Source organism: Dipodomys spectabilis, unplaced genomic scaffold (assembly GCF_019054845.1).
Source record: "Dipodomys spectabilis isolate Male_0828 unplaced genomic scaffold, ASM1905484v1 ptg000380l, whole genome shotgun sequence".
NCBI classification, from domain to species: Eukaryota; Metazoa; Chordata; class Mammalia; order Rodentia; family Heteromyidae; genus Dipodomys; species Dipodomys spectabilis.
Genome location: NW_024871057.1, coordinates 658,849 through 800,995, shown reverse-complemented (window position 1 = coordinate 800,995; position 142,147 = coordinate 658,849). Strand labels below are relative to the sequence as shown.

Sequence of the window (142,147 nt, the reverse complement as noted above, 5' to 3'; positions counted from 1 at the left end):
CACTGAGGCAGCTGATAGAGACAGAGCAGATTTCAGCTCAGTGACTTAGGCATTGGCCTCCTTCCCTGACCTGGAACCTTCTAGACTTCCCACTTGTAAAGTTGGTCAGGTAAATAGCAGATAACGTGATGAAGGTGTGATTCTGCTGCTGCTTTGTTTGTTTGTTTGTTTGTTTTTTTGACACACTTAGCAAGCCAGGGACTGCTGGCTCACGCCTGTAATCCTAGCTACTCAGGAGGCTGAGATCTGAGGATCATGGTTCAAAGCCAGCCCCGGCAGGCTGTGAGACTTATCTCCAATAAACTCAGAAAACAAGAAGCGGCACTGTGGCTCAAGTGGTAGAATACTAGCAAACACACTTAGCAAAATTTCTAATCCTAGATAAAATCTTTCCCTTCAAAGCCTCCAACCTTAGGAGTCATGTCATTCCTTTCAATAGAGCCTACATTCATTTCAGTGTCTCTGGTTTAGGGATATTAATAATCACCAGTGGTGAAACTGCCCACTGCAGATTCAACACTACACCAGGCATTCCACCCCAATGTACCTCATTAAACCTTTGGAAAAAGAAATGTTGCCTATTAAACAAGACAAAGAAATGGTATTTGAGCCACCTCGAGCCGCATCAGAGACCACAGAAACTCTAATTCCTCTGTCGACCATCACGCTGAGGTATGGCTATAGGCTGTTCCCAGAAATCAAATCTATGCTTGAAATGTAGAGTGACTCCCTTTTCCGCAGGGAGAAAAGTCAAGAGAAAATGTCACGTGCTCAGTGGGGTATCCCAAAAAACATAGTTCCAGGAACCTTTTCCTCTAAGGCAACAGCTCTGCCAGCAGTTCAACTCATTCATGTTTTTCCTCAGTGCAACTATTTTAGAAATGCAAGATGCAGCCTCAGATCTGCCTAAATGTCTCCTGAGAGGGAGAAGGCAAGAAAGTGTCACAGAATTTCCTTCCTGCTGGGCAAGAGGCGTGGCTGCCATGTCCTCTGCACACTCTCCTCCTCCCTCTCCCCCCACTCCCCTTCCTGCTTCTAGCTGATTCTAAACCTTCCCTCCTACCCCACGGGTTGTATTTCTTTTCTTTTTCTTTCTTTTTTTTTTTTTTTTGATGGTATTGGGATTTTGAACTCAGAGCCTTGTGCTTGGTAGGCAGGCAATCTACCCACTTGATCCATTCCTCCAACTCTTTTAAAATTGGCGGCGGGGGGGGGGGGGAGGGGGGAGGTTGTTTGTTTATTTTTTGCCATTCCTGGGACTTGAACTCAGGGCCTGGGCTGTCCCTGAACTTCTTTTGCTCAAGGCTAGCATTCTACCACTTGAGCCACAGCGCCACTTCCAGCTTTTTCTGTGTATGCGGTACTGAGGACTCGAACCCAGGACTTCATGTATGCTAGGCAAGCCCTCTACCACTGAGCCACCTTCCCGGCCCTAAAATTGGTTGTTTTTGGTTTTGCTTTACGCCTGGGCTATAATCCTCCTTCCTGTCCTTTTCCATATTGCTAGGAATTACAGACACTTACCACTGCGCCCAGACATTGGGGTTCCTGGTAGCTGGGATAACAGGCGTGTGCCGCTACACTCAGCCATTGGTCAAGATGGAGTCGCTCAAACTTTTAATGCCTAGGCTGGTCTGAAACTATGATCCTTCAGTCCCTGCCTCCCAAGTAGCTAGGATTACAGGCTTGAGCCAGTATGTCCAGGTGTGCTGCTTCCCTTGGAGGCTGAGATCCCAGGATCACGGTTCAAAGCCAGCCCAACAGGTAAATCCGTGAGACTCTTCTCTACAATAAACCACAGAAAAGCTAAAAGTGGAGCTGTGGCTCAAGTAGCAGAGTACTAGCCTTAAGCAAAAGATCTTTTTGACAGCACCTAGGCCCTGAGTTTAAGCCCCAGGACCAGCACACACACACAGACACACACACACACACACACACACACACACACACACACACACACACACGAACTGGCGGAGAAAGAATGAAGTCAAACTACTGGCATCTGCTCCAAATCCTGCTTTGGCACTGAAGATAAATCACAACATTCTTGCTAGAATTACAACCCCCCACACACACACACATGCACACACATGCACACATGCATGCGTACATACATATACTCATGCACACAGATACACAGGTGCATGTGCGTGCACACACCACACACACACCTTTTCCCCTGCCCCTTTCCTCTCACTGCCTGCAGCCTCCGCTGCTTTGAGGTTGGAGGTGCTCCCTGCTTTGCGCTCACTGCTCCCTCTGCTGGCGATGCTCCTCCCTTACCTGGCTTCGTTTTTCAGCACTCGCCCCCCTGGCCTGTCTCTGGAGGTCTTCCCTACCCCAGCTCCAGGGAAGCTTGAACCTCCTCCGCTTCAACCCAGACAGCCCAGCACTGGCTCCACCCCCAGCCCCACTCCATTTAGCTCTGGCACCGTGGTCTTCTGCAGGGGCTGCCAGAGAGGAAAGCAGACGCTGCAGGAAGCAGAGCCTGAGCAAGTGCTGAGCTTTTGTGGTTTTGATTTTGGTGACTCAAGAGTGTCCTCCTGGGGGAATGTACCCACCTCCACCCCCAGAGCACCTACTGACCCCAAAACAGGCTCACCAAAGGCCTATGGGAGCCTCAGTAACACTACATCCCTCTCTGAGGGGAAGGGGATCTCAGGCAGGGACAGCCCGGCAATGCCCTGCTCACCATGATGTGGGGCTGGAGCCCCACTGGTCACTTCTGGATAGGCCTTCAATAACATTGTTCACATGATTTTTTTTTTTAAATGAAGTCTCTCATTTCAAATCTCTCAAAGCCCCTGTACGGGTTGGACGTGCCAACCAGTATGGAAATCCAAGCCCTTAATGCTTCAGCACGTGGCCTTATTTGGACATGAGGCTGGTGCAGATGTAACTGGTTAAGATGGGGTGGTAGGAGGGGAAGCCAGTAGGGATCCTTCTAGAAGAAGTGAGGGAGGAGTGACAGGAAGGTAAAGCAGGGGAGATGCAGCTGAGGCCAAAGAACATTGCTGATAACCTACTACTAGAGGCTAAAAGAGGCAACAGTTCTGAGACAGACAGGGCTGCTGACACCCGGACTGTGGGCTTCCAGCCCCCAGAACTATGAGCTACATTTTCTGTGGCTGAACAACACTCTGTTTGTGGCAGCCTGAGAAACTAATACAGACCCTAAGGACCTGAAGGAGGAAGCCTCACTCTGGGTCTTTTCGTGTCTTTCTAGCCCTTGCTGATTTCCTTGGAGCACAGAGCAAACAGTCATTCAGCTAAGAGCTTTCTGCGGGAATAGCACCGCACCAAGTTCTAATTTGCTTGTTTAATTTTTCTGTATTTATTTTTGTAATTGCCATCTATTTCTGGAATGTGATAATGGGTTTTCTCCGCACACAGCAAAACAAGGTTTCCTTTTCAGATAAAGGAATTAAGTTTTAAAAATGAATTAATTTTAAAAACATACTGGGTCACATTAATAGAAATGGCACTGGTGCTGGGCACTGGAGGCTCACGCCTGTAATCCTAGCTACTCAGGAGGCTGAGATCTGAGCATCTCAGTTCAAAGCCAGCCCAGGCAAGAAAGTTGTGAGACTCTTATCACCAATTTAAAAAAATTTTTTTAAAAGCCCTCAGAAGTGGTACTGTGGCTCAAGTGGCAGAATGCTAGCAAAAAAGAAAAGAAAAAAAAGAAGAAGGAAAGAAAAGAAATAACACAGGAACATTGCAAAGATGAGGATGGTAAAGGAAGTCATAATTCTAGATACTCAGGAGGTTAAGATCTAAAGAACTTTTGTCAAAGGTAGCCCAGATACACAAATCCAAGAGACTTGTGTCCTGATGATAACTAGCAAAAAGCTGAAACTGGAAGTGTTATTCAAGTGGTAAAGCATCTGCCCCCAAAAAAGAGCTTGAGGCTCCAAGCTCAAGCCCCAGAACATTCTCTCTCTCTCTCTCTCTCTCTCACACACACACACACACACACACACCACACACACACACACACACACACACACACACACACACACACACACACAAAGCAAGCCAGTCAGATAGCCACATCTTTCTTTAATGTCCCACACCACAAATACAAGATAGATAATAATGAAATGACAATGCACACAATGGCTAGGAGAGTTATAAAGTATAGAAGTCTTCCCTCTGGTTTTGCTTTTACATACTTTCTCCCCACTCATCTGTCTTCCTTTATTTAGGGGTCTAAGGCCTACCAACAGCCAGCCTCCCTCTTGTCACCAAAGAAAGACTATCTGATAAACTAGATCCACTCAGCGTGGAGTTCACGGGACTACCATACGCCAGTCACTAACATGATGAGTGACTTGGGGAAAATCCCTTTGTCTCCCTAGGTGTTCATTTCCACCCTACAAGAGTTAAAACAACCTTCCAGCTCTTAATCTCACTCTGAATTACATGTTTCTGGGCTAGTATGAGTTTCTTTCATAGGGGAACACATTTACATTTCATTTAAAAGAGACCCCGAGAAAGGGCTGAGTGCATTTATAAGAGTAATTTCTTGGTAGTAGAATTCAGGTTGAACGGTCCATGAAGGATGGATAATTTCTTAAGGTGAAGGGCAAAACTTTCCTAAAACCCCCTACTTGACAACCTGTCTTAAGGAGACCTCCTTCACCCCCAGATAGTTATAGGCCTCCCATCGCTCAGACTCATAAGGAGCCTGCCTCTGCACCGCTGGGTCCTGCCTTCCATTCTAACAGGAATTGGAAGCCAGCACATAAATTGCATTTTTAATTTTTAAAAATGGAAACATAGGTATTAATTCATATGCACATCTGTACACACATGGGTTCGCTCTCATGCATGTACACATGAGCACGTGTGTGCGCACATGCACACACACACACACATACACACACACACACACACACACACACACACACTAGTGTGTGTGTATTTGGAGGCAGGAAAGGGCCAGGAAGGAAAAATCAGCTTTGACAACCTAATACATGCCAACTTGCGAGAGGGACTGAGCTAGAAGATGGACCTTCCATGTTGTAACTGGAGACATGATGCTCCCACTTTGCCTGCTGCCCCACCTCCCTCCCAAAATCCTGCCTCAGACAGCCCTTGCCTCCCGCTGATGACTAGAGCTCTCTGTCTGCTAGGATTTGTTTCCAGATGTCAAGATGCAAAGAGGTAGTGCCCTGACACCCCCTGGAGGGGAGCAGGAAGCAGCAGACGGGGCCCCAAAGACAGAATACTGACCAGTTCCATGAATGGTCATGCTCAGTGCCCTCTGGCAGAGACTAAGGTCCATCCTGACTAGGGTACTTATGCCCTCCAAGATCAGATGGTGCCGTGATAGACTATCTGCTAAACTAGATCTACTCAGTTTGGAGTCAGAGGGCCTGAGTAACAGCCCCATCCCAGTCACTAACATGATGAGAAGAAGAGGAGCATGATGGGAGAAGAGGAGCAAACACCAGCCTTTCTGTGGCAGGGAGAGGCAGAATGGCTGGCTGGCTCAGGAGCCAGGCTTCCTAAAATCCCAGCCTGGGACCACCACCACCAGAATTTGGATAAGGCCTTTCTGTGCCTGGATTTGGCCATCTCTTCTACAGAGATTAGCACAGTCCCCAACTAGACCTTTGAGAGGAGGAAATGGGTTAAGCCAGGTGTGGCCTCAGTCTCACGCCCATACAGAATTTCTCTCTACCAGAGCTGGGGAGTCGGCCCCAAACTGTAGAATCCTGGCACACCGTGACCTGTCATGTTCAAGACAGCTCCATTACAACAACACCAAGCACCCGAACACCTGGCCCACTGAGGCACTTTGAACAATTTCCATTTTGATGGTGGTGGTGGCGGTGGTTGTGGTAGTGGTGGTGTGTGAAACTAGAGTTGAACTCAGGGTTTCATGAATGCTAAGCACATACTCTACCACTGAGCTACCCCCAACCCCTGACCAACCATTATCTAAGAAACATCAAGGAATGCTTTTCCAGCTGTTTTCCCTGGCCCCTTCAGGGACCCCAATCATTCTTTTGGCCTCCTGTAAACCCTGGAGCTAGCCATGCAATTTAGTCCTTTTTTTATATAAGTTGCTTTCCAAGTAACTAGTATATGTTTAGTGCTTCCCAGTTTACAAAGTAATTTTAATTTATATTTCACATTCACATAAATTATGTTAATATGGTCACATAGTTCAAACTTGTTTGTTGTTGTTGTTGTTGTTATCGGTCATGGGGCTTGAACTCTGGGCCTGAGCTCTGTTCCTCAGCTCTTCAGCTCAGGGTGAGCACTCTACCAGTTGAGCCACAGCACCACTTCTGGTTTTCTGGTGGTTAATTGGAGATAAGAGTTTCATGGAAGCCGGGCGCTGGTGGCTCACGCCTGTAATCCTAGCTACTCAGGAGGCTGAGATCTGAGGATCGCGGTTCAAAGCCAGCCCGGGCAGGAGAGACCGTGAGACTCCTATCTCCAATAAACCACCAGAAAACCGGAAGTGGCGCTGTAGCTCAAGTGGTAGAGTGCTCGCCTTGAGCTGAAGAGCTGAGGGACAGCGCATAGGCCCAGAGTTCAAGCCCCACGACCGACAAAAAAAAAAAAAAAAAAAAAAAGAGTTTCATGGACTTTCCTGCCTGGGCTGGTTTTGAACCACAATCCTCAGATCTCAGCCTCCTGAGTAGCTAGGATTACAGGCGTGAGCCACCAAGAGCCCATCATTAGTTCAAAGTTTTATATACTTACATGTCTATGTACATATAAGAGAATGTCTGATAGTACTAGGGTTTAAACTGGGGGTTTTTGCTAAGCAGGTCCCTTACGCTTGAGACATACCCCCAACCTGTTTCTGCTTTTAGTTATTTCTCTGATATGTTATCTTGCTTCTGCCCAAGGCTGGCCTCAGATGTTCATGCTCCTTCTCTTGGAGCTGTGATCACAAGGAACCCGTAACCAGCTTGTTGGCTTAGATGAGATCAAACCATGATGAGCGGCACCTGCTCCAGAGCTGCATCTCCCAATGTTTTGGTAAAAATCTATTAATAAAAGGTCAACAATGAAGAACCTTTCCTGTGATACCACCCTATTTCCTATACTTCCAAACACGTCCTTCACCTCACATGTTAGAATTTCCTCCAAGATCTTTCTAGAGCTTCATTCTGGGCACACAGGCAAACATTCCCATCTCCCCTTCTTCTCTCTCTCTCTCCTTTTTTTTTTTTTTTTGGTCAGTCATGGAACTTGAACTCTGGGCCTGGGCGCTGTCCCTCAGCTCTTCAGCTCAAGGCTAGCACTCTACCACTTGAGCCACAGTGCCACTTCTGGGTTTCTGAGTGTTTGATTGGAGATAAGAATCTCACAGATTTTTCCTGCCCAGGCTGGCTTTGAACTGCAATCCTCAGATCTCAGCCTCCTAGGTAGCTAGTATTACAGGCGTGAGCCACCGGCACCAGGCTCCCCTTCTTTTAAACACAAAATAGTCACTATATACACTGTTCTCTCCTACATTTTCTTCACTTGATGCCCTGACTTTCATATTTTTCTCTTCCTGAGAAATGGCTTCCCTGTAATCAAGATGATAGCTCTGCGCCATCCACTTCCATTTTTTTACCAATTAAAATGTGGGCAGGGATCTCACAAACTTTTCTCTAAGATAGCTTTGAATCATGTTTTCTCAAGGTCTACCTCCAGAGGAGCTAAGATTTCAGGCACGAGTCGCCACACCCAACTACTTATGCTAATCCATTTATAGTGTACAGTCCCAGAAGTATAATTGCTGGGTCAGAAGATATATGTATTTAAAATGTTGATAGATATTGCCAAATTATTCTGTTAGCGCTTATACACATTTATCTTCCCATGGGAAAGATGAGAGGACCTATTTCCTATGCCCTCACTATATCACAGTATGTTATCAACTTGCTGGACTGTTGCTAATCTAATAGGTAGAAAAAAATTTACCACAGTATAATTTTAATTTACATTTCTTTCATTCTGAATATATGTATATGTATATATATGAGCCATTTGTATTTCCCTTCCTTAGGCATATTTCCCACTTGTCCCCTTCGGTCCTCTTAGTACCCCATGAGATAAAAGTATCCTAATATCTGCATTCCAAAATCATACCACCAACGCTTCAAGTGTTTGATTCTGACTCAAAGCTATTGGCTAGTATGGAGGAGCCAAAACATCATCTCACAGAGTTTAGTGGAAAAGAGGTTGTGATTTGTTTTTCACCTTTTCTTGATCTTAAGGATCACAATTTTATCAGCCTTCACATCACCGCACCACCAAGATGTGGTAGAAAAGCAAGCCTGGGAGCAGGAGTGGGGAGCCCTGGGTCCTGGCTGTGACTTACTGGCTGTGTGCTCTGGGCAGGTCCCTTAACTCGTAGGGGGCACTTTTCATATCTGCAAAGCCAAGATTTGAACTAAATCAGTAAGGCCCCTTCTAGGAAATGACTTTAGTGGGAAGCACTCCATGAATCTTTTATTATTTTTTCTTTTTGAGCAAAGGAAATAAACCTCTCAGGATGAGAACTTCCAAATCATCCCTGTTTATGTGAACCTCATTTAATCATGGGTGGAGAGTGGGGAGGTAGGCAAAGGGAAAAGACAGGGGAAAGAAAGGAAAGGGGTTGGGGGACTGTTGCAGTTATATCCTGACTTCAGCCCAAACTGAGAGCTTGTTGTGAGATTTTTTTCAATTTGGCAAACTGATTGATGTTGGATTGATAACTTGAAATTGACGATGGTAGGAATCGACCTGTGATGGAATTATTTACACAGTGCAATTGGCAAAATAGAGAGACAGAGACAGAGAATCCCTCCCTCTCTCCCATGTCCACAGCCACTAGTCCTCTCTGCCTGAGTGTGCAAGCATCCTAAGTAACAGAGACACTGGCCACACCCTCCCACACACCACACATATGCACACACATAGAGTACGCACTGCACACACCCATATACACACTACATGCTACACATACACACATACAGAGCGCACACCATTACACACCCATATACATACACACTACATATAACACATGCATAGCACATATACACATGCACACATGCACACTACATGTCTACACCCATGCACATAATGCACACATTCACACTCAAGACATACCACATATACACGTCACACACGTGTGACAGGCACACTACATGTATGCTCATATATGTGTGCATTTGCACCCAATGTGCATACATACATGCTACTCAGCTACATGTGCTGCACCCATGCACATGCACATGATATACATGTACTCTATGCGTATGTGCCCATGCTATCGACACGTGTGCTGCATTGGCACATGAATGCACTACACATGCCCATCCTTTGCACATACAAACACATATACAGTTGCACACTACGTACATGCACCACACACAGATACACATCTGTATCTATGTCAGCTTTCTGCCTGTCACCTAACTCCTGCAAAAGTGACCATAATTGAGATGTTGGCAGATAATGAACCCACAATCACTTTATAGAGGTATTTGCATTTTATAAGAGAAGCTTTTAGAAATGATCAAATCTTTTGTGAGTCCATGAAGAGAAGCCATCCCTGGTGAATGATATGGCGAAGGAATTGGGGGGTCCCTCCCTTCCCTGCTCCAAGTAGATAAGCACTTGGGAGCCAGTCACCCCAAATCACAGAGTCCAGCCCCACCCCTCCTAGTTCAGCTGACTCCTAAAGACGCTGCTGCAGTCCTGATTACTGATGTTCCCCGCTGGCTCCCCTGCCCCACCTAGCCCCCCACATAAAGACCTCCTTTGCCTTTGTCCACAAGGTCAAGCGTGGAAGCCCAAAGAAAGTAAGGCTCTCTCAGAGCCAGTGTGCAGTTTGCCGTGTTCTCAGTCCCCAGAGCTGCAGGCAGTTCAGTGAGGTGTCACTAGGCTCAGGTGTCAGAATAGCCAGCACACCGGCACTAGCATTTGGCATCAGACCCCACAGCTGGGCCTGGGACATTGATGGCAAAGACACCACGCTGCAAAGGTGATCAGCGGATCCACTGACGAAGCCATCCAGTCGGAGGACCATCTGGTACCCAAAGTCTCCATCTCCTCCCCACACCCTTCATCTGATCTGGGCAGGGCATCAGCTGGTCAGGAAGTGCCCTGGAAACAGAGAGAGTCCTTCAGACTCTGCCTGTTGTTGGGATGAGCCCCTGTGCACGTGGCCTCTGAGCTTTCCTGTTGGGGGACCCTTATCTGCTGAGTCAATGCTACCCCACCCTGAGGACATTCTAAATGGAGAGGAGCTGGTGATGTGGCTGAGTGCAGCCACATCCAGGAGTGACCTACAGTGTCCATGATGCCAGGAACGAGAAGTCTGGAGACATTTGCAAAGTCACCATCCCTAGGGACTCTCCATCTTCATATGCTGTTGGGGTTACCCAGCGCTGCCAGTGCAGTCACACCGATCACGGCCACCCATGACCTCTGCTCTTGAGTACCCAGGCTCTCCTGGGGTAGGGTGGGCCCAGGGGGCCTGGGGCAGGGCAGCTGAGACTTTGTCCTCGGGGAACCAGGATGCTTGCTGCTCAGCTCCTAGGTGCAGCCCCTCCATCCAGATGGCCTCCATTGGTCTGCTGGAGATTCTGCCAGGTCAGCTCTCCATCCCATTCTTCTTATGGCTCCAATCCCTCCTTCTTAGCCCGTCCATCCTGTCCACCTGCCTGGGCCAGCAGGAAGGAGCAGGCTCTTAAAGGAGCCAGGGCCCAACCCTCAGGTGCCTTGACAGCTGCCATATGTAACAGAGCCTGCCTCTTGCTGCTGGTCCAGCTACTGGTCCAGATGCTGCTTAGGCCCAGTGGGAGCCAGCTGAGGCAAGAAGAGGTGAACGCAAGAGCTCTCTGTGCCCCACCCTGACAGGAACCCACCCTGTGCTCCATCCTCAGTCTCATGCTTCCTGGAAGCCCACACCACCCTGGGATCTGAGATGAAAAAGCCGGAGCTTGATTGCTATGGAGTACACTAGAGGTGCCTGCTGATTTCGGGCAGAATAGAGAGAGCCAATTTCCACTCGCCTTATTCAGGTTACACAACAGCCTCAACAGGCCCACAAGGTTACTTGCTCTCATGGACCAATGTCAGAGACATGAGGGAACTGCTGAAGAGCATCACTGTGGTCAGGGCAGAGTCCTGGAGTTAGTTCTCTTTCCCTGTGCTTTCCCCCGGAAGCCTTCAAGTCGCAATGGAACAGATCTCCTCCAGGGACACTAATAGCTGCTCTGGAACACTGGGAAAAGTTTGGCTGAACCCAGCACAACCATTTATGTGCCTGGGTGGCCTTGGGGCAGGTTATAAGTCTCAGAAATGCAATGACATTTCTCTCCACTGCTGTGAGAGGAACAAAGAGAACAGGAGATGCTCTGTGCCTTAAAGAAGCTTGTGTTGCTGAGCCAGTGGCTCACGCCTATAATCCTAGCTACTCAGGAGGCTGAGATCTGAGGATCGCGGTTCAAAGCCAACCTGGCCAGGAGACTCATCTCCAATTAACCACCTGAAAACCTGAAGTGGCACTGTGGCTCAAGTGATAGAGCATTAGCCTTGAGCACAGAGAGGCTCAGGGACAGAGCCCAGGCCTTGAGTTCAAGCCCCAGGACCAGCAAAGAAAGAAAGAAGAAGAAAAAGAAGCCTGTGCTGTGGGAGCAGCCATCGCCACCCCACCCCCAGCTGGACCCCAAGGCCACAGCACAGGGATGATGTGACACACTGTGACAAAGCAGCCTCCATAGACTGTGAGTTCCAGAAGCAGAGCTGTGGTCTCCCACTCTGGAGGAGAGAGCTCTGGGCCAACAGCTCCCTCTGCAAAGGAACAAAGGCAGACCTGTGGCTGGGAGGAGAGACTGAGCCATCACGGCATGGAGCAGGACGGGAAGGATGCGATAGGACTCAGGCAGGGCCAACGTGCCAGGTCACAGGAAACAGCTCCCTGACTTCCAGAGCTGGGCAAGGCCATCTTCAATGTCAGGCCCTTCTGGGGACCCTGGGGACCTCATCACCAAGCTTCCTTCACCCCAAGGTACTTGCATTTAAAACAAGCCAGGCCTGGGAGCCAGGAGGTCCCAGTGCCACAGATAGAGGTAGAGAGGCCCAGAAAAGACAAGGATGGACTGAAATGCAAATGGTGGTGTTCTTGGCGTGATGTGAGAAAGAAGGGGTTCTGAGTACCCAAATCACTGCACTGTGAACATCACCTGGGACCCCCCCCAATCCCCCCGTGCAATATGGGCTTTGTTCATTCTCACAGTCAAGAAATAGTTATTTTAGTGGTTGATACCTGTAATCCCACCTACCAAGGAGGCCAGGACCCAGAGTTTAAGGCTCACTTAGATAACATAATAAAATCCTGTGGAAAGAAAGGAAGAGAGAGAAGAGAGAGAGGGAAGGAGGAAGGGAGGGAGGGAAGGAGGGAAGAAGGGAAATAAGGAGGGAGGGAAGAGACAGAGAAAGAAAAAAGGAAGGAAGGAAGGAAGGAAGGAAGGAAGGAAGGAAAAAAAGGAAGGGAGGGAGGGAGGCAGGGAGGCAGGAGGGAGGAAGGCAGGGAGGCAGGGAGGCAGGGAGGCAGGGAAAGGAAAGAAGAGGAAGGAAAGGAGAGGGAGGGAGAGAGGGAAGAGAAAAGAAGAGGGAGGGAGATAAGTTTTACTTGTACCCACCTTGAACCAAGCCTATATTAAGTGTTTGGGGACATAGGACAGATTGGGTCAAGAATGGACTCTGCCCTGAGAGAATGGTCACAGTCTGGGGGGAGAGAAGTCCGACCCGCAGCGAACGTCCTCTGGGCTCCTTCCTGCTCTCTGCTTCCCAGCTTCCTCCTCTCTCCAGTCCTCTCTTCCCTGCCCTCCTCTGGCCGGGTCTGTTCTGATGGCACCAGTTGGCAGACCACACCAGCTGGGCTGCTGGGTCAGCTTCCCAGCAAGGGGCTGGCTTCCTTTCCCTGATGTGCCTGCTGCCTGGCAGCATAGATGAAAGAAAGCACCGCCCCAGGCCGCCTGGCCTGCAGCATGGCCTCCAGCCAAGATCTTCTAGTGTACCTGCAGCTTCTTTGCTTGGACCTCAGCTCTGCGTGGGTGCTATCCATGCCCCCAGCTAGAGGCCCCCATCCAGCTGCAGCCAGGAAAGGCCACTGACATCCTCTCCTTGAACTCTTTTCTGCTTCCTTCCTGCCTCCCATCAGAGCCTCATCTCTCCTCACAGGAGTGCTCCACACCTCCACAAAGCCTCAGCCCACCCTGCAAAGATAGGGGCAGGATTCCTCCACGACCTTGTTGGTGGAAATGACGTCCTCTGCCTCCCTCCAGGGGGTATGGAGAGACAAAACAAAAACAAAAGATAGTGGATACCACTGGAGCTCAGCACGGACCACACCATGCTCCACCAGCTTTGCATTCCCTCATTTCTCCCGTCTTTAGCACAAGCCTCTGAGAAAAGCATTCTTTTCCCCTCCATTTCCACGGTCAGAAATCCAAACACACAAAGCTGGCTAGTATGGCTGTGTGAAAAACAATCACACCAGTCCCTCCCTCCCACACGCCTTCTCCTCACAACCTGGACTGTTGCCTGTGTGCCTCGGATCCAAAGTCGTCAGCATCTTCCTTCCACATCACCTCCTTTGTGTTTACATGGCGGTTTTGTCTGTGTTGCTGTTTAGAGTAAATAAACTGTTCATATTTAACAACAACAACAAGCTAGCTAGTAGTAGAACCAGAACTCTAACCCATGGAGACTGGGACCAGCCTGTGTGCCCCACCCACAGCCCTGAGCTGTCAGAGGCTGTACAGACTCAAGGATACCCTTTATCTTCCCTTTTTGGAGGGAGGCATGGGAGGAAGTAGTAGGATTTGAAGCCAAAGCCCTCTACTACCCCAGCCGCATCCCTAGCCCCCCCCCCCTTTTTTTGCTTCAGTTTATTTTTCAGCTAGGGTCTCATACTTTTGTCTGGGGCCTAACCTCAAACCACAATCCTCAACCTCCTTCTCAACTATGATTTCAGGCATGCATCACTACATCCAGCCAAGAAGACTCTTTATAACCTCCATACTAAGGTCCCCTCTAGCATACTCCACCCCCATTCCATTAGCCCCTCTCTGGTCAGATATCAGGAGATACAAGGCTGTAGACAGGTCTCAGAATTCCCTAACCCCACTCTGGGGGATTCACTTGCCCCACAAATCTATCAGCACCCTGTGTGCCTCATCTGCTCCCCTTCAGTCTCCACCAGACACCTCCAGATGAAGGATCCTGGAGCTAGTTGTTAGGAAGAGGCTCCTGGGTGGGAGGGAGGCAAAGAGAGCCGCCTGGTCAGAGTCTGGAGATTGATGGGCTCTGCTCTGTGCCGGCCAGTGGAGGACCAGAGCCAGGCAGTGATGTACAGCTGCCTGCCAGGGGGAGGCCAGCCTGATGCCTAATCAGATCAGACACCCTCTCCTAAGTCTCCTCATTCCTCCACTGCCTCCGCTCAGCTCTCTGCTCCCACCCCTGCTTCCCAGCTCCACCCCACCCAAGCTCTCCAGCTGCCCCAGCTGACTTCATAAATAGCCCTTGCAGGAGGTGGGCACCTTGGCTAATTGAATCAGTGCCCAGGAGGCAGAAGGCAGGATGCTGGTTAGCATCACAGCTGAAAGGTGGTGGCAGCAACAGCTGAGCAGAGTCATCAGGAGGAACCCGAGCACGCAGAGAGGCCCAAGCAATCTGGACCTTCATAGAAGCCAAACTCCACGGTGAGAGTTTCCAGGGGGCCTCTACCCTCACTGTAAGCTTGGGAGCATAGGAGTTGGCTTATACAGACCTCTCTCTCTCTCTCTCTCTCTCTCTCTCTTTCACACACACACACACACACACACACACACACACACACACACACACAGAGCTTATACACACTAGGGAAAAATGCAAAGGGAAGCAAGAGAGGCAGAGGAGAAGAGAAACAGGAAGAGTAGGCATGGGAGACTGGGGTAGGAGGATCTCAGGTTTGAGGCCAGCCTCTGCTACATAGCAAGCAGCTTGAGCTACTGTTACCCAATGAGAGCTTATTGCAAACATACAAAAAAAAAGAAACAGGAAGAACAATACAGCATGCTTGTGTACACGTTAGCAGTCTGCGAGTCTGGGGTGTCCTCTCTAGATGGGTACCTGTTTCAATAATGTTCTTAAGCTGTCCCAATCCACCCCTCACACACCCTGGCTAGCAATGGCCTCTTAGTCAATGATGAGTTGCATATAAATCCAATCCCATGAGATTATAACAGAGCTGAAAAATGCCTACTGCTGGTATTTTACTATTCCCTTTGTATATTTAGATATATTTAAGTACATAAATACTATTGTGTTACAATTGCCTGCAGTTTTCAGAACAGGGACAAGCTACACTGTGGTCTAGGAGTAGTAAGATGCCACTCATATGCAAAGTATATGTTACAGATGCATATATGTAACATGTTGCATGTATCAACCCTCATTGTGGAGTAGGTAGAATCATGAAAATGATAGCAGGCTCATGCCTGTAATTCTAGCTACTCAGGAGGCTGAGATCTGAGGACCATGGTTCAAAGCCAGCACGGGTAGGAAATTTCGTGAGACTCTTATCTCCAATAAACCACCAGAAAACGAGAAGTGGTTCTGTGGCTCAAATGGTAGAGCATGCGCCTTGAGCTGAAGAGCACAGGGACAGTGCCCTAGCCCAGAGTTCAAGCTCCATGACCACCAACAACAATAAAAAAAAAAAGTGAGAGAGAGAGAGAGAGAGAAAGAATGCCTAATGATGATTTTCTCAGCACATGTTTCCATTGTTAGGCAACATGTGACTGTTATTAGCAGACAAAAACACTTTATACATGTCCTGGTCACAACTAAGAGATCCTTTCTGGTTGGAATGTTCCCATTGCCCTGCCCCTTTAAGGTGAGTCTGTGTCCTTACCTATGAGCCTGTTCCTGCCACTGGTTGGCCTGGAATCCTTAGAAGGAACCTCACCTCCAACATGTGTCAGCCAGAAGCTGTGCTCTGTCAAACTAGACTTCACATCCACCCACCAGTGAAGACGTCCTGCATTCCGTAACGTGCTGCGGGCTCTAGGAGGTGGGCCCAGACCTGTGAAATCCCTGAAACCCCAGGTTGTAGGGGGTGAAGTGGGGAGGGGTGGCTAGAATGTGGGAAGTGCTCTGCTGTATTTGCTGAATGAAGAAATGATCTGTGTACCTGTTGTAAGCAACAGAGATGCGACTGAGGCTGGCTGCGTGGCTCAGATGGTTTTCTGCAGATGTCCACCTCACTGGATCAGGTCTTTTGAGGGGCCCTGAAGGCCTGATCAGCGTTTCCTCAACAACCCTCTAAAGACTTTCATTACCCCTCCCAACTTCCCCAAACACTCTACTTCCCCTGCTGGACAGCCTTTGCTCCACCTTTCCCCAGAACAACTGTCCACCACTTCCTCTTTTCAGGCCATGATGACCGAGAGTAGAACAACCAGAGTCTTGGATCTTGAAGGTGACAAGGGGTGGCAGGAGCAGGGTTCAGCTTAGGATCCCACTGCTTGAAGTCATTTTCATACTCCCAGAATGGGATCCTGGCAGTCTGCAGAGGCTCTAAAACAGATTCCTCATACCACTCTCCAACCCCTTCAGGTAGCAAAGCCCACCCCCTCTCCCCACTCTGAACCAGGCCCCACCACTCTTATCACTGCTAAACCCCTGGTGGCCTTTTCCATAGACTTACACTGCCCCCTGCTGGGCTGATCCTGGATGACTACCTCAGGTTCCACCTGAGGAATTAGCCAAGGCGTCAAACTTCCCCCACACACCCCTCACACCTTTCCCAAACTCCCCTCCCCCCCCCCCCCCCCCCACACACCACCACCACCAATTCCTTGAAGGTATTTTGCTTCCCAGCTCTCATGAATCCTGATATTTGGATTGGAAAGCCCCACACCTACCATGCTCAAATTACTTCAATAAATAGGACAACCATGGTATATGGCAAAACCTAAGTGGCCACACACAGGGCTCTGAAGTTCCTCCAGGCCTATGCTAGCTGGGCATGCCACCATCATCGTAACATCAGCATGTCAGGAACTATATTCCCCTTAGTCTCAAACCTGAGTCTCTGGAAACCCACTTTCTCTTAAACGATTCCATGCTTGAAGGAGCTACTATGGTCTCCGAGTCTCTTCCCTTCAGTCTCCTTCTTTACCTACACCTGCCACCCAAATTCTAACTTCCACCGGGCTGTGGAGTTATTTTCCTAAGCTCTGCTCCTATGAGATTCCCTGTTTCAAAGCCTTTGGCCAGGCCTCCTTCCCCCCAACCACGCTGTCCAACCTCAGAAGAGTTGTGGTGTAGTAGTGCATCATGAGTTGAAATGAAGAAGAAGAAGAAGAAGAAGAAGAAGAAGAAGAAGAAGAAGAAGAAGAAGAAGAAGAAGAAGAAGAAGAAGAAGAGGAGGAGGAGGAGGAGGAGGAGGAGGAGGAGGAGGAGGAGGAGGAGGAGGAGGAGGAAGAGGAGGAGGAGGAGAAAGAGGAGGAAGAAGAGGAGGAGGAGGAGAAAGAGGAGGAAGAAGAGGAGGAGGAAGAAGAAGAAGAGGAAGAGGAGGAGGAGGAGGAAGAGGAAGAGGAGGAGGAGGAGGAAGAGGAGGAGGAGGAGGAAGAGGAGGAGGAGGAGAAAGAGGAGGAGGAGGAGAAAGAGGAGGAAGAAGAGGAGGAGGAGGAAGAGGAGGAGGAGGAGAAAGAGGAGGAAGAAGAGGAGGAGAAGGAGGAAGAAGAAGAGGAGGAGGAAGAAGAAGGAGGAGGAGGAGAAGGAGGAGGAGGAGGAGGAGGAGGAGGAGGAGGAGGAGGAGGAGGAGGAGGAGGAGGAGGAGGAGGAGCAGCAGGAGCAGGAGCAGGAGAAGGAGAAGGAGGAGAAGGAGAAGAAGAGGAAGAAGGTGGTAACATAGCCAAGCACTAGTGGCTCACACCTGGAATCCTAGCTACTCAGGAAGCTAAGATCTGAGGATTGATCACTAGTCAAATCAGCCTAGGAAGAAAAATCTATAAGGCACTTTCCTCTAATTAACCAGCAAAAAGCTAATAGTGGAGATATGGCTCAAGTAGTAGAAAGCCAGCCTTGAGTGAAAAAGCCCCCCCCACACACACACACAGACCACAAAATAACATAACACACCAATCTATGGAACACACCAATTGAGGGTGCACCGGGTTGACAGGGAGTTGCAGCTCACTGCCACTTCTCAGCCTTGAGAAGGAATCACAATTACACCTAGAGAAAAGGACAAAATGCAAAATGTGCGTCTTCTGATGCCTGCTTCCATTCATATCATCACCAAGTCAAAATCATCAGTGAAACCATGGTAAATCAGGGACTGTCTGCAGATTATGATGCCTTCTTTCTACTCAGTGCAGAATTACTTTCCACTGCCATAGTTCCATTCAAATAATTTGTCCCAGAATGCAATCTTCATACTTCCACCTCAAGCTCCATCAAAATCCTCTTCACCCCACTTAAATATCACCTTTAAGATGAAGCTTTTCTTGGTCTTCTAACGGAGTTGCCTCCTTGGAAGCCCAGAGCCATTTTGCCTCTGTGACATTTATGTCCCCTTCTCAGGACAAACCTCTGTGCCACCTCTGTCTTTCTGAGCTGTGCACACCTTGAGGCCAGGGTAGTACACAGTTTTATACACATGGCACTCCACAATTGCCTGGCTGATAACAGGTGTGTATGGATATTCTTTGCCATAAGCACAAGTTTCAATGACAAGAGAGACGTGGACACAAAAAGCCTATGGGAAAACCAGGCCCAAAAACTTGGGGAGAATTACAGCTACTCCATCAGGTTACAAAGAGTCCCAAGGTAAGGAGAGCTGGTCACAGGCCATCTAACTGGTACATCTCCTTCCTAATGCACATGAGGCTTCATAAATAGCCCCAATTCTTAAGCCAGGCATCACTGACTGTAATCCTAGCTACTCAGGAGCTGAGATCTGAGGATCACTTTTCAAAGCCAGCAGGACAGGAAACTCCAAGAGATTCTTACCTACAATAAACCACTCAGAAAACCAGAAGTAGTGCTGTGGCCAAGTGGTAGAGCATTTGCCTTACGCTGAAGAGCTGAGGGACAGCGCCCAGGTCCAGAGTTCAAGCCCCATGACTGACAAAAATAAAATAAAATAAAACAAAATAAATACCCCCAATTCTTTCCTTTCCAGGAGTCTGGTATTTTTTTTAATCTCTAACTATGCCTCTTCCCACCAGTTTTCTGGTATTGTCCCCATCTTAGCAAAGTGAATGGCATTCGTGAACATTGTCATGGTTTGAATATGTCCCTCGATTTCCATGAGCTAGACAATCTCAAAATTGATATGTAATATTGGTGGGGGGGGGGGCTTTGGAAGATGAACAACTGGATCTGGAGGACTGTGAATTCTGATGCTCAGCCCCCAGGCTAAGCCCAGGGAAAACCATGACGCTAGACAAGCAAATGTGGTCATCTGGAAATTCATCCCAACCCACAGTACCACATAGAATTAGTTCAGACATGTTTTAATGCTGCAGAGAAACTTGAAGTCACAAAAAGCTGCGGCCACCCTCGTGGGTGCCTAGGGCAAGGCTGTCCCAGCAGAAGGGACATCATCAGTAAGCAGGAGGCCTGGCCAAGTCAGGGAACCAGGGTAGAGAGGAGGATGGGGATGGGAGAGGAGGAAGTGGAAAGACAGGAGAAGTAAGTAGGGTGGGTCTCTAGAGACTGCTCTTCCGGTTCTGGGCTGGTGACTCACCAGTGGGCCTTGGAGCCCCAGAAGGGACAGAGGGAGGGGCCTCCAGTGCACTGACCAGGAGGATTCGGCAGCAGAAGCTGGAAAAGGAGGCAGCCATCCCTCCACTTCCCCAGCTTGATGCTCCACTCCCTGGGGTACGCTTTAGCGTGGCACCCCGTCACTTTGGACCTTTCTTAAGTACAACATTGTCATACTCCATTCCCTGTGGCCAGCCAGAGACAGAAGACTCCTGCTGGAGGACACCGGGGTTGCCATCCGCCGGGGCTTGCCTGCTCCACACCTCACCCCGGGGCTCCCGTGGGCTGTTGTGCAGGGACAGGGCACCCAGGCCCTCGGGCTCATCATATATGTGGTCGTGTGGGAAAGCCACGGGCTCCTCAATGCTGTCATACAGCGGGTCGGCCCCACGTGGGGCAGGGCCTGCCAGGATGCCCCTGAAGTTCTTCTCCAGGGAGCGGGCCACTGCATCAAAGGGCACTGCGTACTCCCCCTCAGGCCCCCGGGGCTGTGTTGTGCAGGGCGAAGGAGAGGGCAGTGAGTCGTGGGGGCAGGAATAGGGGCTCTCTGGCTGGGGTAGTTTGGCAGGCACCACGGGCACTGTGGCTGGCGGAGGTGCAAGCGCAGGAGCGGGGGCATTCTTCTGCGCATCAATGGCCTCTTCCAGGGCCTGAAAGATCTCATTGCCTTGGCGGGTTTCAAACTCAAAGTTGCCTTCGCCAGAGAGGCACCGCCGGCCGGCCTCAAAGGAAAAGGTTACCTGTGAAGGAGAGGAAAGAGATTGTTTGGGGGGGGTGTATTTTTGTTGTTGTTGTTTTGTTTTTGTTTTTGTCAGTCATGGGGCTTGACCTCAGGGCCTGGGCGCTATCTCTCAGCTCTTCAGCTCAAGGCTGGTGCTCTACCACTTGAGCCACAAGTACCACTTACAGTTTTCAGGTGGTTAACTGGAGATAAGAGTCTACTTTGAACCACAATCCTCAGATCCCAGCCTCCTGAGCAGCTAGGATTACAGGCGTGAGCCACTGGTGCCCAGCCATAGTTTTTGTTTGTTCGAAGCTTTTTGTTTGTTTGGTTTTGGTTGGTTTGTTTCCAGGGGCTTGAACTCTGGGCCTGGGCACTATCCCAGAGCTTTGGTGCTCAGGGTTAACACTCTACCACTTGAGCCACAGCATCACTTCCTGCTTTTTGTGGTTAACTGGAGATAAGAATCTCATGGATTTTCCTGCCTGAGTTGGCTTTGAAGCACGTGATCCTCAGGTCTCAGCCTCCTGAGTAGCTAGGATTACAGGCATGAGCCATCAGAGCCAGACAGGAAAGAGATTATTAGATGATATAGGGTATTATTGCTCCCTCTATCCCCATATATATATGGGTCCAGCCTCCCTCCACCAGACTCTCTGACCCTACGCCTCAGCTTTTTGTCCCTCTTGCCCTTTGTTACTCTTCCTTCTCCACCTCCTCTCCCTCCTAATCAACCACGTGCCCCTGGCTTGCATTCCCACTCCCTCCCAGGGTTCCTTCCAGGGCTCCTCCTTCTTGACTTCCTCTCTACCTTTCCTTCCTCCTCCTCCTCCTCCTCCTCTTCCTTTCCTTTCTTCTTTCAGAGCGGATCCTTTCTCTCCACTGTCCAACACAGCCCCTCACTCACCTTGTCCCTCCCAAAGCGCCGCAGGAACCTGTAGGGCCAGTCGTACAGCTGGGAGCAAGGCTCTGGGCCACCCCACAGCTCCAGGGCACTCTCTCCAGCCGCAAGAGTATAGGACCCTCGGAGCCCACAGCGCTCGCTGGCTTCTGTGGGTCTTATGGTCACAGCAAATTTCTTAGGGAAGGCCCCTGGGGAGGAGAGGAAAGAGGAGGCAGCTAGCAGGAAACAGCTGGTCTTCCTCCACATTGCCCTGTTTTAAAGAATCATGCAGAAAGCTGGGTAGGCACTGGAGGCTCACATATATAACCTTAGCTCCTCAAGAGGCTGAGATCTGAGGACCTCAATTCGAAGTCACCCCAGGTAGGAGAGCCCATGAGACTCTTATTTCCAATGAGCCACCAAAAAGCCAAAAATGGAGTTCTGGTTCAAATGGTAGACTGCTAGCCTAGACCCAAAAAGTTAAGGGACAGTACTCAGGTCCTGAGTTCAAGCCCCAATACTGACAGAAAAAAAATTTTTTTAATAAAAATGCTAGGGGCTGGGAAGGTGGCTCAGTGGTAGAGCACTTGCTTTGCATGCATGAGGCCCTGGGTTCGATTTCTCAGCACCACATAAGCAAAAAGACAAAAAGCCTGATGTGGCGCTGTGGCTCAAATGGTAGAGCACTAGCCTTGAGCTGAAGAGCTCAGGGACAACGCCCAGACCCAGAGTTCAGGCCTACGACCAGACCCAAAAAATAAAAATAAATAAAATAAAATAAAATAAACATGCTAGAAGTTCTCTGGGAAGACTGTTATCTATGTCCCCATCACCCCTGCCTGGGTGTGAAAGGCTGGGCTGCTGGGCATCAGGCTACTCCCCCAAATGCAGGTATCCCCACCCCCTCCCTAGCAAGCCATCACTCAGCCTCAGGCCCACATCCTTCCTGCCACTGTTGCCAGAGCCTCAGCCCGTCCTTCTCCACCTCATCTCTCTCAGAAACAGCGACATCCCTAGTCCCTCTGAGAAATCTGCACGTGAAGTCTAGCATTGCCTGCCCTCCCACTGCTTCTGTCTGTGGGTACAGCTTCTCCTGTGTCCCCTCCACCCAGTGCAGAGGGCACAGAGCCCACAAGAGCAAAGACGGCCTGGTCAGCCAACAGCTCTCCTGCACAGCCAGGCCCAAGCCCAGATAGAAAGCAATTCTTTTTTTTTTCCATGCAGTTGTTCCCTTCCCACTGGGAGAGGGTCACAAGCAATACCTTCAGCTAGGTCTTCAGCCTCACCCTCTCCCACCAGCACAGCAAGGTGGGTGAGCCTAGGGCGGAAGCCAGCAGGAGACACTGATAAGGGAGCTCCATTGGGTCAGAAAGCCACAAGGCAGGAAGACTTGGCCAGCAGGGCTGCCCCACACCTCCACCCAACCACACACCAGAGAGAAGCCCTGCAGTCCCCACCCCTCACCTGTAGCTGAGCTGCCGTACAATTCATTCTCCTCCATGCAGGGCCTGCCACTCATCCCCTCCGGGCCCGGTGACTCCCTCCTCTGCGCCTGGGGAGGAGTTCCTATTGGTGGTGTCACCACCAATACCCACCCCAAGACCCCTGTCTGAGGCACACTCACTCAGGCTGCTGGGCCTGACTGGGGTCATCCACCAAGTAGGCAACCAGCATCCTGACTGTGACTCTTTTCATTTAATTTTAATTTTATTTTGTCAGTCATGGGGCTTGAACTCTGGGCCTGGGCGCTGTCCCTCAGCTCTTCAGCTCAAGGCGAGCACTCTACCACTTGAACCACAGAGCCACTTCTGGTTTTCTGGTGGTTTATTGGAGATAAGAGTCTCACAGACTTAACTGCCTGGGCTGGCTTTGAACCTTGATCCTCAGCCTCCTGAGTAGCTAGGATTACAGGCGTGAGCCACTGGCGCCTGGCACTGTGACTCTTTTTACCACCTCCCCACAGGAAGTACCGAAGGCTGTCCTCCTGTGAACACTTCCTTGCCCTCCCTACACCCTGGACTACTCACAGGGAAGACCAGGCGGCAAATGGCCTGCATCCAGTCCTCACGCTCCGCAGTGGGGGCTGCCAGCAGGTACAGGCGCTCCTTGGTCTCCAGGATGAAGGTACTGGTGTCCCGGGGGCTGCTGGCCTCCCCACCCGCCTCGGCCACCCGCAGGCAGTCACTGAGTCGGAGAACCCTGCGGGCGGTCTCTCCTCGACGGGACTTCTCTGGACCATCTTGGAGCTCCAATCGAGCCAGGGAGCATCCAGACTCTCCATACAGCACAGCCATAAACCTGCGCCACTTCTAAGCCCAGGCACGGGAGATACAGGTCAAGAGGAAGCCACCCAGTGATGGAGAGAGAGGGTGACTGACTAAAGGGGAACAGAGGAACCATGAGGGAAGGACAGGGATGATGGGGATGGGGAGAGAAAGGCAATGATCACAGCAGAGCTGGGGAGGCAGGGAGAACAAAGATTGTAGGACTTAGAAGATCATTCATGAGCCCAAAGGAAGAGGAAGGAAGGAGGGAAGGAAGAAAGGAGGGAAAGAAGGAAGAAAGGAAGGAAGGAAGGAAGGAAGGAAGACCTGGCAGATAGGTCTGAGGAGAAAAGCCAGAGTCACAGAAACCCAGAGGAGTGAGAACAGGCAGGCAGTCTAGACCAGAGGCCTCCTTCTCATTCGGTGAGAAGACCTGAGGAAAGTCCTAGCTTCAGGAACATCCCTCCATCCTCCCGAACCATTGGGCCTCACCTTTGACAGGTTGGGGGCTTGGGGGGACAGACACTGACTCAGAGTTGGGAGGGAGGGAAGGGGCCTGGGTGTAGGCAGAGGTGGGGGAGGGTACTTCCTCAATTCAAAAAGGCCAAGGAAGGAGGAGGAGACTGGATGTGAAGGGGGGAAACAAACCACCATCATCATCCCAGATTACCTCCCTAACTCAGCCCTCCCAAATTGTCCCAAAGAGAGACCAAGACAACAAGAGATTAAGTCAGCACCTCCTTCCTCCCCTCCCCCTCCCACTCCACCCTAGGACATCAGCCCTTAGCAAAAGAACCCAATTCCTGGCCTAGTTTGAGGGCCAAATATCTGTAAGGAAGAAGCCATCCCAAGGTTCTCGTCTAACTTGCAAGAAGACATGGTCCCACACACAAGCATTCCAGGGCATAAAAATCCCCCTTCGCCCCAGGAATCTCTCCCCTCAGCTAAGAGCTCTGCCCAGCCCAGCCCAGTCCTGTTGTGCCCACCTTGCCAAAAGTCTGCTGCTGCTGAAGGTACAGGAAACCCTGCTTCACCGCCACCTCCTCCATCCTGACCATGGCCCCCTGGGTTCCAGCTCTCCCCTACTGCTCTCCCCTGCTCTCTCTCTCTCCTCTCTCTTCTCAGCTTGTGTTCCCCCTTCTCTCAAGTTCATTTCCTCTCTGCCTAGAGTTTTCTGCACTACTCTAGTCTGCTCCATGACGACAGGCTGATAGGCTCTGTGGTTTCTTGCTTTTTTGTGTGCGTAGTTATTTTTTTTTCTTTTCAGTTATGAGTTTCATGTTCAAGCTTCCTGTGTTTCCAGTGAGCAACACAATTTCCAAAATGCCAAATTCCAGTGCTTGGATGAGCAGCAATGCAAGTACAAAATGTTGGTGTGGGAAGTGGATGACCCATGGGAACAAAGACCCAGAAGCCAGGTTAGGCAATAAAACCAGTATCACAAGGCCTTGTGCTCAAGCTGGGTATCAGAGCAGGACAGAGCTCAGACAGCCCTGAGGACCCAACCCCCACAACCTAATAATTAAAAACAGGATCCAAGCCAGGCGTACATGGCTCACGCTTATAATCTTAGCTACTCAGGAGGCTGAGATCTGAGGATCAAAGTTCCACCCTGAGTAGGAAAGTCCAATTAACCACCAAAAAGCTGGGAGTAGGGATATGGTTCAAGTAGTAGAGGGCCAGTCTTGAGTGGAAAAGCTACAGAACAACACCCAGTAAATTTAAGTCTCAGTATTGTTATTAAAAAAACAAAACAAAAAACAAGATCAGAAAGGTCCTTCAAGGCCAACTGGAACACAGGTCTCTAAACTCAGTAAGAACTAAACCACAGCCCGGTGCTGGTGGCTCATGCCTGAAATCCTAGTTACTCCAGAGGCTGAGATATGAGGATCACAGTTCAAAGCCAGCCTGGGCAGGAAAGTCCATGAGACTTTTTTTTTTTTTTGGGTCAGTCATAGGGCTTGAACTCTAGGGCTAGGCACTGTCCCTGAGCTCTTCAGCTCAAAGCTAGAGCTCTACCACTTGAGCAACAGTGCCACTTCCAGCCTTTTCTGTTTATGTGGTGCTGAAAAATCAAACTCAGGCCTCTTGCATGCTAGGCAAGCACTCTACTGCTAAGCCACCTTCCCAGCACCCCGCCTGAGACTTTTATTTCCAGTTAACCACCAGAAAATAAGAAGTGGTGCTGTGGCTCAAAGTGGTAGAGTGCTAGCTTTGAGCAAAAAACCTCAGGGACAGCAATCAGGCACTGAGTTCAACCCCCATGACTGGAAAAAAAAAAAGAATTACATACATGGCACTGCACAGACACTTGACATTGCCCACATGGACGCCCTCCCCCCCCGCCCCCCCCCCCCCACACTTTAACACAGGAGATCAGTCTGCACACAACCTCTTTACAAAGGCAGGGCAGGCAGGATCATTCTTGTTTGTAACTTCCATGAGGTCACAGCTAGGTCTGAGGGAGAAGGGCATTTTTAATGCTAATGCAAATATTTTCTAGGTCTCTAAGTAGAACCCAAAGTCCATGAAAGAAGTTGAATTGCTCCAGAGAAAGCCAAGCTCCATGGAGAAATTCAGTGTAGTGCTAGATGACTTGAAGAAGCAATCTGAATGTAGAAAGTGTAGAACTATGAAAACTGAGAAATAGACCAAGGCTTCTGTGGTCAATCCCATAATGAGTATTGATGTTAAGAAGGGTCACCTTTGTGGGGACAACAGAGTCCTATACACCTCAGGCCTTCTGCTGTACACTAGTCACCTGCTGGCCCAGAACAGCTTGACAAGATGAATTGGATGGTTCTGGAGCCAAAGGAGAACCACAAATGCAATTGGAAAGCTTACCTTGGGAAGTGGCTATAAATATGAAATGGGGTGTGACCTACCATATCTCTATCATCCCCAAGTGTTGGAAGTGAGTGGTCTTTGGCCTTATGGAGTGAGAACAGTATTTAGGGTCATCTTAGGGGTTGCCAGAGCAGATTCCTCCAAAGGTTATTGTGCAGATCCTATTAACAGTGCACTTTCCAATACAACTGGTTTTGGCCAAGCCCTGAGACATGGTTATTGCTGGTGGGTGGGCCAGCCCATTCTGGGGAGTGCAGCAACAAAGGATTTCCTCCTCTCCTGCCACCCTGCTCTCTTTCCCCAAAGGTAATTGGGGATACACTCCACTTAGAGCCACAGGGGGGCGCCCAAGGTTACCAGATTTTTAAGAAATTGTTTAAGACTGGAGGTCTTGAGCCCCCGGTAATCCAGTCATATCCCATTCCCGTTTCTGGTCCAAAGAAGTCAGAAATATCCTCCTCTTATAGGCATGATTGTACCAAGAGCAATATACCTATTGTTCAAATTGAGCTTCACTAGCAGACTATGGGGACCCTGAAGTGGAAGTTCAAATCACAATATCCTCTACCTAGCAGAGGAGGGAGAGGTACATAGTCCTGGGACTGGAACTCAGGGCCTGGGCATTGTCCCTGAGCTTCTTTTACTCAAGGCTAGCACTCAACCACTTGAGCCACAGAGCTACTTCCAGCTTTTTCTGTTTATGTGGTACTGAGGACTCAAACCCAGGGCTTCATGCATACTAGGCAAGCACTCTACCACTAAGCCACATTCCCAGCCCACACACTGGACTTTGAGACATTCCTCCCAGATACAATAGTGGAGCAGAGAATAAGTAATCAGAGATGGAAGAAAAAACGTTAGAGGAAAGGGTCTCCACAGACTAGTAAGGTTTGAACTGGCCCTCCGCTTCTTTGCTTTTTTGTTCTTTTGCAAAGGAAGACCTTGACCTTTATCTCTAGTATAAGCTACTTGGGTCCCTTTCAGCTGGAGTTAGGAGAAACCACAGACAGAAGACCTTTGCAACTTTTCCTTATTCTTCTTCTAAATCTTTATTTATTGTTGTGAATCACTGGGCTTGAACTCAGAGCCTCGGGCGCTGTCCCTGAGCTTTTTCACTCAACACTAGTGGTCTACCACTTTGAGCCACAGTGCCACTTCCTGTTTTCTAGTGGTTAAATGGAGACAAGAGTCTTACAGACTTTCCTGCCCAAGCTGGCTTCAAATTATGATCCCCAGACCTCAGCCTCCTGAGTAGCTAAGATTACAGGTATGAGTCACCAGTGCCTGGCACTTCTAAATCTTTAAGATTTGCCCTAAAGCTTTAGGAATAACAGAGAAAGGAACTGAGGAAACTGCACTTGACTCTGTGGACAAGTTTGTGGATTAGGTAACCCCAAATGATGTGCTAGAAAGGAGCTACCCAAGGGGCAGCTCTGGGCTCATAACCTACAAAGAGGTATAGTAGGCAGAGATAGGACATAGGCTTGAGAATAATGAAAGGCTAGGCAAAGAAATGTGGGCAGGGAGTCTGACCAATCAGAAATGAACAATTCATAAGGAACGTGTATGATGGTACATGAATTATTTTATTATCACTATTATTGTTAATCTCTTATTGTGCCTACTTTATAAACTTTAGGCCAGGTACTGGTGGCACATGCCTTTAATGCTAGCTACTTAGGAGGCTGAGATCTAAGGATCACAGTTCAAAGCCAGTGCAGGCAAAAAAAAAATCATGAGATTCATCAAATTAATGAGCAAAAACTAAAAGTGGAAGTATGGCCCAAGTGGTAGAGCACTAGTCTTGAGCAAAAAAGACAAGCAAAGGTAGATGGCCCCGATTTCAAGTCCTGGTACCAGCACACACAAAAATTACACTTTATCAGAGATATTAAAGTATGCATAGGGTGGTATTATTCACATTTTCAGGCATTCACTAGGAGTCTTGGGATATATCCCCCGTGGAGAAGCAAGGGATGACTGTACTAAGAAAGGAGAGAACTCAGCTCCAGGAGCTTTCAGAGAGAAAGAGACTATAATGACAATAATTGCAACTGCAAGGCCAGGGAATGGCCGAAGCATTGTGAGCAAAGGAACCATAAAAGAGACTCTTAGCTTTATCCCCATCTTGGGTCCTCAGCTCCACCCAGACACACCTGAGCTCCTCCCTGCCCTAGAGTTCCTGCCATATACTGGCCATTCCATTCTCCACCCAGACCTGTGCACTTACCTCCTGACTAGCCCCAAAGCTATACCCACATGGATAGGGGCAGACGCCATATTGCTCCCTCTCCCTGGGGAGACATGGCCCCTCTAGTAAACCTTATAGTATTCTTTCTCCAGTGCCTGTCTGCCTCCTCGTGGTCCCCTGGGGCGGCCAGGTTGGATCCTAACAGAGATAAAGTCAGATCATAAAGCCTCCTGGACCACACTAAGGATTTGAATTCTAAATGCAATAAAGGCTGCTTAAAGCTTTAAGCAATTGTATTCGTTATCTGGATTGATTTTAGTTCTACAGCTGTATAAAAAAGTGAACCACCAAGGTGCAACACAGGAAATAGGGAATCTAATACTACAGCTTAGATACAAAAAGGTAGCTTGGACCTGGATGAGAAGGACCCAGATTGCAGTATGTATGAGCTACATATCCAACAGGACTAGAAGGGGGGATTGTATGTGGGAGACTGAAGAAGTTAAGGAATGAAGAACTCCTAGGCATTTATTCTGAATATTTGGGTGAATGGTTGGGTATCATTCTAAGAAGAAGAAAAAGGGAGAGGGGAGAGGCAAGTAGAGGGTGAACAGAGATTTGGGTCTGGCCCACCAGGAAGCTGTAACTTCTACCCTATCAGTCCCATGGGGAATCCAAAGACTGCCATTTCAACTGGGACTCTAACATGCCTCTGTAGTTCAATTCAAGGTCTGGGAGCCACTAATCAGACACACCCTTTACACTCATAGAACCAATGATTGTGCATTGGAAGGTTGTTGTAAACACAAACAAAAACCAGTAAGAGTTAAAAGAACGAAGCTCGGGGCTGGGAAGGTGACTCAGTGGTAGAGTGCTTGCGTAGCATGCATGAAGCCCTGGGTTCGATTCCTCTAGTACCTCATAAACAGAAAAGCTGGAAGTGGTGCTAGCCTTGAGCAAAGAGAAGTTCAGGGATAGAACCAAGGCCTTGAGTACAAGACCAGGGACCGAAGGAATAAAAAAAAAAGAAAAAAGGAACGAAGCTGGCTGGCAACAGTCAAAAGCTCTGCCTTACTTCTGCCTCCTAAATCTTGAGTCCATTTCAAGGAAGGAGCCAATCTGGCAGGCAGAAACCCAACCACAGAGGAAGTCTGGGTAATGTAGTTTTTAGGTGTCCTACCTTTGCGAACCAGGAAGACTCTAGGAGGAAGTAGGAGGTAGCAAATGAAAGCTAAACACCAGCTCACAAGATCCACAAAAGAAAGGGTGTGTCATTCATTATCACTTGTATTTGCACTGCTCGGGGTAGTTCCCCCCTCTCCACCCCCCCCCCCGTCAAAACCAACTACATAACAAAATAAAAGAAAATAAAACAATACTCTGGAAATCCCTAGATCTTACTTAGGGGCCTTCCACAGAACTCGGGCTGGAATGTTCAGGAAAGCAGGAACTAGCATTATCAAGCACTGATAATTCGGCCGGCCTGCAAGCTCTGAGCTCCACTGTAAGGGATAGCTGTCCCTCAGAGCCCTGGGGGTCCTGACCACCACCCAGTGTCTGACCTGATCTGGGTTAAGGCCTGGACAGTTACCACGACGGCTTCGGTGACGTTTTGCCCACCACCACCAGTCTCTAGTGGCTAAGAGGACAGGAAGGAAAACAAGGAAATCACTACTGGTTTTAAATCCAGATCACTGGCGCGGAGGGCTAGGAAGACTCCTAAGCGAGACGCCGCGGAGCCCGTGTTGGGCAGTAATGAATGGTGCAGGTGTCCTAGGCGGTCAGGTGGCGGTGGTGGGCCCGGGCGCAATCCAGACCCCCTCCCCAGTGAGATCAGCCTAGGTCCGCCGAGGGTGGGGTGGGGGCGTCCGGGACCCGGCTAGCAGACGACACGTGGGTCGAGGGACGACCCGGGTGCAGAGACTCGGGACAGGGACCGATCCCTGACCCCGACCCTCCACCGCCAGGCACGCGCCCTCACCGCGCCAGGAGCGGAAGGCAGCGCCACATCCCACGCCGGCGCCCCGGCTGCTCGCGAGAGCGAGCGCGGCCCCTTTAAAAACCATGTAAACAAAGCTTTGTTCCCCCAGCTCCCCTCCCCGGCGCTTCTCCGGCCCGCTCCTTCCTCCCACCCCGCGTCGTCTCCGGGCCGCTGACGTCGCCTGCGCCTTTACGCCGTCCCAGCGGCGATGCGCATTCTCCAAATGCCGCCAGCCCGCCGCGGCCTGCTCAGCTGAGCGGCGCTACGCCAGCAGCGTAGCGCGACGAGCCCCCCGCGCGCATGCGCAACGGCGACGACGACGGCAGCGGCGGCGGCAGCGGCCCCGGCCGAGGTGCGCGCTGGGGGGGAGGGGGGGCCGGAGAGGAGCATGAATGGAGCAAAATGGCGGATCATGTGCAGGTGAGAGGAGCCGCGGGGGAGGGGGCGGCCGCGGAGAGAGGGAAGTGGAGTGGGGGTGCGCGCGGCCCCCGGGGCCCGGGCCGGCTCGGGGCTCGCCAGGCCGCGCCGCCGCCTCTCGGGGCCTCCGCGCCGCCGCCCGGCCCGCGGCCCCGGGGCCCTTCCCGCCTCCCGGGCCGGGGGGCCTCCTCCATCCCCTCCCACCCGGCCCCACGCATCGCGCGCGCTGCGGGCGAGGCCGGGGCAGCGGCGGGCGCGCACGGCCGCGGCGGCCGCCCGTCGGCCGGTGGACGGAGGCCTCGGTGTGTTCCGGCGGGGAGGCCCGGGACCCCCTTGCCGGCTGTCCGGGGTGGGGGGGCCCTTCCTCGTCACGCCGCCGGTTCTCCGCCAACAACAAAAAGCTCCCCTCCGCCGAACGCCGCTCTCCGGAGTCTTTTCCCGCCGGCCTGGCTCCGCACGCCCCCGACTCAGACCCACCCCACCCCCCACCCCGCCACCGCCATGCAGCCCTCGGCCCTCCGCCGCCTTCGGTCCCCACCGCCCGAGTGCGGAGGCCCGCCCCCCCGCCATTCCCCTCCGCGTCCTCCCAGACGGGACGTGAGGCCTCGGCCCTCCTCCCCGCGCGACCCGGGCCCGCAGGAGGGAGTGGAGGAGCGCCCACACCTCCCGTGCGGCGCGGGGCGGAGGGGGGTGTGTCTGAACCCGGAGCTGCGGGGCTGGGTGCGGGCGGGCGGCGGAGGGGCCCGGCCCGGCCCCCGAGCTGCCCCCCTGCTCCCCCCCCAGCCCCCCGGCGGACTTGGGGGGGCAGGCCACTTTTCCTCAAAGACACCGCACAGGCCCCAGCGCCACCCAAACCCAGGAGGGGCCGACGGAGTGGCAGGGCATTTCTTGCAAACTAGGTAAAGTTTTTTTTTTTTTTTTTTTCTCCTCTCTGTGTCTCTCGGTTCTTCGGGCACATATAAATAAATAAGTAAACCTGTTGTCAGGAACCTTCCCGTTTTCCACGTCCCCAGCCCTACAGATGTTGTGTCGCGGGAAGTTAAAAGATGAGTAAGCGGTGTGTGGCCTTTATTTGGCCTTCTGTGTAGCATCTTTCCCTAGGTGAAAGAATGATCGCGTTCCCAGTGTGTCTATACCAGGGTAGAGCTGTGTGCTCTTTCCCACTTGTTTGGCAGAGACACTGATTAAAAGACTCTTCTCTTCCAGACCATGCTCTGATACAGTAGATCTTTAGGGTGTGAGGAGCAAGTTATCAGGACCCAGTCTTATCAAGAAGCTTAACCACAAATGGAATAACACAAGATTTGTGTTTTTTAAGCCAGTGCCAGTACACTAATTCAGAAGTAGCAGTAAAACTTAATACAGAATGGCACCCTGAGTTTTATAGCAGCCATTTCTAAGAAGCTTGAAGAAGTTTATGTGGTTTTTTTTTTTAATGGAATTCTTGCATTTCAAGCAAGTAGCTGGATAGGAATTGCCTCTAACACTTAAAGGAACAGAACCAAAGCACTGGACTGATGTGAGACTTGCTTAAAAAGTAGAGCCACGTGACCAATCCTTTGACTTTGAATCCACTGATCTTAGGGGAAAAAGTATCCATAGACAACCTTTCCACAAGGTTTTTTGGAACAAGGCTTTGGACTGCAGAAGAAGTTACTACTTTTATAATCCTCCAAGGAAGGTCTATCTTACTTCTAGTAAGGAGATATTTCTCTTCCATTCATTCACCTAAAAATAAGTGGACCAAACTAAGGATTAACTTTCTAAACAAAGGGGAGCATGCTTGTCAATGCTTCTTATTTACTTCTTAAGAGCTGTAATGTCTAAATTAGTGGTTAGTGGTCTTACATCAACAGGATTAAGTTTTTGAGTGATTTTTTTCCCCCTTTGGAGGGAATGGGACTTACTGCTTTTCTTTGCTAGACCAGAAAGTCAGTTTTACAAGCTTTAAAAAAAACCTTCCTCCAGTGGTCTGAGTAAGACAGGTACCAAAGGCCTGGAATCAGCATTCCTCTCACTCCTTGGAAAACTAATTTGCAGTGTTTGGAAGAGGTAATAACTTTTTTCCTAACACAACTTGTATATGAAGGGCACCAATGGATCACTCATGGAATTCTAGCAACTGAGATTTGAAATTGGGATTCAAAACCAACCTAGGCAAGACAAATTCAAGAGACTCTTAACCTCCAGTTAAGAGCAAAAAGCCAGAAGTAGAACAGTGGTGGCGCTCCAGCCCCGAGGTGGGGGTCAGATCTTAGGCCCTGAGATCAAGCTTGATTTTACACACATACACACACACACACACACACACACACACACACACACACACACACACACGGAGTCTATTACAGTTTGTGACAATGACTATTGCAAAGGTACACACATAAAACTAAATAGTTGAGTCATGTATTTTAATTCTTTTCAGAACCACCGGGGTGAGCAATTTTTTTTTTTTTAACCTATACAAGTGTATGATCGTCAGGTCCTTTCAGATTGAAGTCTTAGCATTTCTCTCCTAAGGGAAGGTGTTTTCATGGAAGATTTTTTTTTTTTTTCTGTTACGGGTCTTGAACTCTTGGCCTGGGCACTGTCCCTCAGCTCTTCAGCTCAAGGCTAGTGCTCTACCACTTGAGCCATAGCGTCACTTCCAGTTTTCTGATGGTTAATTGGAGGTAAGAATCTCAGCTGGCTTTGAACCTCTATCCTTAGATCTCAGCCTCGTGAGTAGCGAGGATTACAGGCATGAGCCACCTGCACTCAGCTCATGGAAGTACTGTAAAACTTGAGTCAGTGAGAAGTTATAATGTGTTAGCTCTGTTGCTGTCATAGTCAAGTGTCTCTAAGAGTGGTCTTTTAAGCAGCTCCTTGTAATTGTTTTCTTACTCTTGGTCTTAGATGACTGTATCTTTTTTTGGGGGGGAGGGGGGGGGTCCGGTCGTGGGGCCTGAACTCTGGGCCTGGGCGCTGTCCCTCAGCTCTTCAGCTCAAGGCTAGCGCTCTACCACTTGAGCCACAGCACCACTTCCGGCTTTTTTCTTTTTGCTTATGTGGTGCTGAGGAATTGAACCCAGGGCCTCAGGCATGCAAGGCAAGCGCTCTACCACTGAGCCACCTTCCCAGCCCCAGATGACTGTATCTTAATGCTCAGTGATGTGGGGCATTTATCTGGGAGAAGAAAATCACACTGGTATATTTGTAATTATCTTTGGTTCCTCCTCTTGCATTTTTTTTTTTTCTGGTCCTGGGGCTTGAACTTGGAGCCTGGCTGCTGTCGCTGAGCTCAGGGCTAGGGCTTTACCTCTTAAGTCACAACAGCTCCACTTCTGGCTTTTTTGGGTGCTTAATTGGAGATAAGAGTCTTAGAGACTCTCCTGCCCCAACTGTCTTTGAACTGGGATCCTCAGATCTTAGCCTCCTGAGTAGTTAGGATTGTACCCAGCTGTATTTACATTTTTTTTTAAAATGTACATTAAGCTCAGTAAAACTAGTGAATCTTTTTTTTTTTGGTGGGTCGTAGCTTCTGAACTCTGGGCCTGGGCACTGTCCTTCAGCTCAAGGCTAGCGCTCTACCACTTGAGCCACAGCGCCACTTTTGGCTTTTTCTGTTTATGTGGTGCTGAGGAATGGAACCCAGGGCCTCATGCATGCAAGGCAAGCAAGCAATCTTACCACTGAGCCACCTTCCCAGCTCTAGTGAATCTTTTAAAGGTGAAAAAACTCAGTCAACAGGGGTAATAAAAAAGGATCATGCTAGGTTCATAGAGCTAACTGGTTTTCAGAAGCTGGAACAGAAAAGGAATAGAACATAATTAATTGTTCCATATTTATTTTCTGTATTCTATAATTATGTTCTATATTCTGTAATTATATGAAATATGTGATTTAATATATCAGTGCATTAAACAAAACAAATAGTAATGTAAGTGAGGAATAATTCTGGTCTTTTATTGGACTTACATTATGCTGGACCATGCAAAGAATCAAAATATTAGTGCATTATAACTAATAACAAAACCCTTTTCAAAGTAGTCATAGTTTGTCTTAAATTTCAGGTACCATAATTAAATGTTGACAACCACTGTAACTCTAGGAAGCTAGGAAGAATCATTATAACCGGGAAGTTAAAATTTAACAGGGTACAAAAATGTAGCCTGATTATCTAGCAAAAGTGATAGCTGTTGTTACAGTTCTTTTTTTAATGTACAAGGAAATGATATGCACAAACCATAGCCCATTTTGAAAAGGGAGTACTGTGCAACTTTTGAGAATTTTACCTAGGGGGGAAAAACAAATAACTTTAGTCTTTTTTTCAGCTAAACATCATGGGAATGTTCATTGTATGCAAGGCCCTTTACTGTGCAAAGAATGCTTAAGACTCTGGAGCCAGCTGAAGTGTCAGATTCTGATGTTCTCTTTACCTCCTGCTAACCTCACTCCCATAGCACTGTGGTATGAACCCTGGGCCTTGTGCTTGCTAGGCCAGCTCCTTACCACTTCAGCCCCATACAGCCCAACCTCTCTGTTAGCTTTAGAAGCACAAATGTAGATACTAAAAGGAAAATATTCGTTTGAAAACATACTACATTTGTATCAGGTGATACTGGAAAACCTAATCCCTTCCCTCACTCCTATTCCAGTCAGTCTCTTTTTATGGGTTTATATACATACACACCTTTATTTTATTTTTGGTTTGTAATGACATATAACTGTACTGTCCAGGCTGGCCTTAAACTCTGGGCATAAGTAATCTTCCCTCCCCTTCTAAGAAGCTGGAACTACAGACATATACTACTCCACCAAGAAAAATATATCTCTATTTTAAAACAATCTATTTATATTTTACTTGGCAGTTCTAAGGAGTATATCCACTCCTATGAGAAAAACCTTGAAAAATTAAAAGAGGTACATGCATGTGATAATCACTCAAGCATTTATACAATAAGTAGAAGATACATTACTCTCATGAAATGATCTTTAATTTAGACAGAAGAATAGAAGTATTCTGTGTCTTCCCTAGAACTCTGCTTCCATTTGATGCAGAAACTAATGTTCACAATTGAAACTGCACTTTGTCCTTTATTGGTTAGATTTTTTTTTCTGCCAGTCCTGGGGCTTGAACTCAGAGCCTGGGCACTGTCCCTGAGCATCTTTTGCTCAAGACTAGCGCTCTACCTGAGTCACAGCACCACTTCCTGCTTTCTCTTTTTATGTGGTACTGAGGAATCGAACTCAGGGCTTCATGCATACTAGGCAAGGATTCTACCACTAAGCCACATTCCCAGCCCTCTTAGTTACATTTTAAAAGCAGTATTGTAGCAGGGCTTCCAGGAGGGAGAGTTGCCAGTGTAAGCCAGTGAGCTAATGTCTGGGTAAGTATAACTACCCAGCTCCTTTGCTCACTGTCATATGTGTGACGGAGATAGGGTTTTGAAATAGTACTATCTCTCAGATTTTCTCAGGGTTAGGAACCTGGGAGTGTCTTATCGGGGGCTGCAGTCCTTGTAAGCTTTGACTGAGGGTGGAGATCTGCCCCTGCACAAGCTGAGTTCTTTGTAGGCTCTTGTTGGACTGAGGGCCTCTGTTCAGCACAGTCGTGGAGGCTCCTGGTGCTAAGAATGTTTGCTCTGCATAAGTCATCCATCTAACTCCTTATTTAAATAGAACCCACCACACACAGGTTCACAAATCCTAAGTGTTTGGGTTGGAGGCGTGACTCAGTTGGTGAAGCACTAGCCAGTGAGTGGAAGTGACACAAGTACTGAGTTTGAGTCCCAGTCTCAGGCCTAGAAAAAAAGAGAAGAAGTAACCAACCAGCTCATCTTACGGCAGTGGGAGGATTTTTACAAAGTGAATGCTTTTTGTAATCAGTTCCTCACCCAAATTAATATTCTGGTATTCCAGAAATCTTTCTGACATCCTCAACCTCTAATCATACCCCACCCACAGGGCTTTGATTCTTTTTTTTTTTTTTTTTTTAATATTTGTATGTGTGTGTGTATTTATTTTTTGTTGGTCATGGGGATTAAATGCTGGGCCTGGGTGCTGTCCCTGAGCTCTTAAGCTCAAGGCAAGTGCTCAGCTCAAGGCAAGTGCTCTACCTCTTGAGCCACAGTGCCACTTCCAGTTGTTGTTGTTGTTTTGTTTTTGTGATTTATTGGAGATAAGAATCTCACAAACATTGGGGCTGGGAAGTTGGCTCAGTCGTAGAGCGCTTGCCTTTCATGCCTGAGGCCCTGGGTTCGATTCCTCAGCACCACATAAGTGAAAAGAAAAAAAAAAAAAGCAGGAAGTGGCGCTGTGGCTTAAGTGGTAGGGCACTAGCCTTGAGCTGAAGAGCTGAGGGATAGTGCTCAGGCCCAGAGTTCAGGCCCCACAACCAGACCAAAAAAAAAAAAAAAAAGAATCTCACAAACATTCCTGCTTGCAGCCGGGCACTTGGTGGCTCATACCTGCAATCCTAGCTACTCAGGAGGCTGAGCCAGCCCAGGCAGCAGGCTGGAAAGTCCATGAGACTCTTATCTTCAATAAACCTCTAGAAAACTGGAAGTGGCTCTGTGGCTAAAGCGGTAGAGCACTCGCCTTGACCTGAAGAACGTAGGGACAGCGCCCAAGCCCAGGGTTCAAGCCCCGTGACCCTCCCCCCCCCCAAAAAAAAAAAAAAATTTCCTGCCTGGGCTGGCTTTGAACTGCGGTCCTCAGATCTCAGCCTCCTGAGTAACTAGGATTACAGGCGTGAGCCATTAGCACCAGGCAGAGCTTTTAAGGGTTGAGCAACTTGAGAGCTTCAACCCCAGCAGAAGTACTTATGCAGCTCCAGGAGACTCTTCAGAACATGGTAGAAGTTGTGTTACTACTCTGGTGGGAGAAAAGGAAAATGCACCTATACAAGATTTTTTCATCCAACTTTAGACCACTTGTGAACCTTAGAATTACAGTTTAAAATAGGTTCCTTTTTACATGAAAATAATCACACTTTTTTGTTGTTGTTCGTCAGACTTGAACTCTGGGCCTAGGCTCTGGCTGTCAACTCTTCAGCTCAAGGCTAGCCCTCTACCATTTGAACCATAGAGCCACTTCTAGTTTTCTGGTGGCTTATTGGAGATAAGAGTCTCACGGACTTCCCTGCCTGGGCTGGCTTTGAACTGTTATCCTCAGATCTCAGCCTCCTGAGTAGCTAGGATTACAGTCGTGAGCCACTGGCGCCCGGCCTATGTCCTCATCTTTTGTGTGACTTTGAGGATGAGTTGCCAGGATGTTTCTGACCAAAGCTCAATTTCCTCACTGTTGCCTGTGGGTTCTGGGACCTCTACTGCCACATTCGCTATTTAAATTTAGTTTAAAGTGAAGTTTTTTAGTGAAACTAAGCACATTTTAAGTACATGGAGCTAGTGACCACCAATGACATAGTTTGAATGTTAAATACTTGCCTTTATCATTGAAATTGCTGTGGTGAGAACTTGCTCATGAACCAAAGAGATTCCAAGCAGAAGTGAACATAGGTTGTACAGGTGTGTATTCCTTCCTACATGCAGATAAAATTAAGCTACAGCCAGGCTGGGAAGGTGGCTCGGTGGTAGAGTGCTTGCCTTGCATGCATGAGGCCCTGGGTTCAATTCCTTAGTACCACAAAAACAGAAAAAGCCGGAAGTGGTGCTGTGGCTCAAGTAGTAGAGCACTAGCCTTGAGCTGAAGAACTGAGGGACAGTGCCCAGGCCCAGAGTTCAGGCCCCACGACCAGCCCCCCCCCCAAAAAAAAAAAAAGATATTAAGCTACAGCCTTATATACCTGAATACATGACTACAACTGGATAAATTAAGTGATTTATTTAAGATTGCTACTGGACACCAGTGGCTCAAGCCTGTAATCCTAGTTACTCAGGAGGCTGAGGTTACATTTCAAAGCCAGTCTGGGACATCCAGGCCAATATGCTAATAGCCATTCTTGTCTTTTTCATGAATACTCTGTAATTGTTACTATTTTAACATAAGTAGAGATGCTCAATAGCTTTTAGGTAATTTATTACTTTATTTCCTAATCCATTCTAGAAATACATGTTTTTTGCTCAAGTAGGAATCTAAATACACCAGCTGCTGAGTGTGTTGGTGTATAATACTGCCATCGGGAAGAGGCCAGTACAGGCAATAAGTTTCTCAAGATTCCTACCCCACTCATCCCATCTCAACAAGCTAGATATGGTGAAGCATACCTATAATCCCATCTGTGTAGGAGGCATAGGTTGAAGGATCGAACTCCAAGGCCAGCCTGGGCAAAAAGCATAAGACTGTATCTGAAAAATAAAGCTAGAAAGAGTAGGAGACTCTTGAGTTCAAAACCCAGTACCACGATTGATAATATGGATCATTAAATGCACATATATGAATTAGCCAGCTTATATTGTAAAAGCAGAATGTATTCTTTTGGTGTTCTTAATATGTAACAAGTGATTGAGATATTTTAGAAGTTTTTTAACATGTACTCCAGAAGAGTACATGTTAAAAAAGCTTCTGCCATTTCTGGTTTTAAAAACATCTAATGTCTCTCATATGCACCTAAGTTATGCCGTCTACTTGTGTAGCACAGTGGAATTGTTTAAAAGAGTATTGACTTGGTGATTTGGTAAGTAAGACAGAAGAAACTGTAACTAGATACATACACCAGTCAAAACCAATCTGGTCTTTTCTGTATCCAGATTGCTAGTACTGGGAATATATTATATGGGAGCAAGGTACAGAATCGATCTTTAAAGACCTTGATAGCTAGAGATATGCTACTAAAGGTTAAAGTGATATCAGGATTTTACATGTATGCATAAAGCATAATGGCACACAAGTGTTAGTACTTCCTCAGAGAGCCAAAACAGCCTTTTTTTTTTTTTGTCATGGGGCTTGAACTCTGGGCCTAGGCACTGTCCCTCAGATCTTTAGCTCAAGGCAAGTGCTCAGCCACTTGAGCTACAGCATCACTTCTGGTTCTCTGGTGGTTCATTGGCAATAAAAGTCTCATGGACTTCCCTGCTGGACTGGCTTTGAACCGGGATCCTCAGATCTCAGCCTCCTGAGTAGCTAGGATTACAGGCATGAGTCACTGGCACCTGGCTTCAAAACAGCTTCTTACTGTGGTTGATGGTTAAGTCACATCTAAATAGATCTGGTGTTCTCCAGGTTGATAAGAATACACCAGGCAGAAGGAATGCCATAACAAAGCCTTGTGTTCCCAGGACATTCCAAGAAAATATATGGCTTCTGAATAGGAAATAGGAACAAATGAGAAATGAGACTGTAGTGGTAGGAAGAGAATAAAACATTAAGAGCCTGTTAGAAGTGAAAGCTAGGTATGGTGGCTGGGTATGGCTCATGCCTATAATCCCAGATACTTGGGAGGCAGAAATAACAGGATCATGAATAGTTTAAGGACATCTTGGGCAAAAGCAAGACTCTATCTGAAAGTAATTAAGCAAAAAGGACTGAGATTGTAGCTCTAGTAATAGAGTTCCTATCTAGCAAGCTTGGTGGCCTAAGTTTAAATCTTAGTACTACTCTCCCAAAAAAAGAAGTGACAGAAAAATTATTGTGACAATTGTGGAGAAAATTGGTTGGATGTAGATATAGGAGGTGAAGCAGTAGTCTGTACTAGGAATAATCAGGGTTTGAAGTAAGGTAGTAAGTGTATAGATGATAGGAGGCTACACAAAGTGGTTGAAAGTAAAGTAAGAAAGCGGGCACCCACATTTCTGGGTTGTTGCATTTGAAATGGATGAGCAAGATCTTGAAAAGAGTAAAGTCATCTGAGTGCCGGTGGCTCACACTTAGAATTGTAGCTACCCAAGAGACTAAGATCGGAGGATCTAGGTTCAAACCCAGGCTGGGCAGGAAGCCTGTGAAACACTTACCTCCAGTTAACCCCCCAAAAAACCAGAAGTAGAGCTGTGGCTCAAGTGGTAGAGCACCAGCCTTGAGCAAAAAATCTCAAGTATATCCCTCAGACCCTGAGTTCAAACCCCAGGACAAAAAGTAAGAGTACAGTCTTGAACATGTAGAGTTGGACGTGTTTATACATTTGTGTGGTGATATCTTAATAGATTATTTTTTTCTGTTGCAAAGTTGGATTAGAACCTATGTTTGTTTGTTTTACACAGGGTCTCACTAATGGACCCCAGGCTACCTTGGAACTGGAGATTCTCTAGTACTCTTCCATAGTGAACGCCCATTTCAGTAGCCTTTCAGATGTTACAAATACAGCAAATGCTAGCTGGTCATAGTGTGTGCCCGTTTTATTGCTGATTAACTAAAGCAACCAGAAGACTTGAACCATAGATTCTTTTTCTAGCTTGTTTACTACTCTAGCCTCAAATTGTTATCATCAGCAAGAGTAACCTGCTTGTGATAGCAGCAATGAAGTCCTTTTAAACTTAATGGATTGGCATGCAGGTAATGCAAAAAAGAAGCAGTCATATTTTAGGAGTTTGAATAAACCATGCAGTATTGACTGCTGGGAGCAGCAGTGCCTCTTAAAGCCCTGTTATTGAGGCAACCAAAAGTATTCTGTTATCTGCCCTTGATCTGTTCTATCTCCATCCAACTTGTAACTTAAGGGAAACTAGATTCCCTTTTCTTTACTCCCCTATCATCTTTGCTTCAGAGGTATTCAGAAAATAATTATTTTTTAAAATCTTCTGTTGGGGGCTGGGAAGGTGGCTCAGTGGTAGAGTGCTTGCCATGCATGTATGAGGCCGTGGGTTTGATTCCTCAACACCACATAAGCAGAAAAAGCCGGAAGTGGCACTGTGGCTCAAGTGGTAGAGCGCTAGCCTTGATCTGAAGAACTGAGGTACAGAGCCCAGGCCCAGAGTTCAGGCTCCACGACCAACCAAAAAAAAAACCAAACTTCTGTTGGAAGATTTTACTAAATCTTTATGTATGTCACAGTTTTCCTGGTTTTTATTTGCTGACTTAATGAATTCCCAGGAAATATTTTTTATAAATCATATAGTAGTATAAACTTGAAAAGCAAATTGATATTTTACAGAACAGTTAAGGGAAAAATGATGTAGAATTCCAGCAAATGAAAACCAGCGGTATGATGGGCAGGTATGCCAAAATCTCTTAAAAAAACATTTTCTTAATAGTCTTCCACTTTTTTTGTCACAATAAATGTGGAACAATGAATTCTTTCCTCTCTGAACCAAAGTGCAGAGCTCCCAAACTTAAGTATTTACAATTGCTTTTATTTTTCTGCTTGAATGTTCTGTTTTGACTTTTCTTGTGTAGCTTTCTTGTTGCGCCTTCTAAAGGAGTACATGTAGTGCTTGGGGCTTTTTCATGGGAAGAGATGGGGGAGTTGAGAAGCTGCTGCATTTTTATGCCAGTAGAAACTCCTCTTTCTTTATACCTATATCTCATCTTTTTTATTCTCCCCAACTTGTAAATGTTTACATCAGCAGTTAGGCTGTAGGTCAGAAGCCACAAGAGATGTTGTCTTAATACCCCAGCAGAAGCTATAAATTATTTCAGTAGGTTGATAGATTGAAATTGATCATAGCCTCTGTCAGATTAAATACTTTTTTATTAGCACACATAAGTTGTACAAGGAGGGGTTTCATTATGATGTTTGTATATAAACTTCTGTATCCCAGTCATAAGTTGTTCATCTTTTTATACCTCTGATACACAAGTATGAAGAAAAATACCCAAAATGAGTGCACTCATGGAAAGTTGGCTATAATGTACATTGATCCCTATTAGAACGAAGAATATGTTTCTTTTTTTATTTGTTGCCAGTCCTGGGGCTTGAACTCAGGGCCTGAGCACTGTCCCTGAGCTTCTTTTGCTCAAAGCCACAGCACCACTTCTGGCTTTTTCTGTTTGTGTGCTACTGAGGAATTGGACCCTAGGTTTCATCCATGTGAGGCAAGCACTCTACCACCAAGCCACATTCCCGCCCAAGAATGTGTTTCTATGGGGCAAGAAAATACATATATATTTTTTTTCCAGGGCTGAGGACCAAACCCAGGGCCTTGTGCTCGCCAGGTGGGCACCCTTCCGCTGAGCTAAACCCCCAGCCTGGGGGCAAGAAAATATTAATTGGTGTGTAGTATCTTATTGGTATCATATGTATGCATCACATTCCAAGATTTTAGAATTGAAATTTCTTTTGCTTGGTTTTACTTTTTTCATTTTTACTGTTACTGATAAACAGAGACATGTTACATATATTATTAGCTTCTTGTTGTACAGTTTGTTTAGTGTTGTAGTATTGTCCATACCCCCTTGTTTTGTTCTGGGGTTTGAACTCCAGAGTTCATGTTTGCTGGGCAGGCATTCAACTTCTACCTCCAGCTCTTTTGCTCTGGTTATTTTAAAATATGGTCTTGGTCTCTTTTCCTGGGCCATCCTGAACTTCATTCCTCCTATTTATACTTCCTATTGGAGCTTGGATGATAGATGCATGCCACCACACCCAGGCTTTTCTTTTGCTTTTTGTTGGTCATGGGGCTTGAACCCTGGGCCTCGGAACACTCTTCAGTTCAAGGCAAGCGCTCTACCACTTGAGCCACAGCACCATTTCCAGTTTTCTGGTGGTTTATTGGAAATAAGAGTCTAATGGACTTTCCTGCCCAGGCTGGCTTTGAACCATGATTCTCATTCAGATCTCAGCCTCCTGAGTAGCTAGGATTACGGACATGAGCCACTGGTGCCTGGCCGGAAGATTCTTAAATGTGTGATGATAAGTTAAAAAAGAATTCAGATGCCCCTTGTTTGGAAGATGACTAGCTTATATATTGTGATTTTTAAAATAATAACCAATGAAATCTTAATTTTGCCATATGGTTGGCACAATGAAAAGTACAAGGAAACATGCCAGAGAAGATTTGGGCAAGGATGAGAAAGGCAGGTAGGTTTTTACTTTATTTATTATTAGCTTACATTGGTAATGCAAGACATTTTGACATGCTTATAATAGGTTCTAATCAGTCTCAGCCCTCTATAGGTCTTCAAGGATTTTAGTGTCATACTTCATATTGTGAAGCAAGCACTGTGTACATAGTGCAGATAAAACAGAAAAGAAAATGACATGAGTGTTGCTTTCATAGTGCTTGCAGTTGTGCAGTTTTGCTAATTAAATACTTAGTGAAAAGTGCAATGAAGGAAGATGGTATAGTGCACTACTGAGGATTGAGGTTCAAAGCCAGCCCGGGCAGGAAAGATGGTGAGACTTTTTTTTTTTTTGGTCATAGGGCTTGAATTCTGGGTCTGGGCGCTGTCCCTCAGCTCTTCAGCTCAAGGCGAGCATTCTACCACTTGAGCCACAACACCACTTCCGGTTTTCTGGTGGTTTATTGGAGATTAGAGTCTTATGGACTTTCCTGCCCAGGCTGGCTTTGAACCATGATCCTCAGATCTCAGCTTCATGAGTAGCTAGGATTACAGGCATGAACATCAGCGCCCAACTGGGTGAGACTCTTATCTCCACTAAACCCTCAGAAAACTGGAAGTGGCACTGTGGCTTAAGTGGTAGAGCGCTAGCCTTGAGCTGAAGAGCTGAGGGACAGCACACTGGCCCAGAGTTCAAGACGCATGACCCCTCCCCCCCCCCCCCAAAAAAAAAAGGCAAGTGCAAAGGCCTGGGAGAAGTGGAAGCCCATACTGACGAAAACTCAGTGAGCCAACAGAGGGGGTTAAGAGATAAATTATTATTATCAAGAGCTAGAATAGAATGGATTGTTCATTCAAACCAAGGTTCAGAAATTTGAACAATTTACTAAAATGCTCATTCCATAAATTAAATGAAAAAAGCAAGGAGTAAAACTGTAATATTTTTATTTTAATTTTCAGGGGCTGGGCAGGGGGTGCATTTTGATGGCAAAAACAAACTGCATAGCAGATCATATTACCTGTAATTAAATCTTCATATATTTTCAGTTTGGCTATTTGTGAGAATTAGGTCATAATAAATGATGTAACTAAATTAAGTACCTTGGCATTAATAAATGAATATTGTCTTTTGAATAAAAAAGCACTTTTCCCTCAATATGATTTGTTATGTCTGGTCAAATATCCAAAATATTTGGGACCAGAAATTATTCTGTTTTCAAATTCATTTGTTTCTAATGAGGGGCAATTTGAGGTATCTATGAGCTCTTGGGGCTGGGAACCAAGTCTAAACATGAAACTCATTTAGGTAAACTTACATACTTTCTGCATTCAGCTGAAGGTAATCTTGTGCAATGTTTTTATTGTGCCTCTGTTTCACTGTGACCTCCCTCACTTGAGATCAGGTGTGGAATTTTCCATTTGTGGCTTTGTGTAAGCATTCAAAAAGGTTTTGATTTTAGAGCATTTTGAATTTTGGGTTTTCAGATTAGGAATGCCAAGCAGTATATACATTTAAAGTTGTGGTTCAGCCTAGCTACTCAGGATTGCAGTTCAAAGCCAGACTGGCCAGACAAATCCAAGAGTTTTATCTCCAAAAAATACTTTAAGGTCTTATTTCAGCATAAAGCTAAAAGTGGAGGTGTGGTTCATGTGGTAGAGCACCAGCCTTGAGTGAAAAAGCTGGAGCACAAAAAATAAAATATAAAGTGTGTTTTGGTATACCATGTGTATATTCATATAACCATATTGTGTTATATACATAAAACCTGACAATTTCATTTTCAGCTGACTATGGAGCATTCTAATATTCATAGTAAACCAACCTATTTTTACTAAGACTACTTAACGTTCTTTGATCAAATCATACTGTGCTAAATGCATAGTTATTTAAATGAAAAAGTAAAATCTAATGATTTATTAGACTTTTGGTTGTATCTACTGAAATTCATTTTTGCATAGAAACCTAATTTTGTTCTTTTCCCCAAGAATTTTCTTAGCAGTGTTTAGTGTCCACAGGCTTCATCCACTGGTCCTTATTACTCTATCAATGATAAACATTTCCTTGCTCTCTCCCAGTTTTTCCCTCCCATTCCCATCCACAGCTATATAGTTCATTTTCAACACAGTGTCTAGTGAGTACCACTACTTCAAACTTTTGAGTTTTTTTTGTTTTTATTGCTGTTGTTGTTTTGATCATAGTGCTTGAACTCAGGGCCTTGGTGCTTGCTGTCCCTTAGTTTTCCTGTGCTACCACTTTGGTACACAGGTCCACTTAATTAGAGATAAGAATCTCACAGACTTTCCTATCCAGGCTGGCTCCAAACTGCAATTCTCAGGTCTCAGCCTCCTGAGTAACTAGGGTCACAGGTTTAAACCACCAGCACCCAGCTTTATTTACGATTTTTAAGTTGTGTATACACAGATGCTGTCCTAAAATGTTTGTGTTGTCACACTGTGCTCTTCCCTTGTTGGGCTTCCTTTTTTTTTTTTTTTTGTGCCAACCCTAGGGCCTGAACTCAGAGAGTTCCAGGAGCTGAGCTTTTTCACTCAAGGCTATCACTCTACCACTTAAGCCATAGTTCCCTTTTAGCTTAATAGTGGTGAGTTGGAGATAAGAATCTCATGAACGGGGCTGGGAAGTGGCTTAGTGGAAGATCGTTTGCCTTGCATACCAGAGGCCCTGGGTTCGATTCCTCAGCAACACATAAGAAAAAAGCCCGAAGTGGCGCTGTGACTCAAGTGGTAGAGCGCTAGCCTTGAGCTGAAGAGCTGAGGGATAGCGCCCAGGCCCAGAGTTCAAGCCCCACGACTGGACCCAAAAAAATAAAAAAGGAATCTCATGAACTTTCTTGCCTGAGCTTGCTTCAAACCGTTGTCCTCAGATCTCAGCCTCCTGAATAGCTAGGACTGACTACAGGCATGAGCCACTGGCATCTGGCTCTTTCTTCCCTTTTTTGTTCTTTTCTGAAACATTTTTTATACATTTGATATTAATAGTTAAACATTTCTAGCATTCACTATTACGCCAACAATCCTGTCTCGGATTTGTCTGGCTGGGCTTGCCTTGAACCCAGCTCCTCAATCTCCTGAGTAGCTAGAATACAAATCTACATTTCTACTAGAATTTCCAAGATGGCCCAAAAATGTTTAGAGTAACATCTGTGAGTTATGTAACCATTGATATATTATAAATTACCACCATATAGAGCAATATAAATTCATATTGACAAGTGAACCAGTCAGTTTTGTTTGGTTTTATGAAATATATTTCTGAAATATACTTGTTAAGAAACTATTTGCCTCTTAAAACATCTTGATTTGATATGTTCAGCCTGAAATACTTTTGATCTAATACTCTTTAAAGGTAAACCTATCAATGCTCAGTATAGTAAAAGCTTTTAATTGATGTTTTGCTGGCAGACTTCACGGGAGCTGAGTTTAATGTACTCCTCAGTACTTGTCTACTTCCTTTGGAGTCCTAGGAGCTCATAGCTGTGTCATTCTGTCCTCATCATGCTCCTTATCACTGCAGTATTCCATTAGTAAAGTCTGCCAGTTGTCAGCACAAGGAAGGTATTTGGGTTTTGAGTTTAAGTTACCAAAAAGCTTGCTAATGTCACTAAAAACTTCTGATGAGTAGCTTTGTTTGATTATGGAGTATCAGGCACAAACTGTTAACAAGGAAATCAGTGCCTAATTTTTGGTATCTTTGTTCCTCTCTTATAAATGCTCCTCTCTTGTAAAAGTAAGATATATTAAGATATTATGTTCAAATTGATACTGAGTTGTTGTTTGCCAGTCCTGAGGCTTAAACTTAGGACCTGTCCCTGAGCTGCATTTTGCTCAAGGCTAGCACTCTACACTTGAGCCACAGTGCCAGTTCCAGCTTTTTCTGTTTATGTGGTGCTAAGATATCAAACCCAGGACTTCGTGCATGGTAGGCAAGCACTCTACCACTAAGCCACATTCCCAGCGCAATACCAACGTTTTTTTTTTTGCCAGTAGGAATGTTCTGTAGATGGCTGGTTGCTGGTGGCTCATGCCTGTAATCCTAGCTACTCAGGAAGCTGAGATCTGAGGGTCACGGTTCAAAGCCAGCCCTGGCAGGAAAGTGAGACTCTTATCTTCAGTTGACACCAGAAAACCAGAAGTAGAGCTGTAGCTCAAAGTGGTAGAGTGCTAACCTTGAGCAAAAATTCTCAAGGACTGTATCAGGCCCTGAGTTCAAGCCCCATGACCAACCCTCCCTCACCCTCCCCCCCCCAAAATTCTGTGAGTCATAAGAATCATCAGGGGCTGGGAAGGTAGCTCAGTGATAGAGCGCTTGCCTTGCATGCATGAGGCCCTGGGTTCGATTCCTCAGCACCACATAAGCAGAAAAAGTTTTAAAAAAAGCGGGAAGTGACGCTGTGGCTCAAGTGGTAGAATGCTAGCCTTGAGCTGAAGAGCTGAGGGACAGCGCCCAGGTCCATAGTTCAGGCCCCACAACCGGACCCAAAAAAAGAAAAAAGCCAGAAGTGGCGCTGTGGCTCAAGTGGTAGAGTGCTAGCCTTGAGCTGAAGAGCTGAGGGACAGCGCCCAGGTCCATAGTTCAGGCCCCACGACCGGACCTTCCTCCCCCCCCCCCCCCCCAAAAAAAAAAGAATCTTCAGTGGCCTTAAAGTAATTTATTAAAAAGATATAAATGTTTAATTACATTCCCATTTTCATTAAACTTTTATTACTGAAACTTAAACAAAATGAGGAAGTTTATGAGCCTTTCATATTGGTTTCTCTGAAAGTTTTAGTATATGGCCTCTTTTTAAGGACATATGCTGCCTCTCAGAACTCTAGTGTTGGCTGTTTTGACTTCAATATAACATATTAATGACACATAAGTGTGAATTTCTCAAGGTTGTTGCTCTTGTGTAACTATAAACTGATCACAGATTTTAAACAAGCCACAAAACCAATTACAATCAGATTAGCAACATACATTTACCATGTTAGAAAATTATGTCTATAATACTGCTTGCTATGTTGTATATTGCTTTCTTTATTTATCGAGGTATAATTCATATGACATAAAAAGTGCCCTTTGAGGCTGGGAATGTGGCTTAGTGGTAGAGTGCTTGCCTAGCATGCATGAGGTCCTGGGCTCAATTTCTTAGTCCCATATACACAGAAAAGGCTGGAAGCAGCACTGTGACTCAAGTGGAAGAACGCTGGCCTTGAGCAAAAAGAAGCTCAGGGATGAGTTCAAGCTCCAGGACTGCCCCTCTCCCCCCCAAAAAATGCGCCATTTGAAAGTGTGTAATTCTGTAGCTTCTCGTGCATTTACAGTGTTGTGATGATGAGCACTACATGATTGCAGAACATTTTCATCACCCCCAAACAACCCCCATGCCAATGAGGGGTTCGTATCTTGAGTGCAGTGTGCTAGCATAGCTATGTGCTGAAGACTGAGTTTCCAACAGTTTTTTGCATTCAGAGTATGGAGACACTTGTTCAGAATGTGATTCAGTCATCTCTTTTTTTTTTTTTTTTTTTTGTCGGTCATGGGGCTTGAACTCTGGGCCTGGGCGCTGTCCCTCAGCTCTTCAGCTCAAGGCGAGCGCTCTACCACTTGAGCTACAGCGCCACTTCCGATTTTCTGGTGGTTTATTGGAGATAGGAGTATCACGGTCTTTCTTGCCCGGGCTGGCTTTGAACCGCAATCCTCAGATCTCAGCCTCCTGAGTAGCTAGGATTACAGGCATGAGCCACCAGCGCCCGGCTCAATCATCTCAATAGAACACTTTTACTTAGCAAGCCCACCTCTGCTCTTTATTAGCCCTCAATTACTGAAGTGTAACTACTTGCTTCTAACATATCCAAAGTCATGATGTAGTACTTGATTGTAAAGTAAGTGATCAGCCACATGATCCAGAATATGCTATATTTCATAAAAATGGAAACGAATTGTCTTTAAATGCCCATAGAAAACTCAGGGAGCACTGAGACTATATGTCAGGATCACAGATTGAGAAACTATTACAAATAATTCTTCAGGTTTTGTATGTGTTTCTTAATAAGAATGAGGAACATAGGCATTTTAAATCTGATACTTTTTTGTTTTGTTTTGTTTTGTTTTTGTCAGTCGTGGGGCTTGAACTCTGGGCTTGGGCACTATCCTTCAGCTCTTCAGCTCAAGGTGAGCGGTCTATTGCTTGAGCTACAGCACCACTTCCTAAATCTGATATATTTTTAATGTTATTTTTTTTTTATTGGTTAGTCTTGGGGCTTGAACTCAGTCTGGGCATTGAGCTTTTTTGCTCAAGGCTAGCACTTTGAGCACTTTTTTTGTTGTTGTTGGTTGTGGGGCTTGAACCTGAGCTGTTTTTTGTTTTTGGGTTGTTTTTGTTTTTGTCAGTTGTGGGGCTTGAACTTTGGGCCTGGGCACTATCCTGAGTTCTTCAGCTTAAGACGAGCACTCTGCCATTTGAGCCACAGTGCCACTTCCGGTTTTCTGGTGGTTATTTGGAGGTAAGAGTCTCACAGGTCTGGGGATGTGGCTAAGTGGGTAGAGTGCTTGCTTAGCATGCATGAAGCCCTGGGTTGGATTCCTCGGTACCACATGCAGAGAAACAGCCAGAAGTGGCACTGTGGCTCTAGTGGTAGAATGCTAGCCTTGAGTAAAGGAAGCTCAGGGACAGTGCCCAAGCCCTGAGGTTAAGCCCCCATGACTGCAGAAAAAGAAAAAGAAAAAAAAAAGAAGTCTTGACTTTCCTGCCCGGGCTGGCTTTGAACTGTGATCCTCAGATCTCAGCCTCCTCAGTAGCTAGGATTACAGGCATGAGCCACTGGCGTGTGGCTTTGGGAAAGTTTATTGTATCCATTTTGGTAAAAATAAATTCTTGCTTTCATTTTTCCCCCTCTGGGAATATGAAAAATAATTCCCTTTTGAAAATTTCAATTGAAAATAAAATGGAATAATTTCTTACTTAGCACTTGTGTTTTTTTTTCCTTCCATACTTAATATAAATGAGGAAAGTCAAGATTTATACTTTGTCTTTTATATATGAACTGAACTAGTAGATAACCAATAGTAGATTATGACAAAATAATTAATCTATTTTAACTAATAAATGAAAAATAAATGAGCCTGGCACTAGTGGCTCACACCAGCCTATCTACTCAGATCTAGATAATTGAGGTTGAAACCAGCCCAGACAGAGAAGTCCATGAGATTTTGCTTCAAAATAACCAGTAGAAAGCCAAGCTAGAGATGGGGCTCAAGCAGTGAGTACAAAGCCCTTAGTTCAAACCTTAGTACCTGCAATGCTAGAAGGGAGAGAGGAAAGAGTTACTATTTAAGTGCATACAATTTCAACACTAAAGTCCAGGGTAGCACACACAAAGTACTTACAACCATAAGAAGACAACCAAACCACAAGGAAGTGATTTCTTTAAAAATGAAATAAAAGGTGTCATGTTGTGTGGAGCATGTGGAAAGGGTACCTGTGGTGGTGATGTTGACTTAATAATCATTCAGTTATACATTTCAATATTGGAGATGAATTATCACAATAGTACTCCTATTCCTAAGTGTTTCTTTCTAAATGAAGTAAATTGGATTTTTTTTGGGGGGTCTGGTCGTGGGGCCTGAACTCTGGGCCTGGGCGCTGTCCCTCAGCTCTTCAGCTCAAGGCTAGCACTCTACCACTTGAGCCACAGCGTCACTTCCCGCTTTTTTTTTAAATTTTTTTTCTGCTTATGTGGTGCTGAGGAATCGAACCCAGGGCCTCATGCATGCAAGGCAAGCGCTCTACCACTGAGCCACCTTCCTAGCCCATAAATTGGATTTTTTAAAAAATTGTTTTTGCTGCTCCTGTGGCATGAAATAAAGGCTAGCCTGAGCTTTTATGCTCAAAGCTAGCACTCTACCACTTAAGCCACAGCTCCATTTCTAGTTTTTGTTTGTTTGTTTTTTGTTTTTGTAGTCTCACGAGCTTTCCTCCTCGTGCTGGCTTTGAACCACAATCCTCAGATCTCAACCTCCTGAATAGCTAGGGTTATGGGTGTGAGTCACAGGTGCTCAGCTTTTTTATACTTTTTAATAGTATGGAGGACCCCAAAGAGCTTTTATTTATGTGTGTTCCAACTAGCACATTTACCGTATTAGAAGTTAAAATAAGGGTGGATATGGTCAAAGTACTTCATGTGCATATGGAAATACAACAGTGAAACTTTTTCAAATTGTTTTAAGAAGAAGGGATGAAGGAGTGATAGAGGTGGAGTGGATCAGAGGAGTTGAGATGGATCAGAATACATTGTTTATATATATAGAAATGTCACAAACTGGGCTGGGAAGGTGGCTCAGTGGTAGAGCGCTTGCCTTGCATGCATGAGGCCCTGGGTTCGATTCCTCAGCACCACATAAGCAGAAAAAGCCAGAAGTGGCGCTGTGGCTCAAGTGGTAGAGCGCTAGCCTTGAGCTGAAGAGCTGAGGGACAGCGCCCAGGCCCAGAGTTCAGGCCCCATGACCGGACCCCCGAACACAAGGACTACCAATACACTTTGAAGCTACTGCCTTGCTTTGCACTAAGGCATGTGGGTTCTCTGTTGCCGCCTTTTGTGCCTTTGTTATACTTTGTATACCAGTGTCTTACAGCAGAGAAGGTGTAAGTAATGTCTTAGTGGTATGGTGGAATAACTTGGGTTTTTCCTGCTGGAATATTCTCAGGAATCCTTAGGGGTCCATGGACTGCATTTTTGAGAACCATAAACTAGAGAACTTTATATATCTATAATGGCTATATTCTGCACTCATTTTAAGTGTATTCTGAGAAAAACATGGGGGAAAAATCTGTGTTTTTAAGGAATTGGCACATATGTCTTTCCCTGGCTTGTCAGGCATTAAGAACTTGGTATTTTATGGCACTTCCCTTAGGATGTCATCAGTTATGTAAAATGTTTAGGACTATAGTGTTAGGGTGCTATAGTGAATGACAGTATGTTTCCAAATACTCCTTTTCACATCTAAGAAGTGTATTAGGTTCCTTTTCTCTTTGGATTGCTGTAACTGAAGACATTTTTCTCACAAGTGTTTGTTGCCATAAATATGGATAAAGAAATAAGATTGAGGGTATATAGAAACAGATGTTGATAGTATTCTAGGGTGAGCAACTTGATTAAATACATGTAGCATTCCTAAAGTATAATCAAATACTCCACTAGTGAGTGTGGGCCAACGTAAAAATTCAAGGAGGCCCTGAATTCAACCCAGTCCTACAAAAAGGAAGGAAGGAAGGAAGGAAACAGAAAAGACAGGCTGGCATCCTGGATGCCAAAAAGAAAAATTCATGGCAGCTTAAAGTTACAAATGGAAGTAAAATTATCTTTCAAGAAGGAAGGCACTACAGGCATCTCACTGTAATGACAAAGAAAGGTTTAAAACATGTCCTCCAGAAGTTCCTGTGTTGGAAACAATCCCCAAATGTTTATTTGGATGATATTTGGAAATTGGGCCTTGGGGAGGTAACTAAGGTTAGATGACATGGAAGGTTGGGGCTCTAGTTTGGGATTAGTGGTATTAGGCAAAAGGAGACCAAAGTGTATGCACTCCTGATTCCTTACCATGTATGTTATGCAGCAAGAAGATACAACAGATGCTGCATCATACTCTTAGACTCCCAGGCTCTAGACCTCTAAGAAATAAATGTCTGGGGTTTGTTTGTTTGTGTTTGACTGGGACTGGGGGCTTGAACTCTGGGCCTGGGCACTGTCCCTCAGCTCTTCAGCTCAAGGCTAGCGTTCTACCACTTAAGCCACAGTCCACTTCCTGTTTTCTGGTGGTTAATTGGAGATAAGAGTTTAATGGACTTTCCTGCCCTGGTTGGCTTTGAACCCTGATTCTCAGATCTCAGCCTTCTGAGTAGCTAGGATTACAGGCGTGAGCCACTGGTGCCCGGTTAATGTCTGGTTTTTTGTTTTTTATTTTTGTTTTTGGGGTTTTCTTTTTTATCGGTCGTGGTGCTTGAACTCTGGGCTTGGGCTCTGTCCCTGCACTCTTCAGCTCAAGGCGATCGCTCTACCACTTGAGCCACAGTGCCAGTTCCAGTTTTCTAATGGTTTATTGGAGATAAGCCTCTCACAGACTTTCCTGCCCGGGCTGGCTTTGAACAGTGATCCTCAGATCTCAGTCTCCTGAGTAGCTAGGATTACAGGCATGAGCCACCAGCGCTCGTCTGATGTCTGGTTTTTGTACATCAAAAAAGGGGGGGGGGCGGAGAAAGGCACAGTTGGTCATTTTTAGATTACCAAAGATTGAGTTTACCACCAATACAATACATCTTCACTTCAAGAACTTCTTAAAGGATATACTTTAAAAAGGAGCAAAAGTACCAGGGAATGGGTTGGTTAAGTGAGAAGTAAAGATCACCAGAAAAATTGGTAAGCATAGGTAGATCTAGATAAACATGGTATGAAATAATTTGCACACATCATTTTCAGTAGTTCATTCTAGTTTGCTTTCAGATCTAAGCACTGGGAATTAATGGGAGCTTTTAAAGATAATCTAGGAGAATATATTCATGACTTCAAGGATAGGAAACAATTCCCAAAACAGTTTAAGTGTTGGTGATTAAAATATATAATGATAAATTGAGCTATATTAAAATTAATAACTTCTGTTTATCAAAAGACACTCCTGAGGGGCAGTACTAGGGATTGAACTCAGCACCTTAGGCTTGCTGTGCAGACACTCTACCACTTGAACCACATACCCAGTAAAAGACCCCAAGACTTGAGTAAAAAAGCAATCCACAGAGGGACTAGGAAGTCAGTATATAAGTGACAAACACAGGGTTCAGGAGTTATTAAATATGGCAAGGGATGTGGCTTGGGTAGTAGAGAACCTATTGAGCAAGCATGAAACCCTGAGTCCAGACCCCAGAACCACCAAAAAAGAAAAAGAACTGCTATAGATTCAGATCTTAAATCCATGTGTTCTGCATGACATAGCTTCAGAATATGTAAAAACTGATAAAATTACAGAACTGTAAGTCTAACCTCATAGTAAAAGTTTCAGTCAGTTACTAGTAGGATAAGCAAAAAAAGTAGACATGGATTTGAATGCACATTGTCAAATTGGATTAATAGACATTCTCAATGAAGAAGCACAAAACTACAGTGATTAGGAAGCCCTAGAACCTAGAAAAGATTTAACCCCCAGATCTGAAAACATAGACCAGAGCGTTCCTAGAAGTGAGGAGGGATGGGGATAGACTTGAAGTGGGTCCTTTAGAAATCAGATTATTTACTGTTTATGGTGGAGATTGTTTTGAAAACTTGGACCTACAAGTGAATCCAGCTCTTAATTAGAAACAGAACTTAGATTTTAAAGGATTTTTAAAAGTTATTTTTGTAAATACTAGATTGAACTTTATAAAATTGCTGTTTTTACAGGTCAAGAATGGTTGGGTATTTGGTATTTTCATATGGTTCAGCCTAACAAAAAAAAGGGAATTGAGCTCTTCTGGGCTGATTTTGTTGGTGATAGTGGTGATGGTGGTCGTGGTGGTGAACTCTGGACCTGGGTGCTGTCCTTGAGTTCTTCAGCTCAAAGCTAGCACTCTACCACTTGAGCTACTGGCCACTTCCGGTTTTCTGAGTGGTTTGTTGGAGATGAGAGTCTCATGGACTTTCCTGCTCAGCCTGGCTTGGAACTTCAATCCTCAGATCTCAGCCTCCTGAGTAGCTAAGATTACAGGTGTGAGCCACTGGCGCCCAGCTTTGGGCTGATTGTTTTTTATTCATCTTCCTGTAGAAAAACAAATGTTAGGCTAGAAATCAATGTCCTATCAAAGCATCTACTCCAGAATCTTCCTGAATGCATGCAGTATTTTATGTACCACAGATATCACAGACTTTAGTAATGACACATTCTTAGGCTACAGGTAATGTTGAATTACTTCAATGAAACCATTGGTCTCTAATGATCCCTTACAAAACCAATTACTACCCTAGTGAGTTAGGTACTCAGAGTGTGGGCTCATCCATAGTTGGCATAGTCCTCACTAGGAAGCAGCTGGCCTAGACCTATGATCTCTGGCAACAGTAGCAAATGAGGGATTTTGAACTGAGAATAGGGATGTTTCCATAATTCAGAATAATTTTCTAAAGGTTTGCTAGTCCTACTGGGCAAAGATGTAAATGAGATGCCTTGTTTCTAGTTTGTGTTTTACTACTGAATCACACTTTTTCAGAAAATCTCATAGACACTAACAACATTAACTGTAGACAGAATTAATTTATTGTTTTCATGCTTTGAGTTTAATTTGCACATTTATAATAAAGTGATTTTTCCTAACTAGTGTAGTACAGGTCTTATACCATTGCTCTTTGAGATTCATTTGTTGGTCTGGCAACCCTCAGAAACTGACCCAGGCATCCTTACTCATTGCCTGTCCAGAGAAGATTCCTAGCAAAGCTAACAGAACTTTTACATCCTTTCTGATAGATGCTTCTCTTAGCTTTGTTGCAACTCAAGTAGAAGTTGTTTTTATGCATTAATTGTGTCAGAGTAGTTATAGGAACGTTTAACATTTGAAAGTTCTAGCATTTGAAAAGTTGTTGGCTAAAAAGCATTGGGGGTAGAGGAGCCATGTGCCCAGAAGGTTCATAATGTAGTGTCAGAGGTCAAGTGCTTCTTAACAGTCTTCCCCCAAATGACCACTAGGGTAAAGCAGCCCTCCCTGACTTTGCCAGGAGTTAAATTAACCTCACTCAGGCCCATGGTAGTGGGCTTTTAAAAGGTGGCTCAGTGGTAGAGCCCTTGCCTTGAATGCTTGAGGCCCTGAGTTCAATTCCTCAGCACCACATAAGCAGAAGAAAAAAAAGCTGGAAGTGGCGCTGTGGCTCAAGTGGTAGAGCGCTAGCCTTGAGCTGAAGAGCTGAGGGACAGCGCCTAGGCCCAGAGTTCAGGCTCCACGACCGGACCCCCCCCCCCCCCCCCCAAAAAAAAAAAAAAAAACCACTCAACTTCAGAGACTTCAAGGCTCTTATTCTTACGTATTGTGCAAACCTAAAGTTTACAAAACACTTAATTTTTTTTTGTTTTGGGTCCAGTCGTGGGGCCTGAACTCTGGGCCTGGGCGCTATCCCTCAGCTCTTTAGCTCAAGGCTAGCACTCTACCACTTGAGCCACAGTGCCACTTCTGGCTTTTTTCTTTTTGCTTATGTGGTGCTGAGGAATCGAACCCAGGGCCTCATGCATGCAAGGCAAGCGCTCTACCACTGAGCCACCTTCCCAGCCTGAAACACTTAATTTTTTTTAAGTGAAAGTGATAAGTTGTTCTTACTGGGATCTAAGTTGTATTTGAAGTTTGTTTAAATAACATTCATGAGAGCTGGTGTTCAGTGGTATACACCTGTAATCTCTGCGTTCTGGAAGCTAAAGCAAAAGGATTGAGTTTGAGACCTGCTAGGCTATATAATAAGTTGGTCTTTAAAAAAAAAAAAAAAAGCTGGGCACTGGTGACTTACACATATAATGCTAGCTGCTCAGGAGGCTAAGATCTGAGGATCACAGTTAAAAGCCAATCTGGGAAGGAAAGTCCATGAGACTCTTATCTGTAATAATCTACTTTGAGGGAAAAAAAAAGCTGGGAGTAGAGCATAGCTCAAGTGATAGAACACTAACCTTGAGCAGAAAGAAGCTCAGAGGCAGGCCCTTAGTTCAAGCCCTAGGACTGGCACTGAAAAAAAGAGAAAGAACTACATACTATAAAGTATGTTCATTTATTTTTACCTATCTTACACCATTCCCTAAGATATTTCAGTATCCAGTTGGGTTGAATCTAAAATTATCTCAATTATCTCATTTCTTTGCATGTAGTTTCTTTCATCTCATTTATTTCATAGGCTTTTAAGGACATATGTGGGTGCCTGGAGATTTAATTACTAATAGTACCATTTGGTAAAAAGAATATTTCTTGTTCATAAACTATCCAAGCTAATTTTTGCTCCTCTAATGAGGAGAGCAAATTGTTCTTCCCCTCAAATGAGTAAAATGTGCTCATGGAGTGGCATTGAGATGCTTAGGATACAAAATGATGGTCTGAGAACATTATTATTTTCCTTTCAGCTGCTAGAATATCTTGTTTCCAGTTGTCTTTCAGCCTGAAAGTGTTACATGGACTTTACTTTGATGAATTCAGGTTGAATGAAATCTCTTGCAACAAAGTGATAATCTTTCCCTTTGGAGGATACATAATTAGATGTACCTACTTCTTTGGTTCTTTTACTTTCTAAAACTTTGTGCTTTTTTTCCTTACCTCTCTGAAGCCTGACTTAACTGTTCTAGTAAATACTGCAGCTTTTATCTCCATCTATCTCTATTTACCCACATACACTCTTACCCCTACTTACTCTGCTCTTATTTTTTCCTGTGGTGTTTATCATTTTTCTAAAATTTTTCTAAAAATTAAATTTAGTATTCTCACTGTGACGTCAGCGCCAAGCAGCCAGGGATCTTTGTTGTGTTCACTGCTGTATATCAAGTATTTACAAATAGTGCTTAATACATTAAATGAATCCTGTTTCCCATGTGATCAGAAAGTACTTTTAGAAGTTACTAGACTACTATATAGTCACATAAGTAGTGTAGAACAGAACTGTACATCAAACCACTAGGGAAAATTCTTCTCTGACCCTGAAGTGTTTTCATTAGTCTACCTTGCTTGCCACCCATTCATTTAACTATTGACGCAGCCATCTGAATAGCCATGTAGGTAGATTTGTGGTGGTCAACTGCTTTGTTACTGAGTTTCTCAGGTTCTTGGGAAAATTCCACAGGCTAAATTAGAAGGCTTTATGCTAATTATGTACATTTAATTGAATGGTCAGATTCCCTAGAAGTGGTGAAGATGCAGCACTTAAGGATAGGATTGTGACAACCCAACCCTGTCAGCTTGAGTAACAGTCATCCAGTCCAGGGAAGTACTCCTGGTATTATTACCATTCTCTTCTAGAATGTCTGAAGCATTTGGTCTACCTACTTCCTTTGTGAGAACTTAGCTCAAAACACATATACCTGTTTGGGAGGTGAGAGATGATAACATACATATACTTGTTCGTAACAACTTTGTTTCATATATATTTTAGAGAGCCAGGTGCAGTAGCTTAATTCCTGTAATACCAGCTGTGAAGGAATCATAGATAGAGGTATCACAGCTTGAGACAAGCCCATGCAAAAAGTGAGACCCTATCCAAAAATTAACTAAAGCCAAGTGTTTGGGGAATGGCTCAAGTGGTAGAGCACCACCTACCCAGCAAGTGCAGAGTCCTAAGTTCAAAGGGGCAGGGAGGCTGGAGATCTCCAGAAACTAGTATTGATATATTACACATCTACTGTCTTGTTTTTTGTACACTAGAGGCTTGCCCTAATACTACCAGAAGTAAATCTATTTTGTTGCTCTGTATTTTATTTGGTATATTTTGTTGTACTTGTGGCAACAAATCTATTAATATTTATTGTCAGCTCTGTTCTTCAGGTAAAGTGTGTTGTGCTTTTTTAATGCAAACAAGTGAATGAATAAGCTGCAGGGATTTAAAATATTTTTAATTGTAGAAGTGTGTCCAAATTTTATATAACTTTTTGAGAAGAGAGCAGAATACCAGAGGTAAATATGAAGTAGCAGACCCATAAGGCAAATCAATGTTTTGTTGCCCTGAAATATATTTCAATGGCTAGTAAAGGATAATTTAGAAAAGTAACTTATTTTATTTAAAAGTAAACCTTATATTGAAATAACTTTATTAATCTAAAGGTCTTTTCTTGGGTGGGTCCTCTATTACAGGATTTTTTTTTTTTTTTTTTGTGGGTCCAGTCATGGGGCCTGAACTCTGGGCCTGGGCACTGTCCCTCAGCTCTTCAGCTCAAGGCTAGCGCTCTACTACTTAAGCCACAGTGCCACTTCCAGTTTTTTTTCTTTTTGCTTATGTGGTGCTGGGGAATCGAACCCAGGGCCTCATGTATGCAAGGCAAGCGCTCTACCACTGAGCCACCTTCCCAGCCCTAGTACAGGATTTTTATACCACAGAGCTGCAGAATGGATTCTAATTTAAAAGCCACTATAATCTCACCTCTGATTATGAATGGCAGTTACAATGTCTTTATAATACATTAAAGAATTGTAGCTGGGGGCTGGGAAGTTGGCTCAGTGGTAGAGTGCTTGCCTTGCATTCATGAGGCCCTGAGTTTGAGTCCTCAGCACCACATAAGCAAAAAAAAAAAAAAAGCCCAAAGTGGCGCTGTGGCTCAAGTGGTAGAGCGCTAGCCTTGAGCTGAAGAGCTGAGGGACAGCGCCCAGGCCCAGAGTTCAAGCCCCATGACTGGACCCAAAAAAAAAAAGCATTGTAACTATTCTGTAACAGGGTGGGAGAGAGAGAGAGAGAGTGTGTGTGTGTGTGTGTGTGTGTAAAACTAAGGTAGATATATACCAGTATTTTAACATAGAACATTGGTTAATAAACCAGAGAGTATTAAGACAAAAATCTGTGGAAAAAGAATAGGTCTTCTTAAAGTGTCAATTAGATTTGTTCTTACTGGACTTTATTTTTTAGAACTATTTTAAGTTTACAGGAGAATTGAACAAAAAAATCTAGAGTTCTTATATACCTTCTCATCTGTCCCCCGCAGTTTCCCTATTAACTGAATTTACCATATATACCCTGTGGGTTTGACAACATTATTCACCATTACACTTATCATAACCAAGTAATTCTGCTCTAAATATCCCCTAGGCCACAACGCCATTTCCAGTTTTCTGAGTGATTTATTGGAGATAAGAATCTCAAGGACTTCCCTGCCAGGGCTGGCTTTGAACCGCATTCCCCAGATCTCAGCATCCTGAGTAGCTAGAATTACAGGTGTGAGCCACCGACACCCAGCCTAACTTTGCCCTTCTAGAATGTAAATTATAGGTGGAATCACTCATTATGCAGCTTTTCACATTGCCTTTTTTCACTTAGCAACACACATTTAAGTTCTACTGGGCCTTTTTGTGGCCAAGTTTTGGCAATATAAATAAAGCTACTGTAAACATTTCTGTACAGATTTTGGTGGAGACTTAAGTTTTCAAGTTGTTTGGGTAAATATCAAGGAGCTCAGATGCTAGATCATGTGATAAGAGTATGTTTCATTTGTATAAAACTGCCTAGTTGTCTTCTTAGTAGCTTTTGTTCCATATCTTTGAAGCATCTGCTATTATCAGTGTTGGGGGTTTTAGACATTCTAGTAGATAGGTAGTGTGGCTCATGGTTGTTTTAGAAGTACCCTCATGATAAATGTTGTTAAGCTGCTTTCGGTTTTTGGTGTTTTTTGCCATTGGTGGGTTGTTTTTCTATGAGTTGTCTATTCAGATCTTTTGCCTATTTTTTAATTGGGTTGTTTTCTTACTGAGTTTTAAGAATTGTATTTTTTTTTTTTTTTTTTGGTCCGGTCGTGGGGCCTGAACTCTGGGCCTGGGCACTGTCCCTCAGCTCTTCAGCTCAAGGCTAGCGCTCTACCACTTGAGCCACAGCACCACTTCCGGCTTTTTTCTTTTTGCTTATGTGGTACTGAGGAATCGAACCCAGGGCCTCTGGCATGCAAGGCAAGGGCTCTACCACTGAGCCACCTTCCCAGCCCCAAGAATTGTATATTTTTAATGTCGTCCCTATATCAGATTTTTGGGAAGATTTTCTCCCAGTCTGTAGCTAGTCTTTTTGTCCTTTTGAACAAACTAGATTCCCTTTGTATGAACACATTTTCTATTAATCCTGGAGTTTGTAAGAACAGTAAAATAGAAAGAACAATAACATAGAAATGAATTTCTTAAATATTTTCCAAGCCAGTTTGTACTTATTTGGCTACTCTTGCTTGTCTGATTGCTTCCTTTGCTGTATTATATATAATTGCTGTATTATATATAATTCAGTATTTAAATGTAGCTTTTAATATTTTAATAGAATCTCTGACAATACCCCCAATACTATGAAGTTCGAATAGTGTTAAGAAATTGATATTAAGAACATAAATGTAAAATAATGTGCTTCCACTCAACAGTATCCCTTTGCAGTATAGCTTACATAATACTGAGCTACAAAATAAATATCTCCTGAAAACCAGGACTAAACACTAATACAGCTGTCATATTTTGACCTGCCTTATTCCTAATGGCCAAGAGGTCAACACATATACATACGTATGTCTCTATATGCTGGTTCTGGGTGTTGAACTCAGGGCCTGGGTGCTAGCAGTCTCTGATCTATTTTGCTCAAGGCAAGCACTCTTACCATTTGAGCCACAGTTGTACTTTGGTGGTTAATTGAGATGAGAGTCTTAAGGTCTTTTCCTACCTGGGATAGCTTAGAATCTCCATCCTCAGATCTCAGCTTCCTGAGTAGATAAGATTATAGGCATGAACCACCAACCTGGCCACTTTCCACACTTTTTGATTATTTGATCATGCTTACTACAGGGTAAAGATCACTAGTAAATTTGTAAATTAAGCTTGCCTAACTTGCTAGTTTCAATCCCCATTAAGTGAGTGATGAATGAATAAATAGTAAGGTGGTGTTTTGTTTTTTTTTTTTTTGCACCAGTCCTGGGCTTGAACTCAGGGCCTGGGTCTTCTCCCTGAGCTTTTTGTTCAAGGCTGGCATTCTACCACTTAAGCCACAGGCTCTATTTCTGGCTTTTATTTTTTTTTGGTAGTTTATTGGAAATAAAGTTGAACCATGATCCTCAAATCTCAGCCTCCTGAATAACTAGGATACAGATGTAAGCCACCGGCACACGGTGGTAAGTTTAAAAAACAATTTCAAACAGTATCACCAGTTTAAATTGTTGGGTTTGTGGGGTGATACCTGTAACAGGAATATTAAATGCCTATCAGGAGAATTATTCTCATTTATTGGCCTGATTTATAAAAATGTGGTTTTCAGGGAAATGATAAGGTAACAGTAAATTTTATTTACATATGTGATTGTTTCAAACTGCAAATTTGGGTTGTAGGATAGCTGGGTGTTGGCTTTCATTCCTGGACTGATTTGTTGACATACATAATCTACTTTCTTCCTCAGCTGTTCTTACAGTAGAGTACATTGTTTTAGTCTTTTAATACTATAATCATGGCAAAATCAAGTTCCATAAAAGGCACAAATAGAGTGGAGGTGTCAAAAACCTATTTTATGTTCCTTTGTTCTTCTTTTGAACTTATTATTCTATTTTGTAAATTAGAAAGTTCAAAAATTTTCATCCCAAAAACATTAGAGTTTTTAAATACAGTAAGTAAACCATACAATGCAATATCAATTTCAAAGCTAATTTTTTTTCTGGTGATGTTGTGGATTGAACCCAAATCCTTATACATTAAGACTACATATACTTTGTCTTATATGCATGCCAGTACTGTGGCCTAGACCCTGTTTCTGAGTATTTCCATTTAAGGCTAGTGCACTAACACACACAGCTCCACTTCCAACTTTATGGGGATTAATTGCCTGGGTTGGCTTCCACCTGCTATCCTAAGATCTCAGCTTTCTGAGTAGCTATGATTACAGGCATGACCCACTGGCACATGGTATTATTTTTTTTTTTTTTTGTCGGTCGTGGGGCTTGAACTCTGGGCCTGGGCGCTGTCCCTCAGCTCTTCAGCTCAAGGCGAGCGCTCTACCACTTGAGCTACAGCGCCACTTCCGGTTTTCTGGTGGTTTATTGGAGATAGGAGTCTCACGGTCTCTCCTGCCCGGGCTGGTTTTGAACCGCAATTCTCAGATCTCAGCCTCCTGAGTAGCTAGGATTACAGGCGTGAGCCACCAGCGCCCGGCTTCATGGTATTATTTTTTAAATAGAGTCTCACATTTATGCCCAAGCTTGCCTAGACTTCCATTTTCCTTAGTGATGGTTCCTAGGTAGCTGGAATGATAGGCATGTGCCACCATACTCAGCTTTATTTGTTAAGGTGAGATCTCATAAGCTTCTTACCTGAACTGGCTTTGAACCACAAGTTCTCCTCCCTAGTAGCTAACGGTCTTCTTACACATTCCCACACAAGAAAAGACGCAAAACTACCAGAAGACATTCTATTAAGTAAATTACAAAAAATCTGTAGACAAGTTTACAGTGTAAGAATTGAGACAGAAATGTGTCTTGACATTTGTCCCCTCTCTTCAGGTCCATAAATGACTGCAAGGCCATAGTGAATATTGATTTGTATGTTTTATGTACATTTTATAATTAGATGAATTCACAAGATTAGAATCTGTGGTAGTGAGGACCAGTTGTCTATCATATATCCAACTCCCTTCCTCTATAGGAAAACAGCTTCTTTTAGAAGACCCATTACAGGGTTGGGGTTTTTTTCGGTCTTAGGGCTTGAACTCAGGGCTTGGGCACTGTCCCTGAACTTTTTTTTTTTTTAATTTAATTTTATTTTATTTTATTTGAGAACATACTGTACAGAGGGGTTACAATTACATGGGCAGGATAATGCATACATTTCTTACCAAGCATTGCAGCCTCCTCCTTTGTTTACCCTTCACCTCCCTTCCCAGCCTCCCCCCTCCCCCCACCCAATCCTTCCCCCCTCCCCCCCCCCCACACCGACATTGTGAAGCTCGTTTTTTTTTTTTCCTGTTTTCTGGTGGTTTATTGGAGATAAGAGTCTCATGGACTTTTCTTGCCTGGGCTGGTTTTTTGTTTTTTTTTTTTTAAATAGATTTTTTTTTTTATTGTAAAGCTACTATACAGAGGGTTACAGTTACATGAGTGAGGTTATGAGTACACTTCCTCTTGAACATTGTTACCCCCTCCATTGTTTTCCCCCTACCATCCCCTCCCTCCCTCCCTTCCCCGAGGTTCTTTTTTTTTTTTTTTTTTTTTTGATTGTGATTAAATGATTACATAATTTCAAAGTCACAAGTTCATTCTAACTTCCCTGGAGCAAATTGTCTACCACAGTCTGTAATATATAACAGTGTTCACATGTTATATACCATATTTGTGATCAGCAGCATGAGGATATTTAGTAGTGGTTCAACCAGATGAGCGGGAGTTCTTTGTTTCTTAAGTCCTGTTAGTTTTGTCGTATCACCTAACCTTTTGGATTTAGCATCCACTTATGAGGGAGACCATGACATTTTGTACTTCTCATTGTTGCAACAGGTCCACCTGAATCCTTAAACGACTTGTTTGTCCCCATCTCCTCCACAAGTTATACTGACATCAAATATAGTGAAAGCGGGGGGTTACACTGTGGGGGAGGGACATACAAAGCAACAAAGAAATAATCTTATAAATGCGTTAGAAACACATGCATGAAAGAAAAAAAAACATTAAAATACATATTTAAGGGTTCGTTTTCCTAACATCACATTATCTGACCTTTTCTGCTTGATTCATACATATACTAGATATTGCAAATAAGGGAAACCATGGGACCTATGTTTCTTTGGGCCTGGCTTACTTCACTTAATATAATTTTTTCCAAGCCTTTCCATTTCCTAACAAATGGGGAAATGTCATTCTGTCCCTGAACTTTTTTAAAGGCTAACACTCTACTACTTGAGCTACAGCTCCACTTGTTTTTTGTTTTTTGTTTTTTTGGTTTGGATTTTTGTGTGTGTGCTTAATTAATTGGAGATAAGAATCTAATGCAGGGGCTGGGAAAGTAGCTCAGTGGTAGAGAGTGCTTGCCTTGCATGCATGAGGCCCTGGGTTGGATTCCTCAGTACCACATAAACCGAAAAAGCTGTAAGTGGCGCTGTGGCTCAAGTGGTAGAGCGCTAGCCTTGAGCTGAAGAACTGAAGGACAGCACCCAGGCCTAGAGTTCAAGCCCCATGACCAACAACAAAAACAAAAAAGAACATTTGGTGGGGAAGGGGGGAGAATGGGAAGGGATAGGAAAGAGAAACAAAGAGGAGGCAACAATGCTTGATAAGAAATGTTCTCGTTATATTGCCCATGTAATTGTAACTCCTCTGTACGATATTCTCACAATAATAATAATAATAATGAAGCTAATGGACTTTCCTGCCCAGGTTAGCTTTAATCTTTGATCCTCATAGCTTAGCCTCCTAAGTAGCTAGGATTACAAACATGAACCACTCACTCTCACCTGGCCAAGTATAATCTTCTCTTTTTAAAAAAAAAATTATTATTATTATAAAGGTGATGTACAGAGAGTGTACGGAGAGTGTACATAAGTTATACAAGTGAGATAAGAGTACATTTCTTTTTTTTTTTTGGTGGGTTGTGGGGCTTGAACTCTGGGCATGGGCGCTGTCCCTGTGCTCTTCAGCTCAAGGCGAGCTCTCTACTGCTTGAGCCACAGCGCCACTTCCGGTTTTCTAGTGTTGTATTGGAGATAAGAGTCTCATGGACTTTCCTGCCCAGCTAGGCTTTGAACCGCAATACTCAGATCTCAGCCTCCTGAGTAGCTAGGATTACAGGCGTGAGCCACCAGCGCCCCACTAAGAGTTCATTTCTTTGTGAACAGTGTTACTCCTTCCCTCACTATCTCCTAGAATCTCCTCTTATTTTTTTTTAAAGTTCTAACACTTGTCTTCATGATCATTTTAGTATATGCTTACTTTTAATCTTTATTAACGTAAGTTTTTATATTTTTATTTTTTTGGTCTGTCCCGGGGCCTGAACTCTGGGCCTGCATGCTGTCCCTCAGCTCCTCAGCTCAAGGCTAGCGCTCTTGAGTCACAGCGCCACTTCCGGCTTTTTCTGCTTATGTGGTGTTGAGGAATTAAACCCAGGGCCTCATGCATGCAAGTATTCTACCATTGAGCCACCTTCCCAGCCCTGCAAGTTCTTGTAAAAGTCATGTAAAATCCACACATGAGAACTGAAAATGAACTTGCCTAGACTCAAAAGAGTTGGTTGTTAAGACCAGTATCCAAATTGCTTAACTCTCAGTTTCCCTATGTTCTCTGCCTAAGATTTATGTAGCCCCTTGTTCTCAGAAGATTGTTTTAACCAAATTTGACAGTGACCAAAATTATTCCAAGATCTGTTTAAATGTCTTGCTCTCTAATTTTTACTTCTGACATCCTGAAGTGAACCACTAATGAGAAAGGGAATTTCAGGGGAATGGGAGCAGGGGGTAGGCAGGTTCCTGCAGGGGAACTGGGGGAGCTAGGCAGACTGCCCAAACACTTCTCCTGGAAGCCATCTGGCAAGTGACACTTTGAAATACAGGGCCAGAATTTTCATATCTTTTCATTTTTCATGAGAAGCTAGAATATTAGGCATTGCTATGATATACTGGCACCTATGTCAAACTTCAAAATAAGAATTGTCTGTGGGCTGGCCAGTTTGTTTTAGTGGATTCCCCTTAATGCTTAAACTTCCTGTTCCTGGGCATCATTTTTTATTTTAAGAAAGAACCTAAACTAGTTCTAGGGCAGGTGAGTAAATGCTGCTGGGTTATATAGATGAGCCTGAAAACAACTAAACATATAGACAGGTCAGTCTAGCTGTTTGCTTTATGAATAATTTGCTTACATGTTTTTGACCCACATATTGCCCATAATGCAAAGATCATATGTTTATTACAAGTTAGAATTGATTTGTGTTTTGAAGTTAAATGCAGAATTCTGTAGTCTCATATGTTAGCAGACGCCATCCTTATCTAATACATGCAAGACTCTGGCATAGCATTATCATATGCTGAAATGCATATTTATCTTGTTGTAAGGCAGTAGACATTACTCAGCAGCTATAGCCCAAAAGTGTTACCCTCTCAGTACTCTCAAAAGTAGAATGTCTATCCAGAGCCTTAACTTAGTTTCCTAAAAAATAATGGGAGACATGGTTTTACAACATGGATTTTGGGGGTTGGACCTATGGTTCAAATGATAGAATATTTGCCTCACAAGCGTAAGACCCTTAGTTCAAACCCAGCTGCTACCAAAAAACAAATAAGAACTGATACAAAACCAAGATATGGTAAACAAAGGAGGAGGCTGCAATGCTTGATAAGAAATGTACTCACTATCTTGCCCATGTAATTGTAACCCCTCTGTACAGTATGTTCACAAAAAAAAAAAAAAAAACAAGATATATGTCTAAAGTGTAATTTTAGGTGATTGAGTAACTTCTTTTCCAGTAATACCAGAAAGTAGTCCATAGAATAAATAGCTAGGAAAACTCATTCATCCATGCATTTTAAAAAGTGCAGAAATTATAAGTGTAGAATTCAACTAATATCCAGTAACCTGCCTCAGTAACCTCCCAAATGAAGAGGTGAAATACTTATCCGTACTACTGTTAATGAGCATTTGACTTTGTGTTTAGAAACTGTTATGGTCCGTGCTTTTGTGATCATTCCTGAACATTGTCTTGGAGGAATTAGTTCTCATCCCTGTTTACTGTATGTGGGAATGTAAAAGCTGGGTCATAAAGTGTCTGTTAGCTTTAGTAGACACTACCATGTTTCCAACAGGTCTGAATCAATTCATACTTTACTAGCAGCTTGTGAGTTGCACTTCTACATCCTAACCACTGGTGTTTAGTCCTGAATTGAATTTGATGTAAGATTACAGAGACTGTAGTCCTTTTCCTTTGTCTATTGGCTGTTTATATTTTGTATAGTTAGATCTTTTATACTTTGGCTTTAAGCTTTTTCATAAGCTTACTTTTTTTTGCGGGGGGGGGGGGGGGGCAGGTTCCGGTTGTGGGACCTGAACTCTGGGCCTGGGCGCTGTCCCTCAGCTCTTCAGCTCAAGTCTAGCGCTCTACCACTTGAGCCATGGTGCCACTTAACGGCTTTTTTTTTTTCTGCTTATGTGGTGCTGAGGAATCGAACCCAGGGCCTCATGCATGCAAGGCAAGCACTCTACCACTGAGCCACCTTCCCAGCCCTTCATAAGCTTACTTTTAAAAATAGAGTAACTAAGTGGCGCTGTAGCTCAAGTGGTAGAGCCCTCGCCTTGAGTTGAAGAGCTGAGGGACAACGCCCAGGCCCAGAGTTCAAGCCCCACGACCGTCAAAAAACAAAAACAAAAAAACTATATAAAAATAGAGTAACTTTTTCATGTATGGACATTCTTTTATTTTTTTTTTTTTTGCCGGTCATGGGGCTTGAACTCTGGGCCTAGGTGCTGTCCCTCAGCTCTTCAGCTCAAGGCTAGCTTTACCACTTAAGCCACAGCGCCACTTCTGGTATTTTCTGCATATATGGTGCTGAGGAATCAAACACTCTACCACTGAGCCACCTTCCCAGCCCAGTGTGTGAACATTCTTAATGAAAAGGCTAGCTAGTTTTTCCCAGTGACTCCTTTGGAATAAACACGTTATTTTTCTCAAAAACAACTTCTGAGAGCTTTATCCCAAAAATGTGTCTTATATTAACTTAATAAACAAGAGGATACCTTAAGTAAAATATTCCTTTCAGGATATTTGATAAGAACAACAACAGAACTAATAATAAATAACAGTTAAAATAGCTTTGGAAGGGTTGGGGATTTAGCTCAGTGGAAGAGCACTTGTTGCCTGGCAGGTGCAAGGCCCTGAGTTCAGTCCTTAGTTCTAGTGGAGGTTGGTGGGGGGAAGAAGGAAACAGCTTTTGGAATAGATTTTTGCTTTTTTGGTTTTATGAATTCTGGTTGTTAATCAGAATCAGCTTTTAATTATTAAAACATTGCTAAAAATAGTAAGAGATAATTTAGAAGAAGAACGTGGCTTAAACCGAACTTGAAAATTTTTGGTCGGTCATGGGGCTTGAACTCTGGGCTTGGGCTCTGTCCCTGCACTCTTCAGCTCAAGTCGAATGCTCTACCGCTTGAGCCACAGCGCCACTTCCGGTTTTCTAGTGGTTTTTATTGGAGATAAGAGTCTCCCGGACTTTCCTGCCCAGGCTGGCTTTGAACCTCGATCCTCAGATCTCAGCCTCCTGAGTAGCTAGGATTATAGGCGTTAACCACCAGCGCCTGGCTTTTGAAAATTTTTATCTGTGTAAATATGGACAGTTTTTTCTTGGATATAGAATAATTTAAACTCAGGATTTTTTTTTTCAAGTTAAAAAAGTATCACCTTACAGTTTTATAAATGTGCTTTGTAAAGTTTCAGTGGCATCAGATTGTACTGTAGGTGTGACAGTCCCAGGGAAAAAAGTAAACATTTTCCAGTCTATTTTGTAACTGAAGTAGCATCACAAAATAGATGTTCTTAATAAGAGCTGCAGGACAGTAAAAGGTAGGACCCCACTGCCACCATGTGAAGAGGCGAATGCAGGCCCCACGACCAACCAAAAAAAAAAAAAATCCCAACCATTACATTTGCTTTGGAATCACTAAGAATCAAAAGATGATAAATATAAACATCCCCTTCCTCTTTCTTGGTAGTGTGGGCAACCCAAAATAACTTACATCGCTGTGATTTTAGGTGTTTCACTAATTGTGAAAATGAAGTTGTTTTCTATTTGTTTTTCTGAAAACAAAGCCTAATTCTTCAAACTGTTCATCATGTAAGTGGTCAAATCACTTTTTTTTATTTTAAACAGTCTTGTTTAGCAGGGAACTCATTACCCTCACAGTACTTTGTCTGCTAAATTAGCAAATCAAAACTAAACAGCCATCACCAAAGTCCCCCACCACAACCTGCTTGAAGGATTTTCGCAGTTAGGAACTGCAGAGACAGATGCTTAGCCCGTGCCTGGTGAACAGTTTAGCTGCAATAAAAACAAATGAGACCTACAGAGGGGGTGCTATGGGAACCTACTGATCAGACCTTAAGGAGAGTCACTATACCCTAAGTAGCAGGTCTATTGGGGGAATGTGTCTGTTCAGGATATTGGAAACCTGTGATGAGTTTACAGGGTTCATCTGTTCCCAAAGAGCAGATTTTATTGACAGCTTCACTTTTGGTTATGATGTCCTTCTTGATGTCTGCTGTGTTACCTGTGTTTTAAATATTTTTTCTTTCTTTTAAGTGAATCATTTTATAGGTGGAAATAAAAAAAATTGCGGATGACAAAATCTCATAAAGGAGATCTAATCATTACTTAGGAATGTAGAGATTTATAATTCAATTTATTGAATTTTTCATTAAGGTCTCAAACCAAAACTGGCAAGCACCAGAAGGACATGCACATGGCAGGCACTGATGTCTCACACCTGTAATCTTAGCTACTCAGGAGGCAGAGATCTGAGGGTCACACTTCTAAGCCAGCCCAGGCAGGAAAGTGTGTGAGACTTCTCTCTCCATTAAACTACCAAAAAAGCCAAAGTAGAGCTGTGGCAAATCTTATTAGAGTGCTGGCCTTGAATACAAAAAAATCAGGGAGAGTACCCAAGCCCCGAGGTTAAGCCCCAGGACTGGCACACAAAGAAAAGTAAGTTTGTGGAATATATACAATTACCCTTCTGTTTCTTGGGTTTGGAAGCTGAAAATACTAGATACTTACTGCATATAGAACTTTATGCTTGAGATCTCACTTTTTAAGTGCTTTACTCTGTGCTGTTGAGGTGAAGAAAGCCAAGTTGGCCTCCTAAAAATCAGATAGAAACAAGCATAAGGCTAAACATAGTACTACATTATTTTGAAGGGCAATTTCCCTCCCCTACCCTCCCCTCCCCTTCCATCCCATCCCCTCCCCTCCTTTCTGCCGGTCCTGGGGCTTAATTAAACTCAGGGCCTGGGCTCTGTACCTGAGCCTCTCTGTGCTCAAGGCTAGCACTCTACCACTTGAGTCATAGCACCACTTCTTGCCTTTTCTGTTTAAGTGGTACTGAGGAATTGAACCCAGGGCTTCATGTATGCTAGGCAAGCACTCTACCATTAAGCCACTTTCCCAGCCCAATTTTATTTATTTCTTTAACTTTTTTCCTTTCTTTGTTTTTGCCGGTCGTGGGGCTTGGACTCTGGGCCTGGTGGCTGCCCCTCAGCTCTTCAGCTCAAGGCTAGCGCTCTACCACTTGAACCACAGTACCACTTCTGGCTTTTTTCTGCTTATGTGGTGCTGAGGAATCAAACCCAGGGCCTCATGCATTCAAGGCAAGCACTCTACCACTGAGCCACCTTCCCAGCCCCCAATTTTATTTATTTCTTAATGAAGGTGGTGAATGTTCTTCCATGAACTTGTTCAAGTGACACTGATTATGAAGTATCAGTATTTGTCTTTCTTATTTCCCTTTGGTTAATGTTGGAAATTTATTGATTAGGTTGAATCCTGCCCTAAGGCCTTAGTAAAAAAGCTGTGATTTATAAAGTCACAGCATAATGAAAAAAGTGATAATGGAGAGCTTTGGGCAGACTGTGTAATGCATATTAGGCAATCTCCAAAGGTTGGCTTATTTTGTTGTTTTTATCAGAATAGTTACTTGTAAGAGTAGGATCCCTCGAACAACTTGGAGCAAATCTTGCTTCTGCTTTTGAAAATAGGCTCACATTTCTTCTTAAAGTCCAAACCATTCCTGTAAAGGGTAACAGCTTTTTACTGTCCTCTTTAGTCAATAAAAGGTGATAGTTAAATATGGTCTTAACTAGTTCCTTTCTACTTTTCCTTGAATACCATATTGGCTACCAAAGCATACACCCATACCCTTCCTGCCACCTTGGAACCAGTTCAAGATTTGGAGAGAAGAGTTTGTTTGGGGGTGTTTCCCTTTTCTTATCTCTCAATGAGCAGATGTTAGGGTTGAATTTATTTTGACCCTTCCATTTAAATTGGAACTGAAGCAAGAGTTTAAAGTACATCAGAAGAAAGTACTGAACTTTAAACATGCGTGATCCGAGGAGGATGGTGCGTACTGCATTCTCAGCCATTCTAGAACTTTCTCAGAGGTGACATCTTCATGTATAGGGAGACCTATAAGCTAACAGCCACTGCTTAAAAAGAAAATACTTTAAAACTATGTAAAGATCTCTGGCATTTGAATTGTGTTTGTATGTTTCACTGTACCAGTATTGCCTCTCGTATTCATGTTTTTGAAATTGATGTCAGAATAAGGTTAGAATTTTATTTGAAGACCTTAGAAGGGTGGGTATTTGCAAAGAAAAAGTATATCATTTGTGATTGATCTTCAAGGGAATTACAACATTGTAAGCTTTCTGTCGTTTTTGTCTTCTAAAGAATACAATTAAAGAGAGCTACAGATGGTTATTAGATAAAAGCTATCTAGCATCAATAAGAAGTAATTCTCTTCTTCATTGAGTATTGCTTATCTTTGCCCAGAATGCCTTGGATAGATGGTAGGCTTGAATGACTTATTTTTGACTGATCTTTTCCAGAGCCTGGCCCAACTAGAGAATCTGTGCAAACAGCTATATGAAACAACAGATACAACCACTCGACTTCAGGCAGAGAAAGCCTTGGTTGAATTCACCAACAGCCCGGATTGCCTGAGCAAGTGCCAGCTGCTCCTTGAGAGAGGAAGTGTACGTAAGATTTGACAAGTCCTGGAGAAAGGCCGAGGCTTAGGGGAAGTACTGTGTTTCTACACTTCAGGGATCAAACTGTACAGTCTCTTGATCCTTCTAGAAGTCACTGCTTTTACTATTTCATCTGTCAAGTTAGGAAGAAAGCCATGTGGTCCAATCAGGAAAATCTCTATACAATGTATGTCTGTCCTGGTAGTTGTTAAGCTTTCACCCAAGTTCAAAGTTTCACTCTCTGTTTTTAATTCTTAAGTGTCACCTCTGTCTGTTACAGAAGATAAAACTTTATGTAAATCACATTTCCTACCCAAAGTCTTTATCACTGTACAAATTCTCCCATCTTCTCTGCTTTTCCTACTCCACTTGCTATTCATTGCTTTAAAAGTCTAGGAGAAAATGGCTTTGACAATGAAAATTATTGGTAGTTGAGATTTTAGAATTCCTTACAGGTTAAAAATGGCATTGGAATAACCAAAGTTCTACTTCTAACAAAATGTAATTTAATGTAATTACTGTTTGGGGCAAGGTGCAGGTCTTAAAAGAACCTGTCAGTGCCATGAAAAGGCAAGGAGGGTCAGAATCCCACCTAGAGGTTAACAAATAGTGCCAGCCTTCTTTCAAAAAGTCACAACAGAATTGACTATCTCCTTTTTATGAACAGATGACTTTTTAGGGTTATCTACCTATATTACTCGTTTCACAGAAGAATTCAAGAAAAAGTACAGCTTACTATAATTATCACTGTGGTGAAGGTGAAAATAGAAATGATAATGAAGAATTGTGTCTTAAACAGCAATGTATACCCCTAAAGAATTCATACATAAAAATTTACTCTCCAGAGAATATCCTTTAGACTGATAAGAATTATGAAGAAGTAGAAGAGCTTAATTAGTTAAGAAAATAGAATTCTAAATTATTTTTTAGTTAAGTATTACACACATGACCACTCCTCCCTCCCTCCTTCCCCCAGTTGTGGGGCCTGGGCACTGTCCCTCAGCTCTTCAGCTCAAGGCTAGTGCTCTACCACTTGAGCCACAGCACCACTTCTGGCTTTTTCTGCTTATGTGGTGCTGAGGAATCAAACACAGGGCCTCAGGCATGAAAAGCAAGCGCTCTACTACTGAGCCACCTTCCCAGCCCTATGTATTTCTTTTAGATCACTCAATAGATCAGCTCTTAGAGTTGACTCCTTCCTGCTTCTGGAATGCACGTATAGGCTTGATACCAAGTTTGTTTTATACCTGGTAGTATTTGGTAACATTAACATAAATGGATAGCCAGTTGTCTTTAGGACTTTTAATTTTGTTACTAATTATCCTTAACCTTTGATTAGATTATTTTCAGTGGTGCAAGTCTATTCCTGATATATAATTTATCTAATCCATGTAGGAATGTTTACGTGATTCCTTCTTACACATTATGGCCACATAGAACATTATGGTGCTCTATGAAACTAAAAAGAATTTTTTTTGAGACTTTTTAAAGTTTTTAAATCTACACTTGAGAATAAGATAATGTTGTTCCATTGCTCAGGATATTAATTTTCTTTTCCACAAATAATTGTTTTGAAATTTACTACAAAACTGTCATATATTTCCCAGATCTAGAGCTGATAACTGTGCCTTTGGAAAGATAAAATTTGGAGATTAACTGTGCAGCATAATGTGGTAATTCCTCTAATATTTCCTTTTTTCTTCCTTTCTAATACCATATTACAGGAATATTTTAAAGTGAAAGTTTTTGAGACATCATTGTTAGATGTGAGTGACAGACCTTGTGACTGACTGAGTCCTTTTTACCTTTTTCACAGTCATCTTACTCCCAGTTATTAGCAGCTACATGCCTTACCAAGCTTGTATCACGCACAAACAACCCCCTACCATTGGAACAGCGAATAGATATTCGTAAGTACAGAATCTTCTGTTCTATCTTGAAGAAATTAGATTGTTTAGTGCTCTGGTAGTATTAGTTAAGTGTATGTATGTGGTAATGTACTTAAAATTGCTGAGCTTACAGACTATCTAATACATAGTTTTTTCCACAGTGTTGGACATAGAAATTTAGCCAGTTAGGGATGTACTTTAGATTCTCTGTTACGACAGTTTAAAATTCTGAACTTGAAAGTCTACCAATAATCTTAAATTTGGTATCCCGTTTCTCAGTAGCATATAGAAAATAATTTAAAGGGTCAAGAGTAGGTAGTTGACATTTGTCATTCTTTTGCTGATTATTATATTTAAATACATACACTCTTTATCTGGCAGGGTTCTCCATCATGTGAACTATTTTTGTCTTTCAGGGAACTATGTGCTCAACTATCTTGCCACGCGGCCAAAGTTGGCTACTTTTGTGACACAAGCTCTTATTCAGTTATATGCCAGAATCACAAAACTAGGATGGTTTGATTGTCAGAAGGATGACTATGTCTTCAGAAATGCAATCACAGATGTCACAAGGTTTTTACAGGTATGTATGGTTGATATACTAGTAGTGGGAGAAGCAACATAAATTTGTACGGTGATTATCTCTTTTTTTTAAGTTACATAAAATGGAATTACTTGTTATGTTCTCTTCTGCATTTTTTAACCTTGCCCATTCTTTGGAAAATGTTTTCATACTATTCCAAGATAAAATATCTTTTTGGATTTTAGTTTTCGATTTTTATTTTAGTACTGGAGATTGAACTCAGAGTTTTGCACTTAAAATACCTTAATTTAGGTGGTCACGCCTTAATATCTTAATAAATAATACCTTAATAATATAAAAATACCTTAATTTAATAGCAATCCTAGCTACTCAGGAGGCTGAGATCTGAGGATCAGAGTTCAAAGCCAGCCTGGGCAGGAACATCTGTGAGACCCGTATCTCCAAAAAACCTGAAGTTGAGCTGTGACTGAAGTGGTAGAATGTTTGCCTTGAGCAAAAAAACTTAGGGATCGCCTAGGCACTGAGTTATAGCCGAGGACCAGCCAGGAAAAAATAACCTTAATTGACTGATAACCTATAGGTGAACACTTTTTTTTTGGTCTGTTAAATGCTTCAATAAAAATCCCAGCACATATATCTTGTCAGACTTTGAATAATTGTATTTGTAGGGTAGAGTCCTAGCCTTGGAATTATTCAGTCATTTTTATTTTCCCAGGTCAATAGGCAAAAAAAAAAAAAAAATGGTATCTGGTTTGAGGTATGAATGAAACAGGACAAAAAAAATTTTTTTTGAGACAGGACAAGTTTTTATCTGTTAATTTACTACTTGTATTTATTTTTCAGTGAACTTCTTCCTTATATCTTATGCATATTTTTCCCCATAAATCTTGGCCTTTTCTTATTGTTGTGTGTAGTCTCTGTAAAATATACAACTGTATCTTGCAATTTATCTTTTAATGATAATGAAAGATACTATAATAACACTTATAGAAACTTTCAGAATGTGAAATTTTTACTTGTTGATAAGGTAAGCTTTAGCAGTCACTCTTTGTGGCAGTTGTCCTGCAAAACAGAAGGTTTATAGTAAAATTCATTGCTGCCTTATCAAGGCAGTTTTATTAATGACACAGGAGTTTTTTATTCAGGACTAGGTGTCTTCAAGTGTTGAAATAAGCACACGTCAGTTCTTTCCTCTGTACATTTTTCCTTTCAGGACAGTGTTGAATACTGCATCATTGGCGTCACAATTTTATCTCAGCTGACCAATGAAATTAATCAAGTAAGTGCTACAGCCTTCCTCATTGAAGTAAGTGACATAATTTTTCTTAAGTCTTGGTGTTTCTGCTATGTGTGGGATGATCTTTTTTGGCAGTTGTGTGCTTTTGCGGTAAGTGATTGATGCCCTTTTGAAACTAGTTCCATTGAGTTTTCCTCTGTAAGTGCAACCCTCCTCCTTCTCTTTGTCCTGGTCCTTTGGGAAATATTTACCCTCCCATCTCAGCTTTCCTTATTGGTGTTAATGTTCATTATAGAGATGAGAGTGGCTATAAGTGAAAATCATAGTGAAATATTGTCTTGCTGATAAAAGAACAATTCCAAAACAATCATAAAAGTGGAACCAGCATCATTTCTGTACCCTTTCTGTTCCTATACACATTAATGTATATTAGTCATTTAAAAATTAGTTCCTATATACTACTAGTAAATATTTTGTTAGTAATCTTTTCAAAGAACATGAAACATTCTGCTAAATACCACCTAATTTTTTAAATAATCAGTACTGTGACACTGCACTGCAGAGGAAACACCAGTGGCATTTTGTTTTGGTGTAATTTTTGCTTGTGCTATTATATTTTCAATGATTTACTTTTATATCCATCTAAAATTCTATAATTATTATGCAAGTCATTACTAGTTGTAACATCTCACCCTCAAGTTACCAGCATTAATAATATTTGCTTTAATGTTGCTATTGCTTATAATTATGCAAGCATTTTATTAACATAGTATTCTTTTAATGCAGTAGCTTACAGCTTATTAAAATCTGGAGTTCTTGCTGTATTCTCTGTTTATGCAATCTCCATTGTGATCAATCATTATCAAAATAATAGGTTGAACTTTTGAATTATCACAGGCTCCCTTATATAAGCACTTTACTTTTTGTTTTTTTGGTGGTCATGGGCTTGAACTCTGGGCCTGAACGCTGTCCCTCAGCTCAAGGCTAGCACTCTTACCACTTGAGCTACTGCACCATGTCCATCCAGTTTTCTGAGTGGTTTATTGGAGATCAGAGTCTCATGGACTTTCCTGCCTGGGTTGGCTTGGAACCAGGATCCTCAGATATCAGCCTTCTGAGTGGCTAGTATTACAGGCGGGAGCCACTGGAGCCCGCTTTACTTTTATCACTGATTTTATTCTCACAATTATCCTGTGAGGTCGGTATTGTGGTTATCCCTTTTTCTGGATGAGGAAACTTAGATAGAATGAGTGGTAGCTAAATAATTTGCTTACAGCTTCACCATTAGTAAAACAGTGTCTGAATTCAAACACAGTCTTATTTCACAGCCTGTTCTCCTAGCATGAAACCACTAGTACTTGTGTAGTAGGAAAGAGTACATTAACTAAGTACAGAAACTGTGAGCTTACTGTTCTCTTCTTGAAAGCTTGTCTCTCCCAAAATGCATGGATATTGATAGGAAAAGAAAACCTTTTCAGGATTTTATTTCTCTTTCTTGAGGAAGTGGTGAAAATGTCTGTCATACATAGTTATTGTATAAATTATTATCAGTATTATAATGATACCTAATATATAATCTTCGTTATTTTTGGTTGTCAAATTCAAATCAGAAAGTATATTTCTACCACTGTTACTATTAAACTTAGAAACAAAATCAAGGAAGACTTGATTTGATCTCAAAAATCTTGCTCAGGGCTGGGAAGGTGGCTCAGTGGTAGAGCGCTTGCCTTGCATGCATGGGGCCCTGGGTTCGATTTCTCAGCACCACATAAGCAAAAAGAAGTGGTGCTGTGGCTCAAGTGGCAGAGCGCTAGCCTTGAGCTGAAGAGCTGAGGGACAGTGCCCAGGCCCAGAGTTCAGGCACCATGACCGGACCCCTCCCCTTTCCCCCCCCCCCCCCAAAAAAAATCTTGCTCATATTCTTTAATATGGAAAAAGTAAAATTAGCATTCCTTTGGATGAACTGATCATTAAATAGAAGACATGTAAGTTTTCAGTGAATGGTTAAAAAATACACTGGATAATTTTGAAATTCTTGTTTTTAAAAAAAGCGTTTTACAAACTTTACAACTTTGGCGGGGGGGGGGGGGGGGGAGAGGACAGTTGTGTAGGAGGGAGAAAAGGGATGGTAAGGGAAAAACAAAGGAGTAGGCAACAATGCTCCATAAGAAATGTACTCATTACCTTGCTCGTGTAACTGTAACCTCTCTCTACAGTATTTTTAAAATAAAAACATACAAATAAAGGGGGGGAGGTTATTTTATTTATTTATGCCAGTCCTGGGTACTGTCCCCTGAGTTGGTCAAGGCTAGCACTCTGGCTTTTTATGTTTGTTTATGTGGTACTGAGGAATTGAACCCAGGGCTTCATGCATGCAAGGCAAGCACTCTACCACTAAGCCACATTCCCAGCCCTTGAAATTCTTTTATTCCATTTCTTGATGCCTACTATATGTTAAAAATAGATAGCATACTAATGACAAACAATTTCATCCTTAATCACAAAAATAAAAAAAAAAAACTCCATTAAAAGACAAAATAAGGAATGAATTAGATATTATAGACCATTTAAACTTAAGTTCTCACTTCCACTGTGTATAGAGAATATGTTGAAATAGCTAAGAAAAAGAGAGTATTACAGACTGTTGTCATTTAACTGCCATGAACTTACATGGCTTACTATTTTGGAAAATCTATAACAACTTCATTCCTGAGTGGTTTGTTTACCAAAATCCAACCTTTGTAACTATGTCTGGTTTTGTGACTAAGTCACAATGTGACATAACAATAATTACTAGCAGTGTCTTCTACTAATTTAAATTTTACTTCCCTAAGTACAGAAAAAAAATTAAATGTGAAGCAAAAATATTCATCCCTCCTTTTGTTTGTCCTCTGTAAACTAGAGAAAACTGAGATCCTGGCCAGTTGGGAGCTGCATCTTCTCACTAGATATGATTTAGCAGTAAATTTAAGCTTTAAAAATATGCTTTGTATTTATCTTGCATTTATTGAAATCTTTTCTGGTTTATTTGAAGACTACATGAAGAATTCTTGCCTTGCTGTTAATGCTTGTCTTGCTGTAACTTGGATTGGCCTCTTCTTTTTTATACAGGCAGACACCACCCATCCTCTAACCAAGCACAGAAAAATAGCCTCTTCTTTCCGTGATTCATCATTATTTGATATCTTCACACTTTCCTGCAATTTACTAAAACAGGTAGGATTGTATGTTGGATCATGATTCCCAGTTCCTTTTGAAGCCTGAAATGGTTAGGAATTCACTAGGGGTTATGCCGTGAACACTAATTAGTCATCCTTATTTCTAAAAATAAATATCTAAAAGTATAAAGTCAGCCAGGTTAACTATTGAGTTAGGAAAAGGATTGTGGTTTCTTCACTTAAAAATGTTCCTCCAGGTAAAGAACAGTAAATGAACACTCAGCTCATCCTCCTGTCTTAAGGAACCTAGTTTACCACAAAGTTAGAAATCTGCTGTCGTATTTTATAACCACATAAAATCTCTATTCAGAATGAAAGCATGTTAGCTTAATGGTATTTGGATTCTTAGCGTTTAGAAACAGGTTCAGAGTACTACATTGTTATACAAAACTAGGTTGACTCCTCTATTTCCTGCTGAGTTAAAAGTAGCAAATAAACAAGTAACATCTGTAAGAAAGTAGATTTTGAGTTTTTAACATCCATTTAGATTTAATAACCTGAAGGGGTAGACAGAATCACATCAGGAAATTGCCTGTTTTGAAGTAGACAGTTGTTTTCAGTTCATTTATTGATAGAGTTGAAGCAGGCAGCAAATACAATCTAAGAGTCCTATGCATTTATACCTATGTTTTAATGCTTTGTCCCTTTTGAAAGTTAAATGGGATTAGTCTGGCTTTCTGTGTACTTCTATGGGGGCTTTTTCGTTTTTCTTATTTTCTAACATTTCCCAATTTTAATTTCAGAAGCAAGTTTGCTCCCATTAATGATTCCCATCATTTATCCAATTATTTAGTTTTACTTCCGAATCCCTATATATGGTCTTTGGATTGGTCCAGGGTACCTAGCAAAGCTGTTTCACCCCCTTGGGAAAATAGCTTTTGAGAAAACAAAAAATCAAGTCCTCCTCACTGATGCTGTCAGAAATAGATGATGAGCAGTCACTGAGGCAGTCTCTGAGAACTGCCTGGTAGATTCTTGAAATGTACAGTCCAAGTTGATATAGGCTAGTTTTCAGCTGTAATCTGCAGATACACTGCCGGAGAATACATTCAATGATAATCTTGTTTACATTCTAGCTATAAAATTCTTTTATAATAGCTCAGGGACAGGGCTGGGAAGGTGGCTCAGTGGTAGAGTGCTTTCTTGCATGCATGAGGCCCTGGGTTCGATTCCTCAGCACCACATAAGCAAAAAGAAAAAAAGCTCAAAGTGGTGCTGTGGCTCAAGTGGTAGAGCGCTAGCCTTGAGCTGAAGAGCTGAGGGACAGTGCCCAGACCCAGAGTTCAGGCCACACGACTGACAAAAAAAAAGCTCAAGGACAGCACCCACACCCTGAGTTCAAGCTCCATGACCAACAGAGAGAAAGAGAGAAAAAAGGAAAGGAAAGAAGAATTGTGTACCCATGCCTCATGCCTATAATCCTAACTACTCAAAAGATTAAGATCTGGAGGATCATGATTTGAACCTGGGACAGACTAGTCTATGAAACTCTTATCTCCAAAACAACCAGCAGCAAAAAAGCAGGGCCAGAGCCATAGCTCAAGTGGTAGAGTGCCAGCCTAGCAAACAGGCAGGAGGAGGCTCTGGGTGGGTTCAAATCCCTTAAGTGCCCCTCCTCAAATAAGGAGTAGGGTTGAACTTCCTTAGAAGTCCCTCCAGAGTTTCGTCTTAACCTTATACAAAAACTATACATACAATCTCCCACCAATTCTGGTTTTTTGTTTTTGCCTAATCAATTGTGGGGCTTGAACTCAGGGTGTGGGCACTCAAGGCTAGCACTCTACCAGTTTGAGCCACAGTGCCATGTACAATTTTTCTGTGGGTTAATTGGAATAAGTCTCACAGGCTTTGCTACCCAGGCTGGCTTTGAAGTGTGATCTTCAGATCTCAGCCTCATGAGTAGCTAGGATTATAGGTGTGAGCCACCAGCGCCCAGCATCTTCCACCTTCTTAAACTCATAATGCTTTTAGAATTCTCTATGGCCATTATGTCTATAACATGTAAAGAAATAAGTGTCAAAAGGATAAATTTCTTTTTTTATAGTAAATGGGCGTTAATAGTAAAAAGGAGGATAGGTATATTCATCGTAATACTGAGGTTCTTTTTTAAAGGGGGACAAAAAACATTTTAATGTGCTAAAATGTAGCCCTCCTTTTCTGGCTTTAACAGCCTGCTCGTGAATCTGGGAATAATCTGGGAAGAGAAGAACCAATTGTTTGGTATTTACTGTGGCAATTTTTCAGGCTTCAGGAAAGAATCTGAACTTGAATGACGAAAGTCAGCATGGCTTGCTCATGCAGCTGCTCAAACTTACCCACAATTGCCTGAACTTTGATTTCATCGGCACATCTACTGACGAGTCCTCAGATGACCTGTGTACAGTACAGATACCCACCAGCTGGAGATCAGGTAACAGAGAGCCTACAAACTTAAATATGCCTGCTACATGTCCATAAGATAATGCAAAGAACCCTGGTGATCACTTACTTACTTTGGGAGAGAGCTTAGAATTTTAATACCTGTCTTCCTAATTGGAGAGGTTGTTAGAGAAATCTTACAGATCCCCCAACCAGGGAGAACTCTTTAATTACTGAGTAATAAGTATATCTTGTTTCTTTGTATGAGTTGCACAAGAATCTGTTATCTACTTGTTTAGGATAGTATCTGTTCTTGAAAATCAAAGCCCATAGAAGACACCCATGACTCACATCTGTGATCCTTGGTATTCAGGAGGCTAAGATCTGGATAAACATAGTTAAAAGATAGAGTTAGTTGGGCAGGAAAATTCACTAGGCTCCCATCTCTCAAGTAGGTAACAAAACATCTGGGGTGCAGGCATAGCAAGCCTAGCAAATTGGAGCCCTGTGTTCATCTAGGCAACTTAAGCCTTATGTCAAAACATATATATTGTAGATGTAGCTCAGAGAGCACTGCAAGGCCCTGGATTCAATCCTCAGTACTGGGAGAAAAAAAGTATGTGTGTGTACGCATGCGTGCGTGTGTGTGTGTGTCTAAATAACTTGAACTTAACGTTTATGTTCCTGTTCCAAATGACAGAAGTGTAAAATTAAAGTTCTAAATATCTGAAGGATGAATCTCTTTCTTAGAAAAGCTAAAATTCGCGCTTTAAAAATTAAAAAAGGAGGGGCTGGGAATGTGGTTCAGTGGTAGAGTGCTTGCCTTGCATGCATGAGGCCCTGGGTTCAATTCCTCAGCACCACATAAGCAGAAAAAGCCAGAAGTGGCACTGTGGCTCAAGTGGTAGAGTGCTAGCCTTGAACTGAAGAGCTGAGGGACAGCGCCCAGGCCCAGAGTTCAGGACCAACAACAACAACAAAAAAAGCTCAGGGACAGTGCCCAGGACCTGAGTTCAAGCCCCAGGACTGGCGCAAAAAAAAAAAAAAAAAAAGTAGAAAAGGAAAACAAAATCCTCCACTAATTTATTGTTTTCCAAGGAAACAGACATTCTGTAAGATAAGCACAAAATTAAGTTATCTAATGTAAAATGAAGGAAGAATGCTAGCAGCTCTGTAGACTGAAAAAACTTATTTTTGTTTGTTTTCCTAGCATTTTTAGATTCTTCAACTCTACAGCTGTTTTTCGACCTGTATCATTCCATCCCTCCTTCATTTTCACCTCTGGTAAGTCAGAACCACAGCTTCTGAAGTAAAGATATTTCTAGAAAATAGCAATAGTGGATGAACTTTATGTGCACTTTGTTTTATAAATCATAGAAATAGCACATAGACATATACTTGAGGTTAGTCACCTGGCTGGTAAGATTAAGTTTACAACCTAAAAGGTTGTAGCAAGCCGGGCGCTGGTGGCTCACGCCTGTAATCCTAGCTACTCAGGAGGCTGAGATCTGAGGATCGCAGTTCAAAGCCAGCCCGGGCAGGAGAGACCCGTGAGACTCCTATCTCCAATAAACTACCAGAAAACCGGAAGTGGCACTGTAGCTCAAGTGGTAGAGCACTCACCTTGAGCTGAAGAGCTGAGGGACAGCGCCCAGGCCCAGAGTTCAAGCCCCACGACCGACCAAAAAAAAAAAAAAAAGGTTATAGCAATAAAGTCTTCATTCTTTTTCAGTGATTGCTTTCTGGGGATTTCTGCAGATGGCCCAGCTCTCCCATCTTTTGTCTCCAAATCACAGTGATTACTATAGGCTGAGGTGGAGGTTGCCTTATACTGTCTAACTGAACCACCCAGATTTTCCAGATTGAGGAAAAATTTTAAATTCTTTAGGCATATGATACAAAGAGCTAATGGACGGTGTTAGGGGAAGGCTAAGTTGCATATTTACCCTGAATAATTGAAAGCTATCCTTGAAAGCAGTAATTAAACTCTAATCTCAAAATCATTCAGGTTCTAAAACCATTGTGGTCCAATATTAGATTGTTGGATTAAAATAACTGCCGTACACAAAATATCCCCTCCCCCTCCAAAAAAAAAAGATGCAGTGAAGTATTGGGATATGTATGCTACCTGATGTCCCTGCAGTGGGCTACATTTCCAAACTGGTTATTTCCAAACTAATACTTACCCTTGCTTTACCAAAAATGTGAATTCAGTGTTGTGTTTTTCTAGAAGGTCAATGCAGGAGAAAGATAACACAGTTAAGAGAGGTAATAAAAGGATTGTCTGCAAAGGTATTAGCAAAATTAAGAGACTCCAACCCATGGATGGTGAAGTGCACCTCTGTGGGCCTGGCAGGAATAGGGACCTTTAGGGGAAAGGGAAGGAAACCCTTGAGAGCTAAAGCCATGGACTAAGGGAGAGCCATAGAGCAAGAACTTCAGCCATCTGTAGAGAAACTGCAGACATATAGTCCAGCTAGAATAGGAGTAGGGAACCTCTTTCTTTCCTGTCCTCTGACCCAGTTATTAATAGAGAGCCACAGAGTTTTGCTATTGCTAATACTTAAGGTAATTTTCAGACTGAATCCAACCATAGATGGTTGGCTATGATCTTCTTGGATCTGATACTTTTTCATAAAACTGCTTAAGTATATCCTTATGAATATAGCGGGAGGAGACAAGGTCTGGTGGTGAAAATAGTTGTCCTTGTCTTAATAACTATGTTTGTGTGTTGTGTCCGGCTTCCAGGTATTATCCTGCTTAGTACAGATCGCTTCAGTCAGAAGATCCCTGTTTAACAATGCTGAGAGGGCCAAGTTTCTCTCTCATCTTGTTGATGGTGTTAAACGAATACTAGAAAATCCACAGGTAAGATTTTGGAAATTTTGCGTATGTGTCTTATTAGCATATGAAAAGTTGTAGGAATCTGAAGGAAATCTGTCTAAAGGTCCACTTAGCAGAAACCCAAAAAACAGTTTTATCTTGTTCTTCAAAGACGTATGTGTATCAGACAGCTATTGAGGATATTTGCCCAAAGCTTCAAAAATGCAGGGATAGTGGAAAAGGGTTGGTCGAGTTGGTACAGAAAAAATGAGTGGAATTGGTCACTTTTCCCCCAAGAAATTAAGACCTAAAGTTTGATCTTAGTTTTTAATTCACATTTTATTAATAGATATTAATATTCTAAGTATATAGAGCTATCTTCATAGGAAGACAATGTTTCTCTTGTAAATATTCGTTCTATATTGATTGCCATTTTTGTTTCTTGTGTTTTTTTGGGGGGGAGGAGTCCCTAAACTTCAAACTATTACTGCTCTATAGTAGAAAAAAAAATCATAAAAGCAATGTGGTTTTTTTGTTTTGTTTTGTTTTGGGGTCAGGTCATGGGGCATGGGTGCTGTCCCTCAGCTCTTCAACTCAAGGCTAGCACTCTACCACTTAAGCCATAGCACCACTTCCAGCTTTTTTTTTCTGCTTATGTGGTGCTGAGGAATCGAACCCAGGGCCTCATGCATGCAAGGCAAGCGTTCTACCACTGAGCTACCTTCCCAGCCCCAGCAATGTGTTTTTAAATATACTTAGTCCTCACCCAATCTAAAAACTTTATGTGGGCAAAGTATGATATCTGTAATCAGCTAGCTACTCAGGAGGTAGAGATCAGGAAGATCATGGCCAAAGACCAGCTCCCAGAAAGAATAACTAAAAACCAAAATGGTAGAGTGCTTGACTTGTAAGCACAAGGCCCTGAATTTTCTTTTTAGTTTCTTTTTTATGCAGCAAATTATACCAAGCTTTACTGTGTGCCAGTATTATAGTGAACAAAATAAAATCTCATAAAGAAACCTAATAAAATACATTGTTGTATAAGCAAGTCTATAATATGCATAAATTTATTATAGTAATCATGCTCTAAATATAGGAGCCATTTGTGTGTGACTAAGTTTTAGTAAACTACAGGAATGTGTTTAGTGGTCAGTTTGACAGATGTCAAAACCAAACAGGCCAGTCTTAGCATCTTCAGTTAATCAGCTTTAGCAAGTTGTAAGATCTCCTCTGTTGCTCCTGTTGCACACACTGCCAATTGAGGCTAATCCATCTCATGGGCAATTATTATGAACACATGAAATAATAATGTGATCATCATAAAAGTAATTTTTGTTTTTTGTTTTGTTTTTGTTAGTCGTGCTTGAACTCTTGGCCTGGGCACTATCCATGAGCTCTTCAGCTCAAGGCAAGCACTCTACCACTTGAGCCACAGCGCCTCTTGTGGGTTTTGGGTTTTTTTGTTTGTTTGTTTTGTCAGTCATGGGGCTTGAACTCTGGGCCTGGGCGCTGTCCCTCAGCTCTTCAGCTCAAGGCAAGGACTCTACCATTTGAACCATTGGTGTTTTATTGGAGATGAGTCTCAATGGATTTTCCTGCCTGGGTTGGCTTTGAACTGAGATCCTCAGATCTCAGCCTCCTGAGTAGCTAGTATTATAGGAGTGAGCCACTGGCACCCTGCTCTACATCTGGTTTTCTGGTGGTTAATTGGAGATAAAGAGTCTCATGGGCTTTCCTGCGTGGGCTGGCTTTTAACCACAATCCTCAAATCTCAGCCTCCTGAGTAGCTAAGATTACAGGTGTGAGCCACCAGCACCCGGCTTTTACTTTTTTTTTTTTTAACATTGTACAGATACATCATTCTGAATCATAACCTATAACTTAGAATTAAAAGATTCCTACCCTTCCCCCATGCCAGCCCTAATACATGTCATTCTTGAAATATAAGGGTGAATCACATTTTCCATTTTATTTTTCTCCTGTGTTGTTGCCAGAGTTTATCAGACCCAAACAATTACCATGAGTTTTGTAGATTACTGGCCCGACTGAAGAGTAACTACCAACTGGGAGAATTGGTTAAGGTAGAAAACTACCCTGAGGTCATCCGATTGATAGCCAACTTCACAGTGACCAGCCTACAGGTTTGTATTTGGTTGCTTTTGTCCTTGTTTTTAAACTTTAGAGTCTCTTCTCCTGCGTATTTATTTTAGCTTCATATGAACATTCTTCCAGTTGACCCTCTTGGCAGAGATGATATGAAGTATAAGCTGTCCTGCAGAGCAATTACTGTTGTAGCTTATTCATTTAAATGGATAAAAGGGCAAGGAACAGGTTGGGGATGTTGTAACTCAGTGGTAGAATGCTAGGCTAGTGTATGTAAGACCTTGAATACCTGGGATGGGGAATATAAGGAGTGTGGTTAGAGCAACATATGGGAATTGTAATACTTAGATTCAAGGGTAAGGCCTGCTGCCAGTAGCCTACCCCTGCAATCAGGAGGTTGAGATCTGGAGGATTGCAGTTCCATTCTAGCCCTCACAGGAAAGTTGACATTGGGTCTCAAACAGTATTCTTTGCTTCAGAATTATCTGGATGCTTTTCTGGTTCATTAGGCCAAAGGTGGAACTTTGGCATCTGTATTTCTAACTAGAGTTCTCCAGACAATTCACGTGTAAGCTAATAATCTGAAAACTGATGTACAGCTTTCTTTGTGAGGTTAAGACATCCAGCAGAGAGCTACCTTCTTATTTTCTGAAATAATAACCACTTCAAACTAGTTACCATATAAATAATGAATGAAGCCCCTGAGAGTTTTTTTTTAATTTTTTTATTTTTGTCTTTCTCTTTCATGTCAATGCGTTGAGATTTTGTATATAGAAATGAACACTTTGCCTTCTGCTCTTTTTGTTGTCCTTAGCACTGGGAATTTGCTCCAAATAGCGTACACTATCTCTTGAGCCTGTGGCAGCGGCTTGCAGCTTCTGTGCCATACGTTAAGGCCACAGAGCCCCACATGTTAGAAACATATACTCCAGAAGTCACCAAAGCCTACATCACGTCCCGTTTGGAATCTGTGCACATTATACTGAGGTAAAGAAATGTGGATATTTCCTTATCAGAAGCCTGGTGTCAAACATACTAGAGATAAGATAGCCAGCTGATGGGCTGGGAAGGTGGCTCAGTGGTAGAGCGCTTGCCTTGCATGCCTGAGGCCCTGGGTTCGATTCCTCAGCACCACATAAGCAAAAAGAAAAAAGCCCGAAGTGGCGCTGTGGCTCAAGTGGTAGAGCGCTAGCCTTGAGCTGAAGAGCTGAGGGACAGCGCCCAGGCCCAGAGTTCAGGCCCCACGGCTGGACCCCCCCCCCCCCCCCAAAAAAAAAAAAAAAAAAGATAGCCAGCTGACAAAAGAGGACTTGACAAAATTCCCATCAGTAGTAATATTGTTTGTGGCAAACCTTCTTTGTCAGTGTGGTAGAATATATGAGAGCCTTAAAAGTATGACAGAACAGTCTTTCTCTTTAACATTCTGTTCTCGTCCCCCATCCATAGTACAAAGCATATGCTTATATATGTTCTTTTCACTGATTTTCTTTAAGCATGAGAAATACTTGAGGGGATAGTCAGAGGTGAGGAACCTCTGGCCTTCAAGCGCTCAAAATCATTTGGTAGGACAGTCTCCTTGTATGCTTCTTACCGGCTGCCCATAGCTGTCTGCCCATATAGATAATATATTCTGTCTGTAACAATGTTATAAATACTCAAGTGAGCCAGGCACCGGTGGCTCACGCCTGTAATCCTAGCTATGCAGAAGGCTAAGATCTGAGGATCACAGTTCAAAGCCAGCTTGGGCAGGAAAGTCTGTGAGACTCTTTTATCTCTGATAAAGCACCAGAAAACCAGAAGTGGCTCTGTAGCTCAAGAGGTAGAGCACTCGCCTTGAGCTGAAGAGAAGAGCTAAGGGACAGCGCTCAGGCCCAGAGTTCAAGCCCCACAACTGGCAGGAAAAAAAAGTACCAAGTGGCCCTTGTCAAGAAAATGAGGGTTCCTACCCTAAAGTTGATAAAAAATATGACGTGTAAGTTATGGCACTTAATGTGAACTCCTATAAGTAAATGAATAAATAAGGTTGTATAGTTACCAACTCCTAATTTCAGAATTTGCTAGAATATATAAGAATTTTAGGCAACAGATCATTGTGTTATGTTATATTGCATGATGTTACATTAATGCAATTTCTATATATCTTAACAATTGACTGGACCAGAAACGTAGCTAAGAAATGTCAAATTCTTGCAAAAGGGACCTATTTCCTTAGGGACCTTTCCTGTGTATTTTTTCATTGGCTATTCTCAGGAGAATTTGTTTAGTCTCAGGGTCTGATTATTTTTTTTTTCCCCTCGGTCGTGGTGCCTTAACCCTGGGCCTGGGTGCTGTCCCTCAGCTCTTCAGTTCAATGCTAGTGCTCTACCACTTGAGCCACAGCACCACTTCTGGCTTTTTCTGCTTATGTGGTGCTGAGGAATCGAACCCAGGGCTTCATGCATGCAAGGCAAGCACTGTACCACTGAGCCCCCTTCCTAGCTCCCAGGGTCTGATTTTTTTTTTTTTGTTGGTCTTGGGGCTTGAACTCTGGGCCTGGGCGCTGTCCCTGAGCTCTTCAGCTCAAGGCGAGCGCTCTACCACTTGAGCTACAGCGCCACTTCCTGATTTTTTTTTTTTATTCATATTCTTAATTTACTCAAAGTCAATTGTAGTTAATTGTCTTTAGTCTTAACTGTTGATGATTTTAGTCATTTCAATATTTGTGAAGTTCACTAGATAATCTTGTCTAGTTCATGTGGCTTCCCAGAAACAGTGCTGGGGAATGAAGAAGTATATAGAAACTCTGGGATCAAGAAGTTGGGCAAGTTTCTCCACTTCCTTATTTGTAAAATAACAATAAACAAATAATAGACCTGCCTCATGGTTCTTGCAAGGATTAAATGAATTCTGCCTGGCTTTATATGTGTTACATGGTAAGCCTATATCAGGCAACTATTTATGTGCTGCTGTTGCCACCATTGCCTACTGAAATAGAACAGTAGTGAACTTAGGGTGTTAAAAACTAAGAACCAGTAATTGAGACAAGGCTCAGTATAGTCATAAATCCTCACCTGCAATTTTGAAATCCAACAACATGTGAAACTAAATTTTCCCATCCTTTTGGTACCAAAATTCGCTTGACTAAACTTGGTATTAAATCATTTACAGGTTAAAAAAAAAAATCCTATTTAGACTGGGTGCTAGAGGCTCATGCCTATAATCCTAGCTACTTAGGAGGCTGAGATCTGAGGATTACAATTCAAAGCCAGCCCAAGCAGGAAAACCCATGAGACTCTTCTCCAATTAACTACCAAAATGCTGAAAGCAGAGCTGTGGCTCAAGTGGTTGAGTGTTAGCCTTGAGCACAAAAGCTCAGGTTCAGTGCCCAGGCCCTGAGTTCAAGCCCCAGGACTATAAAAAATAAAAATAAAAAATCTTACTTAATACGTGAGTTTATGATTCTCATACATTTGCTTCAGGCTACAAGGCTGGTCAGAAGCATCATACGCCTTCCTAAATATGAAAGTACCTGAGTTCCTAAAACCATCTGGCCACAGTAGAGTCACATATAAAGGACTATGCACTTATTTGCTATACTTGGGTTATGGGAGTGGCCCAAGTGGTAGAGACTTCCTAACAATTGTGAGGCCCTGAGTTCAAGCCCCAGTACAATTTACTGTAGCCAAAAATGCAAAGATATTTGTCTTCCAACTTATCCTTTCTTGGGAAAAATTAATATTGGGATGTGGACCTCTACAATTGGAAATAGTGGCTAAACTAAGAAGAAAGAGCTGCTGTATCCAGGAAATTAGTAACCATTCTTTTAAGACAGCTGCCTTCCTTTTTCCCTTGGGAATAGAGATGGTTTGGAAGATCCCCTGGAAGATACAGGTCTGGTCCAACAGCAGTTGGACCAGCTGTCCACTATTGGGCGTTGTGAGTACGAGAAGACTTGTGCACTCCTTGTGCAGTTGTTTGACCAGTCAGCCCAGTCCTACCAGGAGTTACTGCAGAGCGCCAGTGCCAGCCCAATGGACATTGCAGTACAGGAAGGTGAGTACAGTGTTTGGGAAGCTCCAGTCCTGCAAAGACATGCTGTAGGAACTTTTCACTGCTTGTTACCCCCATGCACACAAAGTATTTGTGAATGAGTCAGTACCACAGAGAATTAGGGAAGAGTAACTGAAGCATTTGTAGTGGGTGTTTTTCTACAGAAGTACTGCACTCTAAAAATAATGATTTTTTGGGGGGCTGGGAAGGTGGCTCAGTGGTAGAGCACTTGCCTTGCATGCTCGAGGCCCTGGGTTCAATTCCTCAGCACCACATAAGAAAAAAAAAGCCGGAAGTGACTCAAGTGGTAGAGCGCTAGCCTTGAGCTGAAGAGCTGAGGAACAGCGCCCAGGCCCAGAGTTCAGGCCCCACGACCGGACCAAAAAAAAAATTAAAAATTAAAATAAAAATAATGATTTTTGTCTGATAGAGGAACATTGATTATCTGATAAATTTCCCCCTCGCCATCACAGAGCAGAGGGTAGCCTAACTCTGTAAGAGAAGTAAAATGTCATGCCTTACCCGAGTGTTCTTGATTAAGGGAGCTCCTAGTTAGAAATGTCTTTGTGAGATCTTCCCTAGAGGGAACATGATGAGTCTTCCTCCTGCTACAGGACGGCTGACATGGCTGGTTTACATCATTGGAGCTGTGATTGGTGGCCGGGTTTCTTTTGCCAGCACTGATGAGCAAGATGCTATGGATGGTGAGCTTGTCTGTCGGTAAGTTTATTCCATGGAAGCCTTCCATTTCCACTTCACTTCTGACCACTGCCCATTCCCTGATGGGGCCCTGTTCGTGCTTTGCTCCCTATTTGCAGAATGTAGACTGAGGGTACTGAATGCCCATGGAAATAAAGTCCAACTTTAAACCTTTGAGGAGTACAGTAGGAATTCTGCCTGTGAGCCACACTGAAAAACATCTTAACAGTAATTCACATAGAAATGGTGGGTAAAGCATTAGGAAGTTGTTGGGACATGTGCTTCTTTTGTAATGTCAATACAGTTCTAAAAAGTAGAGATATAGAACTTCTCGTAGTCTCAGATTTCTTTGCCATAAGTTCGCCCACCTATAGACTTGTAAGTTATTTTGTCTGTATAATTCTCCTTTTATTAAAAATCCTTTAGATGAATGGTAAACTTAGTGAAAACGTACAAATTGAAGAAAGGAAATACGCACCATAATTAGTGATTTCTAAAACTTTAATAGAGAAATACAAAGTCATTGAACTCTGGGCCTCATGCTCATTTGGCATGTGCTATTTGAGCCAATCCTCCACCACTAAAAGGAGATTTTTTTTTTTTTTAAGACCCTAATCATATGTTTCATTTTTATCTCAACACTTTCTTACCCTGTATTAAGGACCTCAAAGAGCATTTGAAGGGTTTTACTTAATTTATGAATTTCCTTTAAAATGATACTAAGCCCATTGTATGCTAACAATCCATTTTTGTGAATAATATCAATATTTTCCAAAATTAATTCCAAAAATTAATGAGAACAGGGCTGTTTTACAATTCAGAAATTTTCACAAATCTTTTTCATGTCTGACATGTAGAAGTTGGCTACTTTCTCCTATCTGCTTCTGCCTTGTCTGTGGTGACATCACACATTCTGTAGACTCTGGGAAAGCTAGAGCAACAATGCTTTAGTGTAGTGAAAAATGATCCATTGACCCTGCAGAGAGCCTCTACCCTTCAGGACACACAGAAGCCTGCTGTCTTAGAGTTTATTGGTTTCCTGACATCTTAATCCATAGTTCTTCCAGAAGTTCCTTTTGTCTCTTGTTACCATTTTGTTTATCACATACCCCTTTGCCTTGAGTACCTTAATCCCAACTAAGATATCTGGCTGGCTGAAGACTTGTAGAGTTGAGCAAACATTTTAAAAGACTTAAATCTAAGACTTTCTGATTCTACATTTCAACATGATACTGTTGTTTGTCATAATATAAATTTAGTTTAGCCAGTGTCTTGTAGGCTCACCATTATTGAGTCTAATATACTAATGATGTGTTACAAAATAGTTGCTGCCTGTTCTCGTACTATTAGAATGTAAAATGACTCTCAATAACATCATTCAATTCAGTACAGAGAAAGGAATGAAGTCTCAGGCAGTATATCTGCTGTTTGTCCTTGGACGTATTCCCTGCCTGTGACATTCATTGTCCTTCACGTGTCTCTCTTCTTTTTTCATGGCTCTCTGAGAAAAAAGATTGAGAACCATTGGATTAGTCTAGCCTTCCTCATCTGCATAGATAAACTAGAGTGCAAGAAACTACTGCATGCAAGGTCTCACAGGAGTTTTAGGAAAAGATATCATTTATACCAGCATTTCCCCATGTTTTTAAGCTGATTATGAGTTTTGCTCCTATCTACAGCTTCAGTAAACAAACATCTGTTGTTCCTGTGGAGCAAAAATGGAAATGTTCACTCCCTCACCAGAGCTTACAGCCTGCAGAGAATTCCTGTCCCGTAGGGTGGGAGATGAGGATGAGAAGGAGGCATGTTTGACTATTTTGGGATAGCTTGGATTGTCTAAAATGACCAGGATATCCTGCTGTTGAGACAGAATCATTGCTCCTCTTCCTCTAGGGTGCTCCAGCTAATGAACCTAACAGATTCTCGATTGGCTCAGGCGGGTAATGAGAAGCTTGAATTGGCCATGCTGAGTTTTTTTGAGCAGTTTCGTAAGATCTACATTGGGGACCAGGTGCAGAAATCCTCGAAGGTAACAGATTCGTAATTGGCTTCATTTAAGTTCTCACTTCTTAGATGTACAGTAACTGATTGAGGGAAACAGTGGATAACTGTTGAGAAACAGCCTCCACATTTTGGGTACTGGGATAGTCCAAATGTTTTTACTACTCTATAGAATTTCTAGGAGACTAATCAAAGAATTGAGTCCATTGCTGTAGTGCTCCATATGTTTAACAAATGGCCAGTCATCAAAACATCTGTTGCTCTTCCCCCAGAATTGGCAGCTCTTAGTCTCTCTACATGAATTAATATTCAGAACAGCAGGAGATTTTGGCAGTGATTTTGCAATTTCAAGACTGAAGGGAGCTAGATGCCACTAGCTCATACCTACAGTCCTAACTACTGAGGTCTAATGAATGTGCTTCCAAACCAGCCCAGACATAAAAGCCCATGAGACTCTAATCTATAGTTAACAGTAAAAATTGGGAAGTGTGGCTGTTGCTTAAGTGGTAGAGCACCAGCTTTGAGCAAAAAAACCTGAGGGAAAAATCCCAGACCCTGAATTCACGCCCTAGTATCGGAACACACACCCCTTTAAAAAAAAAAAATTTGCAGACCAGTAAGCTAGCTCAGCTTCTATCTGTTATTTAGTAGTATTTGAAGTTGGCCCACCACTTTAGCGAGTATTCTCCAGGATTGTCTATTTTTCCATGTCTTAACCAGACAGTCCATGGAGATGATTGTTCTAATCCATGTTTCCCCCTTTCTCTTCCTTTGACGTTACACCAGCTGTACCGCCGACTCTCAGAAGTCCTGGGCTTGAATGATGAGACCATGGTTCTAAGCGTCTTCATAGGAAAAATGTAAGTGTTTTGGCTCACCCTCAGCAAGAGGCAGTTGCTGTCCTGTTGCAACTATAAAATGTTATTTTGGCATTGTGCTGCCACTGCCTTGGTATTCAAGCATTGATCGTTTGCGTCAGAAAATTGTGCATTTGAGTGTGTGACAAGCTGTGCTTAGAGATATGGCCCGGCCCCAGAGCATTCCAGGCTTGTACAGAATCTTGCAGCATCTCCTCTTTAGCCTCTGGAATCATGGGTAGAGCCCCGTCGTGGCATTCACCAAATGAAGCTCCTTCCCCAGTGATTGCTCAGCCTCTCACTTGATCGGTCACTGAGCTGCCTGGGGTGCCCAGAGTAGGCATTTGCTTTCTGGTGCTGATTTCCACTAGCTAAATCTGTTCCCCATGAGAGAGCCCACTTTCAGGTGGACTTACTGCTCTCAGGAAGCATCACACCCTGTGAGAATCTTCAAAATCTAGTTCTGTTGTTTGAAAGGTCTTCACAGTTGAAGCTCCTAATTGGCCCTATTTATGGTTTTTTGTTTTTCTTTTTAAGTTATGCCCCTTTGGTTACATTTTCCTCTTTTTAGGAGCTCAATTGATCAGAGCACACAGTAGAAGCCAAATACATTTTCCAGGGCTGTGTGCAAAGTGACAGTTTGCTTTCTCATAACTATACTCGCCCTAAGCCCTCACATCCATGAGCTGGTTAATAATTTAAAATGGAAAAAACAAAGGGGGTCTAAAGGACTCTGCCAGCCAAGAATCCATAAGCAAGGGCTACTAGAATTCTGCAGCTGACAGTGGATGGTGCAGGTGCAGAATTGCATACGTCTGCATGTTATCACTGCCGCAGAAATCTCTTACCCTTGCTGCAGAAATCAGCCCTGGAGTGCCCCAGAATTCCAAGGGCCTGGGTATGGGCCAGTGTAGCTTTGGAACCAAGTAGTGAAGATTATCTGAAGGATAATTTTTCTAGTCAACTAAATGTAAGTACAGAGATTTTATACCCACTTTTTGTTTTTTTTTGTGGTTGTGATGTCTGTGAATTGGTGATGCAGATGTGTGGTGACTTGATGGATGGCTTTCTTCTCTCAGCCCTCAAAGAAACCAGACAAATCAAAAGTGTATCCTGCTCTTTTTTCTTGTTGTCCTCCAGCATCACCAACTTGAAATACTGGGGCCGCTGTGAACCAATCACCTCCAAGACACTACAGCTTCTCAACGATCTTTCCATTGGATATCCTTTTTAACCCAGGTCCTATGCAGAACAAAAACTGCAACATGCCCACCTAAGAAGTCATGACCTCTTGCTGTTGCTGCTTTGATTTAGTGCTAGTGTATACTTAGGTATGCTTACACAGAATCCAGAATTCCAGACCCACAAAATGAGCCAAAACACAACCTGTTTAGTTCTAAGGTGGCCTGGAAATATCCAGGAACCTCGCTCTCAGGTATGTCCAAGGTTTTATCATCCTTAATAAATACTAAGTCCCTCAACTAACTTGTAGAAACATCCCTATGCCAAGCTTTTACACTAATGTAAGCTATGCTACCTCTTGACTTGGACACTATTGGCTATAAAAAGTTTAAGTTATTCTAAAACAGCTTTTCACAGGCTAAAAAGAGCAGGAAATTTTGTAAAATGGTTTGAGTGACTTTGTTCAGAGCTAGTGCCATTCTGAATAGGATAGAATCTCATTCACAGTATAAAGTGGATGTTGAAGACAGGGTTTTAGGATTTAAATTCCCTCTTAGAACCCCTACCAAGAAAAGCTCTTCTAAGATATTCATAACTTCAAGGACAAACATCTGGGTGGTGTTATTTTCTTGCAGACAGGAGTTTGGTATGGGTATTCTCTTACTCAGCAGTTAAATACTGCCAAGAAAATACCTTTTTTTTTTTTTTTTTCCTACTTGGCAGTTGTATATACTCAAGAGTTTTAAAAAAGATACTTAGCTTACTACCAATGTTTTCATCGGCTGGGTTCTGGCTCATGCCTGTAATCCTACCTTCTCAGGAGACAGATCTGAGGATTATGGTTCAAAGCCAGCCCAAGCAGGAAAGTCCGTGAGACTCCAATAAACCACTCAGAAAACCAGAAGTGGTGCTTTGGTTCAAGTGGTAGAGCTGCTAGCCTTGAGCTGAAGAGCTGAGGGACAATGCCAAGGCCCAGAGTTCAAGCCCTACCACCAACCCCTGCCCCCCCACCCCCAAAGAAATGTTTTTATGTGCCTTACAGATTCTTAGTTTGTTCTACACTTTCCTTGACCTTCTCCCTCTGTATTTACGTACAGTAGTGTAAGGAAGCTAGTGAAGCTTAGTGCGGTACAGTTCATGCTGAACAATCACACGGTGAGTGATTTTAGCCCTTCTTCCTGTCCATTCTAGCTACCCACACACATTTCCTTGACACATTTAAAAAAATGTTTATAATGAGGTCCTGGTTTTTGCTAAACCAAAGACTGGTCCCTGACTCCCTTCATACTTCCATTTTATACTTCCTGCCATCAGAACTTTTCTTTGGCATCAGAGTGAACTGAGCTATGATGAAGCCACCTACTACAATTTATACTCCAGATAAATTTGTAGTGGGTAACAGTCACAATAATTTTTTAAATATTTAATAAATACTCCTAGATCCTTAAGGCATGACCATGGAGCACTAGTTTAAAAAGGCTCAGTAATTCTAAAATTACTGGCTTGCATTCTGCCTCTAACCCATGTTTTTACCTTTTTAACTTGTTTTCTTTTTTTCAATAGAGCGAGCACTTTTCATTTTTGGGTATTAACAATCAGTCCAACCTGACAGACATGCGGTGTCGGACTACCTTCTACACAGCACTTGGGCGTCTCCTCATGGTGGATTTAGGTACTGCAATAAATCCTAGAGGCTCATGAAGTAATCTGGCACTGTTCTAAATTTTTATTTGAAGACAGAAGACTAGATATGGGGGAAATCTCTGTTGTTTCAACAGTAACAAAACCATCTAGAATAACAGTCCGATTACACAAAGAACACATCATGCTGTCATGCTCCGTATAACTAGAAGAGAATAATAGTATGCTCCCAAAGTTTTCATCTTGATATACAGTAGCTTTAAAATTCTCTTCTCGATGGGTGCAGTGGCACATACCTATAATTCCAGCTACTTGGGAGGCTAAGACAGAAGGAATGTGAATTTGAGGCTAGCCTGGACAAGATCGGCTAGAACCTGTTTAAAATTTTAAAAGCCTGAAAAATTCTCTCTTCATTTATGAACTGATATTCCTAAATGAGTCTTGTTGGCCAGAAATTTCTCCCATGCCACACTGAGAGCTAAAGCCACCTGAGGTAGTCTATAAAGGTTTTCTTATCTGGGTCTCTAGAACCTGTGAAGCAGCATGATTTAATCACTGCTTCATTTGTAGCACTGGTGGTGATGGTAGCAGGTATGGCTTAATTAATAATTCACACTCGATGGCCTTCCATTTTTGAGCTGTTTAAATTTCATTCTACTGAAATGATATTACGAAATTTAGGGTATCAAAGATAGTGCTAAGAAGAGTAAGTGTAAATAAAGCCTCCATAAGCATCTATTTCAAGTTTGACTCTCATCTAGTTCTCACACACACCAACATCTGTCCTTTTTTGACTATCTCTTGTCCTCAGTGAAGGTAGAATAGACACATAGCACCCTTTTTATACATGTGAATCTCTGGTGACTGGCTCAGCCTTAGGAACTTAGGATATCCCTGCACTGGACAGTATATCTGTTCTTTCCTAGTCTAAGATGTCTGCGTCTGTATATACATTTTCTTAGATTACTACTAACACCTGTTGGGGTAATAAAGGGACCCTCAAATTATCTAGGTCCCGCTCAGCTTTCATCCAGCCTGTTTCTCAAGTCTACACAGCTTGGACTTACTGGTATCAGGGTCACACCTGGGGTTGTTTCCCTTGCAGGGGAGGATGAAGATCAGTACGAGCAGTTCATGCTGCCACTTACAGCAGCGTTTGAGGCTGTGGCTCAGATGTTTAGCACTAACAGTTTCAACGAGCAAGAGGCAAAGGTGAGTCTGTCACCCACAAACTGACCAGCTTCCAGTAGAATTCAGCCTAGCAATAGCTAGTACTATCACAAATTGTGATTGTCCATAAACCACTGGGTAGCTTTGAACTCCATCTCTTGGGCTCTTGGGATTTTTATATTAAAGAACCAATAGAGATTTATAGGCACATTTTAAGTTAAAGTATATTCTTAAGTAACTCTCAGGAATTCTTTATGTGTGTTCACAAACACATTAACTTAAAGTTACTTACAGTTTTCTTACTGTCTTTTTGTTGTTAAAGGACAAAATTTAGAAATTTATTTTGGGTACAAAATACCAAGTATAAGAAATGTATTTTGCTCTTAGGGAAAGTTTTGGGGGAATGGGTCATTTCTACAGTGACCTGCCTTTTTAATCACTACTGTGTCTTTATGTCCCCTTTCCATTTCTGTTTCTGCTTTATTAGTGCTTTCGTTGTTTTCCTAATCATTTCCTGCCACTGATTTGTCAATTTTGTTATCTTTTGCAAAACAAAAAAAAATTGTTTTGTTTTAGTTACATTTGTATTATCTTTGTTTTTGTGTTTTCCATGAAGTTACTGCTCTGTTGCTACTTGACATCATAGCTTTTCCTCTCTCCCAGTATAATCTGTCTTGTAAGACTATTAGTGCCTCTGACCATACAGGGTTCTTTGAAAATTGTGGTTTTAAAAAAAATCAGGGGAGCCGGGCACTGGTGGCTCATGCCTGTAATCCTAGCTACTCAGGAGGCTGAGATCTGAGGATCAAGGTTCAAAGCCAGCCCAGGCATGAAAGTCCATAAGACTCATCTGCAATAAACCACTCAGAAAACTGGAAGTGGCTCTGTGGCCCACGTGGTAGAATGGTAGCCTTGAGCTGAAGAGCTGAGGGACAGTGCCCAGGCCCAGAGTTCAAGCCCCATGACTGACAAAAAAAAAATGGAGTTGGGGCTGGGAAGGTGGCTCAGTGGTACAGTGCTTGACTTGCATGCATAAGGCCCTGAGTTCGACTCCTCAGCACCATATAAGCAGAAAAAGCTGGAAGTGGGGCTGAGGCTCAAGTGGTAGAGCGTTAGCCTTGAGCTGAAGAGCTGAGGGACAGCGCTCAGGCTGTCAGAGTTCAGACCCCACAACCAACCCCCCCAAAAAAAAAAAATTGGGTTGGAGGCATGGCTCATTTGGAAGAGCTCTAGAAATTATCAAGTACTGAACTTGAGTCCTGGTCTCAGACCAAAAGAGAAAAAATAAAATCATATAGGGGCATGTCTCAAATAATTGCATTCCTACCTAGTTTGTTTTTGTTTTTTGTCGGTCATGGGGCCTTAAACTCTGGACCTGGGTGCTGTCCCTTAGCTCTTCAGCTCAAGGTCAGCGCTCTACCACCTGAGCCACAGCACCATGCCCAGCCTTTTCTGCTTATGTGATGCTGAGGAATCGAACCCAGGGAGTCATGCATTCAAGGCAAACACTCTACCACTGAGCCACCTTCCTACCCCCTGCATTCCTATGTAATAAGCAGAAGATCCTGAGTTCACACCAGAAATTCAGACTTTACCATCTGAACTATTTTAACTGTATAGTTAATAGTGTTGAGCATTTCAACATTGTCATGAAATAGAGCCTTAGGATCTACAAGCTTTAATATGTAACCTTTTCATTATCACTTGGCTCTCTGTAATTTCTCATTTCAACTAAGATTTCCCTTTGAATTTTCCATGTGTAGAATTATATGTTTTTTTAGTTCTTGGTGTCTGATTCTCAGAATTCTCATCTCTTGCTTCATACACACTTGCTCTCCTGACCTATAGATAATTGTGGCAAGAAAATAAAAAACCAGGATTATGTTAACTAATACTAGAATACCATGTCACCAAGGCTGGCTGGTAGAACACCAAACTGCCAGGATATTGCAAGAAACATTGCCAGCTTTTATCTGACATTTGTCTTAGCCTCTTAGTTTCCATCTTCATATCAGCAAAGTAGTCACAGTGACACCACTGATTGTAGGTCTATTTCCTTTATACTTGTATTGTCAGATCTGAAATGGGCACCATTCAAAGAGGAGAGGATTATTACGAAACACCCCTAACTTATACAATAGTATCAATGACTAACAGGGTATCATAAATACCAGCTCTTTTCCCATCATATTAGTTTCACACAAAGTAAATAAAATTACCCAAAAGAACCATCTGGACCATGAACTACCAGGGTCACCTGCATCTTTCTCATGTCCCATGTAATAATTTTTTACATCAACCATGTGAAAAGTTGAGCTCATGATACCAACTGTTTGCTTAAAGCAAACTTCACAGAAATCTGGAAGTTTTTTGACAACTGAGTCAAGATGCCCAGATGTTCTACTTTCTCAGGCTGCTAGACTCTAAAAGCAATCTTATTGCTGTAATTTAGGAACCCTCATGTAAAAGTTCTATTGAAAAAAAAGGATTCAATTTAAGTCTGTCCTTTTAACTCAAGACCTTGCACTTGTAGGCAGGCAGTCTAGCACTTGAGCTTTGTACCCAGCCCTTTTGGGTACAAAAGAGAGTTCTAATTTTGTAGAGCCTTCTTCAGACCAATGCCTCTCTAGCTTGTATCTTAGTTGTGTACTATCACATCTGTCTTTTTTTTAATTTTTATATTTATTTATTTAGGGTCCGGTCGTGGGGCCTGAACTCTGGGCCTAGGCGCTGTCCCTCAGCTCTTCAGCTCAAAGCTAGCGCTCTACCACTTGAGCCACAGCACCATTTCTGGCTTTTTTCTTTTTGCTTATGTGGTGCTGAGGAATCCAGGGCCTCAAGCATGCAAGGCAAGCCTCTACCACTGAGCCACCTTCCCAGCTTCTGTCTTTTTTTATTAAGATGAGGTGTCACTAACATTTTGCTGCAGCTGGCTTCAAACTACAATTCTCCTTATCACTTCCTGTAACTGAGATTATAGACGAAAACCACCACACCTGGCAAAAAGGGAGTCTTAATCCTAGGCGCTCCTCCCACCAAGCAACATGACCTTAGGCACATTTCATGGCTGCTCCGTGCCTCTGTCACTTCAGTAAAGAGAGCAAGTTCTTGACAGCTCCAAGGTTCAACACATCAGTCTTATTTCCACAGAAGATTCCCTGTAGACTCACCAAAAGGAGGGCCTGCACTTGAGTACTTGAGTTCTTTTTAAGATGCAAATCTTTAGGGTTTATCCGGCTTCTGCTTTTTCTTATCTAGGCCTTTCTATCAATCTTTTTGAATGAGCTATTTTGTTTTCCCACTTGTCACTTTACTATCTAAAAAAGTTATTCTGGGGCTGGAGGTGTAGCTCAGTAGAACACTTTTAGTGTGCCTGGCTGTGGGACTGGTGGGGGTTGTGGGGGACACAACTTAGCACCATTTTTGCTATAATGAGCCACAAACCACACTGTTTTGTAGTATAAATTATCTGAAAGCTAAAGCCTGAGTATTTTGAATTTTAGAGTTGAATGATGCAGATTTCATAATATTTGGGGAACACAACCCAAGTCCACATGAAATTCATTTGTATTCCATATATTCCTTATATACATATTTTAATAGTATTTTTTATATATCCTTTCAGACATTTTGTGAGGTTCATTCTGTTTCACAGTGCTGAGGATCAGACCCAGGCCTTGTATATGGTGGTGCTGGGCAAGTTTTCCAACACTGCTGGCTCTCCAAGCAGTAATTCTGTACATGAAACAAGGGTTCATGATGTGAGGTTTTCCACTTATTAGTAGCATGTTGGCACTTAAAATGTTTTGGATTTTGGTGGGACTTGGAGTGCACTTACAGTGCTTGCTTATCTAGCATGTATGAGGCCTGGGGTTCTTCCCCAATATTCCCCTGCCACAAATAAGTTACCGATTTTGGAGATTTCAGATTTTTCTGATAAGAGATGTTCAACCAGTATAACAAGCTTTCTAAAACCAATTTTCCAAGTGAAAAGATCCCATTCTAGCATGAAAGATTGATTCAGGATATTGGGGAGGAGTATTTATTAAACTGAGATGAAGAAGGTGATACGGATATGTGAATTCCCATCAGATCAGCTTTGGTTTTTCTTCTCTTTTAACATATTTTTACATTCTACTACAGCGAACTCTAGTTGGCCTAGTGAGAGACCTGAGAGGGATAGCTTTCGCCTTCAATGCCAAGACCAGCTTCATGATGCTATTTGAATGGATGTATCCTAACTCAAACTAGGAGCATACTATATAAGCCTTAACTGGAGTGTGGCTGGGTGATGGAGTCATAGGGGTTGGGGTGGGTAAATGGTAAGGCAAAAAGAAATACCCAACAAGTATGCTGTGTGTCCTGTAAGCTCCATGACATGGTGATCTAATGACAGTGTTGCCTGGAATTGGGAGATAAAAGAGGTGGCTTCCCAGTTTGTCTTTGGGGTCCAAGATAAATGTCTGGAACTCAGTGCCACTGGGGAACTGTTGAAATGTGAATTTTGCTACTTAAGACATTTCAATCTACTTTTTAAAAAATTGCAGTTATTAGGATATCTTAACTGTAATGAAATTATAACCTTGAGCAGGTCATTTCAACTCAGTACCTCTTTCCAATCATATGTAAAGGAAATAGCTAGGGCTGGGAAGGTGGCTTAGTGATAGAGTGCTTGCTTTGCATGCATGAGGCCCTGGGTATTTCCTGTATAGATTCCAAGATTAGCAGGCAATACACAGGAAAGGACAGAGCTGTAGTTTTGAGTATCTTTCTGGATTCAGAACTTCTTCCTTAGCTCCTCATTTACAGATATCCATCCTACATGCCAATTCTCCAGCGGGCAATAGAGCTCTGGTACCATGATCCCGCCTGTACCACACCTGTGCTCAAGCTGATGGCTGAATTAGTTCATAATAGGTAAGCAAGAAGATGTTCAGAGGGCACAGCTGTTCTTTATTTGAGAAAGTCTTGGAAGAATTTCCTTGATCTCATGCTAACATCCGATTTAGAGAGCTGTATGTCTGTTTGTGTCTATGTGTTTGGAAAAAGGATATCCCCAGCCATGTAAGCTGCCTGTAGGAAATAAGTCACCTTGTAAAATAACAAAAAAAAGCACAAAAATATACTTAGATTAATTATACAAATAGAGGCCACTGGGGCACTGCCACATATATACATTTATAGTATTCCATTTTACTCCCTTTTTCCCTTCGGCAAATGGTTCTACTTTCATACACAAAATCTACTTTGGCCATATTTATCCTTGTTCACCCTCCTTTTTGCCCAACCCCTTGCCACTAGTACTCTTTAACAGAGTCTGTTTCTCTTTGCCCACCTCCCACTGGTCAACAGCTTTCATGGAGGTTTTTGGTGTATTTTAATGTATAGTTGAAATGTATTTGAAAATTATCCACTCTCTTTCTTGGTCAGAATATCTATTCTTAATAAGAAGTAACTTTGGCAACCAAGGTTCTCATTTCTCTAACCACAATGTTAACCATTTGGTGGTAATGCCCTCTCCACATTTCAGAGTGGAAACAGTTGAGAAAGAAGTGATATGCTTGAAAATACTTTTGTTTTTGTTTTTGCCAGTCCTGGGACTTGAACTCAGAGCCTTGGTACTGTCCCGAGCTCCTTTTTTTTTTTTTTTGCTCAAGGTTAGCACCCTACCACTTGAGCCACAGAGCCACTTCCAGCTTTTTTTGTTTATATAGTACTGAGGAATTACACCCAGGGCTTCATGCATGCTAGGCAAGCACTCTACCACTAAGCCACTTTCCCAGCCCCTGAAAATACTTTTAAGAAAGTTGTTTGCTAGGTAGATTTCAACTGGACAAGTAAATGTTTACTCCTCTCCACCCTCGACTCCCCGGTTGTGGGGCTTTAATTCAGGGCCTGATTTTCTTTGTGCTCAAGGCTAGTGCTCTATTGCTTGAGTCACAGCCCACTTCTGGCCTATTCTGAGTAGTTTATTAGAGATGAGAGTCTCACAGACTTTCCTGCCCAGATTGGCTTTGAACTGTGATGCTCAGATCTCATTCTCCTGAATAGCTAGGATTACAGGCATGAGCCACAGGCAACTGGCTTAAGATTTACTTTGTTTTTAAAAAAAGATCTCTGAAACGGGAGGCAAATGGAAAAGATAAGTACAGAAGATAATTTCAGGCAGTAATTAAGTGCTATAAAAATAATAAAACAAGGCAATAACATAGAGAATAGAAGGGTCTCTTAGAGAAAATGATTTAAGTTGGGATCTGAATGAAAGATGTGCTTATGACCCTGCAAAATAAAGGGTGTGGTAAATAGCACCACTGCAAACGTCTTACTGGAAGCACATAAGGTGAGTTTGAATGCACATATGGCTAGAGCTTAGAGAGTAAGCAGAGACTATGGTGGAGGAAGTCAAACTAGTAGGCACAGGACAGGCCATCCAGTGCCTTGCTTGGCACAACAGTAGTGAGAAACAGGCATTTTCCCTTCAGTGCTAGGTCATTTTACCAAGGGGCAAAGTAATCTGGGTTCCATTCCCACTACCTGCTGTGTTGACTCCTAATAAGGCAATATTGAAAACAGAGACTACAGGAAATCCATGAATTCAGGCACAGTTCAGAACAAGGTCAAGATGGATTTGATTGATGGTGGAGTCAAGAAGGGTCAATAAAGCTCAAGGCAGAACAGACAGAAGTGATGTTCTAGTCTTAGGGGGTGTGCAGAATGAACTGTGATTGCTAAAGCTTTGTTCATCTCTGCTGATTTCATCTTTTTAGATTTCTCTGTAGCCTGGTAGCAATGCTCTTTCCCTCTCGCAGTTGCTAAAGAAGCCATCCAGGGAGGCATTTGAAGTTGGTGTTAGAGCCGAGTGTTGGTTACTCACACCTGTAATCCTAGCTACCCAGGAGGCTGAGATCTGAGGACTGCAGTTCAAAGCCATCCTGGGCAGAAAAGTCCATGAGACATACTCTTCTCTCCAGTTAACCACCAGAAAACTGGAAGTGGCACTGTGGCTTGTGGTAAAGCACTAGCTTTGACCAAGTTAGAGAAAGTGGGTTATGAGTTAGTACCAAAGAGACTGAAAGAAATGTGCACATGCACTTACACACACCAGTACTGAGGCTTTTTCACTCTAGACTGATGCCCTAACACTTGAGCAACTCTTCCACTTCTGGCTTTTTGGTGGTTTAATTGGAAATAAGCGTCTTTCAGACTTCCCTACCTAAGCTGGCTTCAAACCATAATCCTTGTATCTTAGCCTCCTAAGTAGCTACAATTACAGGTCTGTTGCCTTGGGGGGTTTGTTGTTGGCTGGCCTTTTTAAAAAAAAAATTCTATTATTTGAGCAGCAAAACTTATAATAACACTATCATTGGCCAGGCACCTGTGGCTCATGCCTGTAATCCTACTTACTCAGGAGGCTGAGATCTGAGAATCACAGTTCAAAGCCAGCCCAGGCAGGAAAGTCCACGAGACTCTTATCTCCAATAAACCACTAGAAAACTAGAAGTGGAGCTCAAGTGGAAGAGTGCTCACCTTGAGCTGAAGAGCTGAGGGACGGCTCCCAGGAGCCTCTACCCCACGACCGCCAAAAAAATAAAAATAAATAAACTGTCATTGGTTAATATTTTTGGCTTTTGTCTCATTAGGGTAGACAGTCTGCAGTCGTAGTACAGGGTCATCACCCAGGATACTCTTGAGATCTCAAAGTACCCCACTCTTCCAAAGAAAACACTTTTGGTCTTACAAAGCTTCCAGAATGAACTACAATTGGTAAAGCTGCTAAAATCCTTATGTATTTTCTGCTTAGATCTCAGCGGCTCCAGTTTGATGTCTCTTCCCCCAATGGCATCTTACTCTTCCGAGAAACCAGCAAGATGATAACGATGTATGGTAGGTGCTCAGGAGGAGCATGCTCCAGAATTGAATGCAGCAGTATAGTCTCAGTCCTTGCAGTGGCCAGAACAGCATTCCTATGAGTGTCGTATTTCTCATACATGTATATTAATGCCAGCTGCCTCTGAGGGCCTGGTGGAGTCTTTGTGCCTTAGGAGTTGAGGTAGGGGGGTTGAAATGGCAGAAAAACTGTCCATTGGTCAAGTATGGTGGTGGCACATACCTATAATCGTAGCACTCAGCAAGCTCAATAGTTCAAGCCCAGACTTGTCTATTACAGTAAGACCTGCTCTCAAATTTAAAAAAAAAAAAAAAAAGAGCTGGGTGCTGGTGGCTCATGCTTATAATCCTAGCTACTCAGTCAGCTGATATCTGAGGGTCATAGTTTGAAGGCAGCCCAGGCAAGAAAGTCTGATTTTTTTTTTTTTTTCTTTGTCACTCATGGGGCTTGAACACAGGGCCTGGCTGCTGTTCCTGAGCTTTTTTGCTCAAGCCCAAGCTCTACCAGTTTGAGCCACAGACCCACTTCTGGTTTTCTGGGGGTTAATTTGAAATGGAAGGCTCACCAATTTTTCTGCCTGGCTTTGAATTGAGATCCTCAGATCTCAGCCTCCTGAGTAGCTGAGATCACAGGTGTGCCAGGCTCTGTGAGACTCTTATCTCCAGTTAACCCCAAAAAGCTGGAAGTAGAGCTAGTGGTTGAAGTGATGATAATATACCAGCCTTAAGGGAACAAGATAAGAGACAGCACCCAGGCCCTGAGTTTAACCAAGTACTAGCAGGTTGAGTATGGGGGGGAGGGGGGAAAGAGGGGATGCGTGCACGCACTACTCCTATAGCTTAAACTCCAAGCCTGGGCACTGTCCCTGAGCTTCTTTTGCTCATGGCTAGTTCTCTACTGCTTGAGCCACAGTTCCACTTCTAGCTTTTTGGTTACTAAATAGATAAGAGTCTCATGGACTTTTCTGCCCAGGCTAGCTTCAAGCCCTCCTGAGTAGCTGGGATAACAGGTGTGAGCCACCTGTATTTTTTTGTTTTTTTGAAAAGTTTTTTATATGTTTACTCAGGCAATCGCATCCTGACACTTGGAGAAGTGCCAAAGGATCAGGTCTATGCCCTAAAGTTGAAGGGCATATCCATCTGCTTCTCCATGCTGAAGGCTGCTCTCAGTGGGAGTTACGTCAATTTTGGAGTCTTCCGTCTCTATGGAGATGATGCCCTGGATAACGCGCTACAGACCTTCATCAAGCTGCTCCTCTCTATCCCCCACAGTGACCTACTGGTGAGCCCTAAGCCTTGGTGGCAGCATTTCGCCCCTCATCATATTTGTTCACCTGAGACTATGATTAAACATTTTAAGAAACTACAACCTGGCCAGCACCAGTAGCTCACACCTTAGAGGCCTAGCTACTTAGGAGGTTGAGATCTGAGGTTCACAATTCAAAGCTAGCCCCAGGCAGACAAAAAAATCCATTTATCTCCAGTTAACCAGCAAAAAGCTCAAAGTGGATTTGTATTTCAAGTGATAGCACATCAGCTGTGAACAAAAAAAGCTGAGTGAGACCATGAAGTCTAGAGTTCAAGCCCCAGTGCTGGTGCATGACTCGGGTGGTAGAGTGCCCACCTAAGCAAGCAAGCAAGCATGATAGTAAATGCAAGGCCTTGAGGTCAAATCACAGTACCACCACCAAAAAAGAAGCTACAAGCTAACTTCTTTCTACTACAACTAAGTCATTTGTATTTGTAACTGAAAAGATTTTTTTTTTGCACAGTGTTGGGGTTTGAACTCGGAGCCTCATATATGCTAGGCATGTGGTCTACCACTTAGGCCGTACCTCCAGCCCTAAAAGAAATATTATACTGTTTATGGCCTTCCTCTTCTGCTGAAGCATGAAATGGCTAGGCTGACTTTCTTCTTCTGCTACAGGATTACCCCAAGCTCAGCCAGTCTTACTATTCACTACTGGAAGTCCTGACTCAGGACCATATGAACTTTATTGCAAGCCTGGAACCTCATGTCATCATGTATATTCTCTCTTCCATTTCTGAAGGACTTACTGCACTTGGTAAGCACCTAGCTTTGTACCACTTACCAGTGTCCAGAAGGATTACTGTTTGGGAGAATTGACCCTAACAACAGGATACAATATTCATGGTATTCTCATCCAGCAAGTACTGATCCTCTCCTGAGTACCAAGTACTGAAGATGTGGAAACTAACACATAAGTCTTACCCTTACAGTTTACATCTGGACAATGAAACATATGAATATTAACCTTTTATATGCCCTGATGGGGTAAAAACAGTACCACAGGAACTCTCAGGAAAATTATCTAAACTGGTTTTAGGGAGGTGGCATCAGGGAAAACTTGCCATCAAAGTGTGAGTGTAAAAACTGGACCGTTGTTCCAGTAAGCAGCAGCATCTTACAGGTGCTTGCCTACAGCAAGGAAGAACCAGGAAATCCAGATGGATGGTGCACTAATGTAGGAGAGAAAGGAGTGAAGTGAAGCTGAAGAGAGAAGCAGGAGTGAGTGTGAAAATCAGGCAGGGGGGCCTGATTTTTCACTGTGATAGGGTGTTGGAACTCTACCCTGAGGGTGTGAAGTTATGGGAAGGTTTTATACACTGGCCACCTAAGTGTTCCCATAGCAGCCCATTTTGTTCTTTTCAACCATTTTCACTTAAAGCTGCCTTCCAGAAATTTTAATATGTGTTTAGAAAGTATGATTTGTATTAAGCTGAGCAAAACAAAAATAAGATTAACTCAGCTGCAGAATATTTGGGATATGTTGCAAATGCACACCGAATGAGTTTTAGATTATCATGAATTATCCATACCTCTGTGTTACTTACATGACACATATTTAACTTCTATCTGGGGCTCAGCTGTGTAGAGTAGAATGCAATCAGGGTATGGAACTTTGCTCCAGGAGGCTGTTTTTATCTTCTAGAAAAACTCAGTCCTTTGGCCTTGCCTCTTCAGCATTCAGTACAAGCATAAGTGAGAATGTCCACACCCTCACCCCTAAGATGCTTTGGAGACAACAATACAATACACACTCATCCTAACAAACAAACCCAGTCATATTAAACTGGGTTTGTCGGAATTCCCAGTAACTGAGAGCATAGGCTTATACCTCATAGACTCCTAGTTTCTAATCACACTCCTGTTTATAGCAGTGATCTTAGATGAATCGTTCTCTCCAAACTGGTTGCCTGTTTGTCAAGTGAAATACATACCTCCTGGAGTTTTCAGGAGGATAAATAAAAGACAGTACCTAGAAAGTATTTAGTACAGAATCTGGCACAAATCAAACACTTGCTGAGTGCAAATGACTTACTATTCTTTTATAAAGCAGAAGAGACACATCCAAAGCACATTAAGCTGACAATTTAAGTATTTATTCGTATTAATTATTACCACACACTCAGTTTCAAAGTTAGAAATTGGGCCTTGCTGTGTAGTGAGTATCAGGTTAGCAGGTAACATTTTGAGCAGTGGCTGGGCTATATCCCGAGGTAACTAACTCTGGGTTCTCAGCCAAGGACAATCCCTGTTCTCCCAAAGTAGCCATCAGCACCTCAATATACCTGCTTTCCTACCTGCCTCTTGCCTCCAGACACCATGGTATGCACAGGCTGCTGCTCCTGCCTGGACCACATTGTGACATACCTCTTCAAGCAGCTGTCACGCAGCACCAAGAAGAGGACGACACCCTTGAACCAGGAGAGTGACCGTTTTCTGCATATCATGCAGCAGCATCCAGAGATGATCCAACAGGTAAGGAAGCTGACATTAAGAGGCAACACTAGTGTAATGGGGATTTTGAGGGTTTTTTTTGTTTTCTTGTAGTACTGAAGACAGCCTTGCAAATGCTAGAAGTGCCCTACCGCTGAGTTACATCCCCAGCCCTATGATGGATTTTTATTTTTCTGAATAATTACATGTAAAAACCTTTTTTCTTTTTTTCAATAGCAAACACTGAACTCATAGCCTTGACTTTGCTAGATAAGCACTCTACAATTTGAACCATTCCTCCGTCTATATTTTGTTTGTGTGTAATGAAATTTTTTAAGTAGTTTGCAGAAATATAGTTCTAAAATATATACTTTTTAATGGGTAGATTTATATTATCAGCCAGTCCTAAGGTGGCAGTGAAGTATTTCACAAGTTCACCACATTCACAAATGTCCAAAAACTGTCTGCCGAAGCCAGTATGTGGAAGTGATAGTGCAGGGTGGCTTTGCCTCCTGTAATTTTGTCTGCTTCACCCCATCCCATTTGTAAAGGTATCAAACTACACGAAAGAATAATAAAGAAAATAGCCTAAAAGCACTGTGGCTCAAATGGTAGAGCGCTAGCCTTGAGCTGAAGAGCTGAGGGACAGCGCCCAGGCCCAGAGTTCAGGCCCCACGACCCAACCCAAAAAAAAAAAAAAAATGTATTAAAAAGAAAATAGCCTAAAAGAAAAACTTACCTTGACATCAAAGACTAAAGCAAAGCTTCTCAAAGTACGTGAGTTACTGCATGCAGAAGACGCTTCAGCTTGAGGTGCTCCTTCATTTGGTATCTGTTGCCTCACTTCCGCCACACACGGTTGGTCACTGCCTCCTATTCTGTCATTTTTTTTTCAGATGCTGTCCACGGTGCTGAATATCATCATCTTTGAAGACTGTAGGAATCAATGGTCTATGTCCCGACCCCTACTTGGCTTAATACTACTTAATGAAAAGGTAAGAGAGCCAGCTCTCTGGTGTCAAGCCAGAGGCAACAATAGGCCCCCATGTGGCTGACACTTCCCAGACATTGTGAAGATGAAATACTTTGCAAATCAGGGAACAGGGCCCATTTACTCAGCAGTAGCATAAAGGTGACTTGTCATACAAGTGCTTGTCTGAATTAAGTATACATGCATTCACTATTCCATCCCTCCTTGAAGAACATTCTTCCATTCATAAATAACAGGCTAATTCACCTTCCTCTGCCTTAACTTACCTACTCTTTCATTCTTTGTCCCACAGTATTTTTCAGACCTAAGGAACAGTATCGTTAACAGCCAGCCACCAGAGAAGCAGCAGGCCATGCATCTGTGTTTTGAAAACCTGATGGAGGGCATTGAGCGGAATCTTCTAACAAAAAACAGAGACAGGTAAGTGTGTGGGGTGGCCAGCTAAGAAATCCTGGCCACAGGTGATTTTTCAAATCATTGAAGCAGGTGTGCCCCTTAATCTTTGTGCTCCCCTATTTTGAGGCCACCTAAAGCAGTGCTTTCCGATGGAAAAGCAAACCATATGTGTAATTACAGATTCCTTAGTAATCACAAGCAAAAATCATTTTAGTATTTTACATAGCACAGTTTATCTAAAATACTGTCAGTGTATAATTGATATTTAAAATGCAACTGTTTCACGAAAGGTTTTACTTTCTGCCCTCAGCTTGTGAGGGTTACTTCCTACCTTGATCGGCAAGATTCCTTTTGTGATGGTGTTAAGACCAACAGGGTCCTCAGAACCCCAGATATGACGCATCTCTAGCCTGCTGGGAAAATGCCTGGTAGAAATAGGGACAAAAGAAAGCCAGCTTTCTCTTACAGTCTTAAGACTGAGATTAAGTGAAACAAGCTTACGTTCCTACATTCCACCATCTACTATTTAAAAAGAAATTAGGCAAAGCCCTCTCACTTCTTCCTCCCCAACCCAAAATGGATTCTTTCTGCAGGTTCACCCAGAACCTGTCAGCATTCCGTCGAGAAGTCAACGACTCAATGAAGAATTCCACTTATGGCGTGAACAGCAACGACATGATGAGCTGACACCTCCTCGGACTCTACCTGTACAGAGCAGCATCCCTTTGGTCTGGCCCAGAGGGGCGGACAATTGCAAGGGAGATGGCCTGGCTAATCCTGGCTCCTTCCTCCAGGGATGTGGGGAAAATGGCAATGGTCAACTAGTTGCTTCCCCAGGGAATAGGGGTGTGTGTGCACTCACTAGGGGGCAGGGTGCTGCTGGTTCCTGGGGGCTGGGTGGGAAGGGTGGTGGGAGGAGATAGATGAGACACCTGAGACTCCAGCTCCCTTCTCCTGGGGCCACCCAAGGGGGAGAGCCCCCAGTGTCCTGCCACAACCTGCCTTGTATAAACATGTACATTTTTTCATAACATTTTGAACAGGTTTATATTGACTCAAGTTTAAAAACAAAGTGTGACTGAAAAAATTTTTACAGAGTCTAGTGCACCAATGCTGATGTGAGGGATTATGTATGGCGAGTGAAGAAAATGTGTATTCTGGTGGCCTGAAGCTTTACTGGACAAGGATGTGTGAAAGTGCAGAGATATATTTAGTGACACAGTGTAGACAGGCAAAAAGAAAAGTTCCAAATGTATATTTTTTCTTAATGCCCTTTCCTTGGCCCCCTCCAGCTCCCAAACAATCACTTCCTGTTGCTGTATTAACCCTTGTTATTAGGAACTCTAAGCCATGCCAGATCAACTGTCCCTCCCTGATAACTGCGGAAGTTGCCCTAGGTCCCCTGGCCTCTTGCCGTGACAACTCCAGCTGAAAGTGTTTGGTATTCTTATCTCCATCCTTTCTCCCACTTACCTATCATCATCCTCAGACAAATGCCTCTTGTCGTTAAAAGTTGGATTTTAATGTTTTAGGGATCTTGGTCTCTATAGAAGACCAGAGAGAAGCATTCTGCCAGTTGCTCTTGTTGAGCAATTTGGATGAGTCCACCCACCAGGGCCCAACTGCCTGTGGCCGTAACTGTGTCTTCCCTGGCCCTCGAGGCAGTGTGTATGGATGTGTGTGTGTGGATATTTATGTATGTACCCTGCACTCATGAATGTATGATCTGGAGGACGTTACCAAGGGGAGCAGTTCTTAATAACAAGGCCTATCTAGCATGAAGTATTTAACATTCTCCCTTGGAAAATATACATTTTTATAAAATGAAAACCATAAATGTTTTGAATATTAAAAAAAATTAACCTACAGAGGAAAATTAATGGAGAAAGCTATTTGCCTTGTACTTTTTCCACAACTGTTGCTGCTAGTTGTACACACCTCTAGTTCAGCTCTTGCCCGTGGAACACTCATCAATTAGGTTTTATTTTTTATTTCTCTCCCCTACCCCCAGAAACAAGCCTGTTAATTATTTTTTTCTCCTCTGGCGACTGTGTGGTGAATCCTTTCTTGCGTGATCTGGTTGCGGATAGACTTGTAAGGGTGTTTGCTGCATACAGTGTAAGCATTGTGACCGCCAATAAACTTCAATGGTTTCTACTGACTTGTTTTCAGCAATCATGCGTAGTATGTCCAGGGATGTGTATCATGTTAAACATAATGTTTGAAACATGCATTCTTAAAAACCAGTGCATAACAAGGGCCCCTGAACCTTATAAAATTAATTTGCTTCTTATTGGATAAAGTCTGGCTCAACTTGTTTTAAATTTAAGAAAGAGTACAACTGGTTCTGTTGATTTACAGATAGCATAATATGTATTATCCTCAGCTAAAAAGGTCCTTACTTGTTTCCAGAAATAACATGGCCACCTGCAGACAAGTAATACTTGAAGAAAGCGGTTTTGTTCATGTTCTGATGTCTGCTCTTCTAATGTGGGTTAGGCTTCATATCTTAGAATTTGGCAAATTCAAGGGTAATTGAAGTATCCCCTTGATATTTAACAGGCCAAATAGTTAACAGGGATCCTGTAATCCCTGTACTGTATAGTGCTAAAATGCACTAAGCTACAGTATATGTGCCTTACTACAGACTGATAGCTAGTGACCAGCCCAAGAGTGCCAGTCTAGTCTGCCTTACTTAAAAAGCACTTTTCTATGCTATTAAAGCATTCTGGGAACTGACAGGATTTTCTCAATCTTGAGCTGTTTCAAAGGCTGAACAGCAGTTTGATCTCAGCCAAACTATGTCTAAACCTACCAAAGTATAAAATGCGGAAGTTTCACTGTGAAAAATAGTTCTGGCAGTGCTCCAGAATTTTAATTCGCAAATGAATAAAACAAAAAACTTTCTCAGAGGTACTTGAAATCCTCTCTGCTCCAGCCATCTTGAGGTGCCAGTCAACTGGGCACAACCTCAGAACTCCCCTTCTGCAAAAATTTCAGAAGCAAGAAACTAAACAGAGATGGTGGTCTCCTTGGTGCAACCTGAACACTGTCCAGTCATGGCAAGGTGCATGTTGCAGTTAAGGTATTCCAAAACTCATTGAACTTTATAAAACTTCTTATTTTTACTCCTCCCTAGGTTGGAATTTTAAAAGTGTCCCCTAGAAAAGCTTTTGATCAAAAAACAATTACTAATTTCATGAACTATTCTAATAAATGTGAATAACAAAGCCAGATATCTTTGTTTCATCAGAAATCCTGGTGGAGGGGTTGGAGGGGTGGAACAGCAGCCAATACAAAGTCCCAGTCTCAGACAAAAAGAAATCCTGGTGGTCTTAAGCAGCCAAAACAAGTTTATTTAGGAGAGGCTAGGGTAGGGTATTTGCTAGGCACTGGGTTGAATGCAGTGATTACTGTACCTTACACTGAAACATCTAGAGTTTTTACTGCTGATTAAAATTTGGCAAAAAAAAAATTATACAAAATGTGGGTAAAGTTTGAAATATAAAATTTTAAATGTTTGAAAAACATTTTTTCTCACTACAGTATAAATCAATGGAAGAAAAGATCTGGCCCAGGGTGAAATGTCAGGTTTTTAAGCTTCAAGAAGTAATTAAGCCGGGCGCCGGTGGCTCACACCTGTAATCCTAGCTACTGAGGAGACTGAGATCTGAGGATCACGGTTCAAAGCCAGACCAGGCAGGAAAGTCCGTGAAACTCTTATCTCCAATAAACCACCAGCGGTAGAGCACTCACCTTGAGCTGAAGAGCGCAGGGACAGCGCCCAAGCCCAGAGGTCAAGCCCCACGACTGACAAACAGAAGTAATTAATTTGGGCAGAAATGTCATTTTAATGGCAAGTGGCAACCTAAGAAATAACAGAGTGGGCATCAGTGCCATGTCTCATGACTGTAATCCTAGCTACTCAGGAGGCTTAGATCTGAACGTTGAGGTTTGAAGCCAGTCCTGGCAGGAAAATCCATGAAATGCTTACCAATGCAATGCTTACCAATGAAATGCAAAGCCAGAAGTAAGTGCAAGAATATACAGAGGTATAGGAGTATATCTCAAGTGATAGAATGCCTACCTAGCAAGCTTGATACATCCAAATGCTATCTAAACACAAGAATAAAGATGTATTTAACAGCCATGATTTATTGGTTAAGTTGCTATGGTGTCTATAAGGGGTTTCTTCCCTTTGAATGGTCTTCTATATTAATGATTTATGGGTGGCTTAGATAACACTAAACACTATCTGGACTGTGACAGATATGTCTCAGAAACTAGGTCAAAGCATCTCACAAAAAGCAGAAAAAAATCTACAAGGCTGTTTATTTCCACTGTTCTATATAACAGGACAAACAGTACAAACTGAAAACTTAGTGAACTCGAGGCCCTTTTATCCAAGCCCTAGTACCACCAAAATAAATAAAAAGTATGCCAGTAGTTCCCACCTTCAATCCCAGGAGGCTGAGATCCAGAGGATCAGAGTTAAGGCTAACTCAGGACAGAAAAATCAGCCTGACTCCATCTCCAAAATCACCAGCAAAAAGTGGGGCTGGAGATACGGCCCAAGTGGTAGAGTGTCAGCCTAGCTACCATGAAACCCTGAATCCAAACCCCAGTACCACCAAAAGAAAAATAAGCAGTCACAGAGCATTTAGTATGCACCAGGACTTGAGTTCATCTCCAATGTTCCCCTTCTCTGCCAAAAGTTTTAAAAAGCTCAGTGACTGAGCAGTTGGTATACACTAGGCCTTGCTTTTATCGACAGTTTTCCCCTTCCCCACCAGAAGAAAAAGAAAAGCTGTAGAGAGTACTTACAAAAGTACACAGCATACTATTTATTGTTTCGTAGCTGTGAGGACAATTAATAATTCATTTAAGTCCCGCAGTATGTTCTAACTTGCCTCCTTACTAGGGACTCTCCTAACCTAAGTACTGGGTCATAAGGCACGTCAGGCATCAAGTGTAAGTACTACTGCTACTAAGAGGTGGAGGAATGTATTCTTGAAGTCACCAAACCCAAGGCACCGGTGGCTATTCAGGAACTATTCAGGAGGCTGAGATCTGAGGACCGCGGTTCAAAGCCTACCCAGGCAGGAAAGTCCACGAGCCTCCTACCTCCAAATAATCACTGGAAAACCAGAAGTGGTGCTAGGGCTCAAAGTAGAGCCTTGACTAAAAGGCGCTCAGAGACAGCGCCCAGACCCCAAGTTCAAGCCTCTCCCCAGCTCTTGAAAACTAATGAACGTGAGCCATCCAAAACTGGACAAGAGTGGAAATGAAACCACTTCTAAAGGTCATCATCTCATCAGACAACTGATGACCGGGTCTGGGCATGTGTCAAGAGATCACCTTAGAGCCCTAGGGCCAGGCCACACGCTGCGGCGCGACCCTTCCTCTTCCGACTCCGCTTTGCGCGCTCTGCACGCCCGCCTCTTTGCAGACCCTCCCTCCAGTGCCCCTCTTCGGGCCCCGGCCCCAGGGGTCTCAGGGCCTGCTTGGGGTCCCTTCCTATCCAACAACAGGAATGCGGCGCCTCTGCAGAGGAGGGCGCCCTTGTCCCCGGCCTCGGCCGAAAGAGCTGCAGACACCATCGCCGCGCCACGCCACGGGGGTCGTCGCGCCCAGAAGACCGCAGCTCCCGCCCGGAAATGGCTCCGCGTGGCCCACGTGCGTCTGAAGAAAGCGCCGCGCCTGCGCACCGAGGTCTGCCACAAGGTGTGATGCCGCCCCGCGCAGGCGCAGTCAGGACGCGTTCCTGAGGCGCAGGCGTTCTCGAGCCCCTGCTGTTGTCCGCTCGCTCATAGGCAATTTGAGGCTGTCCGCCCCGGCGACGTCCGGCAGCGCTGCCAGTGGAGGGCGCGCAAGGCCCGGGCACCGACGACCGCGGGGCCGCCGAGAAGCGGCCAGGGGAAGTGGAGCGCTCGACATCAGGACCCGGGCCTGACGCTAGTCCCGGACGTTCCCTTGGGCGCGCAGCGCGGTGACCGACCTTTGCCTAACCCATCTGCCCAAGGGTTCTTGTGACCGCGGCCAGGGCTGTGGAGAGAAAATGGGCGGGGGGGGGGGGGGGCACCGGGAGAGGCCGAGTCGGTCGGACTTTGCGACCCGCTGCGCTGGGCAGGCCGCGCGCCGGGCAGGCCCCAGGCGCCGGGCAGGTCCCTCGCTGGGCAGGCCGCGCGCCGGGCAGGCCGCAGGCGCCGGGCAGGTCCCTCGCTGGGCAGGCCGCGCGCCGGGCAGGCCGCAGGCGCCGGGCAGGTCCCGCGCCGGGCAGGCCGCAGGCGCCGGGCAGGCTGCGCGCTGGGCAGGCCGCAGGCGCCGGGCAGGTCCCGCGCCGGGCAGGCCGCAGGCGCCGGGCAGGCCCCAGGCGCCGGGCAGGTCCCGCGCCGGGCGGGCCCCAGGCGCCAGGCAGGTCCCGCGCCGGGCAGGCCGCAGGCGCCGGGCAGGCCGCAGGCGCCGGGCAGGCCGCGCGCCGGGCAGGCCGCACACTGGGCAGGCCTGAGTACAAGAACCCTGATGCAAGAGAATTGTGTGCAGCTCCAGGAAGGTGTCGACCTTCCTGCAGGAAAAAACTACCAGTCACACAAACTGGATACAGAGGAGGCAGTACCACATCCTTTTACTAAAGCGGCGTTTCCCAAATACCAAAACCAAAGACATGGAATTGAAAAAAAAAAAAATCCTTTTAGACTAAGCGCCTTTATGAATTTAGATGCAACAAGTCCTTGGGAACTATGAGCACGTGTAATTCAACAATATCAAAAAGGAGTAACAAAAGCATGATCAAGGAGGATTACTGCTAGGAATGCAAGGGTGGTTTTTATAAATGGATAAATAAATAAATTAGCTGAGCGCCGGCGGCTCCTGCCTGGATCATTGTTCAAAACCAGCCCGAGCAGAAAAGTTCCTGTGAGATTCTTTTATTGGGGTCCGGTCGTGGGGCCTGAACTCTGGGCCTGGGCGCTGCCCCTCAGCTCTTCAGCTCAAGGCTAGCGCTCTACCACTTGAGCCACAACGCCTCTTCCGGCTTTTTTCTTTTTGCTTATGTGGTGCTGAGGAATCAAACCCAGGGCCTCAGGCATGCAAGGCAAGCACTCTACCACTGAGCCACCTTCCCAGCCCCCCTGTGGGATTCTTATCTCCGGTTAACCACTCAAAAACTGGTAGTGGAGCTGTGGCTCAAAGTGGTAGAGCACCCACCTTGAGCAAAAAAAGGTCAGGGACAGTGTCCAGGCCCTAAGTTCAAGCCCCACGACTAACACACACACACACACAGAAAGTAAAGTATAAACAGAAAAACAATAAATCATCTCAATATATAAAGAAAAAAAAATGTTAAAAGTCGCTATCTAGTGGTGCCAGAGTATCTCACATATAATCCTAGCTACTCAGGAGGCAGAGATCTAAGGATTGCAGTTCGAAGCTAGCCAGGGCAGGAAGGTCTGTGAAACTCTCATTTCCAATTAACCACTAAAAAGCTGAAAGTGGAGTTATGGCTCAGCTGATAAAGTGATAATCCTGAGGGGGTGGGGGTGGGGGGGACTGAAATGGGTGCCCAGCCCCAGGATCAGCACCAAAAAAACAGCACAGGAAGAATGGGCAAAAACTTTTTTTCTTTCAGTAGTGAGAAGATTACATCCAAGGTCTCATGCTTGTCATCAAATCCCAAACATTCTTACCCAGGCAATGGACATCAAACAAGCCTGTAGGTAGTACCAGTTACTCAAGAGGCTGAGAAAGGAGGATTATAATTTCAAGGCCAACAACATACTTACAAGTAAAAAACTTGGATCTTTACTTTAAATCAAGAAAAAGGCAAAATGCCAGCAGAGTAGCCCCCATCTATATTTCCAGTACTGAGGCTGAGAAAGAGGATCAAGTGCTGGAAGAGGAAAGGGGCACAAAAGAAAAAGATGAGAAGTGAGACACCAAAAAGGATGAAGTATTATTACTGTGTTTACTTACAGGTGTCATGATTTAGAGTGCAAACCAACTAATAAGCTACAGTTTGCAAAATCATAGGATGTAAGACCAATATATAAAAACCAATCGTATAAGTGTTTACCTAGCTAGCATATGCAAGACCCTGGGTTTAATCAGCACCACTGGAGTGGGTGGGGATTATTTGTATATACTAGCAACAAACTGGTAGAAGATGAGATTCAGAGGGGGCTGGGAGAGTAGTGTAAATGGGGAAAAGGATTTGATCCAAGTACATTACAAGCATGTATATAAATATTTCAGTGAAACCCCTTTATACAATGTTTTATGCTTTCACAGAAGAAATTTTAAATACCATTTGCACCCAAAACCACGAAACTCGTGGGAATAAATTTAACAAGACGGTGCCAGAGTTGTACTAAAATCTACAAAGGAGGGAAGGGATGGTAGGGGGAAAACAATGGAGGGGGTAACAATGCTCAATAGGAAGTGTACTCATTACCTTACTCATGTAACTGTAACCCTCTGTATAGTATCTTTACAATAATAAAATAAAATCTACAAAAAGCCATGGAAAAGTAAAGATCTAAACAGACTGTAATATGTTTATGGTTTAGATGATTCAAAACTGATGTCAGCTATCTCCATATTGAACTTCACAGTTGACAAATAAAAAATAAAAATCTCAGAAGCTTTCTGTAGAAACCAATAAGCTGATTATAAATTTTATATGAAGAAACAAGGAATCAGGAGTAGCTAAAGGAATTTTTTGTGTAGTGCTTTAACTTGAACCCAGTGCTTCTTGGACACTAGTTATACCCCCAACACTAAAATTGATTTTTCTCTTTTCTTTTTTTTTTTTTGGTGTGTGTTTGGTTTTTGTTTTCGGTATTTTGTGTGTTTGCCAGTCCTGAAGCTTGAATTCTGGGCCTAGGCACTATCCCTGAGCTTTTGTGCTTAAAGTTAGCACTTTACCATGTGTGTCACAGCTCCGTTTTTGGCTTTTTGTGCTTAATTGGAGATAGAAGTCTCACGGACTTTCCTGCCCTGGCTGGTTTTGAACCTCAATCCTCAGATCTTGGTTTCCTGAGCAGCTAAGATTACAGGCATGAGTCACCAGCACCCAGCTTCCTAAAATAGTTTTTTGTTTTTGTCAGTCCTGGGGCTTGAACTCTGGGCCTGAGTGCTGTTTCTCAGCTCTTCAGCTCAAGGCTAGTGCTCTATCACTTGAGACACAGCACCACTTCCAGCATTCTGGTGGTTTATTAGAGATCTTAGTTTCATGAATAGCTAGGATTACAGGCGTGAGCCACCAGCGCCCAGCTCCTAAAATAGTTTTTGAATAAAAAGCCAGAGTTAGAGCCAGGGATCAGTAGCTCACACCTGTAATCCTAGTTACTCAGGCTAAAATCTGAGGATCAGTTCAAAGTCAGCCTGGGCAAGAAAGTGCCAAAAAAAATGGAGTTGTGGCTCAAGTGGTAGAGTTCTAGCCTTGAGCAGAAAAGCTTAGGGACAGCGCCCAGTCCCTGAGTTCAAGCTCCAGGACTGGCACACACGAAAAAAAGCCAGCATTGAAGGATTCACACTACCTGATTTCAAGAAACTGAACTAAATACATGGCTCAGGTGGTATAGTGCCAGCTGAACCAGCTGAGAGCATGAGGCCCTGAATTCAGCCCTGGTCCCAGGACAAAAAAATTACTTTATACAGCTATAATAATCAGGACAGTAAAGTTATTTTTGTTTCTTGTTGTTTGCATGTGTGTGTGCCTGTTCTGAGGCTTGAACTCAGAGCCTAGGCACTGAGTGACTGATAATTTCTTTAAAAGATACTCAACATTACTTGTCATCAAGAGAAAACAAAAAACACAATGGAATGCCACTAAAAAATAAAATACATCCACTAGACTGGCTAAAATTCAGACTGACAAGCCTAATGTTGACAAAGATGCAGAACAATTAGAATTCTTGTACAAGAACTGCACAATAGAAGTCAATGCTTGCTGCTTCCTTATGAACACATCTCTAAGCTTTGGAGTGCTAAGGGCCTCAGTAAACTTGGCCCTCACAGTAATTCTCACTCCGTAGCTCTGGACCAGCAGCAGCAAGTTCACCTGGGAGCTTGTAGGAAATTTTAATTCTCTTGACCCCACCTTGATCCAACTCAATGGGAAACAGCAGAGGAAAGGCTGACAATTGTTTGTTAACAAGTGCACAGGTGATTCTGCAGCTCAGAGGAGGAAAGGACAGAAGAATGAACGAGGAGGGTGTTCTTGAAGGCTGATTGGATACCTCCCCCTTCCCAGGCTTCTTAACAGCCTGGTAGGGCAGAGAGCTTTGGCTCCAAGAAAGGTGATGAGGCTGCCGTGAACGGGAGGACACATGGCTTGACCGGCAGCGCGGTAAGACTGAGCGGGGGCTGAGAAGGCCAGGACCCAGGGGGTGAGTAGAACTGGGCCCAAAGTGGACACACACCCAAGGGCAGACAGGCAGCCTCACAGCCAGTTTCAGGCCTGGGCTGTGGGAATCGTTCTCTCCGTAAGCTCTGCTGTCTGGGAGCGTTCAAGGCTTGCCTTTGAGCTGTTGTGAACAGTGGGACAGTTGGTTCTTGTCTTCTGAGAGTTTTTAAATGTTCCTTGACCTTGGCAGGCCCCTCAAAGCCTTGCCACCTACTGCTTCCCTGCTGGCACCAGAATGAGTGCTGCTGAGCTCCAAGCAGGGGCCTAGGGCCTCACCTCAACGCAGGCCCCCTTCTTACAGCTGCCCGGCCACCCCATTGCTACCTGGGACCAAGTTAGGACAGCACCAGCAGCATGGCTGACAAGGAAACCAGGACCATGCTCTGGGGTGAGTGAGAGCCGAGGCTCTGCCCAGCTCAGCCTGCCACGTCCCACTGTCCCCCAGCTGAGACAAGATGGAGGTGCTGCTGCTGAGCTGGTCCTCCTGGGGTTGAGGGAAGCAAAGGAGCTTGTACGGCCTCCCCTGGGCCTTTTGTGCTCCCAGTGTCATTCCTCCCTTCCTGGGCAGGTGCTGAGCTAAATCAGGAGAAGCGGTCTTGCACCTTCAAGCCCCAGCTGGAGAAGAAAGAGAGCTGTAGGCTGGTGATCAGTACGGTGGGTGTTCCTCCAAGGATGGGAGGGGGGAGGATAAGCAAGAGCAATGCTGGGTCTCAACAAGTGACAGTGATGAGGTGCCCCTGTGCTTTTGATCCCTCTCAGATCTGCCTGAGTGAGAAAGCCAAAGAAGAGGTGAACCGGGTGGAGGTCCTGGCCCCAGCAAACATGGAGGACAGGAAGTCACAGCCCATCACTATTGCCTCGCTGAAGCCCTCTGTCCTGCCCATGGTGAGCCTCTTCCCTCAGCTGCCCAACCTTACCCCCAGAGTGGGCCTGCGTGCAAAGGAAGGTACTGCCATGCTGCGCAGGTCCAGCCAGGTCAGACAACGTGAGAGAAGCAATAGCAGCCCTGTGCACAGCCTGCTCCTGTCCTCACTCATCCTTGCCGCATACCTCGGGCAAGCCAAAGAGCTCTCCTCAACAGTAACGCTGTTAAGTTGTTCACTGCCAGTGACTGAGACACTGGTGACTTAGCTTTCACTAATGTATCCAGAAGCTTTCATTTCTGCCAGTTTATCTTGGGCTTTCTATGCAATTAACCATGGTTTGTGAATAATAATAGGGATTTTCTTTTCTTTTTAGGGGGAGGGGGGTCCGGTCGTGGGGCCTGAACTCTGGGCCTGGGCGCTGTCCCTCAGCTCTTCAGCTCAAGGCTAGCGCTCTATCACTTGAGCCACAGCACTACTTCCGGCTTTTTTTTTTTTTGCTTATGTGGTGCTGAGGAATCGAACCCAGGGCCTCATGCATGCAAGGCAAGTGCTCTACCACTGAGCCACCTTCCCAGCCCCTTTTTCTTTTTTTATTTAGTCAGTTGTGGGACTTGAACTCAGGACCTGGTACTGTCCCTGAGCTTTTTTGTTCAAGGTTAACACTCTACCACTTTGAGCCACTTCCAGTTTTGGGGTAGTTAATTGGAGATAAGAGTCTCATGGAAATCCAGGTACTAGTGGCTCAACGCCTGTAATCCTAGCTACTGTGATCTGAGGATCACAGTTCAAAGCCAGCCTGGGCAGGAAAGTCCATGAGACTCATCTCCAAAAAAATCACTAGAAAACACTTTGGCTCAAGTGGTAGAGTGCTGGCCTTGAGCTGAATTGCTGAGGGACAGCGCCCAGGCCCAGAGTTCAAGCCCCAGTACTGACAAAAAAAAAGTCTCATGGACTTTCCTGCCTGGTCTGGCTTTGAACTGCAATCTTCATAGCTCAGCTCCCTGAGTAGCTAGGATTACAAACTTGAGCCAAGGGTGCCCTGCTCTTTCATATTTTTTTCTTCCTAACTTTTTAGATTGGTCTTATTATGTAACCCCATGCCAGACTTCATTTTGAGATCTTCCTGCCTCAGCCTTCTGAGTGCTGGGATTACAGACTTGTGCCACCAAGTCTGCCTGCTTTTCTGTGTATATAATTCTGTTGCACTGCTGCATGGACTAGGACCCCAATATCATACAGATGTTCCTCGACTCATAACGGGTTTGTATTCAAATAGATGCATGATGCATTGGAAGTATCATAAGTGGAGAATGCATTTACAAAGGTATGATCTAGTTTGGATATACTGTGGCAACAGAGCCAACAGGATTTGCTGACATATCAGACATAGAATGTAAGAAAAAACTCCTGTGCCTGACTCTATAGAATAACAGCTATCTACTGGGACAGGATGGTGGATATGGATTATAATTTTTTTTTGGGGGGGGGTCCGGTTGTGGGGCCTGAGCTCTGGGCGTGGGCGCTGTCTCTCAGCTCTTCAGCTCAAGGCTAGCGCTCTACCACTTCAGCCACAGCGCCACTTCCGGCTTTTTTTCTTTTTGCTTATGTGGTGCTGGGGAATCGAACCCAGGGCCTCATGCATGCAAGGCAAGCGCTCTACCACTGAGCCACCTTCCCAGACCTGGATTATAATTTTCTAAAGATCTGTGTTAAATGTGGGATATCTAACAGCTACCCAGTTGATTATAGGACTGTAAATTCAAGTGAGAGGGTCATAAGAACCGGGGGAATATGTACGGATAGAAAAGGAAGTAGAAATGAGAAACTGAGAGCTGGTGTGTCACGCCAGTAATCCTAGCTACTCAGGAGGTTGAGATCTGAGAATCACAGTTCAAAAGTCCAAAAGAATCTTATTTCCAATTAACCACCAAAAGCCAGAAGTGGAGCTGTGACTCAAGTAGGAGAGCACTTGAAAAAGCTAAGGGACAGTGCCCAGGCACTGTAGAGAATGAGAGGCTCAGTTACCCAGTTTAGGATAGAGACCACCTCAGCAGGAGGGTGGAGGGTTGAGAACTGAGACTCACAGGACCCATGAGCCTAGGCAGTAAGGGAGAGTCTGCTTGTGGCAGCCCCTGTCAGGTGCCAAGATCTGAGTTACCCTGTCTTTCCCTGACCTTTCCCACTGCAGGTCACCATGTCAAGAGTAGAGCTTTCTCCTCCAGTCACTTTTCATCTTCGGGCTGGCTCAGGACCTGTGTTCCTCAGTGGGCAGGAGTGCTACGGTAAGTCAGAGCTTGGATATGGGCAAGGGGTGGGGGTGCAGTACTGAGCTCAGGGCATGACTCAAACACTTGAAGAATTCCTGATTTTTTTTTTTCTGGATAAACTCCCCAAAGGCAACATGATTGCCCTGGCCTGCACTGGAAGGCCATAGGGAAGGATCAGGATCCAGTACTTCTTCAGCTCCCAGCAGTGTCCTCTGTGGGCTGCAGCCCTCACCTGTAACATAAGCTGTCTTTTTTTTTTTTAATTGGTCATGTGGTTTGAACTCTAGGCCTGGGCACTATCCCTGAGCTCCTCAGCTCAAAGCTATACCTCTTGAGCCATAGCACCACTTCTGGTTTTCTAGTGGTTTATTGGAGATAAGGGTCTCATGGACTTTTTCTTGCCTGGGATGGCTTTGAGCCTCCTGAGTAGCTAGGATTACAGGCATGAGTACTGGCACCCAGCCCAGAGTGTCTTTTTTGTTATTATTATTGGTCATGGCATTGAACTGAGGGCCTGAGCACTGTCCCTGAGCTTTTGTGCTCAAGGCTAGTGCTCTACTACTTTGAGCCACACCTCCACTTCCACATTTCTGGTGGTTAATTTGAGATAAGAGTCCTATGGACTTTCCTGCCTGGGCTGGCTTTCAACTGTGATCCTCAGATCTTTGCCTCCTGAATAGCTAGGATTACAGGTGTGAGCCATAGGTGCCCAGTTTTCAGTCTTTATAGGAATAAATTGGGTATTCAAAAGAAGCTCAGAATATGCTAGATAGTATAAAGCCATAGTATAAAGCCATAATTAGGGTCCTCTTCCTGCCTCCAAGCCCTTGGCATGTTTCACTTTCCTTAACTGCCTGTTTCAGGTTCTGCCTGTTTCTTGTCTTTTCCATCTTACGTTGTTATAAAATAACCCAGCGTTGGGTATTTATTATAAAGAAAAGAGATTTGTCAGCCTGATGGCACATGCCTATAATCCCAGCACTTGGAGGCTGAATGGAGGATCATGAGTTTGAGGCCAATGTGGATTACATAGTGAGACACTGTCTTTAAAAAAAAAAAAATCAGCCAGGCACCAGTGGCTCACCACACCTGTAACCCTAGCTACTCAGAAGACTTGGATCTGAGGACCAAACAGACTAGGGAGGAAAGTCTGAGACTCTTACCTCCAATTAAACACCAAAAAACTGGGAAATGGAGCTGTGGTTCAAGCAGTAGAGTGCTAGCCTTGAGCAAAAGAAGCTCAGGGACAGTGCCCAGGGCCCTGAGTTCAAGCCCCAGGACTGGCAAAATAAATAAAGACCTAGTCCCTTAAGACAGAATTAGTGTATTCACGAGAGTGGACCCTCATGACCAATCGTCTAGGCCCCAGCTCTTGTAGTTGTCAGCAGGGCAGTATTGCCACGCTGGGGGTCAAGCTGGGGGCACATGAACCATGGCAGGGAGCGGGCACAGGCCGGCCTGCCATGGTCGTGCTCTTTCCTTCCCTACGTACCCACTTCCCAGTACATGTCTTCCCTCATACCCTTACCTTTCTGTCTCTTGCCTTGGGCTGGGGTCTTTCTCTATCCCCTGACTCACCCTGGCCCCTATTTTGGGGTACAGAAAAATAGGTGTACATATTCAGCCCCAGGGTTCCCCCAAAACTACACATGGAGTGAAACGGGTCCTAAAGTAGGAAGCAGACATCACCTAGACCTCAAAACTCTGCCTTTCCTTCCCTACCTTGCATCCACCTCGCCCACAACTTTACAGAGATTTCAGACTTATCCTGGGTTGAAGACGAAGGGGAGGAAGAAATTGAGGAAGAGGAGGAGGAAGACTTGGAGGACGAAGATGTAGATGTGTCTCTAGAGGACACCCCTGTCCGGCATGAGAAGAGGCTGATACCCCACAAGCATATAAGCGTGACTAAGGTGGGAAAAAGAACAATGCGGCCTTCAGTGTGGTTGGGACCCTGTGGAGGCAGCTGGGAGGAACTGGGATCCCAGGTTTGGGGTGGAAGATGTCTCTGAGTCCTGCCAGCTGCTCTGCCAGGATGGCTTGGGCCTGAAGAGTCTGTTCTGGCCCTGCGTTTCAGCTGAACTCTCTAATAATGCTTGTCTTTGATTCCCAGAAAAAAAAGCTGGAAAAAGAAGACGAGGCAGCAAGGTAACTCTGTCTATTCAATTTCCCTAGATTCTGTGCGTGAGATACATAGTACTAGAAAGCACGGTACCACTGGCATGTATACAGACTCACATCTGCGCACACATGGACTGGGGTCAGCACAGCCATCTTGGAAAGCATGCACATGTTCTATTTTTGGACCTCGTTTCACTTAGGCAATCCTTCCAGAAAATGGGGGAGTATGGAGGAAATTGTATGAGCAAGGAAACTTACCATGGCTTTGTCCAAATACTAATGAAAAATGGAAGCCCTCTAAATGTCTACCACATCATAATTAACTAAAACATATCTTTTCTCTGTGGCTGGGCAAAGGGAATGTCACATGATGCTTTTAAATTGCACAGCAGCCTGGAAAGTGTTGACAAGAGTTAAAAGGACAAGATGCATATAATTTTATTTTTATATACATTAAACATAATTTATAAGAATGTTAATATTGGTAGGAAGTAAGGAAAATTATCAGTAACTTATCCTCATATTTGCTATGTTATATGCAATGTAGTTAACATTTTACAAAGAAAAAAGTATTTTTGATAACTGAAAGAAAGCAGATGGAAGCCTAAAAAGAGAAAGACAAATGTTTAAAAAGGAGGAGAAGGGCTGGGCTGGGTGGTAGAGGGATATAGCTCAGTGGTAGGGCACTTGCCTAGCATTTCATGGTCCTGAATTCAATCTCTAGCACCCATCACAAAAATAATAATAAAATGAAGAGAGGCAGAGTGCCCTGAGGGAGAGGGTGGAGGGAGGAGCCCCATAGCTTCCAGGCTAGGTCCTTGGCCTCTCTGAACTGCCTAGGCCCAGTTCACTCCCTACACAGATTAGGAGAGCCAAAGCGATGGCCTTCACTGATTCTTCTGTCTTGCCCACCTGCATCTCTGTTCCTTGCCAACTCCACACTATTCCAGGTCCACTTCAGGTCTAGAGAAGAGCCCTGGGAAAAAGGTGAGTAGGAAGCCAGAAGGGTAGGCCTCAGGTGAGCGGGTATTGGGGGGCAGGGGGCGGTAGAGACTGAAGGGTAGGCCTCAGGTGAGCGGGTATTGGGGTGCAGGGGGCAGTAGAGACTGAAGCTCTCTTGCCTCCACAGGCCAGAATCACAATGAAAATTAAGAAACTGGCAGTCAAGAAATGAGGAGCCTGCAATGGCCTTGGCCATGACAGTGAGAGTCGTGCTCTGGTATTCCCCAAAAGCCCCTCCGCCTGAGTCAGAATATGACAGCACATGGTGGGGGCCACACAAGAATCCTACACCCTCCCCCGCCCCCCAAAATAACCCTCCAGTTCTAGGAGGTCTTAGAAGAGCCCAACAAGCGAGTGCAGGGCCACAATAAAGTTTACTTGGTCAGTGCTTTTCGCTCCTTTCCTGGATAGACCTACTTCCTGCTGCACCAGCCCATGTGCCCAGCAGAGGGCGCCCTTAAACTGGCACACCCATCTTCCTTCCTCTCCTCCTCTAAGCCCCTGACTTGGGCTGAGCCAGTCCCTCAAACCCTTTGACAGGACAACGGGACCCCTCTGTACCTTACCAGGAAGGACCTGGACCTAGAGGCCCCATGTCCAGAGCCTGCTCCCCTCTTGTGAGACACTTGTCAAAAGTGGGAACTCTTCCAGGCTTCTGTGAGGGTGCTGAGCCCTACGTTCACTTGAACAGGGTCCATCCAGCTAAGTGATATGGCTGGAGGGTAACTGCTGGTTCTGGCTGCCTTCCTGGCCAGACCTGGAGTGATGGCCCTGTCTTCATCTCTTGTTGCATAATAGCATGGCTAATAGCATGGAAACCTCTCCCCCATCCTGCCCCCCCCCCATGCTGGGGACTTAGCCTCTGCTAAGCTTCTCTGCATCTCCCCCATGGGCCTGGAGTGGACAAACAAACCAGCAGAGATTGTTCTCAATCAGTCCCCCAGCTTGGGAGGTGGCGTCAACCCAGAGCCTTGGCAAGCATCCTACCACTTGGACCACATCTATAACTCCTGTTTTCATTTTGTCAGGGCTTCCCTAACTCTGCCTGAGCTAAACTCAAAACCTCCAATCCTCTTGCCCTCTACCTTGTGTATCTGGGATTATAGGTGTACATCATCATGCCCAGCTGAGGTCAGAGATCTCTCGGCACCTTCATGGGATGGTCAGCAACCAGGATTTGGACTCCTTTTCAGCTCCTTGGTGTTCACTGAGCCTGGTTTTGGCCACAGCCGCACACCATAGGCAAAACCCAGCTCCTTGCATTCAAGTTGCCTATAATCTAGAGGAAGCATAAAAGTATTTCAATGACTAGAAATGCTTTGAAGGAAGCAGCACCATTTAGTTAGGTCTAGAGAGGCCTTGGGAGCAAGGCTGCCCAGGGAACAGGGATTCCGTGCAGACCTGGCAGAAAGGTGTTCCTAGGAACAGGAAAGTGTGTGCAAAGTAAGTGCTGGCGGCTGGAGTGAGCATGCAAGTCTATGGAGAAGGAAGGTGGATGGGTGTAATAGCCCTGACAGGCACACTGCGAGCTGTCTATAGATTTGCTCCCTTAGTTCTCACAAATCCCATGAGGTGGGACTTATTAGTCCCACTTTTCAAATGAAGCACAGAGAGGTGACACCAATTTGCATCAAGGTCACACAGCAAGGGAGGAAGGAGCCAAGTAATCCTAGCCCCAGGACCCTTGCATTTGGCTACTCTCCTGTTTCACGGGAGAAATGGACGAGGGGCAGGTATTAGAATGATTTCCGTTAAGAGGAGCCCTGGGCACAGACTTCTTCCCAGCCTCCCAAGTCCCAGGCAAGGGCCTGGGATCTGGATCCACACCAGAGGGCGCTCCTCAGACACCTGTGGTCACTTGATCGTGGTTTGCTGGCAGGCAGTAGGCATCAGCTAGCAGATAGGAGTCAGTCCAGGTTGCTAGGGTGCCCTTTGCCCTTCTCATGCCCTAATCCTGCTGTGATTCAACAGGAAAGGGTCGCTGGGCTGAGGCGGGTGGTGGCAGTGGCAGTCGTGCAGCGGGGGCTCTGTTTGCCACAGCTGGGCTGTGAGGAGGCGCGAGGCAGCCCCAGCTGGAGGGTGTTGAACTTGGCACTAGGGGGCGGATTAACTACAGCAGCGGCTACTTCTCCCCTCATCACCCCTCACCCTACCCCCCAGGGATGGTCATGAGCCCTCCCTTCTCCCTCCTCTTGCCCCAAGCTCACTCTATTAGGACAAAGTGCCAACGTTAGGTAAACTGAGGCTCAATCACATAGGTCCAAGCCCTCTTCTTCCATTGTGGCCATGTATTGCAGTTTTCAGTGAGTTCCTAGCTCTGTTGACATGAGAGTAGCCATTTCCTTTGTACAATCTGGGTGCCTGGGACCAGAGAAGTGAAGGGACTTGCCATAGGTCACACAGCCTATGAGGCCCCAGTCTCTACATGCTGCCTCTAGGCCCAGCCCTGGCTCTCTTTGTGGGTAAAGGAGCCAGGACGCCAGGCATGCAGGTGCGGAATGGGAGAGGGTGCGGAACCAGAGATACCTATGCAGGAAGCTTACTGCCCCGTCACGCTGCGGAGTCCCCTGGCATCCACCTCGGCCATCTGTTACTATGGAAACCCAGGCTGGGGCTGAGTGTAGCCAGTGAAACCACCAGGTGTTCAGGCCCAGAGGTCTTGAGCAGCTCCCAATATCTCCCTAACAAATGAACCCCCAACACCTGCCTTCCATTGCCCAGATGACCCCTGCTATCGAACCCTAAGGTCTAAGCTATCCCTGAAGCATCTGTACCCTTTTACCTGTGACCTGGCTTGACCCTGGAACTGAGGTCAAGGGGAGGTGGCCTTTAATACTGTCTGGGAGCTAGTGGGGGGTGTCCAAAGGTTTCTTGGGGAGTTACGGTCAGACCTGGATGAGATCAGAGACACGGGGTGGGGGAGGGGAGAAGAAGCATGGAAGGAGCAGAATCTGAAGAATCAAGCTTTGAAAAGGTGAGAAGACTGTGGATGATGGAAATGGCCAGGAGGCCCGGCAGAGCTGAGAGGTAGGACGAGCCGGCTTGGAGAGGGGTGAGCACTGAGGGGTGAGCTGGGTACCAAGCCTTCACCAGCAGGAGCACTTACTGTGCAGTGTGGAGCGCTAAAACCCCTCGAAGGTTGACATTATTTGAGTTTAAATCCCAAAATGCTGGATACCAGGAGTGACTTAGAACAGGGCTCACACCACCCTCAGCACAGGCCATGCATCCGGGACCCCTGCAGTGGCACTTAGAGTTTGGGCTGGGCCAGGCTGAGCGTTCCCAGCTGGAGCTGGTCAGTGCTCCAAAGGTATCTGCTCGGCTTGTTTGTGTGGGGGAAGGTGGCAGACCACTTTGTGGATTGATAGAGCTCAGGAAGGTGAGAAGGAACCTAGGGGTGAGAATTTGACCATCACAGTCAGCTCTCTAGGAAAATAAGGCAACAGCCACAACATACAGGAACAGCCCTCAGTAGAGGGCTGAGCACCTTAAATGGGGTCTTACTCCAAGTCCCCCCCCAGCACTCCCTTTCCACCCACATCACCATCCACCTTTGATCACCAGCTTCCAGGACCCTGGCTGTCACTGTGCCCCTCCAATGAAGCATTCTGGAGGGCATTGCCACAGTCCATGCAGAGAGAGCCCAATAACATAGAGCCAGCCGTATGTCCAGACTACTGGCACGCATGTCTTCTTTTTTGTCAGGAGGGTGGGCTGGGCCTTGAACTCAGGGCCTCGGTGCTGAGCTTGTATGCTCAAGGCTGGAGGCCTAACCACTGGGACCACAGCTCTACTTCCAGCTATTTGGGGAGTTCATTGGAGATAAGTGAAACTGAGGATCATGTAATCCTACTTCCCGAGTAGCTAGGATTACAGGCATGAACCCTTGGAATGGGGGGGCGCTGCTGCGTGACTTGGGCCTCCCAAGGAAAGGTCCGTGACTGTCCCCATTTCTCGGAGACCACAGGGGCTCAATGTGGTCTGTCTCAAGCCAACTTTGTGCCTCTCTTGGGATCCTCTCAAGAACTCTTCCCCCTCACCTCTCCCCTCAACCGGTTGCACCCACTCTTTGCTGCCAGCCAGCCATAGCCCCTCCTCCCTGGCGGCCAGGCCCACCCCTGCCCCCCTGGAGGGAGGCTCCTCCTTTTAATTCTGTCCCAAGCCAGGACCTCTGCCCCCACCCCAGCTCAGTACCTGCTGGCTTACCCTGAGGGGAAGATGGGGCTCCAAACCTGAGGGGGAGACACTGCCCCGAGACTGGAAGACAAGGGACCCCCTACCCCCCCCCACACACACACTGAGCCTGGGCCAGCAGGTTCTGTGCTTGTGAGCGAGCTGGTCAAGAACAGAGCAGGAGGGCTCAGGGGCCAGCCTCCCGTGCAGAGAGCTCCCACGGCCCCCATCCCCTGTGCTTGGCAGCCCTGGCCCCGCTGCTGCTTCTTCGCAGCCTCACTGGCCAGGAAGGTGGCCACCTCACACCTCAGCTCCCAATTACACCCCCGCCCTCCTCCCCTTTCCCCCTCCTCCCCTCTCCCTGCTCCTCTCCCCCCTGAAAACCTGTGGCTCAGAGACCTTCGCTTCTCTGGGACTCTACCCCTGGGACCTGCCCACATCTGCTCCTGAGTTTGGGGGCAGAGGAGGGCAGCAGCCCTGCGAAGTCTGTCCAGCGATGGGAGCTACACGCCTGCTGCCTAACCTGACTCTGTAAGTGCCGCCGGGGACTGGCGCTCTTTTACCCTGTCCAGCCCCACCGCAGACCTGGCTCCCCTGGATTCCCATTTGGGCTGGCTGGGTGGGACAGGGCAGGGGGCAGGGGGGCACTGGGCTGGCCACTGGCACCTACATCTGGGTGCACCTTGTCTCTCTACACAGGTGCTTGCAGCTCTTGATTCTCTGCTGTCAAACTCAGGTAGGCACCCCTACCTAGTGTTTGCCCCCCCACCTAAGAGGAGGGAAGGTAGTTCTGTCCCCCAGGGAAGTCCAGGAAGTACTTAGATTTGAAGGGCGAGCTCAGGGGACCTGTTGGGGAAGAGGATGTGGCAGACTTGGGGATCACTGAGCTCATCATCTCAGTACTCTGACAGCCCTTTTGGCCCCCCTGGGTCTCTGTTGCCCTCTGTACCCCTCTGCCTTGGGCTCCAAGAGGACTGAGCGCTCAGACCCTCCGATGTGGGGGTGGACGCTCCCAAAGCACGGAGCAGCTGGAAGCGAGCAGAGGCCACGGCTGCGAGGAGACTGGTACCTGAAAGGACAGGTTTTGGTACAAAACTATTTGCACGGCCCACTCCCTCCCCGGCCACTCCCCCTCACACAGGTGTCTGGGCATGGGCGACTCGGGCTTCCTGGGCACACAGTACCCGGCAGGGTGAGGTGACTGCTAACCTACAGGGCACTAGGTCAAGCCCGCAGAGATGCATTTGGGATGGGATTCAGGATTTTCCTCTCAAGTCTGCCTTCTGCTTCTCCTCGTGCACACCTCCCGCTCCCCCAAGCCTCACCCCCCCCATACAAGGCTGGCCTCCATCCCCTTTTTCTGTGTGATCCTCCATAAAAGTGCAGCTATTAAAATGCACTGGTCCAGAACCGCTCTGGGGAGCCATGCCTGGCTTTCCCAGGCTGCAGGATTGCTTCTCTTCCCATCCAGTGGGAAGGTAAATGCCTTAAAAAAAAGGGGGGGGGGAGAGGGAAAGGGGCTGCCTTTGAAGCAGTGGGGGGGTGGGAGAGCGACAACACCCCCTTCTTTTCCTTCCCCCTTTTGCTCTAGCCCCGTTCCAGGCCTTTTGCTTCACACGTCCAGGGAGAGCAAGAAGAAAGCCCTCAGCCTGGCCCGGAGGGGGCTGGGGGTGGGCCCAACCTGTTCTGGAAGGGGAATTAGCACAATGGTGCGGCTGGCCGGGCGTTTATGGCCTGGATGAGGCCCCATTCAGGACTCAGGAAGGTGGCAAGGCTGTCCTTTCCCCTTGAAGTGCCCCCTCACCCCCTGGAGGGGGGGGCAGCAGGCTGAACCACAGCCATGCTTGAGGGGCCGGCTGACAAGCAGCTGTCTCAGGCAGTGGAAGGGGAGGTCCCCCTGCAGCGGGAACATGAAAGGAACAGGCAAGGTCCCGCGGGGAGAGGGGCTTGTGGGCTGTGGGCTGTGGGGCAGGCGTGGGCTGCTTTTGTGAAAGGCTTGAAGGGGGACAAGGAGAGGAGGGGGCTTCTGGGGGCCCTTTCTGCCTCTGACCTGAAACAGACTGCCAGGAGGAGGCTGCCCGCCAAGAGGGGCGGATGGTCTGAACCTGGGCCAGGAGGCTCGGGCTGGGGCAAGCAGGACCCCATCCCTGGCAGAGAGGCCAGCGAGGGCCAAGCCAAGAGAGCTTTCATCCCAAACGCTGGTCCCAGGCCTTTCCAGGCGGGGATGGAGGATAGGGTACGGGACAGAGATGCTGCTGTCCCAGCATCTCAGAAGGGCGCCCGGCCTTGGAGGTGCTGTCAAAGGAATGGACGGTGACATGTCGGAAGGGTCAGCCCTGAGCAGGTCAAACCTCCTGCCCCAGGGGGAGAGTGGCCCCTGACATGCTGAGCTACACCCAGCTCCATCCAGATGGCTGAGATCAGGCCTGGGGATCAAGATGGAATTAAGCCTTTGAGGTGGGGGCAGGAAAGGGCTGTCCCCACACAGGGCAGCAGGATCCAGATGGAGAAAAGTGAAGCTAGCTGCAGCAGCCGCTGGGGACTGTCACCCTTGCAGGCACCTTGCAGGACACAGAGGGCAGGAAGTAATGTTTCTCTACCGCTAAGTATTGCAGCTGGGGGCAGGGGGGAACTTAGCCTGCTTTCCTATGTCGCCTGCACAGAAATGGCTCCTCCCCCAGCCCTGGCCAGCCCAAGGACAGCAGCATCCCCAACTGGCCACAATCCCTGCTCTTGGTGACATTGTGATGTTAGCAGACAGGGGACCCACCGAATAGCAACTCCCACGCTGTCTCCATCTCCCTTCGTGTTTAAGGGGTGATAGTGGAGACTGAATGCAGGGCCTCATGCTTGCTACCACTTAAGCAACATCTTAGTCCAACAAACCATACTAGCCTAGCACTGAGACTTGGAGATTTATAGATTGGGACTGGGAGGTGCATGTGGAGGAACCCCACACCGCACAGCCCATCCAAGAGAATACTGGAAAAGGTCCTGTTTCTCCAAGGGCCCTAGGCACCTGAAACAAGGTAGGGGAGGACTATAAAGAAATGGATACTGGCCAGGCAGCAGTGGCTCATGCCTGAAATCTTAGCTACTCAGGAGGCTGAGAGCTGAGGATGGAGGTTTGAAGTCAACCCTGGCAAGAAAGTCTGTGAGACTCTTATCTCTAATTAACCACCAAAAAGCTGGAAGTGGAGTGTGATTTAAGTGGTAGAGCACTAGCCTTGAGCAAAAAAGTTCAGGGACAGCACCCAGGCTCTGAGTTCAAGCCCCAGGACCTGCACCAGATAGATAGATAGATAGCTCAAGCCTGTATGAAGCTAAGCCCTGAAGGTTCCAGATTTAGATCTGGATTTGAAGCCAGTCTGAAGCCAGCCTGTTTCCAATTAATCAGCAAAATTCTGGACTGGAGGCATGGCTCAAAGTCTTGTCCTTGACAAGAAAGTCAAGTGAGAATGCAAGGTCTTGTATTCAAAACCTCATTCAAACCTCAGCAGCAGCACACACACACAAAAAGAGAGAAGAAAGAAAGAAAGAAAAAGAAAGGGAGGAGGGAGAGGGAGAGAGAGAAAGAGAGATGCTTACAGGGGCTCTACTGGACATTAAAAATAGAGACCTACGAGATGCCAAAATGTCCTCTAGAGACCCTCCTTCAAAGCATCTAACAGACCATCTGCTCCCTGCACATGCACTGCCTTTCCCGGGCAGTGGGAAGGACCAAGGAGCAATGTGGTTATCCTGGCTAATGAGGCCAAGACCCCAGAGAAGAGGAAAGGAGTTTTGTCTAGTGAGTTGTGTGCACTGTGCACTTGCTCCACGGGACATATGCCTAGGACACCATGACCTTGAAGGTCCATGGCTCCCGACTTAGGACTGCTGCTCTGTGCTGTTATCACTGTGCTCTCAAAGCCTGGGCATGCCACGAGTTCCTTAGCTCCGGGGAGGCACAGAGCCCACCCAGCAGCTTGGGAAAGACATGGCCATACCACATGTGGCTTCTACCTTTCACCCTCTGCTCTGCAGGGCAGGTGGCCTGCCCACCACACTCCTCTCCTCATCCCTGTCCCCGACGGATCAGTGGTGGTGTCACCCAAAGCAAATTGACACTATTTTTCCCTTGGTAACCGCAAAGGGGGAGAATCACCCGTCTCCTAATTTTAACCAGTACGTGAGGGACCAGGGTGCCATGACCGACCAGCTGAGCAGGCGGCAGATCCGTGAGTACCAGCTCTACAGTCGGACCAGCGGCAAGCATGTGCAGGTCACCGGTCGTCGCATCTCCGCCACTGCTGAGGACGGCAACAAGTTTGGTGAGACCTGGTCCTGGCTCCCGGGCCACCTGTACCATTGTGCTGGGCCTGTCCTCCTGGTCCATCCCCAGGTCCTGGGTAAGAGCTGAGGTGCAGTAGGAGAACAGGAAGAAGCCCATGGTAGAGCTCCCCACCCCCAAAGGGCCTACAGGCGGTGTACCTGACAGTTCCCCATCCTCTTGCCTGAGTTTGCAGGCCAGCCTGGGCGCTGATGAACAGAGGTCTCTCTCCCCTCCCCGCCTTGTCCACAGCCAAGCTCATTGTGGAGACTGACACATTCGGCAGCCGCGTGCGCATCAAGGGGGCAGAGAGTGAGAAGTACATCTGTATGAACAAGAGGGGCAAGCTCATCGGGAAGGTGAGAACTGTGAGACAGGGTCTTGTGGGCTCCCAGCGGTGGGAGCAGGCAGGGCCCCAGTGGCACAGCGCACTCCCTCTGCCAAGCCCCACCCGCCTGGGGAAAAACCGAGCCCTACACTGTGACAGTCCCTCAGAACACCCAATCCATCACTCCCCTGCCTCTCTATTCAATGACACCCTGGGAAGGGACGAAGGGATCCACGAGAGTCCCTCGCTCTGGAATGGGGAGTATTTATTTCCCCTAGCAGCCATCAGGGTGAATTTTAGCACCTATAGGATATCACACATAAGGTGGCAGCCACAGCCCATGTGGAGGGCTATGGGCTGACAAGGGTTAAAGGTTAGGGTACCCATATAAGGCAGAAGCTCTCCCCAAGTTCAGCAAGGCCCACAGGCTCCAACTAGCAAAATGCACACTAAGAACCTACTTGTACTGGTACTGATGAAACCTTCCTTAATGTTGGGCCTAAGACTCTATATGTGTATGTACATGTGCATACATGGGTGCCTACAGGCCAACCCTGGAGCCTGAATTCAGAGCCTGAGCTTTTGTGCTCATGGCTAGCACTCTTACCACTTGAACCACAGCTGCACTTCCAACTTTTTGGTGTTTAGCTGGAGATAAGACTCTCGTGTAATTTCCTGCCCAGGCTGGCTTCAAATCATGGTCTTGAGATCTCAGCCTCCTGAGTAGCCAGGATTATGGGCATGAGCCACCCAGCACCTGGTTCACTTGTGGGGTTTTGTAGGGTTGTTTTGGCTGCACTAGAGTTTGAACCCAGGGTGGGGAGGTGCTAGGAAAAACACTCATCACTTAAGCCACACCCCGGGACCCAGCAGTTTGGGTAAGAATTGTGTTTCTGTTGGAATCAGGCAATTCTGGCTGTGCTTAGTGAGCACAGGCTTCTCTGTGAGAAGGGGCGTAGGGTCAAGTGAGCGGCTGTGTCTGGCACTTCTTTCCTTTTATCAGAGACCATGGCCTCCACCTGGCAAGCAGGCCTCACTGGGCCTGCCTGACAGTTCTCAGGTGCCAAGTTCCCCCACCCCCAAGTGCTCAGCTGAGCACATTATTACGTGATCTTTACTCGGCCGCTCAGTTTCTCCGTGGCTCAACCTTGCTTAAGGAACACAACTGCCAGGTGACTCCAGGCCAAGCCTGTGCATTTCCCCCCACGTTGCCTAATAGATGCCCGCCTCACCTGGAACTGCTTGGGCTCACTGCCTCGGTGGTTCCATAAAACGGGCTCAAGGACAGCTACCGCCGATGGTGGGTGGCCACTTCCCCTCCTCTCCTCCCTTCTGTAGCCCAGCGGGAAGAGCAAAGACTGCGTGTTCACCGAGATCGTGCTGGAGAACAACTACACGGCCTTCCAGAACGCCCGGCACGAGGGCTGGTTCATGGCCTTCACCAGGCAGGGCCGGCCCCGCCAGGCCTCCCGCAGCCGCCAGAACCAGCGAGAAGCGCACTTCATCAAGCGCCTCTACCAGGGCCAGCTGCCCTTCCCCAACCACGCCGAGAGGCAGAAGCAGTTCGAGTTTGTGGGCTCGGCCCCCACCCGCAGGACCAAGCGCACGCGGAGGCCCCAGCCCCTCACGTAGTCGGGGTGCTGCAGCCTTCCCCCCATCCAGAGAGGGGGCTGGGGGGCGGGGGGGGGGGGAGGCAGACCCCAGGAAGCAGCAGAGCCCCGGCGGGGAAGGCCACGGCACTTCCGGCCCCCGGGGGCGGGCTCAGCACGCTGGCTCGGCCGCCAGGCCTGGGGCACCTCCCCCGGCTCCAGGGCCAGCCTCTGCCTGACAAGTGGACCGGACAGTAGATTAGACCTTACCCACTGGGACCTGGACCTGGCTGTCCTCCAGTCGTGTTCCCCTGAACCCCCTTAGTCCGCCCCCAGATCCCTCCTGGCCTGACAGAGGGGCTTGTGGTTTAGTGTCCGTGCCTCCTCCTCCTCCCCGGCCCCGGAATAAAACCACTTTCCAGCAAACGGGTGATCTGCAGCAGTGGGGCGGGCTGTTCACCTGGAGACGACCCCGGTAGTCCGGGGTCACCGCGGCCGGGGCGGCAGGTGGCGGGGCGCGGGGGCCTCGGCGGCGGGGCGGCCCCGGGATGGCCCCTCCCTCCCTCCCTCCGCGGGCCCCGGTGTCCCGGCTCCCCAAGCGCGGCCCGTGCTACCTGTTGGGGCGAGGAAAACCCAACCCCTAGGCGCGGCCGGGGCGGCGGAGGGCCGAGCCCAGGCCTCGGGGTTCGGGCCAGGGGCGGCGGGCGGGCGGGCCGGCCGGACTGCGGCCCCAGGACGCCCGGAGACGCCGCTCGCGGAGCAAGGTCGGCGGGGCGGAGGGTGGGACGGCGGGAAGGGGGTGGGGGCGAGAACGCGTCCCCCCCACCCCGCCCTCGTCCTCCGGGCCCCCCGCGGGGGGGACCCAGGCGGGGCCCACACCTGAGCGCAAGCCTCAATTAGCGGCGGCGGGGGCGGGCTGGGCCCCGATTGTCCCCGGAGCGGAGCGCAGCGCGGGGGAGGGGGGGGGCCCTGCCCCCACCCGGCTCCGGGGTGGGTGGGCTTTCCCAGAGGCCTCCAGGTGTGCCCACACCATAAAAGCCACCCTTCCCCTTCCAGCGCTGGCTTTTCATCTGGTCAAGGGGGGGGCCTTTCGGAGCGGGGGCCGCCCCCCCCGCGCCCCTCCCTCCTCTGGGTGCTCCCCCGCCTCAGTTTCCCTTCCCCTCCTTTCTGAGAAAATGCTGGGGGGCGGGGAGGATGGTGACCGAGAGAAGAAACAGGATGAAAGCCATCCCTTCTCCCCACTTCTCCCCAGAGTGGGCTGAACGGAAAGGGGTGGGGGCGGCGGCCGGGGCGGGGGGGGGGGACCCCGCGGGCCGGGGCCGTTTGGAAGGTGGAAACCTTGCAGCCCAAGAGGGAGGTCCGCCCTCCAGCTCGTCATAATTACTTGCCCCCACCCCAAGAGCTTAATCCCGATGAAGAGCAGTGTCGGGGTCGTTTTGTTTTTCTGGGGTGTGTGTGGGGCGGGTGGTCTGGGGCTGCAGCTGATAACTTGCCGGTTCAATGGGACTCTAAAACTGGGGTAACACCCAGCAATTACTTGAGGACAAAGGGTTGGGGCCCCCCAGGTGTGGAGGACTGGACGTGGAGGGGGCGTGGAGGGGGGAGGGCCGTTGGGCAGGGGGGGACCCTGATCCCTCAGATTTCCGCAGGAATTTGAGACATTTCTTTGAGACTCTAGACTGCCTCTCCCCCCCCCTCCCCACTCCTGCTCGAGTTAGAGACAGCTTCAAAGGTGGACGGGGGCCTTTGTCTGGCCTGGGCTTTCTTCTTGGCCTCTCTCCGGCCCCTCCCTCCCTCTTTGACCTCCCCAGCACAGTCAGGCCCCTGGGGGCCCGGGCTCCAGAAAGCCTTCACTGTTTCCTTTCTTGCTATTCGAGGTGAGAGGCCTGGCAGACAGAGACGGGGACCTGGAAAGGGCTAGCGAGGGCAGCGTTCCAGGCGAAGGCCGGCTCAGGAAGTGCCTGTACCCAACCTGCGGCCCTGCGCTTAGTGTCCGATTTCTCATCTGGCTTCAGGTCCCTTGGCCAGGGGTGAAACCCCGTGGAGGCCCCCTACCCCAGGTAACTCTTCCCATCCTGGGAAAGTCTGCTGGGCTTGTCCCATCCAAGACCGTACAAAGAAGCCAGAGCCAAGGATGGTGGCACATGACTAATATCACCTCTGGGGAGGCTGAGGCAGGAGAAATGAGAGTTGGAGAGGTCAGCTTGGGCTATATAGTGAAACTCAAGCTTAAAAAAAAAAGAAAAAGTAAGAAACCGGAGGCCTAGCGCATGTGTTTGTGGTGGGAAGGATGGCCTACACCTGCCGTGAGCCCTGGTTGTTTTCAAGTGCTTAAAACTTCTAAGCAGGTGTGAGTATTGGAGGCCTTGCTACTGGGGCAAGGTGAATATCCCATCAAGAAGAGACTCAGGTGGAGGGAGGTGGCTGGCAGGCGCCTTGCTTGTTGAAGGTGATTATAGAGCTGCTTAAGATTAATCTGTATATCGATCTCCACCTTCTCCCTCCTGTCCCTGAACAGGAATCCAGGGAAGAAGTCCTCTCACTTTTTTTAAATGTCAGTCATGAGACTTGAACTCAGGGCCTGAGCACTGTCCCTGAGCTTTTGTGCTCAAGGCTAACTACCACTTTGCACCATAGCCCTACTTCCAGTTTTCCCTGTAGTTGGAGATAAGAGTCTCCCAGGCTTTCTTGCCCCTGCTGGCTTCAAACCACGATCCTCAGATCTCAGCCTCCTGAGTAGCTAGGATCACAGGTGTGAGCCACCGGCACCCAGCCGCCACTCACTTCTTAAGCAATGAGAACCGCTTCCCGTATGTCACACCACTCCACGATGTCCTTCAGATGCCAGTGGCCTCCCAGTTACCAAGCCAGAAATCAAACCCCACTCCCCAGCCTTGCCCTAGATCCTAAATGCTTGACTCTGAGGACCATCCCTTCTGTACTTCTCTCCCCCACCCCCGCCTGCAAGAGGTGT

General features: G+C 45.1%; 4 protein-coding genes across 7 annotated transcripts; 3 read left to right on the top strand and 1 right to left on the bottom strand.

The window, feature by feature from the left end:
• Nucleotides 1–19,510: 19,510 nt before the first annotated feature.
• Dok2 (docking protein 2) lies at nt 19,511–24,804 on the bottom strand. Of its 2 annotated transcripts, none has more exons than XM_042667241.1 (5): nt 24,631–24,804; nt 23,408–23,689; nt 22,845–22,932; nt 21,405–21,589; nt 19,511–20,516 (listed from the first exon to the last, which is right to left on the bottom strand). In XM_042667241.1, exons 1-5 carry the CDS (start codon nt 24,700–24,702, stop codon nt 19,917–19,919), a joined length of 1,227 nt encoding a protein of 408 aa, XP_042523175.1. In that variant the 5' UTR covers nt 24,703–24,804; the 3' UTR covers nt 19,511–19,916. The 2 variants fall into 2 exon arrangements, with proteins under 2 accessions (XP_042523175.1, XP_042523176.1); XM_042667242.1 differs by having other exon boundaries at nt 23,408–23,757; nt 24,631–24,719.
• Nucleotides 24,805–72,551: 47,747 nt separating this feature from the next.
• Xpo7 (exportin 7) lies at nt 72,552–114,271 on the top strand. 2 transcript variants are annotated; one of them, XM_042667192.1, is made up of 28 exons: nt 72,552–72,714; nt 73,203–73,349; nt 75,160–75,253; nt 75,649–75,815; nt 76,990–77,082; nt 80,125–80,229; nt 82,476–82,641; nt 83,800–83,873; nt 85,338–85,457; nt 87,407–87,553; nt 88,330–88,502; nt 91,354–91,547; nt 92,159–92,264; nt 94,137–94,272; nt 95,031–95,104; nt 96,242–96,322; nt 97,375–97,438; nt 97,847–97,955; nt 99,030–99,136; nt 103,238–103,326; nt 103,904–104,011; nt 106,896–106,978; nt 108,049–108,263; nt 108,909–109,047; nt 110,605–110,765; nt 111,620–111,718; nt 112,007–112,134; nt 112,704–114,271. In XM_042667192.1, the coding sequence occupies exons 1-28, from the start codon at nt 72,694–72,696 to the stop codon at nt 112,795–112,797; spliced, it is 3,294 nt and encodes a 1,097-aa protein (XP_042523126.1). In that variant the 5' UTR covers nt 72,552–72,693; the 3' UTR covers nt 112,798–114,271. The 2 variants fall into 2 exon arrangements, with proteins under 2 accessions (XP_042523126.1, XP_042523127.1); XM_042667193.1 differs by having other exon boundaries at nt 72,553–72,714; nt 76,990–77,055.
• Nucleotides 114,272–122,869: 8,598 nt separating this feature from the next.
• On the top strand, nt 122,870–128,943 carry Npm2 (nucleophosmin/nucleoplasmin 2). Its single transcript, XM_042667221.1, has 8 exons — nt 122,870–122,903; nt 123,084–123,169; nt 123,275–123,400; nt 125,570–125,663; nt 127,401–127,561; nt 127,762–127,796; nt 128,720–128,756; nt 128,899–128,943. Exons 1-8 carry the CDS (start codon nt 122,870–122,872, stop codon nt 128,941–128,943), a joined length of 618 nt encoding a protein of 205 aa, XP_042523155.1.
• Nucleotides 128,944–133,431: 4,488 nt separating this feature from the next.
• Nucleotides 133,432–139,234, top strand: Fgf17 (fibroblast growth factor 17). 2 transcript variants are annotated; one of them, XM_042667194.1, is made up of 5 exons: nt 133,432–133,475; nt 133,644–133,680; nt 137,080–137,257; nt 137,509–137,615; nt 138,923–139,234. In XM_042667194.1, exons 1-5 carry the CDS (start codon nt 133,441–133,443, stop codon nt 139,214–139,216), a joined length of 651 nt encoding a protein of 216 aa, XP_042523128.1. In that variant the 5' UTR covers nt 133,432–133,440; the 3' UTR covers nt 139,217–139,234. The 2 variants fall into 2 exon arrangements, with proteins under 2 accessions (XP_042523128.1, XP_042523129.1); XM_042667195.1 differs by having other exon boundaries at nt 133,441–133,475; nt 137,113–137,257; nt 138,923–139,227.
• The last annotated feature ends 2,913 nt before the right edge of the window (nt 139,235–142,147 follow it).

Bases quoted from the DNA above. Each gene is read 5' to 3' on its own strand.
- Dok2 (XM_042667241.1), bottom strand. From the start codon at position 24,702: ATGGTCAGGATGGAGGAGGTGGCGGTGAAGCAGGGTTTCCTGTACCTT. The intron at 21,590-22,844 runs GTGAGGGGTGGG...TCTCCTCCCCAG, and splicing joins GTACGGCAGCTCAGCTACAG to GGGCCTTCCCTAAGAAATTT. The intron at 20,517-21,404 runs GTGAGTGAGGGG...TCTCCTTCACAG, and splicing joins GGCGCTTTGGGAGGGACAAG to GTAACCTTTTCCTTTGAGGC.
- Xpo7 (XM_042667192.1), top strand. From the start codon at position 72,694: ATGCGTGATCCGAGGAGGATG. The intron at 92,265-94,136 runs GTAAGTTTATTC...CTCTTCCTCTAG, and splicing joins GATGGTGAGCTTGTCTGTCG to GGTGCTCCAGCTAATGAACC. The intron at 104,012-106,895 runs GTAAGCAAGAAG...TTTTCTGCTTAG, and splicing joins GCTGAATTAGTTCATAATAG to ATCTCAGCGGCTCCAGTTTG.
- Fgf17 (XM_042667194.1), top strand. From the start codon at position 133,441: ATGGGAGCTACACGCCTGCTGCCTAACCTGACTCT. The intron at 133,476-133,643 runs GTAAGTGCCGCC...CTCTCTACACAG, and splicing joins CTGCTGCCTAACCTGACTCT to GTGCTTGCAGCTCTTGATTC. The intron at 133,681-137,079 runs GTAGGCACCCCT...GTAACCGCAAAG, and splicing joins TTCTCTGCTGTCAAACTCAG to GGGGAGAATCACCCGTCTCC.
- Npm2 (XM_042667221.1), top strand. From the start codon at position 122,870: ATGGCTGACAAGGAAACCAGGACCATGCTCTGGG. The intron at 123,170-123,274 runs GTGGGTGTTCCT...GATCCCTCTCAG, and splicing joins GTAGGCTGGTGATCAGTACG to ATCTGCCTGAGTGAGAAAGC. The intron at 127,562-127,761 runs GTGGGAAAAAGA...TTTGATTCCCAG, and splicing joins AGCATATAAGCGTGACTAAG to AAAAAAAAGCTGGAAAAAGA.